General features: G+C 54.4%; 1 protein-coding gene across 2 annotated transcripts; it reads left to right on the forward strand.

The window, feature by feature from the left end:
• The first annotated feature begins 11,097 nt into the window (after positions 1–11,097).
• Positions 11,098–93,538, forward strand: NR5A2 (nuclear receptor subfamily 5 group A member 2). 2 transcript variants are annotated; one of them, XM_036277539.1, is made up of 8 exons: positions 11,307–11,370; positions 20,949–21,086; positions 24,768–24,886; positions 26,370–26,511; positions 29,159–29,805; positions 60,666–60,785; positions 67,523–67,670; positions 93,290–93,538. In XM_036277539.1, exons 1-8 carry the CDS (start codon positions 11,307–11,309, stop codon positions 93,535–93,537), a joined length of 1,626 nt encoding a protein of 541 aa, XP_036133432.1. In that variant the 3' UTR covers position 93,538. The 2 variants fall into 2 exon arrangements, with proteins under 2 accessions (XP_036133433.1, XP_036133432.1); XM_036277540.1 differs by lacking the exon at positions 20,949–21,086 and having other exon boundaries at positions 11,098–11,370.
• Positions 93,539–142,429: the final 48,891 nt, after the last annotated feature.

A 142,429-nucleotide genomic window follows, 5' to 3' on the forward strand; every position in this document is an offset into this window, starting at 1 on the left:
ACAGGACGGCGAGGCAACGATGACCAAGCGTGTGACCTCCTGGCTCTGTCACCACCATCCGGGTTATACCCAGAGTGAGGCCCGACGGGGCCACTACAACCAGGTTAAGTCAGGACCGTCCTCGCGCCACCTCCGGTCCGACAGGCGGTGTCGGCGGGGCTTCTGGTGAGAGGATGGTTCGTGACAAAATGTGTCCTCTGAGCGTCCCTGTGGGACAGCCAGCTGACCCGAAGCCCCACTCGGAGCCGGCCTGCTGTGGCCGCACGTAGTGTCCCCGAGCTTTCGAGCCAAAAGGCCACTCTGACCCAGACAGCAGCCGTCACAGGGTCCCCACAGGCCCGCCCGCCATCCGAAGGCCACGGCCAGACCCCACCATTGGGTTCACTTGGTGTCTGTGCAACAGTCCGCTGGTCCGGACGGACGTGCGAGCGGAGATGACTCGCCTGTTCCTTCCACAGTGTCACCTGGAGGGTGGCCTCTGAAGGCACCACCTGCAGACGTCGCCGACACTGACATCCACGTGGGTTAGGTGACATACGTCTCCCACGCGGGTTCCTATTCCGTCCTCCTCACAAACCTCTGGATCTCATTCCTTGTCTGACATGTCACCGACGGGAGGGAGTAAGGGGTGGAAGACGAGGGTCCCCTGCCTCTGTGACGTCACCTCGTGAGCACTGCTGTGGGACCCAGGAGATCGCCATTCCTCCCAGCCACAGTGGCCACCCCACCCCCCAGCTCGGATCGATCCCTGCGCCGAGCACTTCCCGAGTGTCCTCGCGGGTCCCATCTGAGTCCTGCACACGCGCGACTATCCCCTTAGCAGAGGAGGAACAGGCGGACCAAGTGGGATAAGAGACCTGGGCGCGATCACGCAGTACGTGAGGGCTGCGGGTTTAAACCCAGACCCCGTGACTCACCAAGGAAGCGATGCGGCCACGCGTGGAGCTCCTGGCGCCCAGGCAGCGCTGCAGGAGGTGGGTGCAGGGGCGGGACTCACGTGTGGGGCGGAGCTGAATGCACGTGCAGGGGGGGTGGGGCCTGAATCCATGTGCAGGGGTGGGACTCACGTGTGGGGCGGACTCGAATGCACATGCAGGGGGGGTGGGGCCTGAATCCATGTGCAGGGGTGAGACTCACATGCGGGGACGGACCCGAATCCACGCGCAGGGGCGGACCTGAATCTCGCGCCTGCCACCCACGTCTGTCACAGAGACCTGGGTCTGGAGCTCCCTCCGGCACCCTGTCCTCCCCTCACGGGGGGGGGGGGGGCTGCAGCCATTCTCCCTGAATAAATCCAAGGTCTTCAAGTGCAGGGCCGTCATTCCTCGTCCATCTCTGCAACACCCCCTTAGTGTGGACACAAAGTCCTAGTCGCCGCTGCTTCATCCTCTGCAGGGCCCACAGGAAGGCTGGCGGGGCTGGGACCCTTTGAGCTCAGGATGGGGTCCCCCGCGCCGTGACCCGCACGCTGGTTCTCACACCGCACCTCCTCCCGTCATTCCCACGCCCGCAGACCCACTGGGCGCCCACTTCTCGGAATACCTCCCATCCTTTGTCCCGGGTGAGGCCACAGCCCGCGACCTGAGCGGGGTCCCTAACCCCGTCCTCCGACGCGGACACCGGCTGAGACACCGAGGAAAGGGCCGCACTCTGGTTATCCTGACACTAGCCGGGTGACAGGGTCCCTGCCTCAGAGCTGTATCCGTCCGAGCCGCAGATTCTCCGAAACCTGAAACTTCCTTTTCTCCCAGCACCAAGGAAATCCATGGCGGAGCCCCGACTCTGGGCCCCAGGCGGCCGGGCTCCCTGACGACTTCCATGTGAGCAGCTGGGAACCAGTGACAACCCAGCGGGGCAGGAGGAGAGACTAAGTCAGACCCAGAACAGGAGACCGGCCCTAATAGACTTAGCCGCGGGGCGAGAGACAGGTGCCACGTGTCAGACCGCTGATGACGCAGAGCAAAGCCTTCCCCGGAATCGGCTGGCCTCTGGCCGACTCCGAGACCTCACCTGCGGTAGTCACTCCGGAGCTGCCTACTGGTGACTCCGAGTGAGGTCGGGGCCCCGAGGCTGTGGCTTTTGCTGAGTCCTGGGCGGTAGGAGACCCTCACTTCATCTGGCTGTGTCCCTGCCTCTGGGCTGCAATTTTTTTTTTTTTTTTTATCCTCACCCAAGGACATTTTTCCATATTTTGTTCAGATAGAGCGGGAGGGAGAGAGAGAGAGAGAAACATCGACGTGAAAGGGACACATCGAATGGTTGCCACCCACACGACCCAACCAGGGCTGGGGACAAACTGCAACCGAGGTACGTGCCCTTAGCGGGAACCGAACCCGGGTCTCTCTGGACCGCAGGCCAACGCTCTAGCCGCTGAGCCAATCCGGCCAGGGCTGTCCCTGCCTCTGGCTCTGAACATCAGGCCGTAGGTGAAAGCAGCTAGAGGGAGACTGGACAATAATTATCCCACTGGGATAGGAAAACACGTGCACCTGGTATGAGCTGAAGGGTTCAAAGCAGCCTGTAAACCAGCCCCATCAGAACGGGATCCACTGGCAGACACACACACACACACACACACCCCGGGCTTCGATGTTGCTAATGAATGCTCTCTCACACACCATCCCAACAAGGTCAGGTTCGCGGCTCCAATGGGACGGCCCCTTCATTTTGCATGAAATATTATTAAAATTAATTAAGCACTTGGGCATTACCTGATTGTATAGTTTTCTGGAAAACCACCCTTTTCTTTTTTCGAATGGTTGCTCAATTAAAAAGAGAAGAATCATAGAGATAATTATGGGTCTAAGGGGCAGGATTTCAGTCATTCTCTCCAGTCGGCTCTATCACTCGGAGCAACAATGTATCTTGTTTTAGTAACTTTCCCGGGGCCCATCAGGAAGGGCTGCAAAGATGACTAACATCGAATTAGGCCTAATGGACTCTAAGTGTCAGCACTGAGTGGGGGTTTTCCTCAATGAATATAAGGCATGGCCACAATTTAATTTTATCCGCAGCCAAACCACCTTCACAAAGCCTACTGTTCTCCAGGGACAGGGGAATGTCAACTGAACAGTTAACTGACATAGTCAGGTCACGGCTCATTCTGTGCGGGGTCCAGGGGCATCCTGACCCCCAGTTCCCAGTTCCTTAATAACCTGGTCCAGCCGGAACCTGCTCCTTCCCTCCAAGCAGCCAGTGGGAGCGTATATAATTCTCGCCGCATCAGAGAATTCATGTGCGGGCACTTGGAAAGTTAATGGTTAAGCCCACTGTTTGTGGGGTCATGAATATAGGTCACGACAGTAACAAGCCTTTAGACAGAAGGTACATAAAGACGTAGGAGCAGTTCGGGACCTTATGACAACATGTCTGTCAAACCCAGAGGAACAAACAATGTGTCTGATTGATTTTTTAAAAGGTCCGGCAGACAGCTCTCCTCGGGCCATTAGCCCCCAACCTTGCCCCAAATTAAAACTGGAAGTTGAAGCAGAAGGGTCTCGACTCGGCACCCCAGGTTCAGCTGTCTCGGGCGACAGCTGTGATCACGTCCAAGAGTCTCATCTTTCTTCTCACAGGTCCAGCTGCTGGTGACCCAGACATGTCTGTGTGCAGACATTGTCCCAGGACGGAGAGCAGACCACGACCCCTCACCTGCCCCCAACAACACACCGCCGGACGCCCCCTCTCCATCCAAACACTTCTGTCCCGACAGCTCTGCTCTCGTGGTGGGACAGGCCAGAGGCGCACCCTGCAAAGGGACGTGACCCTTTGCCCTGGCCAGTTTGGCTCAGCGGTTAGAGCGTCAGCCTGCGGTCCGGAGAGACCCGGGTTCGGTTCCCGCTAAGGGCACGTACTTCGGTTGCAGTTTGTCCCCGGCCCTGGTTGGTCGTGCGGGTGGCAGCCACTCGATGTGTCCCTTCACGACGATGTTTCTCTCTCTCTCTCCCTTTCTCTCTCTCCCTCCCACTCTATCTGTACAAAAAAAAAAAAAAATGGAAAAATATCCTCGGGTGAGGGACGTGACCCTTTGAGCAGAGTTTGGAGAGGAACATAATTTCTGAGCAGTCACTGGAGTTTCTAACTAAAATTCCTAACTTCCCAGGGACAGACTGGTGCTGGGCAGGGCACGGGACCAGGATCCCGTCCGTGACCAAAGAGGAAGGTGTTGGGAGTGTCGCTGGGAGGATTTCTTCCCTGACGGGAAGATAGAAAACGGGACACCTTCATCCTTCCGCTGGACATGCTTTTTCGTCCTGTGTGGTTCTCGGACAGGCAAAGCCAACCGGTAACAACGGCCGGCAGTCACCAGAGCCCAAGTCAACACGCCGGCCATGGCTCAGGAAGAACTGGGGTTCCGGTTATGTCCCCAAGCCCTGCACTGCCCGGAGCCACCCTGCCCCTCACCGTGGGAGCCCGCGGCCCAGCTCCCCGCTCCCCGCAGCTGACCTGACCCGAGGGAGAAGCAGTGCTTGTGAAAGGTTCACTGTTGATGAATAAAGGGGAACCTCCCTCGAATCTGTCTGCTCGGGCAGCCTCTCTGTAGGAGTCTCGGGTCCGATCGCATCAGAAACGGGGGCGCTGCGGAGCTGACTGGTCCCTGAGAGGTGCGTGCCCAGCTCTGAATTCAGAACGAAAAGAAGCAGCAGGATCCGGTACCTGGTACCTGGGCCGCAGTCACCCTGCGGCCACACGCTGCCCGGACACTTCCAGAACGGCAGTGACAAAGCCGCTGCCCTCGGTCTAAATCCTCAAACCTTTGTTTTAAAACAGCACTTGCATCCGGCAGGTGTGGCTCAGTGGGTGAGCATCGACCCAGGTGCCAGGAAGTCGCCCTTTCGATTCCCGGTCAGGGCACATGCCCAGGTTGTGAGCCCGATCCCCAGTGGGGGGCGTGCAGGAGGCGGCCAATCAATGTTCTCTCTCATCCATATTTCTACCTCTCTCCCTTACTCTCTCTCTAAAATCAATACACACACACACACACACACACTCTTGTGTCGGGAGTTTTCCCATCCGTCTCTCGGTGTAAACGTAGACCGGTTTGGTTTGGCTGTTCACCGCATAGCGTTCCTGCCCCTTCACCCAACTCCGGGCTGCCGTCCACCCGAGTGCGGGAAAGACAACCTCACCCTGTGTCCACCCGGGGTTCCCAAGTGCCCTTGACGACTCAGATGAAGCGAGGTGACAGGCTTGTCTCTGCAGACAGCCGCCCTCACAACTAAGCGGGGAGAAGGGCGTGGCCATGGCCGACCTTCAGCGTGGTCCACTGGAGCCAGGCCCAGGCTGCCGTCTGCCGGGACACTCTGACCCGGACCCAGCTCCCTTCCACGGGGCTCGGTCTCTTTTCAGATCCCTGGAGAGCCCGGTGTGAGCGTCAGTTCCCACATGCCCGACTATTAAAGGAGCAGACTCGAGAGCCAGACTGTGCCATTTGCCACCGTGACGGATGGGACGCACTTGACCTTATTTGATGGACGCTGAAGCCAGGCCAGGTCCGAGCTCCATAAAGGATCGGGGAGCAGAGTGATGGGCACAGAGTCTCTGGACCAGACAGACGCATGAATCACCGCTCCTTCCTGACTGGCTGATTGACCTTGGACGGATAATTGGACTTCACAAATCTCCACTTGTCTCACCCTTAAAGCAGTCCGGGGGAAAGTTGCCCCACGGAGGAATTAACGTCATTTACCTAACACAGGTGCTGGACGTGATTCAGTGGGACCGCCTGCACCAGAACTTAGCCCAGTGCCTGCCCCACCGCGGGGGCTCGGACTGAGCTGTTCATTGCTGTGCAGACCCGTCCCCCCTGCCCCCACCAGCCAGGCCAGAGTCACCTCAGCTTTTTCCCCAGACACCAGCCCGGCTCACAGCACAGAGGCCCTGGCCAAGGTCACCTCCCACTGCCTTCACGGCCTCCCCCTTCTCACCTGTCTCCCTAACAGCGGGACCCCATTCCCGGTGGTCATTCCTCTGCTGTTTTCCCTCTCGGTTCCCTCAAATAACTCTCCTGCTTCATCTTCTTCCTCTTGCTGCTGTTCCCCTGAGCCACTGTGCTGGGGACAGACAAATAAAGGTCGCCCGTCTTAGCAAACAAGCGAGAAGCGAAGCCATCCCAACACAGAGTGCGTCCTCCGTGGAGGGAGACGCGGCCCCTGTGAGCAGGGGGGAGGCCCACGCGCACAGACGAGGCCGCCAGGGCCCAGGAGCACGGGCCGCGCACCTGCCCGTGTCCCACGCCGCGTCCGCGTTGGAAGACGTTAGCACTCACAGCTGAAGGGCTGAAACCATCTAAGATACGTTAGTACCTAAATCAGCACTGCTGGAAGCTACCGCTGGGTACGGTTTTGTTCGACAAATCCTTCCTCTTCGGGTCTTTCACAAAACAGAACGGAAACTCGAACACATTCACACCTTTGGTTTATTACAGTCAGTGGACGGATGTCTTGACCAATCACAGACGGCTGTGTGTTGAGAAACCGTATAAGGGAGGCATATGTTTTTAGTTCGCCTTAGTTGTCATTTGTGATTAAACATTTCCCTTTTTCCCAGCAAGGAGAGAGCGGACACGTCCGTGGGAATAACGGAAGTGCATTAACACCGAGTGGCGTGGCCCCATCTGAGACTGGCCCACAGACAGCACTGTATTCGAGAGGAACACGTGACGTTGGGGGGTTATTTTATTCAGGTGGTCTCCCAGGTAATGTCAGGTAACACAGACTATCCCATTTCATGAACTGAAAAGGCCGGACCTCTATTTCGCCGGTCCATATGATCCGGAGGGTATTTCTTTTACTCTAAACAAAGCTACGAGCTGTAAGTCATCAGACACGTCGCAAACTGTGACAACCGTGAGGAACTGGACACAGCACCCCCCCTTCCCTGCCCCCCGAGAGTCAGGTCCTAACCACGGCCATCGCCAAAACATTGACTAAGGCTGTTTAATTATTAGTGCTATAAAGGTGAGTCATATTTACCTGGTCACAAGAGGACTGTGTCAAAGTCACTTATCTGTCCAGCCAGGTGCCACATTCTCACAGGTATGAGAGGGAGAGAGCGAGGAAAACCTGACCTAGTCACTCTTTGCCCAAACCTGCCATCCGACATCTTATATAATTAGGGGGTGAGGGGGTGGTTGAGGAAGCTGCTTTTTTCATAAAGTGCCAACCAGCCCGGGTCCTAAATAAAATCAGTGGCAAATGCCTGTTCGGGAAGGGAACAAGCAGAAATGGACCTTAAGCAATGGATTGGCAGGAGCTCCCTGGGTCAGTGTTTGTAAGTTTTCTGCACGTCCCCCGATACCTGGTGCAAGCAGCCACTGAAGTTCCTGTTCTGAAACTCAAATGAGTAGCCCCCCTACGGGGCCTTTCTCACGTTTGCTCGGGCGTGGCGCCCACCAGAAGCCGCAGTGACGACACTAGCCGTTCCCGGCCGACATGTCCCCGTGTCTTCAGGAAGTTTACAGCGACTGTAACTCATTAACTGAACTTGAACCCCATCGTGCAGTATGGGCTCAGATGGCAGTGCTGAAGGCCTTCTGGATTTTGGCAGGGACGCCTTGCAGTCATTGCCTGTCTGTCAATCATTCACAAGCCCTTCCTGAAATCCGCCGGTGAACGCTGTTCCGGCATTGCAAACACGGATCCTTGCGGGCGTAAGTCATCGCAGACGTGCGCTGGGGTGTTCTCGGATGCGTGTAGGGGGGACCGTGACGGTGTTCAGAACAGATGGTGGGGATGGGACATGCCCCCGTCCGCACAAAGGAAGTGGCCAGACCGTGCCCGGGTTCAGAAAGAGGAGGAGCGAAAATGGAGGTTGCGTTTTGTGTTCAGTGTCCCCCCAGCTCAGTGAGGGTGTGGATCCCTTATTGGCGGCGGCGGGGGCTGGGCTCCAGGCACCTGTCATTCGGGTCACATGCGAACGGTACTCCAGCTCCTCGCTCACAAAAATCTGCTCCTTTCTCACCAAGCGCTGGGCACCTCTGTCTCTGCGTCTGAAAGATAAGCTTCAAAAGACCAAGTAACTCATTAATGTGCTGCTCCCTGGACACGCCAGTGGGTGCCATGGAGAAGGAGGGAGTGACGAGCAGCAAATGGCGTTTCTAGAAGGTTCTGGTCGGGGTTATCCGGAATCCAGTAATGCCATCTATCGGCCCTCGATGTTTCCTGTGCCTTTCGTAAAATAATCCCGTCTCGTCGGAAGCCCAGAACAGAGCAGGACACGCAATGATTGCGTTGATTTATGAGCCGATGTGACGTCTTCCGTAGGGTGGCCAACAGTACCCCTAAGACAACGTATAAAAGGAAACTTGCGTGCGTCTTCCAGAAGTCCATGAAGGAAGATGTGTCTCTCAGACCCAAGTCACACGCCCACACTGGCTTCTACATCTACGCATGCAGTCAGTCCTCACAGTCACGGCACCGAGCACTTTCTCGTTCTCATAAAGAATAAAAGCACCACGGGAGCCCATCATTTGTGTCACTTTTATTATGAAGAATTCAAGGCTTAAAGAGGTCAAGCATGACTTGGCCCTGGAGTAGGGGCAGAGCTGGGACGGGACCCCGGAACTTCCTGATGTCAAATCCCACGCTCCTGACCATGGCTCTTCCCGCCTCGGCCTCGTGCTCCCCGCCCGGAGAGGCTGCATCCCCACCACGCCGCACGCCTGGCTCCTCACAGAGAACCGGTGCGTTGAGACGATTTGATGCCCAGGCTATTTCCTGGGTTGGATAAGACAAATGTGTACCCAACCCTTCGGCATGAACAAAAGCCCCACAGATTCCAAAGTCATCGCCGGTAGAAAATGTGCCTACACAAAGATAGGCCCCTACCGAGTTTCCATCTAGAATGAGGGAAGAGATTGTTGGTTTCAATAAAAATCACATTTTGAAATCCAGTGTATACTTACAAGAAAAAAGGTGAATCTCAGCAACTAGAACCCACCATGGTGTTACGGTGACGCAGGCTGGGCGGGTCACGTGTGCACAAGGACTTGGAGTTGAAAGGCAAACCACGGGTATCCCAGGCTCCTTCACAGACAGCCAGGATTACCCAGCACCAGGGTTTTTTTTTCCCTTTATTAATTTTAGAGAGAGAAGAAGTGCAAAAGAGAGAGAGATAGAAACACTGATGAGAGAGACCATCGATGGGCTGCCTCCTGCACGCCCCCCACTGGGGATCGGGCTCACAACCTGGGCATGTGCCCTGACTAGGAATTGAACTGGCAACCTCTTGGTGCAGGGTCGACGCTCAACCACTGAGCCACACCAGCCAGAGCCCAGCACCAGTTTAAAACTACCTACCTTCATGGTTTCCCCAGAAACCTGTCTGCTAGCCATCCGATGACGTATCCTCGAGGTGTAGGAGAGTACACTCTCACGTAATCTTGACATTTGTGTCACCAGATGAAGCCATAACAGCAGCCAAATGGTGGCTCCAATGGTAAGGATCCAGCTCATCTCCGAACAGGAGCCCCAGGCTCCCACGAGGGAGGACAGGAGACCAGGAGAAGCTTCTACTCACAAACAGAATGTCAGCATGTCACCCATTTTACCTCCGAGGGGGAAATAGCTCCTGATAGTCACCGAATGAAGATATCGTGTATTTTAATCCAATTCAGATTTCTTCCATACCCCTGATTTCACAAAAATACACACAGAGATGTATTTTTAGAACAGATCAAGTTGCCTGGCCAATGCGGCTCAGTGGCTGGGCGTCGACGCTGCACCAAGAGGGTCAGTTCAATTCCCGGTCAGGGCACATGCTCAGGTTGTAGGCCAGATCCCCAGTGGGGGGCGTGCAGGAGGCGGCCCATCGATGTTCTCTCTCACTGATGTTTTTATCTCTCTCTCCCTACCTCTCTCTCTAAAATCAATAAAGAAAAAACAAATGTAAAGACTTCTGATGAGATGAGTGAATGTGGCCCTTCCTGGTAGTGATGGCCGGAACTGGAGCAGCTACTTTGAGACACGAGGACATGGAGGGTAGTAAGAGGAAAGGAACCACATAATGGACAACTTTGAGAGCCACGCACCCTCTGCCTGGACTGTCTACCTCTGAACTTCTTTTTCTAAGAGAGCAATAAAAGTCTCATTTAAACCTTATTAAACTGGTGTTCTGGTTTTCCTGTTTAATGCAGTCAAATCTAATCCCCCAAAATGTAATTTCAATGGGGAAAATGCTGCACATAAACATTTTGAGTTTTCCCAATGGAATATCAGGTCCGTATACACACACACACACACACACATTTGTTTCATTAGCCAAATGGAAACACACAAGAAAACAATATTGGAAAATATTGCTCTAAGAATCCAGATTGTATTACTTTAAAGAACACCAGGGATAGTCACAAAACCCTAAAACTGCCCTTATTTATTGAGTAACAGCCATCTCATGGTAAGAAGGGATCCATATTTTTCCATGGGTCCAAGCAAAGAATGACTTTTCCGCAACGGAAAATGTATCACACATTCATCAGTGTGCCAGTATGAACCTCCAAGGATAAGTTTTCCTCTATTGGGGGTAAAAAGATAGGCTGTGCTTTCAATCCATTGAGCCATCCACGGGCGAGTTCGGGTGAACACCTCAGCTGATGAACGGGCGTGAGTAAAACACTCCTTGACAAAACATGAATTAAAAAATGACCACACTTTTTAGCTTGGAAGTGCTACCTGTACGTGTCAATCATATCTCTAGGCATCACTGAGGGAATCAGGATCCGCCAATGTTATCATCTAACATGTATTGACAGAGGTCAGGAGAGCTACGGTGACCCCTCTGTGCAGAGGTGACGACATCAGGGGAGTATGTCACAAGCCGGTGGATTTGAGCTGGTTTGGGGTTTGATCCGCTGTGATCCCCTGACCCGTCAGTCTCTCAGCCTCCCACTCTGCACTGCATACACTTCTCCACTTCTGAGTTAATCATTTCTTTGCCATTATCTGCCAAGAGTTCTTATCTCTTCTGCTGTCTCTTTATAACAGGGTCCTCTTATCAACCTGCAGAGAGTCACGTGACCGCTCCGAGCCTATGAGAAGTGTCCATTCTCCCAATTACACACCATCATGAAACTGGTTTACACCAGGTCACCGATGATGGAAAAAGTGCAGAGTCCAGGGGAAGACTTGTTTTAACTTAACTTTCTGAATTCTTGATTTTTTTTTTTTCCCCTTTTTCCTAATTTTCACTACGGGTCACTGTAGTCTGATGTGTTCTCGCCCAAGGCCACAACATCTGACAAGCTGCATTTTTCCTGTGCTCAATGATTTCTGCTGTAAGCCAAGGGTCTGCGTATCCGCTCACTAAGAATGTCTTCTCATTCGGATCCTGGGGATTTACAAGAATCTTTGAAGCATGGACTTACGCCTGCCGGTAAGTACAACGTGTTCCATTTATCACCTGTTATTCTGCTCTTACGTTATCTACGCAATTTAATCTCATTGCTGCATGTAGTGCAAGTCACTGCTTTTCCTGTTGTGTTTGTCAAAAGCACATAAAGCCCGTATATATGCGTGACACATTTATCTTTCTGGGCGTCCAAAAAAAACAAATGCAGATCTCAAATAGTACTCATCATACCCACGGTTTGGGATATCATTCTATGAGCCTCCGACGGCCAGGGACCTTGATCAGCTTCATCCCTAATATTTGCTGATAACTTTTCATCATCACAAATAATAAGTTGAAATGGGAACAACTGGAAACAAGTGAACCATATGGGATAACAGATCATGGGTCAAACTTGTTTCAAATATCCGCCAAGAGGCAGGCCACAGGGCCGGTCCCATTCACTGTGGAGCGTCCAGAAAGCCTTTCTGTTTTTCTGGCAAAGGAAAGTTCGGCGAAAAGAGAAAGGAAATCATACTATCATTCGGTAAGGGTTAGAAGTTGAGGGTTACTGTCCTGTATTTCAAAACAATGACTAGAACTCCTGTTTTTACAAACATAAGTACATAGAGCTGATTTTCTTCTTTCTTTCTTTCTTTCTTTCTTTCTTTCTTTCTTTCTTTCTTTCTTTCTTTCTTTCTTTCTAAGAGAGTCACACATTTGTAAATGTCACAGTAAGAATACATTCAATTAATGCCGAAAGGGAAGGGCCAGAGGGAAGTGAGCCCCCCTGGTCTGTAATGACTGGTCTCTTGCGAGTCTGTCCCTCTTCCTGTCCCCAGTTTTGGGGGGCCGGGCCTGCCCTGTCCTTTGCTCCGGGTTCCTCCTTTGGGACAAGGAGGAAAACCAAGGCTCTTGCTCCCTTGATAACCAGCTGACCCCACTCGGCACCGTGATTGCTTTTTTATGGGCTCACTACACCCTAAAGTATATCAATTGAGGAAATGGTTACAAAAAAAAAACACAAAACGTCCTGTGCCGACGGAGAACACCCCGGAAAGGCACGCGGAGTGCCCCGCGCAGCGATTGCTCCGCAGATAAAAGGAGACCCGGGCACGGGAGCGGGGCACCGGGAAGCACCCAACGATTCCATATCCCTTTCGCCCCGCGAGTCCCTCCAGGCGGCAGCCGCGAGGGGCGCAGCGGGCGAGAGCGCGCTCGGCCGGGGACGCGGGCGGCGCGCGCGGGGAGGCCCCGAGACCTCACGCGCCGATCGCGCAGACCTCGCGTGGATATAACAGGATCACGGGTGGGAGGACGCGCGCTTGCACTTCCCTCTGCTGCCGCGGGTCGCGCGGGCGCTGCGCGGGTCCGTCCTGAGCTCAAGGAACACCTGCCCCCCCGGGTTCCGTGGGCTGCAGAGGCCGGGAACCCGCAGGACGTCCGCCCACCCGGAGACACTGCTAGGGACTGAGCCTCGATCAAAAGTACCGAAGGAGGTGCCCAGCCAGCCTCCCCAACACCCCAAACCCTCCCAGGCGCTTCTCTGTGCCAACCAGGATGACAAAATTGCAGGCAATTTTCTGGTTGAGGAGACAGACCTCTGTCGGATCTTGTGCGCCCCTTCCGGGCCCAGGTACACTGCTCCCCATTCCCCGGTACTGCAGCCCTGCAGGCAGTTGTGATGCGCCTGTCTGCAACATCTTTGTGTCTGCAACATCTTTGTCACCCAGAGGCGGCTGCGCGCAGAGTCCGTCTGTCCAGGGCAGCCTCTGAGGAGTGCTGAGCGCCGCTCCGCCTGGGGTTCTTGTCTAGACAGAGTCACCCAAAGGGCTGACTGAGAGCAAGAGGGGCCAGTGTGGAGTGATCAGACTGAACAGCTGAATCCAAGGGGCTGACCCCCACCCCTGAAGGTGAGCTGCCCCTGAACTGGGCTCTGACTGCCAGGCAGGCCCACTGAGCAGAACCCACCAGCACGGAGTCTGAGATCCCCCGGCAGCTTTGCCGTGGGATTGGGGTGCCGAGTGGTTCTCAAAACTGAGCCCGGGGTATGCAGAGCTCAGTCAGCATTGCCAACTGGACATGAATCCAGTGTGTCCACCAGCTGGGCCTCTGATTTCAAAGCTGCCTCTGCAGGTCCCAGCTGGGCATGAGTTTTCTGCTGTGCACACTGGTGGTTCCGTGGCAAACGTGCACAGAGGTCTGCTCTGGCAGCGAAACATGGAGTGGAGATGCTCTCAAGTTGTTCCCTCTGCCCCCCAGGTGATCACCCTTCGGGGTGGGGTAACACAACAGCTGACTGGGCATAACCAGGCCTTCCTGCAGAGTTCTGCCACTGTCCACATTCTCGGTGTCTAGCTTAAGGTTTTCTCTTTCTCCCAATGGTGAGGGACTGGGTGACACGCAGCACTGATGCATGAGAAAGAGAGAAACAGAGCAAGCCAAACTGCAGCCAACCTGTCAGCAGAGGGGAGAATCTGCGTGGCAGGAAACAAGTCCCGTAGCAAGTCCACGGGGCCCTCCTCAACGTGCCAACAGAAAGCCTGTGGCCACTTGCACTGGATCCCTGGGACCCGGGAAGTGAGGGGCGCCTATGGAATCTGTTCCACGTTCCGTGTACACTGCATCTTAGCCACGGGGAGTTCTGTCTGCAAACCCACCATGGGACACACAGTTGCTGATTTTATTCCAGTGACCACCTCTGGGAGCTGTGCCCACAAGGGTCTCTGCAGCGGAGTGAGACAGCCGGTCGCCCTGACCTCCAGCACTCTGTTTGCAGTCTGTGACAGTCACCCAGGCCCAGGCTGTGACCCTGGCTGCTGGAAGCTCAGCTCAGCTGCCTCCTCTCCTTCCCACCCCAGCACACCCCGAAAACGGCACTCATGTCTCCACAATTGGGACCTGAGGGCAGTTAAAGAATTTTTTTAAATAAACGGAGATTTACGGAGAAGGGAGCACAGAGGCTTGGAAATGCTTTTCCCCTGATCCCTGCACCCAGACACATGTCTAGGACTATCTGGGATTCGGCCTTGAACTTGAGCTGAGCCAGGGAAGGGCCCTGGGAAGGCTCCATCCTGGAGGCCCAGCCCTTCTGCCTACACCGCAGGGATGCCCCTCGAAGGGCAACACTGAGAGTCACGCCACCCAAGTCCAGAACCTACCCCAGGATACGGCGACTTCTCTGGGTCACGGGCCTCAACTCTTCACCTTTGGGAACAGTCTTCTCCGAGAAATCCAGTTTGCTTCCAGGAGCTCCCGGAGTCTGGGAAGCTCTGTGACTGGGGAGGCCCAGAGCGAGGGGGAGATGTGACCCGAGAGCTTGAGGGAGCCTGGGGACACCCTCAGGCTGAATGTCACACACGTGCTAAAGGCCGCCTTTCTTCGTCTTTTGGGAAGCTCTGCTAGGCGTGTTCCTGTGAGATCGATAAGAGAAGACATTTGTAACTTTTAAACTCCAAATCCTCTGAGGACGGCACGCAGAAGCAGTTTGGTGGGGGCCATGCCACTGGTCCCGGAGGACCGTATGGGGCACTGGAGACTGTGACCTTCAGGAGGACCTTGGCGCCCTCGGTGACTGATTTCCTTCCGGAAGCTTCCTTACTCCGAGAAGAGTTGGGCGACCGAGGGGAGAGAAGCAGGGGGAGCGGCCTGTTCTCACGCTGCTTTCCCGGCTCCGTTCACTGCAACCGGCACTTACTTCTGACCCCGGCATACTGGGGAAACTCTCAGAAAGGTCAAGTGGCCCCCGGCCGCCCAGCTCGGGAGGGAGCTGGGGACAGAGCCCGGGGCAGATGCGGAAGCCCCGCCCTGTCCTCCGGGAGCAGGACGGCCCTGGGGCCCTGGGACGAGAGGGATTGTGGTGTAAAACAGGTTGATGGACTCAGACGTTCTTTCAGAAAGGCGTTGGGGATTAAGGAAGATGTTTGTAAAAGGCTCCTGATCTCCCCTTTGCATTCCATGGGGGATCAGATTTAAGATCCTGGCAGATTTCTGAGGGCGTGAGGGCGGGGCAGCACCTGGGGGCCCCGGGCCCAGCAGGGTGGGAAGCACTGCTGCGGGGCTTCAGTCTGGATGACGTTTCACGCGTCCGGCGGCAACTCTGCAGGGCTGCTGCGGACGGTGGGGGGACGTTCACGGGCATTTCAGGTCGCAGTGAGTCTGCCCGAGGCAGGGAAACCGCTGGACATTTCCCCTAAGAACCTCCGCGGTGCTGTGGGGGATGGGACAGGGACCGGGACCCTGTACGCACCACCCTTCTTAAGCACTTTTGACAAATGCGGGCGTGTCTCCAGCTGGGATGCTGTTCCCACACCTGATGCAACTGTTTGTCACAGTGGGTGCTGATTCCAATCACGGGATCTGGAGGCCCAGCCTCCAGGATGGGACAGAAAACCTGGGGACCCCCACCCCCACCCTCTCCGGGCCCCTGAACCGACTTCCCACAGTTTCCAGACCAAACACCCAGAGGAAAGCGGCAGGACCCCCCCCACCCCACCCCCCACCGCCGCGCCGCTGGCCACCATCGCTTAAGTCTCAAAAATTGCCTGCAGGTTGGAAGGGAGCCGACAGCCCAACCCCAAAGCAACCCTACCACTTCCCCCCGCCCGGGGGTGGAGGCCCCCCGCAGGTCCCCGCCTTCACATACAGTCAGTGCTGTCCGAGAGGGACTCGGAAGCTCAAGGCTACAGCTCTGGCGCCGTTTCTCTTTGATCTGGAGAACCAGCGACCCCTGGCTGGGGAGCCCCGTGGTCCAGCCAGCGCGGCCAGACGCAGGAGTTCGGGAGTGCTCCCTCGGAACAGCTGCAGTTTGGCGGGACTCGGGTGACCGCTGGCCCGGAATGCGCGGTCCAGGTTGAGGAGGGGCGTGGGACCGGGGAAATGGCACCCAAGTGCTCCGCGCGCGGCACTGAGCGCTGGTGGCCCGGGTCCTCCTCCAGAGCGTCACTTGTCCGAAGGCTGCGGGAGGGGTTCCAGTTCTGAGCTGGAGCTGCTGCCCATCTCTTTCAATCCGAGGAGGAGAAGGTGGGCGCGTTGGCCCCCCTGCCCGGCACTGTCTCCCCGCAGCACCGTCTCCCCCTCACTCCGAAGGGCACCGGCTCCCAGGGCGGGATGCGCCGGGCTCCGGGGTGAGCTCTGCGCGCCCCGGGGGAAATAAAGTCCACAAGGCCTGCGGGGAAGCCTTGCTCCCCAAAGCTGCAGGTCGAATCCTCCGGGCCAAACTCCCAAACCTCCCCTTTCCCACCAGGCCAGGGTGGGAGGTGTGCGGGGGGAGAGGGGGAGGTGGCCCTGGAGGCGCCAGGTCCGGGCGTCACCCTGGTTCCGCCCCAGGAAAGACGGGGCCTCCGTCCGCGGAGGTATCCCCGCAGCACCGCGGCGCCCCGACAGCGGCCCTGTGCTTGCTCGCACCGCAGCAGAAAGGGAGTTTGTTTTAAACCAGGCACTTCTCACCTACCCAAGTTCATTTCTTCAAAGCCTCGGACATTTATGGGTCTGAGCTGACATTTAATTCCTCTTTGCTTAAAATCAAGTTCTGGGGATTACGGGGCAGGGAGCCCGGAGGCGGCGGCAGCCCAGCCCCGAGCCAGCCCGGAACCGGAGCCGACTGGGGGTTCTCGCTAAACTCATTTCCAGAGAAAGGCAAAGTGCTCCTGGTGGGCTTTCCGAGGGGGCGGGGCGGGTAAGTCCCGCGAGCCCAGGTCTGGGGGCTGATCAGTGGCTTCTGGATTCTTCTAGAGACTTTATGAAACAAGTCTGGGCAACAAAGTAGACACGTGTTATGAGAAAAGTAACGAATTGTCGTGGTCGTGTAAAAACCCCAAGCAGGACTGGAGAAGGCTTTAGACATTGTTGCAAAGGATGCAGATTCGCGGTGGGTGGAGGGGGGGTGCGAGGCTTCTCCCCATCCCAGGCCCGCGGGAGAGACGGGTCTGCCGCTCCGTCTTCCGAGGACACGCGTCTGCCGGGCCCAGGAGACTGGGACCATCCCGAGGACCTTGGCGCTGTGTCCCTTTGCAGCCGGCAGCGTGTGGCTCAGGTCAAGGGCAGGCTGCTCCCGGCTCTGCCGGCGGGGAGGGAGGCCCGAGGTGCTCCTCGCGGGTGGAGAGTGCGAGACCTCCTGGGCTGCAGCCCGCGGGTGAGCAGGGCGTGCGGCCGCAGCGCGGGGCTGAGCCGGGATAAAATATTCTAGGGCCGCGCTCCCGCTCATCAAGGCTGCGGGAGCCTCCCGGAGCCATCAGCCTTTATAATTGCAACCGTCAATCAACGCTTTCAGACTGTAGGAGCCGCCAGGCTGAGCCCTGGAGGCCAGTCTAGTCTGAAAGGGGGGGAGGGGGGCGTGGGGCGCGGAGGGCAGAGGAGGGAAGTTTGCCCGGAGTTGGCCAGAGCGCAGGCAAGACACTCAGACCCACACCAGTTACATGTCCCGTATCCGAGTGGATTACTGAGCTTGTCCCCATCATTGGGTGGTGTCCCGGCGCAGGGTGGGGTTCTGCCCACTGGGGAGACCCCAAACCGGTCTGTGCATCTGTCCGTCAGTCCAGGCCACCGCCAGTAGACCACACAGACCCTGTCCCCGCCACCCCTTCCCCAGCTCAGCCGCCTTCCATTCCCCAGCGGGGCAGCGCAGGCTCCTCCCCTCAGCTCTTGGAGGTGGTTGTTCTAGGAGATGCCCAGACTTGTCACAGGGCACAGGGCAAGCGGTCTGGCTCCAGCGGGGAAGGGGGGGACACCTAGCAAAAATGAGAAGTCAGGAGACCAGAGTGAGTGCTCCTTGTGGGGATGGGGAGAGGCGCTCCTGAGGCATGGAGTGTGGGGAGCCAGGTACTGTGCCGCCCTCCGCATCCGCCCAGGGTTTGGGAGTCCACCACCACCACCAGGTGACCCACACAAGGTGAGTTGGGCCCTCTCTGTGAAGAACCAACTCCAGTGGGAGAAACACGGAAGGCGGGGTTCCGAGGTGCCGAGGCGATCTGAGTGGGGCTGGCCCTGGGAGGTCCCCCTCCCTGGAGCTGGAGGCCTGTGGTCCTCAGGAAACAAAGCTTCCTCGCTCCAGACCCCCTTGGCCATCACTGCTCCTGGGCTGTGCTGAGTCAGCCTGGACTGGGGCTTCAGGGGAGACCTTTTGTGGATGAGAAGACCTGCGTTGCTTTGGGGGGCATGGATTTCTGCAACCTGGCCTCAGCAGCTACTTGCCCCCCACTGCCCCTCTTGCTTTGTGAGGAGATGACTGGATGCCAGCTGTCCTTGACCACCCTCAGTCCCCATCTCTGGGGGTGTGATGGGGGCACGCTGGCTTGGCCTTAAGAGCATCTCTGGTGACTACTGAAGTTAAAGTCCTTGGTTGGGTCTGACTCAGCCTCAAGTCTAGACAAGGTGTTTGGCCGTGTGACACAGACATGGTCCTGTCAGACCCTTTCTGCTTCTTTCAATTCTTTTTACTTCTGCCTCCTGCCCCTCCCACCAGAGGACCCAGAATCTGGAGTCCCCATAGCTGCGGGACACTGTCCTTACGTGAAGGCTTTGTACTAAACTGGCCTTCACAGTTCACGACTCCACAAGGAGCCCTGAAATGAACTTCTGTTCTGGTATAGACACGGATTCTTAATTCACAGTGATAGTCAAACCACAGCCATCTCCTGCTGCTGAAAATGGATTGACAGGGTCACTTGATACTATTAGGAACATCTGAGCATCTGAAAGGCAGCTCATTTGGACAACTTCAGGCCCAGGGCCCACACTCCTCCTTGCAAACTAGTGGGCAGCCCCCTCCCCCGGTGTAAATGTTTCCATGAAACCTGACACCGCTACTAAAAGTTCAGGAACAGATTCTGAACCCAGAGGAGCATGGTGGCCAGTCCGTGCGGAGGCCAGTCTCCTGTCTCCAGGCTTCGGTGGTGGGCAACCCCATGGTATCCGGTGTCCCGATGCAGAGCTGCGGGTAGGGTCCTCAGTTCATCGGGGCTGGCGCAGCAGCTCGAAGGTGCGGTCTCTGTGCCACTCAAACGGAATAAACTCAGCTCTTCTGAGCTTCTACCGCGCCCCCTCTTGCGCGGACTGTGGCAACTCTCCGGCTGCAGCAGTAACTCTGCGGCCTTGCCTATGCCGCCAGGAGGCCGCAGCACCATGTTTTCCTCTCGCTGGGATGAGATCCGAAAACGTGGACGATGTGGTTGGGCTGGTGGCCGAGGAGTTCGCCTCGCAGATGGTTCTTTAAAACTCTGCAAAAGTGCTGGGCCTCTGGGCCTCCTGCGGCCGGTCCCCCAGACACCAGAACGAAAGAGGGAAGTCCAGACTGACGTGTGCGTGCGCCCGGGGCACAGCGCACCAAAACCTGGGAAGTCTGTCTCCAAGATCATCTTGGGGTGGGGGGTGGGGCGTTTGTAAGTGACTGAAGGAACTGGGACAGAGGGGAAACGGGGTGGCTGTTCTTCGAATTTCCGGCGAGTGAGTGAACACTCAGAGACATCCTTGTCCCGCCCCGGCCACGCCGTGGTGCCCGGACCCACGCGGGCTGGGTGTCTCGGAATGGAGCCGCGAGACCCTGGCGAGGTGGCCAGCTCGGCTTCTGGAAAGAGCAGCCAACGCAATTCTACATCTTTCCCGCTCAGGTTGTTGAAATGGGTGCTCAAGCCCCTCCCCCCTCAGCCCCTCACCCGACGTACAGGCCAGGGCGCACCCCCACACCCCATCCCTCCTCTCGGCTCCCCCTCGGCCGCCCCTCAGCTCTCAGAATCGCCGCCCCAGCCTCCCAGCCGCGCCGCCGCGCTCAGACAGAGGTCGCCTCTCGCCCGCTGTAAGACCCGGAAGCATCCACGTCCCCCGCCCAGGGCCAGGGTGCGGTGGGAGGGGGCGAGGCGGGGTGAAGAGGTTGGGGCAGGCGCGGGGACGGGCGTGCGCCGACTCCTCATTGGCTGGCAGCTGGGGTCCGACCCGAGTCCGGAACCCGCGTTCCCAGTCACTGTCATCAGCCCTAATCCCCGCTTCCCTTCCCCCGCCCCACTCACCTCCCTTCTCGCCCTGGTCCCTCTTCCCTGGCAGCACCGGCACCCTCGGGCTGCACGGGCAGCTCCGGGGCCCGCGGGAGGCGTGAAGGAGGCGGGAGAGCGAGGTGGGACCTCACACTCCTCACTTGTGTCTGCTCGCGCCAGGGGGCAGGGACGGGGAAGGTGCGGAGCGGAGCGAAGTGCAGCGAGCGCCAGAGACCCCTGCGGATCCTGAGCCCGCGGCGCGCGGAGGGCGGGAGTCGCTGAGTCGTCCCGCAGCAGCGACAGCGGCCCCGCCGCCGCAGCCGCGACACCTCTCTCCCGCCGCCTGCGTGCGCTCTGCGCCCGGAGCCCGGCGCGTCCGGATCCGCGCCCCGGGCAGCTGCGCCCTCGCCGCCACCGCCTCCGCCCTCGCAGAGCCGAGCCCACGCGCCCGGGCGCCGACTCCGCCGGGTCTCAAGCCCTGTCTCCTCCTCGCGGCTCGGGGGCAGCTCGAGGCTGCAGGGCTGGACGCGGCGCAGGGGTCCGGACTCGCAGCCCCGGAGGAGGCGGAGGCACGCTCCTGCTAGCAGGCGGGCGAGCGGACCCCCTGGCGCCCCTTCCTTCTCCCCGCCGGAGGTGAATCTCTGCGGTGGCGTCCAGGTGCGGGGCTTCCGGACGGACCCCAAGCCCCTGTCCGCACGCGCAGCCGCCTTGTCATGCTGCCCAAAGTGGAGACGGAAGCCCCGGGACTGGCTCGATCGCATGGGGACCGGGGGCAGATGCCGGAAAACATGCAAGGTAAGCAGGCGCCGCGCTCAGGCTCCCGCGGCCACCGCGCCGGCTCCGCGCGCCTGGAGGGGCCGGGCCGGGCCGGGCCGGGCCGCGCGGCGCAGGCCGCCTCCCCAGCCGGGAAAGTTTGTGGCCCTAGGACAGTGCGCGACGGGCGTTTTCCGAGCAACGCCTCCTGGGCCGCTTCTTACTAAGAGGAGAGAAGCTCGGCTCGCTGGCCGCCGAGCGGGCGGGTTCAGGCTGAAGGCGGTTGCGAACGGGAGGGAGTGTCTCGCTGGGAACCCGAGCGGGTTCTCGGGCACCGGAAGCGGTGTGGAGAGAACCGGTGCGCGAGTGTGGAGGAAGAACGTTCCGCTCAGGACAGTCACCTGCAGCAAGGGACGGTGACCCCGGGCAAGGATTGTCTTAGGTGTTGGAGTGCAGGTGGGCACCCCAAAGCCCAAGTGCGCACCCCGGGAACTGGTTCCGACCCAGGCAAGTTCAGAAGAGCGGGCAGAACTGAAGAAGCAAACGTGGCCCCAACCCCATGCCCTGCGCGGGTCCAGCGGGTGTATGGGGGTGGGGAGGACGGTGTCGCTTGGAGCCTGTCGCAGCCAGAGAATGGGACACCAGGGGTCCTGTGTACATTCTGCAGCTCCCAGCTCCCGGTTGCTTTAAAATAAAGCCAGTGACCGGCGCTGGGCCTTTACCGCATTCCCAAACAGCGCTCCGCGCCGGCGGTAGGAAGCCCTTCGGTTCGCCCCGTGCCCCGGGCCGGGGCGGGAACAAACTCAGAAGCGCCTCGGGCGCTTTTCCACCCTCGCCCCTTCCCGCGCGCAGGGTGTGTGCGCAGGCGAGCCTGGGGTCTTAGAGCCTTCCTGCCTTCCCCGCGAGCGAACTTGGAAGGGCCGGGAGGTGTCGGGAGCAGAGTTCAAGGCTGGTGCGCACGGCACTCGCCCGGGGCCTGGCGTCGCAGGCCGCTCTAGGAAAACTGGGTGGCAGAAAGGCGTGCGGCAGGCCTGGGGGTGGGTTACCCCTCCGAGATTCTGGGGTCTCCTCAGCTCTCCAGGAAGGGCTGTGGAAGGCCCCTGGGCCGAGGCTCCTGAGACCAACTTATGGGTTGGCTGCGGAGGGAACCCGGTTGGCCCAAAGAGGCCTTTCCTGCAGGTCGCCGGGGTCCCCCGCGCAGTGGGGACATGGGGACGCAGGGCGGGGAAGCCGATCTGGGGACCCTCAGCTACCAGCAGTCGCGAGAGAGGACCCTTTGGGTGCCGTGAGGCGGCGCGGTTCTTGGGTCCAAAAGGGAAGTTTCTGCTTCTGGTCCTGGCACGTGGGTTTCCGAGGGACCCCCGGAGACGCCGGAGCCTGAAGTCCGGGAGGCAGGAAGAAGGGTTTGGGGGGGAGTTGGGAGGGAAATTCCACTGTAACATTTTCTTCCTAAAGTTTGAGAGGGGCGTTCTTGCCAGGACCTAGGGCCCCAGCGCAGAGAGTTCCCTTCCCGTGTCCGGGGCTGCAGAGGAGCCGCTGGCCTGCGCTCAGCCTTGGGCTCCAGAGCCGCTGGGAAGCGCCATTGGGTCCGAGAGGAGCCCCTGGGGACGGTGACCCCATTCCCACGTTTACTCCAGTCTCAGCCTGGCATGTGCCACAATCCGACCCGTGGGGAGAACCGGCTGCTGCTTCCCAAGACAGCACCGCGCCCAACTTAGGGGAAACTTCTCGGCGGGCCCAGCTTTCCAAGGCCCTACCGTCCCCTCTACTTTTTCAAGATGGGGACGGCTTTGCCCTGACGGACCCCGCTCTCCAAAGGCTTACCTGGGTTACAGCACCCGAGTCTCTGAAAGACGCTCCGGTGTCGCGCGCATAGCCGCCACTGCCTCCCAGCTTGGCCTCCGTCTTCGAATTTTCCAAGAGGGTCCCCACCCCAGCCTTGGTCTTTTCAGTGGGATCCCCGCAGTGAGCCGCGAGTCCCCTGTAAGCCGGGGCCTGTGGTGCCCTGGGTGTGAAGTTACAGTTGACTTTGTTGGAGGGCAGAGTGGAAAAGAACAGACTTAGTACAGTCCACTCTTCTTTCGTCCCTAAAACATGCCTCACATAATAGTCACGAGTTTCAGGAGAGACGGGACTACATTCGAATGTCTCCAACCTTCCACCTTCCCAAAGCCCCTGGTTCTCAAAACCGGAGCGCGGCCCCTGAGGCTGGGACCCAGGCTGGCGCCGCTGGAGGACCGCTGGGAGCCAGCGTCTGGCTCTGCGGGACCCTTTTCTCCCAGTCCCCAGACTCAGCCCCAGTGCGCGGCGCTCGGCCCGGCCACCAAGAATCGCAGTGACACCCCCACCGCACGGCCCTTTCTGGAGCCCGCAGAAGCCTTACAGGAAAAAAAAAGAAAGAACTTTTAAGTAAAGGTGGGGGGCGGGGGGAACAAGTCACGGGCAGGGAAGCTACCCTGGAGATAGAGTGGCCCGGTACTTTGGAGCTGGGGGGCGGCTACTTCTCTCTTTCCTTTTTGGTAAACAAATCAGGAAACTTTTGCCCGGTCATCTGTTCCCCTCCCCCCACCCCATCCCGCCCCCAGCAAATGCCACTGATTAACTTAAAACAAACGGAGTCGGTGTTTGCGCGCCTGTGTTAGCGGAGGTTGAGCAACCGGCGAGAGGCGAGTGCGCCCCGGGGGTTCACAGGACGGTGCCCGAGGGCGCGCGGTGGCTGGGCTGCGCGACCCGTTCCCGCCGCGTGGACGCGGAGTCTCAGCAAGGGACCCGACCAGGTACTATCCGGGGCCCCTCCGGCCACTGCCCTTCTGTGCACGGATTATCCACGGTCGCTGACCGGAGACGCTCGGCGGGGCTCCATCCCAGGAAGGCGGTCACCGGATCCCCGCGGGGAGGTCCGCGGCCCGATTTCGGCTTAACTTGAACAGGGCGATCTCGGGGTGTTTATATTTTGCCCTGACGACCGAGAACATGTGAAGTTCATTACGGGACTTCAGTGCTTGGCTTCGAAACCAAACTCTCCTGGTCTCTTTTCCTCTGTTTTTTTGTTTGTTTGTTTGTTTGTTTTTCTTTTTGTTTTTCGTTTGGGCGGTTTTCCTTTTTTTTCTTTTCATTTTTACAGGAGGTTTTCAAAGGTGCGGAGATGGAAGGACCCCAATCAAGAGCTCCCGCTGGCTGTCGGGAGAGGGGATGCTGGGAACCGGGTTTCTGGGGCTGGGGTTTCTCAGCCAGGGGCTGGCCAGTCCCCACTGGCTCCTCCTAGGGCTGAGGTGCTCGCTGCCCGTGTCCCGGCAGGAGTCGGGGATTTGGGGTGTGCTTGTTTCTGTCCCTCGGGCAAAGGTGACATTTTTGAAACTTTTAAGGGAGTTTCAAAGAAACTCGAAATTGTTCATTTCAGGCCGTTTCTGCTTCTAGTCTGATTGGCTGCTTTGCAGACTGTGTTCAGCCTCGGTCCGTGTACACACGTCTAACAGAAGACGTTGGAATTGTTTTTAAATTTAAAACATGTTTACGTGAGCTGCATGCCTCTTGATGCCGAGCGACGTTTTCCTTTCTCTGGAGAGGTTCTCTAAAGAGCGCCTGGGCACACATTATTTGTATTTTATTTCGTGTTTTCCCTGGATGGTGCTGGCCCACAGTCACCACCCTGATTCTCATTGCAGGATGGAAGCCTACCTGGCGAATTAACTGGCCCCCTGTGTCCACTCTCTTCTCTTCCAGTGTCTCAGTTTAAAATGGTGAATTACTCCTACGATGAAGACCTGGAGGAGCTGTGTCCGGTGTGCGGAGATAAAGTGTCCGGCTACCACTATGGGCTCCTCACCTGTGAGAGCTGCAAGGTGTGTTTGCACGTGGCTCCCGAGAACCAGGGCGTCAGAACCCCCCATAAACCACTGGGTGGCCGGTGAAAGCCGGCCGAATGGAGGCTGTCTTTTTAAGACTCAATTTAAAAATGGGAGAGAGAAAGAGTTGGACCTACAGAGACGATTTTTAGAAATATGGGTCTGGTTTAATTCAAAAGGCAAAGAAATTTATGCTGTTTAGAAAACTTTGCCGTGGCCTTAAAATATTTTATTGTGGTGGAGTGATGTAGCTGTAGAAAGGCTTCTATTACTAACAGTCCTAAATATTGATTTTGCTTGACTTATATATATTTAAGGCTGTTCTCTGGAGGAGCCATGACAAAGTATTTCCCAAATACCTTTTCCCGCCAGAGCGCCCTGTGCTACGCTTCCAGACGTTTGTTATCCTCTGACATAAAAGTCTAAATTCCCAACTGCACGAGTTCACCCTGATTTACTCCAAAAATAATTGTGAAGATTCTTGGAAATTTATATCGTGAAGAACAAGAAGCCAGGTCTTAGTTTACAATAGAGTGGTTTCCATAAATATACGATCGATTTCAATGGACGGAATCAATAGCTGAAACATATGATATTGTGACTAATATCAACTCGACATCAAGGGTCTCTTTTTATATATTCCCAGTAAATTTGATACTCCCTGTTTTTCAACTTTTTTTTTTTTTTTTTTAAGTAGAAGGCTCAGTGCAATTACTTAAACCACTGCCGGGAAAATCCCTTCATTCTCCATAACGACGTAAGATTTTTCACTCTGTGGCTGGGAGGGTAAACAGAAAGACTATAGCATCCTGGCCACACTGGTACTGTAGGATAAAGACAGCAGTTTTATTTTTGATGCATTTTTTCCCTGAGACGTCAGAACATACCCTGGGTGTTAAACGTCAGTTCTCGCATTTGTTCCACTGTTTTTTCTTCCTCTTTTTTTACCGAGTTCTCATACTGGAACGCATTCCAGGGGAATTATGAACATTTTCCCATTTTTACTCTTTAAATCCTTTTGCTTTTAACTACCTAATGTTGACATTTGTGAAAGATCTGAGATGTTCTGCTAGTCAGTTTTTCCACTGGTCCTTTTCAGCAGTTTGTCACTGAAATTGTGTCCGACTCCGTAAGAACAGGTCCCCAGCGCGACCTCTATGTGGACATGGGGTGGGGGGCACTGGTCAATATAGAAGGTATTTTTCTCTCTGACTGTTGAGATGAAATGGTGTGTAGCCAGACCTTCCCAGGATTGGATATCATTCTTCAGGAATAGAGTTCTGAGGCCGGAGACAGCCCCACCAGGACCTGGCCCTGCTGGGGAGGGTTGATCTTGTTAAAATGGAAAACAACCCACAGACCTACAGAAGGGCCCAAAGGGTGTGATGAGAAGATTTACTATCGATTTCCTTAAAATCAAACCATGGGAGAGAAGGGTGTTAGATTTACAGTACGTCTCACTGTTTTCTCTGTCTTGCAGGGATTTTTTAAGCGAACAGTCCAAAACAATAAAAGGTACACATGTATAGAGAACCAGAACTGTCAGATCGACAAAACACAGAGGAAGCGTTGTCCTTACTGTCGATTTCAAAAGTGTCTGAGTGTGGGAATGAAGCTAGAAGGTAAGATTCTTCTAAACACCCCTTACCGCCTGTTCACCTCCAAGGACATAGAATTTAAAACAAGGTTGTACTTATAACACAGTAACATTGTTTTCCTAGTCTTTTAACTGCTGTTGACAATGATGTAACAATAGGCCTGAGTTTCATTTTAACCCTTGTGAAATCAACCAGGAGAAAATATGTTAATATCAGAGCTGTGTCTCCTCTCCACCACCACCCCAACCTCTGTTTTGTTTGTGGAATAGCTGCGCCTGACTTTAAAAATAAAAGCAGGTTAGACAAAAACAAGACTCAGGCGATTCGACTGAGAACAAATAAAAATAATTTGCAAAAAAAATAATCCTTAATCGGAGTTTTTGAATCAGAATGCCCTAGTGGAAGTTTGGTTGGAATCTTGTTTTTAAAGCTGTAGGTGTGCTTATCATAAGTATAATCATCAATTGCATGATTCCTCAGCCAGGATCAACGCCCTTCATTTTTTTTTATCCTCACCCGAGGACACATTTTGCATTTATCTTCAGATAGAGCGGGAGGGAGAGATGGACAAAGCGAGAGAGAGAAACATCGACTAGTTGCCACCCACATGACCCCAACCAGGGCTGGGGACAAACTGCAGCCGAGGTACATGCCCTCAGGGGGAACCGAACCCGGGTCTCTCTGGTCCGCAGGCCAGCGCTCTAACCACTGAGCCAAACCGGCCAGGACAGGATCAACACCTTTCATTGTCAACAGGGGTTCTCATGGTGAGTGTCATTTTGCATAGTGTGGGAAAGAGCTTTTCAAAATTAAGATAATAACTGAGCCTGAAAAATAAAATAAAATAAAATAAATAAAAGTGGAGGAGAGGGAAACATGAAAAATAATGAACTCTCAGGAACGCCGTGTGCATCCTCTAAAGCCACATGAAACGTGACGCTGGCAGGGCAGAGCAGGGTTTCCAGTGTGCAGACGGGCAGGTGTGACCACTGCACTAACTGCTAGTTCATGGACGGCTGTGGTGCACCCCTCTTCTTCAGACTCTCACCCACGGACTTCCCGCTGATGAAATCTACTGCACATAGAGTAATAATGAGCAGTATGTGTCATGGACGTGCCAGGAATGGGAGCGCATTTTATTTTATTAAGATATTTCATTGATTTTTAGAGAGAGGAAGGGAGAGGGAGAGAGAGAGAAATATCTATGTGAGAGTGATACATCGAGGGGCTGCCTCCTGCACGCCCCCTACTGGGGATCAAGCTCACAACCCCAGTAGGTGCCCTGACCAGGAATTGAACAGGCGCCCTCCTGGTGCACAGGACAACGCCCAGCCAACTGAGCCGCACAGGCTAGTTGTCTTTGGAGTTTTTCTGTTATGTGGAAACCAGACTTGATAGGAATACCCCAAATTCCTAATAAATCTGCTGAATTGCTAATAGATTCCTTCCTGATAGAAGCAGCCACTTTGGTTACCTTAGGATGGTTACGTCCATATTACTTTTAAGAAAAGATCCTTGAAAGGAAGTTACTGATGTTTATTAATTTCTTTATCAGTAATCACTTAATGTTTCAAAAGCCAAATATGATGATCGAGTCTTATTACAGTAAGAAAACCAGAAAATAAAATGGTAAAAATGTGTGATTTCCTAGGATGTCATTTGATTTTATTTTTTGTTTTTTCTTAATAAAAGAAAAAAGTTGCATTTCTTTGCCTGGAAGAGTATGCTTTCATAACTGTAAGTCACTTCGGTGCCTACTCATACTTCCTTGCCAATGGGGTAAAACAATTAAATATTCAGTAAATTTTCATCCACATGAAAAACTCTATTGTCTTGTATACCTAGTATTCACCATACATTTTTAATGCTGTACTAATCCTATGATAAAAAGCTCAAAAAAATCCAACCTCCAGCCATGGCCACATGGCCCGAGCTGTCAGAAGCTCTTGGCTTCTACCCAATTGCCATTGGCCACTACGGGCTTGGAGAGAACAGCTAACTTATTAGACCGGGCCCCAGACTCCACCCAGCCCTGGGGCAGGGGATTGTCTTAACGGCATCTGAAATGAATTTGCTTTAATTCTGTCCAATTTTGCTAAAATTAAAAACAATGACCGGTGGTGAGCTGCTATACTTTTATCAAGTCCAGGTGAAATGTATTTTCTAAGGAAAGTACCTTTCTGCCCTTTTGCTCCAAGTTAGCCAGCATGGCTTTGAAGGAAGAAGATGTTCTAAGAGAAAGTAGTCACAATTTAATCTAGAAATGGGTTATTTGGAATTTTTGTTCCTCTCAACAGGGCGGGTTTCCATACAGAGAGCAACAATGTAACTGGCAAAATAGAAACCAGTACTCGGTAGAAAAACTGACACTCTTTCGAGCGATACAAAGTATCCTCTGTGTGGCAACAATGAGGAAGTCTCTAGGGTCCACAGAAGAGCTAATCGGTCCTTCCAAAATACTTTTTTGATGATAAACACATTCGGAGGAAACAATTTATGAATAATGAGGACAGGGCTTTTGGGGGGAGTTTTTGAGGACAGTGGCAGAGAAAACAACCCCACACACCACTTCTGGTCAGTTTGCAGCATTAATAAATCGCTGGCGATCTGGGGAATGCTAATAACTTACATCTTATTTATACCCTGACTTTCCTTTCCTCCCCCGCGACAGCGGTAAGGGCTGACCGAATGCGTGGAGGAAGGAATAAATTTGGGCCAATGTACAAGAGAGACCGGGCCCTGAAACAGCAGAAAAAAGCCCTCATTCGAGCGAACGGACTGAAGCTAGAAGCCATGTCTCAGGTGATCCAAGCGATGCCGTCCGAGCTGAGCATCTCCTCCGCGATTCAGAACATCCATTCTGCCTCCAAAGGCCTACCTCTGAACCATGCTGCCTTGCCTCCCACAGACTATGACCGAAGTCCCTTTGTAACATCCCCCATCAGCATGACAATGCCCCCCCACGGCAGTCTGCAAGGTTACCAAGCCTACAGCCACTTTCCGAGCCGGGCCATCAAGTCCGAGTACCCGGACCCCTACACCAGCTCGCCCGAGTCCATCATGGGCTATTCCTACATGGACAGCTACCAGACGAGCTCCCCAGCAAGCATCCCGCATCTGATCCTGGAACTTTTGAAGTGTGAGCCAGACGAGCCTCAAGTCCAAGCCAAAATCATGGCCTATTTGCAACAAGAACAAGCCAACCGGAGCAAACACGAGAAGCTGAGCACCTTTGGGCTGATGTGCAAAATGGCAGACCAGACCCTCTTCTCCATCGTCGAGTGGGCCAGGAGTAGCATCTTCTTCCGGGAACTGAAGGTACGTCAGCTCTTACCACTTACAAAGCCTTTGCATCTCTAGAGAGACCGAACTCTTCCTGATTGACGCGTCCCTGGGGGAACACACAGTGTGTTGCGTTACGTTGCGTTGCGTTGCGTTGCGTTGCATTGCCGGCCTTCTTGGTAGGATTGACAGAGGGGAAGACTCAATGGCCTTGGCTCGGGGCCAGTGCAGCTTAACATTACGGGGCTTCGTTCCCTGTCGCTCTTCATTTGTGGGGATGGCATTCAGCGTACAAGATAGGAGACAGGTGGGGTTATTTTCTCCTGAAACGTAGAACGTCTTTTTGATTCCCTTTCACTCAGATGGTTTGTGGCTAGACAACGTAAGGCAATGTCAAACCGCGCCTAGAAAACTTGTTTAAAAATTGCCCCGTCGAGAGCTGTCTTATAATGGAGCCATTTGAAAAGGAAAAAATGCCAACCTCCAGTCGTGTAGACCCTAAAGAATGCAGGTACCACCACTGGTGAGTGGTGTCCGGTGGGTACTTACCGCCTGTTTACCTTGACTGGAGGTTGGCAGGGCTTTGCCCGGGGGCAGACCCTGCTGAGTGGCCTGCTGTCCTCGAGGGGCGGCCGGCCGGTGCGCCCAGCTAGCGTTTTTCCGTCTCATAACCTGCGTCTGTCATTGATGTTAATGGATTGGTACATTGTAAACACAGTGCTTGTTTGCATAAGGATCTCTGTTTAACTACATAATTATTTTATTTCCTGAAACTGAAGACTGAATTAATATGGGAAAGTTCTCTAGACGCTGGGACTCGCACGGTGGTGACTGCACCCACTGGGCAGCCTGTGGTTTTTCATTCTCCATTTTAAAAGCAAAAGTGATTCTGGCTTTGATTTCTAAATATCTGCTACAAAACCAATGTCTTCGCTTTCCCGGCATGGGGCGGCGGGGGCGGGAGCGGGGCGGGGGCGCCTGCCTAATACCCGTGGTCTCGAATCACCTTGGACACAGCTGGGGAGGCTTCTTGGTTTGAGGGTTTCTGTTCAACACGGTCTGTGTAGAAGGACTAGGGACTCCGCCTCGTGGAAGTGGGAATAGTCCTCATTCAGCTCCAAGGTCCCCACGTGGGAGGAGTCGTCTGAACCCACCCGAGAGGTTGGCGGCGCCCCAGCAGCCCCCAGCAGGGACGGTGGTGCACCCGGCCCTCCACTCTCCAGGCCTCTTGTGCTAGTTTGAAGGGGACCGGAGGTGGGACATTGGGCAGCGCAGGGCAAGCAGAGGGCACCAGTTGGCACCCTCAGGCCAGAGGTGGTCTGAGCGTGTGAGCATCCATGCGAGTCAGGGCGTGCTCATCGCAAAGGAAACTTGTCTGGGGTTCTCACGTTTACAACTCTGTCGTTACCAGGACAGACAGGTGACGCCTTTGAAAATGAAAATGAAAATGACCACTTTAGATACCACTGGAGGGCTAGGAAATGGGGCGCCGGGGAGCCTCAGCTTTGCAGCCACCTGGGCTGGATTTGGATGACACCCTGGCCATGAGCAGCTGTGTGCCTGGGCAGGTTGTGGGTCTCCCTGGGAGATTAATCTGGGAGATTGTGTGTGTGGTGTTTAGGGCTGGCGTATGGAGGGAGCAGCGATACTTCTACTGAGGAGGCTTTGCAAGGAATAGACAGACCGGCGGGCCGAGCGCCGGGTACGGGCAGCCTGGCATGTAGTATAGACTTAACAAAGGGGTGCGCTCACGAAACTGTTGCTGTTCTGTCACTGGTGTGTGGAGGCTTTACAAAAATACTCTTATACTCAGGAGAGCCGGGTGGAGAAACAATGTTGCCACGTGTGCGGAGGAGTATCACTGTGTAACAAACAGCCAGGACCCCAGAGCACCCCCAGGCCACCAGGCAGGAAGCTGGGCATTCGATCAATGCAGAGCTGAGGAAGACAAACTGTTTCCTCTCAAGGATTTTAGGAGGAGACAGTTTTGTAAATACCCTTTAAAAAAATAAAGACACCGAAGTTGTAGCGCACAAATCTACGGGGAAAGAAGCCACGCATCTTGTTTTTATGTACAAAGGGGACGGTCGTAAAGGGAATATACCGGGGCCACAGGGGGGACGGCAGGATGCAGGGGACACACTCGTTCTCCCCGGATCGCTCTCCTTCCCCGCGGCTACAGCTGGTGAGATTCTTCTACCAAGCATGGGGGTATTTGGCCAACATATAAGTCCCTTCAGGAAGGGGCATAGTCAAGCCTCGTTTATCGTGTACACCGAGTAGCACATGTATCAGGCTCCCCTGAGATGGGAAAAGGCAAAGGGAGCTCCAGACCACTGGGGCTGGGCGGCGGTGCCCCCGGAAAGAGAGACAGAGTTGACCTCCTGTGCCTTGGGCTCCCCTTGAAAGAAGTGATTCAACTGAGGGAGTTTTCAGAGGCGGAGACGCGGAATTCAGAATGACTTAGGGACGGTTTCAATAGAGCCGCAGGCGACGCTCCCTGGAGGAATGCCGTCCCCGGCTGTGGTTACTCTGTCGGCCAGCGGAGCCCGGCGTCCGCAGCTGGCACCCGCGTGGGCATGCCGGCGGGCTCCTCCGAGGCCGTGCCTTTCAGATCGCGTTAACCACCACCTGCCGTGGGAGTGCGTGTGTCCGTGAAACCTGGCGAGCCTAGCACGTCAGCACACGCACACGCTGAACCGGCTTCACGGCACAGTACACGGCCTTCTCTGTGCCGGGCGCGGGGATGCTTTCTAGTCTGTCCCGCTTCCATCTAATTTATTTCATGTCTTTGTGCTTTATCCTCACCCGAGGACTTTTTTTTTTGCATTTATCTTCAGATAGAGTGGGAGGGAGAGAGAGAGAAATATCGATGGGAGACACATCAACTGGCTGCCACCCGCATGACCCTACCAGGGCCGGGGACAAACTGCAACCGAGGTACACGCCCTCCGCGGGAACTGAACCCGGGTCTCTCTGGTCCATGGGCCGATGCTCTGACTGCTGAGCCAAACCGGCCAGGGCTGTTTCATGTCTTTAAAAAATTTCTGGTCTAAATTGATTTGGCCACTCACTGATGGGGCAGGACCTGCAGCCCCCAAAGCTCCGCCCCTGGCGGTGGACGGCCATCCCCTGGGCGTGGCCTACCCATGGGCACAGCTGGAAAAGGCCACCTCCTCCTGGCTGGCCTCAGAGACCCTGCAACCCCGTCCTTACCCTGCATGGCCACAAAAGGTGTGATTTTTAAATATCGTAAAGGGAGATGAACACTTCCCTGTCAACAGTTGTCTTTTTCTTCTGACTTCACAGCAAATTAGCCCCCAAGAAATACACTTACAGGGGTGATCGCTTAGGACTGTGCACCCTGAGATGAAAAGCCCCCCATTTGCTCCTGGAGAGGGATGGGTTAATGAGGCAAGTTTGCAAGTGACCCCTCGCTCCTCTGGCTAGACACGCGGCTTTCTCTGCTGCGTACGCGGGACACTGTCCATTTCACTCTGGCCCGGGGAAACTTGGGGGTTGGTTTGTGTTTCTACGTGTTTACAGGGTGCAAAAGAGATATTCTAGTTCCTGTTCAAAACATTGGAATGAGAAAGAATCCATCGCTCCCAGACGCAGCTCGTGAAATAGCACAAAGAAAGAAAAGAGCAGGTGCTCAGGGACCAAGCGCAGGTTCAGAGTGGGAAGTGGGGGGAAGTGGGGGGAAGGAGACAGGCCCCGGGAGCTGCCCCGCTTCCCCCCACCTGGGAGGCTGATTCGGATCTGCAGCCCTGATGGCAGCAGGAAGACAGGACAGACAGACACTCTGCACCTAGCAGCCTTCTCAACCCCACCCGGGGCGCCAGACCCCCCGGCCCCGGAGGCAGGGGTTCTCGGAGCTGGGAGCGATGGGGAGGCCCCTGGACTCTCCCTCCCCCTTCTCGTTTGAAGAACTGAGGCAAAGAGGGGTGTGACTTGCTCAGTATTTACAGCTGCTGAGGGACTGCGTGGGGACTGGTAGACTGAGGTCCAAAGGGCAGCACTTTTGTGAGGCCCCCCCATCCTCACCCCACCCCTAGCGCGCACACACGCACACACACACACACACACACACACACAGTGTAACCTTTGACCCAGAAATGCAGCCTCGGCAGGGATGCAGAAGCAGGTGTCTGGCTTCAGAAGTCCATCCCCACATCCATCGCCAAGTCACTAGTCGTCAGCGAGACAGGTTTTCTCTGAGCCCAGACGACCCCCGGGGAGCACAGGGGTCACTTTAGAAGCTGCAATAATTCTTTCCGGCCGCCGGGGGATCGTTCAGAGACTGGGTCTCCCCGCCAGCCCCCGAGTCCTGACCTCCAGGGGTCTCCGCGCCTCACCCTCTGCCCACAGCTTGCTGCCTGGAAGGTTCGGGTTCAGCACCCTGTGGGCCGGGTTATACACGTGGGTGGAAATAGGCAGAAAGAGAACACCGAGGGCCACCTGGTGATGGACGAGCAGCGAGTTATAAAAGGTCAGGGAAGCTTCAATAGTCGTTGAATGCGATGCCTTCCTAGCGCCTCCTGACCTTAAACCTGAATCTGTCTGACAACTGCTTACACTCTTGCCTTCTTCCTTGGTTTTTTTTTGTTTTGTTTTTTTTGGAAATGGAGAGCAAATGGGAGACCTCCGCCCACTGCTCAAAGCTGTCTGTCCGAGTCAAGAAGCTGGTGCCCCCTCCCCACCCCGTGATTTTTCACCGTCTGGCCCGCATCCCCCACAAACACGCTCTTGACGACTAATGAACCAGCAGCATCATTTGATGTTCTGACGAGACCAGATGTCCTCAGAGGATTCTGGGAACCGCGAGAACTTGGCCGCCGCGAAGGATTCGGATCCGAGGAGGAATGGATCCTGTCGGAACTGGCCGAGCTTCCGCGAGAAGCGGCCTGAGACGCCGGCCGGCAGCGTCCAGCTCGCCCGACCTGTCAGCTCTTCCGTCCTGCTCCGCTCCAGGGGCTGTCCTCGCGGAGTCTCGTCGATTGTTTCAGAATGTTCTAGATCCCTTTTCCAAGCTGTAGTTCCCCTGAGCCAGCAGGTCTACAGCCTGGGACTTCATGGGTCTGCCCGAGCTGTAGGCTCCGTCCTTTAGCCGGCAGCGTTGGCCGTGTGGGGAAGGTGTTTGCACAGGGTCCCCACGCCACCCCGTCCTGCTTCTCCCTCTGCCTGAGAACCGGGGTCCAGCAGCGGGAGCCCAACCCCAGCCACCCCACGTGCTCATGTGACAACCCAGAGTCACCGTCACTGTGCTGTGCGCTCGATTCTCCGGATGCGAAGGGGTAACTCCAGGAAGGAGGTGAGAAGCAGGAAATGCACTTGAAAGTGACTTCCACTCGAGGGGAGAGGAGGCAAGTGAAACACTGTTACCATCTCACCAACGCGCCCCCCAGTAAGAACACCCAGCCCACCCCGCAAGGACACGAGGACCTGGCTTCCCTTCCCCGGAGGTGGGCATGGACGTTCGTGTCTTTGTGGGTTTGGAGACAACGTTGGAATGGCAGGTTTGACCTGGTCCCTCGGGTCTTCAGGTGTCGATCCTCTGCTCCTGGGATTCCCGCCAGGCAGCCCTGACGCAGGCCCCTGGTCTGGTGGGTCGTGTTGAGAATCCCCATGGTTCTAGCCTGCTCGGTGCACACGTGTCTGTTGTTGACTTTGAATCCATGAGTGTAGCTTCTTGCCCACTGCCCACTGCATGACTCGGCTCTCGGGCACTTCCTGGTCGGGTGGCCAGCTGCAGGTGGCCAGCTCTTTGGTGGCCAGGTCAAGTGGCCACCCGGCTGCGCCTGCGTGTCCCTCCCGCTGTCTTTACGGTGATGGGCAAGTCCATCAGGCCCAAGCCACTGGGCTGGGAGAGCATTCCTTCTCTATGGTATTCCGTTCACTCCATTCGGGGAGCATACCTGTGCCCCCTGCAGATGCAGGGAGACTCGCTCCTGGGCTGGGGTTGGCTCGGCCATGCTGGCGGGGTGCATGTGGACACGTCCTCCCTGGGAAGCCCGGCTGTCCAGCAGGAGTGTTGGTTGCGACCGCACCTTCGCGCTGGGCTTGCTGTTCATGGTCCCATAAACTTTCTGCTCCTAGGAAGCTACTTGTCATCTCCCAGAGTCATGGGGAGAGCCTAGCCTGGGGCCAGCCACACCCACACCCCCAGTTTAACTGGCCTGGCCGCTGTCAGGTGTCTCGATAGGAACAGAGAGTTGTTTTCCCTGCTCTGCCCGAGGTCTGAGGCAAAGGGGTGAGAAGGAAGGTGTGCCGGGTGCTCACAGGTCATCTGCTGGTCGGTCCTGGGGCAGCCCTGTGGAGTGAGCTCAGGTGGGAGTGGTCGCCTTGGACCATTGCTACCAAACAAGTTCTTCGAAGGGGACACGTCCATCATTCCTTCCCCGCTCAGGTTGCAGTGGCCTGCAGAGACACCCTGTGCGTTGACCCGAGATTGGTAAAAGTTTGCTAACTGGTTAACCAAATCAGTCCTTTTAGTCAAATGATCTGTTAGTACCAGCAGAATTCACCAAGGCACCAGAATCAGTTTGAGGTCAGGAGTGGGGAGGAGAAAGCTTGGGGGCGGGGCGTGGGGGGGCGTCAGGATGTGATCTACCCCCAAGGCTGGGAGTCACTTTAATGGGTGAGGGTTGAGGTCAACAGAAAACACCTTCCATCTTCCCGACTCCAGAGTGGAGACAATGGAGGATAATAATAGCCGCCGCACAGCCGTTTCGCTATGAGTCAGACGATTGTTAGGCGCTTTCCATGGTTCTCATTTAATGCCGGCGAGTCCCTGGGCAGCAGGCCCCGTGACGCCGGCGCACAGAGCAGAACCGTCCTGAGGCCCAGAGACGGGTACCAACCCGCCCCAGGCCGCTCGCTGACCTGGTGACGCTGCCCGTCCCCACGCCACGCGTGGGCGTGGGCGTGGGCGTGGGCGCCGCCCCCCGCACCCCTTTGCAGCCGGTCTTCAGGCCCTGCGACCTGACCCTGCAAGCAGGTCGTTGCAAACTGGCGCGAGGAAGTCACATTCTTTCCGTAACCGGAGGCGGCCCTCGCGGGAACTACCGCGCAGCTGCCTCCGGACGGGCTCGGCGGTGTGGCCTTGGGCAGAGGCTGCCCGGGGCCTTCGTTGGCGAAGCCAGCTGTAAGTGGGGACGCAGAGTGGGGGGGCGCTGGGGTCCGCAGCCTGGGAACACCTGGCGAGTCTCCGCCCTCCCCCAGGCCCGCACGCGGCTGCCACGGCAGTAGAGCGGCCACCTGGTTGTCACTTAGGGGCACTTGGTGCCTGTGTGCTGGGAATAAGTGGGGCGCACAGATCACCCCAGATCTTACGGAAAGTCTGCCCGTGTGCGCTCCTCAGTGTTGGGGGTGTGGAGCCCCCTGGGGTCCTTCTGTGCAGGGCATCTGCTGTGACACAGAGTCAAGGAATGGATACAAATATATACATATATACACACGACTCAGGTGACCCCTCCCCCGCACGCTTCGGAAGGACTGTCAAGGGGGCCTGGTCCTCTCCGGGGGAGTGAGGAGTGATCTCGCCCTGACTTGCTCTCCTACCTCCTGGGAAGCAGATCGGGGAGGTCTGAGGTCTCGGCGTCCATGTGCAGAACGGCTGCATAGAAATGGGGTGTTTAAACTGCTCTTCACGTGGAAGGCATTCCTCTCTAACCCGAGACCGCCACCCACGCTCGGGAAGAAGACACTCCATCCCCTGTGCCCGCAGCCGGGGCTTTAACCATCGACCCTTCGAACCTAATTCCCTCTGCTCTTCTGTGTCCTCCTGAGAACGGGCACAGCCGGCGGCATGTCACCTCTGAAGACACTCTGACCCTCTGTCTCGTTTTCTTTTTCTCCGCTCCCTGCCCCTCCACCTCCCCTGTCTGTCTGTCCAGACTTCCTTTCTCTTTGCTTCCTCCACTTGCTTCCTCCCCTCCCTGCGCCCCGGGCTTCCGCAGCACGGCGGGTGCAGCATCTGCAGGTTCCCCACCCCTGTCCTGGGCCGCACCTGCCTTCTCCCCACCGTGAGATGTGCCGGGGCTTGGAGAGCAGCCCAGTCTGAGCACGGGTGGCGACGGCGAGAGGAACGGGGGGCGGTGGGCCCTAGGCATGGGCTGAGCTTGCGGACAGAAGGGAGAACCCGTCTGCTCCGTCCAGCGTGCAGGTGAGGCCGCACCGTGGCCTTTTCCGTGGGGATGTCACGGCAGCCACAAGGAGCCAGAACAAGAAGTGATTCAGAGGCTGTGGGCTCAGCAGGGCGACCGTGCGCGGGCCCCACGTAACCCCCGTGCAAAGGTGCTAAGATCCTCCTTCTCCAGCCCCCATGGGGGGGTCTGTGCACAGCAGGCGGTTCAGTCGGGGTCCACCGCTCCACACATCCCACGGGGGTCTCCAGGTCTCTCTTCTCTTTGGACTTGCTCCCTGGCCACCACGTTCCCAGCCTCGGGCTCCCGTCTTCACCCGTGGCATTCCCTGAACCCCAGGACTTAGAGGAACGGGGCACCTGGGCACTGGGGCTGTCCCTCCCTCAGAAAACGGAAGGGAACCAGGCTCCCTCGAGCGCTCAGAGATGTCACTGGGGTTGCACAGCATTCGGGATGAGCCTGACAGTGGAACTCGATCCGCCGTCTAACCCGTCGGAATCTTCCTTCACGCTGAAGACGGGGAGCGGCCAGCAGGTCTGGTCTGCCGGTCCCCGGGCAGTGGGGGCGCTTCGACCGCGGAGTGTGGCCTCAGCCCAGGCCCTGGAGGGGCGTGGGCTCTGCTCTTCCCTCTGGGGGCGCCTCTGACATTGGCCTGTTGTCCCTGGTGCACAGCATTGGTTTCAAAGCCCAGAGCAGCCACCTCGCGAATCGACAGCCTGTTTGCAGAATGTTTTTCCTGGAGGACGGTATGATGATTCCATCTCGGCGGAAAACATCTTTATGGGGATGAAACACAGGGGGCGCTGGGGACAGTGGGGGAGACCAAGGCCCCATCGTGAAGGAGACGAGCACAGGTCTCATCTTCACTTTCGAGCCACATTCAAAACTTCTTCGTGCCCTGGCCGGTGTGGCTCAGCGGTTAGAGCGTCGGCCTGTGGTCCAGAGAGACCCGGGTTTGGTTCCCGCTAAGGGCATGTACCTCGGTTGCAGTTTGTCCCCGGCCCTGGTTGGGTCGTGTAGGTGGCGGCCACTCGATGTGTCCCTTTCACATCGATGTTTCTCTCTCTCTCCCCCTTCCCCATGCTCTGAGGATGAATGCAAAAATGTCCTCGGGTGAGGATAAAAAAATAAAATAAAATAACAGAAAACCTCTCCGTGGTCGTCTAAAGGTTCTCAGGGGGGGCTTCCAAGGGCATCTTCCCCGTGTTGCTGGCTTTGCGCAGGAACACATTCATTCGCTGGGAAGCAGAGGCGCACGCAGTGGTCTCGGGTCCCAGCGAGCCGCCGCCGGACCCTCTGTGTGACGTCACCAAGTTCCAAGGGTCTGTCAGGTTTTCAGACACTTTCTCCGAGTCGCTGGCTCGTTCTGGGACCTGCTGTTTCACTGTGACCACCGACGACTCTGCCTGAAATCCCCGCAGACACTCTGGGCCACGCACGCCCCCTGCTGGGGCTGCACTTTTTGATCTAAAGTTGCATAGTTGCGTTAGAGGCTTTGCTTACCACCTTATTAACAAAAACCTTAGTAGATGTTACATTGCCCTTGTAAAATAATGACACAGGTTAGGTGTGTTGGTGCCAGAAGCCTTCGCAAGTTTCCCTGTGGTGATGAAAAGCCGTGTGTTGCTGTGACTGGCTGACCCCGTGTAATGGGGCAGCTTGAAGTGCCTTCGATGTTCCTGCTCCGGCACCAAGGCCGGGGGCTGCGCTCCTGAGCTGACGAAAGGCGGTCTCGGCGTCTTCTTCCACCCGGAATGAGAGACCAGGTCTGCCGCAGAAAACTCGGGGCCTGAACCCACCCCCCGACGTGAACCTCGGTATTCGCTAGTTAACACGTTATTACAGATTTTAATTGATTCTTGCTCCAGCTTTGGGGGGGGGGGTTCTCCACCTGTTGGAAGGTAAATTAAGGAGGAAAGATGATGCTTGGGTACAACGATGTCATTGCTGACATCCCGTCTGCTCTTGGCCGAGAAAACTGTGGCCCTCACTTTTGGGGCGATGGCCGGCGCTTTGCACCCGAACACCGGGGCGTGTGGCTCTGACTGTTTCCGTGGGCGTTTGTTTGACCCCCGAGAAGGAGACCGCGGTTCTACCAATGCGACGTCGCTGCCTCGGACACGTCACTTCACTCCAGTCATGGGTCCACCGGAGGTTTTAGTTTCTTAAAAGGATCAAAGCACATTATGCCTGCATTCCTCCAGGTTTGGCATGTTTCGCCCAAGCTGAGCCCCACCCTCGAGTGCCCCTGGGCATCTCTGGCAGGTACCAGCCGCTGGGACCTCGTGTTGGGCCAGATCTGCGGCTCGTTCGTGTATTCGTTCACCTTTTGCTGCGGCATCCATCCGTCGTCTGAGCTCCGACTGTGCGAGAGTCCCTGAGCCAAGGCCTGCTCACCCGGGACGAGCCGGGGCCCAGAGCGCCGGCCTCGGCGAGCTCGACCGCCTGGCACTGAATGCCAACCCCCACTCGGGAACATCCCAGCTGTGGGCACGGTGGGGATTGAGGTTGTATTTGAACGAAAACTACAATTTAATTCTCATGGACAGCAAGCCCCCCCGCCCCCGAGAAGCACGGCCTTAGTCGAATGATGACTGAAAGCAGACAGGTTTGCTCAGAACGCAGGGCAAGCCGTTTGGGGGTGGCAGCCCCAGGACAGGGGACAGAAGGCCAGTGGGGGGAGCGGGCGTGTGGGCCCGGTGAGTGGGCGGTTCTGGGGAACCGGGCTCGTCCTGTGGCTGCAGGGCGAGTGTGTAAGGAGTGGGAAGCCGAGCAGTCTCGGACCCAACTTCAGGTGGTTCTGTCTGGGTGGGTTTATTCCAGGCAAAGGGATGTGGAGAACAGGGACCGCAGAGCCTGGAATGTCCCTCGGTGACTGCTGGACACACATGTGTCCCCGTGCGACTGCGTGGCTCTGGTCTGGGTATCGAGTTCCCTGCTCCCCACACTGAACTCAAAGCTCACTGCAGTGTCTACCGCGGAACCGGGCCATTGCTGCGCAGATAGTATCGGGCAGTGTCTTCCAGCCTGGGGTCTTCTCCCCAGAGGGACTCTCCTCCCAGGTGGACGCCAGGTAGTCGTGATGTGTGTATTTGAGGTCTTGGTTCTTGTTTCATGTTTAATTTAAACAAAGGCGATGCTTTCTGATGCGTCTGGTAGGACGTGTGGGTTTTGTGTTTTTTTTTGTACCATAAGGTCTTGTTTTGTGTTGTTTTACCGTCAGACCAGTCTCTCACTCCACTCTATCGATTCGAGGACACCAAACAGCTCCTAGGTTGACTTCATGGCAGGGGCACCTGTCAGCCCCCAACCTGGTGAATCATCCATCCATTCACTCGACGTGTGTAAACTAAACGCCCACAAAGCCGCCCTGGTCTAGAACAGGGGACGCTAGTGACTGAGATCCACAAGGGAAACACTTTCACCAGGACTCGCATTCTAGTGGGAGGGAAATGTTAATAATAATAATAATAATATAATACTATGAATCGATAGAGCAAAGGAGTAAGGTACGGGGAGGGCAAACAGTTAGCGGGATTCACAGAAGACAGACAGGAGGAGTTGACCCTTGACCTGGACTCTCAATGGCAGGAAAGAACCAGCTTTGCTGAACCTGGAGACGCAGAAACAGCAAGAGCAAAGGCCCTGGGGTGGAAGCTAGCGTGGCACCTGCCGGAGCCCTGCGGGAAGCCAGCGCTCACAGGCGGTGACTGGGGGGGCAGCAGCCCCTGACCGACCAGGTCCCGCGCAGGGGCCTGGGTTCAGTCCGCGTGGCCCAGGAGCTCGGAGGCGGGTTTGCGCGATGGTGGGAGATGGTGGGATCCGGCAGACTCTCCTGATGAGAAGCGGCGCTCTGGCTGCAGGTGGGGAGGGAGTTGAAAGGAAGCGAGCGGGGAGACAGATTTCCGTGGCTGGGACCAGGGCGGGCGTGCAGATGGCAGCAGTGTGTGCGTCCGGGTAGATGTGGATATAAATCCAGCGGAATTTGCTTAAAAAAAAAAAAGGCTTTGACATAGAAGGAAGGGACAAGCAAGACTTTGGTTTTGGCTTGAGCCACTGAGAGCCCTTTGTGAGCATGGGACACGGGATGTCTGGGAGCAAAGCCTGCTAACCCTACAAAGCTCCCCGAGCAGAGGGACCCAGTTGCCAGGACTGTCCTGAAATGCCCCGTAGGGAGCGGCCAGTTTATCCTGATGCCCACTTTTATCCAAGAGAACACAGCTCCACGGCCCTGTGCAGATAGACTCCAGCTCTCCTCAAAGGCCAGGACCCCCACGTCCCCGGCAACCCGTTCAGGGTTTTTGTTTGTGTTTTTGTTTTATCCTCACCCGAGGACACTTTTGCATTTATCTTCAGATAGAGCGGGAGGGAGGGAGAGGAACATCGATGTGAGAGAGACCCATCGACTAGTTGCCACCCACACAACCCCAACCGGGGCCGGGGACAAACTGCAACCCAGGTACATGCCCTTAGCGGGAACCGAACCCGGGACACGCTGGTCCGCGGGCCGACGCTCTAACCACTGAGCCAAACCGGCCAGGGCTTGTTTCGGGGTTTAAGAGCCATAAAGACATTCTCGCCCCTGTAACTTCCGTCCCGTCTTCTGCAGGGTGCGTCCTGCCCTCATGTGTCAATGCCCTGGGAACATGGGGCTGCCCGTCACCTCGTCCAAACCTTCAATGTGATTCCTTGCTGAGTGGCAGCTACATGAAAACCCAGAAATATTCTGTCCCACAGGGATCTCAATGTACTTCTGTAATTAGGACCCAGGAGCCCGGTTCAGACTGGACCCTGTTCTGGTAGGTCGACCAGGTGGCAACCTCGGTCAGATGGCGCTGGGGGACATGGGTGGCCAAGGCCTCCGGCTCCCCACGATCGGCTCTGAGCTGGAGGGACAGAGGGACTTTGGACCCCGGGTTTAAAGGTGTGGAATGTTACCTTTAAAAGTATCTCTTTCTTTAGCAGAGATGCGATAAGAGAATTTGACCCAAAGTTTGAGTCAGTGCCCGGACAAAGACCCAGTTATTTTTTTTTCTCCGTACTCCTTCTTACGAGGATAAAATTGCTAGCATTTTAAATATTCTTTCTCAGCTTTCTCTCCAATCCCTTAGTTCTCTTTGTTGCCCTTTTAAGAACTTTTCCCACTTGGTTTCCGACGGTAACAGGCTAGCCGAGCTATGGTTTCTCCGTGCTGCTCCCCGCAATGCAGAGCTGTGGGCGGTGTTTGGATTAACAGACAAATCCAGGGATTTATCTACAAAATCATAGATGGGCATGAACATGTCATACAGACCAGAATCAATAACTCTGCTAATAATGAGTGTTTTATCTGCGATGATGCTTAAATCTCCCGTATTCCACAAGGACTCGTCTCCCACCGCTGAGCACCGCTCTGCGTTACTCTAGGCGTTGCAGAAATGTTACTTTGTTACCTTGTGGCTGAAACCCCTTGTTGCCAGTTTACTTATTAGCCCAAGTCAGTGGTTGCTTACAACAGAGACGGGTCCCAGCTTCCTGGACCTTGAAGCTGATGCCATTTAGGAAGCTCTGGGGGAAGGAGAATGCAAACATGCCTGTTCTCTTTTGCACATTTTACAAAAACCTGAGTTCCTCAGAGAGGGGAAACAGTACCCAGAAAACATGACTTCACGTGCTTTTGCAATTGCGGTTTTTCCACAGCGTGGAGCCCCAACTCATTTCGTTGCAGGAGGCAGGGAGAACCCCAACATCTAAACAATCCGCTGACACCTGAGAGCGGTGTGCCGCGCAGGCGTGATGTCTTAGAAGCGGTTCAGGGGTGAGGAGCGTTTGTTTAGCGTCAGTGTTATTAGAAGAGAACAGTAGGTACAACACATTGACATGACACAGAACAATGGAGCCCGACTCCATTGTTCATCACATCTGCCTCTGGGGAGCGCGGAGCTATGAAATGACCCCAGATTGAGGGTTGGAGAATAATGTTTACATAATTGCTCCCACTTTTCCCGACTCTCAGCTTGATCGGTTTTCGAGCAGAGGAGTACAACGTGGTTTTATTAAGAGAGCGCTTTGGAGACGGAATACTCTAATGAGTGGCTGACTATTTATCTCAATAGACTTTGGGGCGAGAAATCTAATTATCTCCGTTCTAGTGGATTCGAGGGTCGTGAGGAAAAGCAGGGCGGATGGTCGGTTTACTCAGCATCTCTGTCCTGAAACCGAGCCAGCATCTTGCTTGCGGAAAGGTCTGGAAAAAATCGGTGTTTTTTAACTAGATGCACAGACTCCCTTGGCTTGGTGGTTAGAACAGTCTCAGCCAGGTACCGAAGGGCTGCGTGGGGTCGGCGTGCTGGTTAACAGGTGTGCATTTCGGTGTCATCTTAGACGCGGGAAAGATGGATGCACCCTTGGTAGGGCTGGCTCCGCAGCGAAGTACTTGGAAAGCGATAGGGTCCAACTCACCCATCCCCAGTCAAGGCACAGGCGAGGCAGAAGCACATGTAGCAAAGCGGATCTTTCTGATTTTGGATGATTCTTATATCAGAAAACTCACTGTTTTCAAAGGGTCCATTTGTAGGGACATGAATTTCAGGCAGCAGTTGGAGGGGGCGTGGCTCATTTTTAAATATTATATTTTCTAACCATATTAAAGCAATCCCATAGATTTTTAACTTATAGCCTGTTGATTAATACATTCCTTGTGGATTAACTATAATGGCAATCTCGCTCGGTATGAAAAGACAAAAATCTGAGTGATTTGAGACTGCACGGTCTACCCTCGGAAAGTGGGATTCTTTTCATCAAAACATCTAAAGGTCAAATCGTGTTTCGTGTAAAATTTGGAAAGAAAACACAGGTCGTTGTATTCCCCCACCCATTGAAATCTGTTTTTAGTCCATGGGAAGTGGGAGCAAAATATTTTATTGAGTCTAAATATAGGCTTTCATATATTAAAAGAAAAGCTATTTACAGGTGATCTGTTACTAAATAAATTCTTGGAGGAACATTTTTAATTACCAAAAAGGTAAAGTAACAAAAAACACAGGAACTATAAATGAAACGTGTTCACAGAGTCGGCTGCTCTGGGGACTATAAATAACCCCCCAGTTCTGACACTATTATTAGCTCCGTGAACAAAAGAAGGCCCCAGAAATAGAAAGGGGGGAGCGTCTTGGTGAGCCCGGATTCCACCGCGTAGGAAATGTTTCTAGCAAGCTCATGAATTTAGGGGGTTAATGGGTTTTTAAAAAGGACATTTCCATGCTGTCTGTTTGCCAAGGAAATTCTTTTACTGACATGTTTGTGAAACGGGCTGGCCGATGTTTCCTCTGGGTGACCCGAGGTGTGATGAAGAATTTTATCTCCACTTCCTCACTCAAGTCAGCGATGATTGCCCCTTTGTGAGCTTATTTGGTTATTCGCAGATTGTATTTACAGAGGAGCCGTTAACGCCGCTGAAGGCAGAGCGGGGTGTGGTGAGGAGCGCACAGTCCGGGCCAAGGGTCAGGTCCCCTTTTCACCTGGGCTGCCAGGGAGCTCGGTGACTCGGGGCAGGGCTTCCTATAGATCCCTGAGCCCATTTTCCGGATGGATGCATGTAGCAAACATCCATTAAGCTCCCAATATTCCAGGCACACTGCGAAGCAGTAGGGATACAAAGTAAATACAAATACCCGGGGGGACGGACTTGTGAACACATAATTACAATTTACAAAGAATGTGTCGTAGGGAAGATACCTGATACCCAGGTGAGAACCCAGGGCAGGGCTACTCTGTCCAGGGAGGGGGTACAGGACCAGGGAACACGAGATGGTGCATTCAGGTCAATTCAGTCTTGAAGGATGCCTCAGATTAAACCAGGCCTGACTCCCCAATTGTACGAGGCCCTGTGGGGAGCCAGAGGCGTGGGGAAAGGGAGGTAAACAGCAGGCATCATGCCAGTGACGATACGCGCTGTCGTCCCAGAGAACACGGAACACGCTTCTACCGCATCTCATTTTTCTCTGTACCGCAGGCTGATGCTCCAACCGCTGAGCCAAACGGGCCAGGGCTGAATCTCAATTTTCAAACAAAGGGTCCCAGGGCATGAATATATCCCAGCCTCTAATTTCTGACGGTCTCTGTGTTAACTTTTTTCTTTTTTGATAACAGTTAGGAGTGTAGTCGTTTGAGGATGACTGTAAAACTAAAGGTGAGAGAAATGCTCACCTCACATACTTCGGTTGTGTTGTGTTTTTAATCAGCATAGTCCGGCATCAAATGAAGAAAAAAGAAGTAACTTCCCCAAATTGGGCTCTGTCTTTCCATAAGTACTAAAGGTGGTAATTATTGTCAAAACAGTCCTGTTTGGGGTGATTTTTTTCGGGATCTGAAGTTAGGAAGATGTGAAATTTAGTGAAAAGATCACTTGTTAAAACACATAAATGACTTCTTCACCAACAATATGTGTATTCTGGTGCGAGAGCATCTTCTAGGCCACGCAAGGACCAGGACTCTCTCTCCTGGAGAACTGTATTATTTTCCAGGTTCAGCCAGCCAGCCAGTGCTGTGATTATTTCTTTTCGTGATTTATTCGAGCTGTTTTTTGAGGGCGTCCCACGGCCACATCAGACAAGGTAAACGTGTTACACGGTAGCTTCCGGTGTCTTTGTAGAAAAACTAAAAAAACACAGGCACCTCAGATGGCAACTGCAGTGCCCCCCCCCACCCCCCAAATGTCCGTGCGTATAAGTGATGCCAGTTTTAACCCCAGAATAAGAGAAGAAGTCTCTCCGCCTTGGCAGTACGCAAATGCATGTCAAGTGGGCACGTGATCTGAGTGGACATCGATTTAGAATTAGCAGTACGAGCGCCTTTCACTTCCATTGTGCTCTTTTCTGGTTGGAAGGAAGGTGTCGGGCAGAGCAGGAAGCTGCCCGGTGCCCTTGACCGGGGCCTGATTTAGAGCCAGGGGTCAAGGGCAGGGCCGGCGTCCCGAGCCGCGTGCGTGGCCACCTCCCCCCTGCCCCGCTCCACTGGCCCCTCTTCAGTCCTTCCTTTTGCCGTTTCAGACCGAGGTGAGGATCTGTGGTCCAGAGACCCTGATCTCTGTTGCCAGGGCTTCAGAGAAATAGGAGCCTGGTAGTGTAAATTGAGAAAAACACAAGTGTCTAGAAAAGATCTTCTGGTTCTGTTTGATTTCTTTTTTTTATTATTATTATTAGAAACAATAGTGTTTATTTGTCATGTTTGGCTTAGAATGTCTTTGGTCTCCAGTCCTGTCCATTGGATCAAGAAAGTCTGCTCAATAACCTCTTTGAAAAACACAATCGTTTTCAGCCGAGTGGGAACCTCAGCCCAAGGACAGAACAGACAAGAAACCAGGCCCCTCCCCTTCTTCCGAAGTAGCCTTCCGTGTGGCTCAACGTGCTAACATGACCCTGATTCCAATATTTTAAAAGATACAGAACTTCCCAGCACCGTGATAAAGTTTTCCTGTGTTCCAATAATAAAACCAGAGCACCAGTGATTTCCAGTTCCTCTGTGGCTCAGCTACTTGTGAGCAGCGACGAGCTCCTAGATCCTCGCCCGCAGTATCAGTGTGGGAGTCGGAAACAGATGGTCCACGGGACAATGCCATTTGTTGTCACTGTCGATACTATGTGGCAATTTCCCCAAACGAAATTGTTTGTGGATGGGAAAGAATGTAAACGGTGATTCATACCCAGGAATTCTTCTTCTTCTTCTTCTTTTTTTTTTTTTTGGCTGCGAGCGAACCCTATTTTATTTGTTTTAAATCGTAGAATGTTAGGATAACTTACTTTTAAAGTAGCTTTTTCATTTGGGGGCGTAGGGTCCAGCATTTCCTTCTCCAAGGAGAGAGAGTTTTGCACAGTTTGAGAATTCAGAGAAATGAACGCCATGCCCTGCTTAGTACATGTGTTAATAACGCAGTTTTTCAATTTCACTTTGTTAATAATGTGACTGGGGAATTCAACGCTGTCAGACACGAACTGGACTGCGTCTTGGTAGCCGGGCGGCCTTGAGTGATCGTGGTTTGGGATTTTCATGACTATTGCAAACGGGTGTCCACTCACGGACACTAGAAGAGAAATGGGCTTATCGGGGCCAATTAAAGATTAATTCATAGAGAAGCTTAAAATGTGCTCACAGGACCAGGTACCAGAGCTACCGAAACGTCGGACTCCCCCGCCCCTGTCACAGACGCACAAATACCGTCGTCTTGGGAAGAAACCCCAACACAAAGGCCAGGCTCACTGTACATCACTCTAGGCCCTTTTCCCTAAAAACAATTTGAGCCCACAGATTATCATCAGCCTCTTCACGTGTATTCGCAGCCAGAGACGCCTCCGGCCACCGTCAGAAGAGGTTTTGTGCTCTTTTAAATGCACAGAGGTTTCCTGTCCTGAGGTTCCTATATGGCAGAAAAATTACTTTCAGGGACTTAGAAGAAAATCTGGCTTCTCAACGACGTGAAGGGGGATGCGGTGCCAGGGGTGGGGGAGGGGGCTGGGTTGGGAAGCCGGAGGCTGGAGTCCCCCTTCCGCCCACTGTCCTGTTTGTCAGCTGTGGCGTGTGGCTTCCTCCAGCTCCGCCTTCTCTGTCTCCGGAAGGGGACAGGTCAGGCTGGGGGACCTCCAGGATCCTTTTGGGCGAGCATGTTTTGGATTCTGGCTTGAGGATCACTTTTAGGACCTCAGAGTCTGCTTGTTAGAATCACTCTCAGGGACTTCGAATGGAGACACCTTTCGGTGCCTGAGGAAAGGTGTGAACTGTCCTTCCGGGAACGGGCTCGGCCCCGGGGCTTCAGCGCCCCTTGAAGTGGGGGACCCCTGGGTGAGAACCCCGTGACTTTCAAATGAGGGTTAGAAGCCTCATGTTTCTGGGAGGATTTCAGCAAGCATTTTATTTTATTTATGTATTTTTTTTTTTTATCCTCACTCAAGGACATTTTTGCCTTTATCTTCAGATAGAGCAGGAGGGGGAGAGAGAGAGAGAAACATCAATGTGAGAGAGACACATTGTCTGGTTGCCACCCGGACAAACTGCAACCGAGGTACGTGCCCTTGGCGGGAACCGAACCCGGGAACTCTCTGGTCTGCCGGCCGACACTCTAACCGCGGAGCCACACCCGCCAGGGCTCAGGCAGGCATTTTAAATCATTTCCCTTGAGCATCCAAACTTCCTCGTTATTTTTTTAAAGTCAGTTACTTTTATTCCCTGACGTTTTCACGTGTTAGAAATCAGACACTGGTGTCCACATGCAGGAAGGATGAACACACAGGAATCGGCCAAGTCAAGACCAGTGTGCACTTGGAAGGGTTGCTGTGTACACCACAGGGTGAGGGTGACAGGGATGCTCCGTCCCCATGAGGGAGGCCTGCTTGGGGGCAGGACAGAAATCAAAGGGGCTCTTGTACCTGACACTCAGTGAACCAAGCCTAGTGCTGGTGGTGATGTTTAATTTATGAAAAAGTCTCCCTGGCCGGTGTGGCTCAGTGGTTGGGCATCAACCCCTGCACCAAGAGGTCGCCGGTTTGATTTCCGGTCAGGGCACATGCCCAGGTTGTGGGCCCGATCCCCAGTGGGGGGCGTGCAGGAGGCAGCCAGTTGATGTTCTCTCTCATCCATGTTTCCATCTCCTTCTTCTTCTCTCTAAAATCAGTAACGGAAAAAACAAATTCAAAATTAAATGCCCCTCCCCCAGAGCTCATGGACCTAGGAACGACCGGTTCAAGCCCTGCCCATTAGCTGGACCCAACGCCGAACCCTGAACCGCACGCAATGGAGAAAAGCGAGCATTTAAATCATAAATGCAAACTAGAAATTAATTTTAATCCAGATTTGGGAACCTTGAAGCTGGTCATTCCCTTCCAGTGTACATCTGTTGTATTTTTAAGTTTTCAAGCCAGTCATAGGGGAAGTGTACATTTTCCCGAACCCTCACATCACTTGAAGAAAGTTTGGGACTTGGTGCTTCTGTGCCCATGATCTCTCACCGGCTCCTTTAGCTACTGTCACGTTTTTTTTTTCCCCACACACACACCGGACACAACGAAACATGTGCAATTCAGCTTAACGAATCCCATCAAGCCTCCGAAAACGAACGGACCGCTCGCACCCAGCGCAGCGACGAGCTGCAGTAAAACTTGCTCTTTACCTTCCTGGCCGTGCCTTTCCGGTTCTCCGACCTACAGGGTCCTGGGCTCACTGTCATTTCCCTGGACTTCTAGCACTTTCTCTGTCCTGGGCTGACAGCGGACGTCGGCTGCCTGTTTGGGGCATTCACAGCACGAACACGCAGCCGCCTGAAGACAGAACCTCGGGTCCCCGTGTCGCAGGAGGGCCCCCCGGTTGTCGGAAGGGATTTCAATTAGGAAGTCCCCGCCTGCCTCCCGTTGCACGAGCCCAGATGTTCCCGGAAGAAGGACCCGTCTCCAGAGACCAGGAGCCGCCGCTCCACGCCCGCAGCCTGGCTTTGATCTCCGGCGGTATTTCTCTCTGTTATGTCACAGAGGTCACCTGGCTCGTGTGTGACAAACTGCCCACATAAGTCACAGAGCCAGCGGCAGAGATTTGTGGCCCTGCCCCTGGTCCATTGCCTCTGAGTTATTTCCCGAGCCCACTGCTTTACATTTACGCTCTGTCGGGAGATGAACAGGGACGGGAGTAAAACCAAGGGCAGGGTCTCATCTTGAAGGACAAGGGGAACAGGTGGAAGGTTAATGGCCCTGGAGCCATTCCACCAGCCTCTCAGGCTTGATATATGGGCCTCGGGCCTGAAACGGGCATCGGCTTTCAAAGATATATTATTTCATTTGAGCAGAGACATTCCGGAGTCCCTGCGCCCGCCTGCTGATAGATGACCCTCTGTCCACATCGGTTATGGCGCGTGCGTTTTCCTCGGACCGCTCCTGTACATAAAAATCTTGCTGAGTTCTCCAAGCGTTCGCGGGGTGCGGCGGGGTGCAGCCGGCCGGCGGGCTGCAGGGTTCACTTTGCACCTGGAGTCCAGGGGGTGACGGACACCGCTCATGACTCGATGGGGGGGCATGTCCCCAAAGGGGGTGAAAGGGCTGTTGGGGATCAGGCACGTGTGTCGGCCTGGCGAGGTGAGCTCAGGGTAGCAGGGTGTCCAGAGTCGCTCCCAGGGAAGACACACCGTCCAGCAGCCTGGACTCCTCCCTGGTTCGCGCTCCCGCTAAACGCTTGGCAGATGGTTTTGAAGGGATTTGGGGGCGAACAGACAGTCAGAAAAAGATGCTTCCATGCAGACACCCAAGATGGGTTTGTCCAAACCCCATCAGCGCTACCAAAAAATACATCCGGTGCTGAAATGTTACCGATGAATCCCCCTGGTCACGAGATGAACGGCACCAGCCTCTGGAATCAACCTTCCGCGGCCTCTGAAAAGCTGTTACATCTCAGGCGGCCCCAACCCTGTCTCCTCGCGTCGGAAGGTTTAATAATATTCATTACAATACCAGGAATCCTACTACTCCTTGATTTGTAAGTGTCCTGAAGTCGATGATTAACTCTGGTGTGGGGTGCATGTACGGAACCCTGACTTGGGGGTTCCTGGCAACGAATACCCGTCTTGTCAGGGACGACGCTGATGTTTATGGGGAGCACTAAGGAAAAGCGAGCTCTAAATTCAGGGTCGAAACAAAAGGGGAGCCTTTTCTCCACCCACCCTAACATGTCAAAATTCTGTGCGGGGACATTTTTATCCCAGATGGCCCTGTCAAACGCAGATTCTTCCCACGGACAAACTTCCTGTGATCTGTACAGAGACACTGGCTTTCCTAAGGAATGAATATTGGGCATGATGCCCTTGGAGGACCAATAAGAATATAATTTTTGAGTAAGAGACACCCTGTGCAACCAGTCAGATACTTCCCCAGACACTGTACAGGGCACCTGGACCCCCCAAATCTAGCCCAGCCCCCAGGGGGAAGTCGGGGCTTCTGCCCACCTGCCCGGTGGTTGGTAACGTGGATAACGTGTAGTATGTGGGGTGACAGGGATGTCTTTCCTGTTCCTCTGGAAGACCGCAAAACTCGGTACACTAGGGACACTGGAGAGACGGGCCCACCACCTGCAGGAGGAAAATTGCATACCTTTCTTTTTCTTTAATATGTTTTCATTGATTTTAGAGAGAGAGGAAAGGAGAGGGAGAAAGAGAGAGAGAAACATCCATTGGCTGCCCTCCGTCCACGCCCTCACCAGGAATTGAACCCGGGACCATGCGGTGCGCAGAAGCTGTTGCTCAGCTAACTGAGCCGCACCAGCCAGGGCCTCAACCTTTCTTAAAGGCTCTGGGGTTGCACGTCACAGAGAGTGGAGTGATGAGTGTCCGCAGCGAAGAGAATCTGCTTTTCCACTTGGCAAAGGGATGCAAGGGGGCTGACCAGTCAGCCCCCCCCCACTCCCCACCCCCACCCCCACCCCAGGGGGACCAGAGCTAAGACAATCCCAGCATGAGGGCCGGCCCCCAACCGTGCGGTCCTGCTTCTCAGTCACATAACACCTGTGCCATCGGAGCCTTTCTGGCCTGGGACTCGGGGCCTCATTTTCCCGTCTGAAAAGTTAGCCACTGGACTCCAGCCTTCGCCCCTCCGCAGCGTTTCCCTGCCGGCCGGTCACAGTCCCGGGAGTTGCGTTTCTGCCAGAAAAGCCAGGCTCAGATCAAAGGATCTCGCAGAATGGAAGCTCGTTGTGAATGAGCGAGGAGCCCAGTCCCCCACATCTGCCCACGTCCCCACTCACGGACGCCGCCCTGAGCCACATGCTTGCAAACGGGCTCGTTTGGACAAAATGCTCGACCAGAAAGACTTCAAAGCCCACGGATCCAGGATCTCCACACAGAGTCCCTCATTGTTGCCACATTAGAATAACAAACGCTGTCAGCGGGAGGCCAGCATCCACCGGGGAGCGGCATTCAACCTGAGCCGGGCCCACACTCTTCCTAACGGCGCGCCGGGCGGGCTTCGTGCTCTGTGATCCTCCGCTGCTCCTTTTAATGGCGTACGAAGGCCTCCGCCACACTTTGTATTTGTACGTGTAATTACCCATATTAAAAAAACACACTCATTAGTGTTCTGTTCCACTGACTTAATTATGCCCTTAATTAAATCTTGACTAACTGGAGGTCACGGCGGTGGCGGTGGGATTTGTCACTGTTTGTCAGTAGGCGTCTGGCTGCGTCTGTTTCTGGTCTCCCTGTGGTTTGACTCCATTCAAGAGGGTTTTTTATGGGTTTTCTTTGCCTAAATGCCAGAGAGAGAGACAGAGATCTCGCTGGAGGAACAGCATTTGTCCGACAGGCTACCCAAAGCTTGTCTGGCAGAGGAAATTTTTGTCATCGTCCGTCTGGGAAAACCTCCGGGTACAGAAGAGATGGCTGGAAAGTAACGGGTGTTCGAGCGATGTCCCCTTTAAAAGACTAACGGGTTTACGTCCCAGAAACTAGGAGCACGTTCTGTCTACAATTCCAAAAGTTCCCCAAAGGACAAAAAGCGATGTTGTCGTCGTCGTCATGACAACGCCCCATCAGCTGCTCTGCACCAGGACACTTTGTATCAGTTCATTGTGTGGTTCCCATTTGTCTTTGTGAAAGTATCAAAGTGCAAAAATGGGAATTCAATGGGAAAAAAAAAACGAGACGGAAAACAAACGTCTTTTATGTGCCTGCTGTACACAGAAAAGGTGATTCATTATTTGGAAGGAGTTACATTCAGAAGGTTTCAGGTCCGTGGTTTCAGTACATCGCTCCAGGGAGATGCTATTCCCAGGTTTGAGCATGAAGCAGGCACCCAGAGCTGATCTGATCCATTGATCAGACCAGGAAAAGCTTTCGTAATTAGTTGTCTGCCTTTCAACATAAGCCCCAGAACACACGCTGTGAGTCTACAGAGCTTTTATATTTACTAATCAGTTTTTAATCTAAAAATGTCTGCGAGCTACCTGAAACGCAGTTTTTCTCTGAAATTAGGAGGAGCCGTTGACATAGCTCCCAGCAGACCGTCCAGACAGCTCCGAGTGTCGGACTGTGAAATTCTGATTTTTCAAATAACAACATTTATTGCCGTGTAAAGGTAAAAGGTCACACTTTTCTACCAGTTGAGAATTTTTTTCAGAACTCAGATTTCTAGCGGTAACTTGACACCAGGCTGTCAACAATACGAAATAGTATTGTGACTTGATCGTCATATTCGCCGATCCATAAACCATTTTTATTGGTTGACCTGCAGATACAGTAAGAAGGGAGTTTAAATGTGCACAGTAGTTCAGTTTACTGTGTTTCTGAAATTCGAAGCAGTTCATTTCGTCCTAAGGCGTTAATTGCAAAGCTGCCTCTTCCGAAGTAACAAATATTCTCATTTGTAATTCAAATAATTCTCACAGCAATTCTCATTTGATGTTTCCTCTAAGTTTCTTGTCATTGATAAGTCATTTAAAATTTAAATATGTGAGCAGCCGTGGCATTGAAGCCAGTTTGACTGGTGAGATGATAAGAATTTTTGTGCATTTTTCTGGACGTCTGTCCGTCCACCTCAGAGCGGTCCCTGGACACGGAAGCCAGGTCGTGGGAAACCACACACACCTGCTGAAGCTACGTGAGCCCAGACACCGGTCGGTGGGAGGAGAAGGCGGGCAGGTCTGTTACCACGGGGCGGGTCAGGTGTGTTCGGACCCCTTAGTCCATTGAGTCGGTTCTTCCTGAATCTCAGCGCTGTACCAGGGAGCATTTGGGGACTTGGGGACGCCACAGGAAGACCGCAGCCAGACCCCTCCTCTCCGGGAACGTCTTTTATTTTGTATCTCTCTTTGTGATCATGAATATTTCTTGCAGAACGCATTTATAATTTAGCAGACTAGCCTGTTCAAGGGTTAAAACTGCAATTGATGACCTGGTTGGTCTGCCTCAGCAGTCAGAGCGCTGGCCTGTGGACCCAAGGGTTGAGGGTTCGATTCCCAGTCAGGTGCATGTACCTGAGTTGCGGCCCCCGTCAAAAACAAAAACACCCTGTGATTTAAGGACTGTTTTGTTCCCCCAATGATGGTTAAGGAGAACAGTAGTTTTTCCATATATGTATCGCTTGTCACTTTATGTAGGTGAGTTTATCACAGGTGACGGTGGCCATCCTACGAACAGACACGGGCCTTAAAGCTTCATGGAAGGTCTAGGAATTTTCCATCGTGCCGGCAGCCTGTCGGGTCAGCGCACAAAGCCCTGACCCGCACGGACACGGCCGATGCGTCACCGGTCTTACAGGAGAATGTCACGTGGTGCGGTCTCATCAAAGGGGCGCCGATCCTTCCTTGCGTGGGGCTCCTCCGGCCTGTCCACACGACAACACAGACGCGGCCATGGCAACGGGCAGCATCCAAGCTGACTGTGCTCGAATCTCACGCGCGGCCGGCGGCCTTGGCCGCACCTTCCGGCTTCCGCTCGGCTCTGCATCCCGGAGACCCCATCTGGGCGGTCCGGCCTCTCTCCCCGGCGCCTCACCCTCTCCCCTGCCCCGAAACCTTTGTTTTCTCTCAAGTTCTGCTTTTGATCCTGGTCCTTCTCATGAGGCACATTTTAGTGACTCCGCCCACAAACGCAGTGGTTTCGTAGCTCCCACGGTCCATGGGGCGCTGGAGTTGCTTGCTGAGGGCATCAGTGTTCATCACCAGCCTCGCCCCCCAGGGGACCCCAGAGTTCTCCTTCCCGTGCCTCTCAGAGCCCCCCTCCCGCACCGACAGAACGTCAGGCTCCTGGGCAGGCTCCCAGCGGCATCACCTCTCTGGACCCGACGGCCCACCGGCATGTCCCCTTGAACCCGCTCCCCTGAGCGGCAGCCGAGACCGGTTCTCCGGGTCCCATCTCCCGCACTTCGGGAACCCGTGGGCTCCTAGCACATGGACTTCTCGCACAGTCACTCAGAGAAGAGCTTTGGAAAGACCCCGCCTGCGTGTGTCCTGCGGGAGCCATACTTTTCCTCGGTAGCTTCCGAAGTCGCACGCTCCGCCCAGGTGGACGGACGGGACAGAGGCAGGCGGCGTCCTCAGGCACGGAGTGATGTGACGAAGCCTCGCCCGTCCTCATCGGACGTGTGGCCAGCAGGACCCAGGGTCACCTGTTCCTTCTGGTCAGAACTGGCGGCCACTGCTGTTTTCCCAGGACCTGTCACTGAAGACACACTGAGGCGGCGATTCAGCCCACGCAGCGTCCACGCGGCCCGCGCATTCGTGTGTGTGTCTGTGTGTGTTGCATGTGTCTGCGTGTCTGTGTATCTGCATGTCTGTGTCTGTGTGTGTGCATGTCTGTATCTGCATGTCTGTCTGTGTGTGTGTGCGTGTCTGCGTGTGTATCTGCATGTCTGTGAGTGTCTGTGTCCATGTGTGGGTCTGTGTGTGTGTGTGTGTGTGTGTGTCCATGTCCTCCTTGGAGGAAAGGGCCGTGTGAATTCCAGAGTGAGGGACAAATAAGCCAGCAAGCAAAACATTTTTCTTTAAAAAAAAGAAAAAGAAAAGTCTAGACTCCAGGTTCCAATGGTACAGAGCGGACTCACTACCCTTCTGATGCTCAGACCTGGTTTCCAGAGAAGTTTTGGGGAAACGCAGCCTCCACCGGGGGGTCAGCTCAGTGACGGCTCCTCCCCCGCTCGGGCCTGTGCCCAGCACAGCGCACTCCACAGACCCCTCCTCGGCTTCACCTGTGGGCGGCACAGCCCACACCCCACCTGGGCGAAGCAGGTTCCACAGGCGGAGGAGGAGGAGCTCACCTCTCTGCCAGGCTGTGTCTCAGCCCCCGACAGAGGACATGGCCAGGGACTCGGGCTCACCTGCCACAGCGAAGGTGTGGGAACACACCCGCAGGTCAGACAGCTGCGCGGGCTCAGGGACCAGGGCGGGACGTGCTCACCTTGGTGGGACATTTCAGGCTTCCTGTGAGTGAAATAGGCTGTTACTTGGCACCTTCTAGGTTTGGCGTCATAGTCAAGAAAGAGTTGAAAGTATTTGGGGGCAGGGAGAAGTCCCAATTGGCCCTAAAGAGCTGATAGGCAAAGTCCTGTAGGTTGGACCTGGGGACACCTTGCTTCGTAGGTCACCGAGACACCACGGGACAGACAGATTCTGAGAACATGTGCACAGGCCGCTGAGGTTCCGCTGTCCAGGATCAGGACCTGCCCACCCCTCGCACTCAGACCCAGGGGGCAGGGACTGTAGGGCCAGCAGAAGTGCAGACGATGGATGTCCCGATCCACCTCCGGGCCTGTGTCGTCTACACTCTGGAAACGGGTGATCAGCGCAACTAAAACATGAATTGGCTTCACGTGTTGGCTGGATTCCACCTTGTTGGAAGGAAGACTCGACCAGCCCATTCCAACGAAGCAGGCAACCGGCCAGCTCCGCCTGTAGACACAGCTGTCATTCAGCGTCACAGAAGAGCCAGGAGAACCCGTGTGTTCGGGAAACGCCTCGGGGATGGGATGCTCCTAAACCAGCGACTTTCAGCCGGCGTGCCGCGGTCGTCAAGCATTTAGTCAGAGGCACGAACCTTTTCCCTTAGCGCAGTGGCTCTCACCCTTCCCGGCGCCGCGACCCTTGAACACAGCTCCTCCTGGGGTGGTGACCCCCAGCCATACAGTTATTTTCGTTGCTACTTTATAACTGTAATTTTGCCGCTGTTATGTCTTAGGCGACCCTGTGAAAGGGTCGTGCGACCCACAGGTTGAGAACCGCTGCCTGAGACTGTCAAATAAAAAAATAAAAAAAATGACAACAGCCAGCGGAGCGATACCCATGCGGTGTGAATGGATCAGAACCAGACCTATGTTCTGTGCCGCAGAACTTCAGTCACTAGCCCATGTGGGCCAGGAAATGAAGACGGCTGAAGATCGCGGCGGAAAACGCAGGACCACGTCACTCTCGTTTCTCCGAAGAACACCGTCGCTCCAAGAGCAGCGTCCACGCGGGGGACGGAACTGGTTCCTGCTGAGGCCCGGCCGGCCCGGTTTCCCTGGGACCCGTGCTTAGACGGAGACACAAAGGAGCCAGCAATTCCATCAGAGATGAACGAGGATCCTTGGTCTGTCTTGTTTTTCGAGAGTCCTTCGTCCCTGCCTCGACCCACCTCCTTGGAGAAGCGTTCCGTAGTCCAAAGGGCAGTGCTCCTATTGCACAATGGGGGTGGTTGGGGGAAGGAAGTGACCACACCGTGCGGCTCACACCTCCGCCATCCAGGGGGGATTTCCGTGCTGCGGGTCAGGGTCGCTGTGCGACGCTGCTGGTCACCACTGGACGGGAGCTGAAGGGCGTGCGGAGCGGAGGGGTTGTGGGCTGGACACGGGCGGATCTCACACCATGGAGCCCTCCTGCCTCCTGCTCCCCTCCCCCAAAGGGAGTGGATCCCCGGGGAGCAAACACCCCACGTTCCTGCCCTGGAGACATCGGAGGGGGCCAGAGCAGCGCGTCCTAGGCTCGGTGTTGACAGCGAGGTCAACAGCAACGTCCCCGGACCCAGGTCTGTTATCTCTGAGCAGGGAGATGTCTGGCCATAAGCCCAGCAAGTATCCCAACAACTGACGGCCGGTTCCACCGGCTGCGCCCCTCGCCCGGCGTTGTTCTCGGGGCCTGTTGAATCATTGCCCACGGGGATCCTGTCCGCGTGGACTTTGGCGGTTGGCAGATGGTCAGCAGGGCGCGTTGTGTGAGCCTCGCTGGGCTGCAGCGGCGCGGACTCCACCGGGCCCGCCCGGCTCCCGTTCAGATCCATTTTCTTGATGTCGACGGGTTTGGTTTGGGCTTCCTCTCCCATCATCCTTACCGCACAAGGAAGCATAAAATCGGGGGGGGGGGGGTCCACCTCGAGGAATGTTCGTTTTCCTTTTGCCAGAAAGCAAATCATCATAACAACAACAACAGGACTCTGTTTCTCTATTTGTGACGATCACGAAGAATCTTCGCGTTCTGTTTTGGATACGTTGAGCCAAGGTTTCTGCCAGAGGCCACGGAGAGAAAACTGTTATTAAGTTGCTCTGTTCCGTGAAAGCCACTTAAATACCCCTTCTCGGAGCATCTGGGGCCCCGGAGCCTCTCCAGGAAAGAGCAGAGGACAGGGCTCGGCTTCCAGCGCACCTGGGGTTATAATGACAGGGGTGCACCCTGCCTGCCACCCACGAAGGCTCGCGTCTCGCTCGCCTGTCTGCGCCAAGTCTCTCGCTCGAGGCACGCCGGGCTCCGTGACCGGAACTGAGAAGTGGGTTCCCGTCCGCTTGAAACGACCAACCCGCATCAGTAGACCCTCTTCCCAAACTTTGTTCTGCAAGCTCAGGCGTCAGGAGTCCTGGTGTCCCCTCGAACGGCCCCGGCCAGAGCGAAGCCCGATCGCTGGCTGGACGGCTCAGAGGGACAGGGAGGGAGCGACCGAGGGGTTCCGAGAAGTCCCCTGTGGGCTGAGCGTTCTCCCTCCCGCCGTCTGCCCAGTGCCCCATCCTGACGAGCAAGCGCCGCTTCTAATGATTAACCTTGGGGGGTGGGGCTGCGCCGTGCACAATGCGGGGCTTGTGTTCTTCATGCGCTCCTCTGACATCGGTGTAAAGAGTTAGCCGGTGAGTAACCAGGCTTCTCCGATGAGCCCTTCGTTTGTGACGGCTGATAACGCAGGCTGGTGTGAGGTGCTGTTGCGCAGGTCCGGGGAGAGGGGCGAGGGGACAAGGCCATCACGCCGCCAGTGCCCGTCCCGAGAGCCACCCTGAGCTGTTTGTTGACGGCGTGAATGCCTGGAAAACGGACTCCAAACTCTAGATGCTGTTTCTCCTCTTCCCCCCGACCCAAGGGAAAAATATCTTCAAAATCACCCACATGTCCCAACCCGGGATAAGGCACAAGTCGGGCACCAGGTCGACCCTGTCCATTCACGCGGAGCCGGATGAGAACGAGGTGGACGTCCGAGGACGGCCCCACCTTCAGGCACACGCAGGCCTGTGGCTGGTGCGCACACAGAGTGCAGAGTGACCGGTACGAGTCGCCGCGGCGATGGGCCGGGCTGCCCCCCCCCACTCAGACCGCAGATCTGCAGACTGTCCCCAAGACCGATGTGTGTTTGTCATGGATGCAGGCACAGTCCTGCAGGGCGGAGAGGCGGGAAATGCCACCGTGACAGCCCCCCCGGCAGTCCTGTGAGCGGGGAGCTGAGCGATTTTGTGGGAAATCATTCAAATCGTAAAGCCACAGCAGGTGAGCGTGGGGACCGCACTGCTGACGGGCACCTGGCACAGCGTGGACTCTGTAAACCGTGGCAGGTGCCTCGGTGGCCAAGAGCCGTCGGGCTGCTGCGTGAACTTCTGTATAAATCCTCTGCTGGGCAGCTTGCCGGTACCTGTACTATTTCAGCCTCTGTCCATGAATTAGCCGTGAGACGCGTGGACACGCGCTGTCTGGGGTCACTCCGAGGGGTCCGCTGAACAGGCCGAGGCGCGGGATCTCCCACAAGCAGACTGCAACAGCTCTATTAGCGGCAGACAGGCTGGCGTGATGGAATCCCTGTTCCTAGCAGCTCATCGATCGTAAACACTGAGCTGGAGGATCTCTACGCGGACGACGACGGGTGTGTCCCAATGAAAACGACTTCCAGGAGTGGCCGCGTGCGTCCCGGCGCCCCTGCGTGGGCGGCCGTGGGCGGAGGCCACCCTGCCTGGGCGAGTCCGCTTACGCACGGAAATCCCACAAGAACGCACGTCGGGAATAACGGTCTCTTCCTTGTTTCTCTGGCAGGTGGACGACCAAATGAAGCTGCTGCAGAACTGTTGGAGCGAGCTCCTGATTCTCGACCACATTTACCGACAAGTGGTCCACGGGAAGGAAGGCAGCCTCTTCCTGGTCACCGGGCAACAGGTGAGTGAGTGAGGAGCCCAGAGAGGTGTCCTTTGTACCATGTTCGCAGCGGCCGGAGCTCAGCTGGGTCAGAGGCACCGTTGTGCTTTGAGAGGACCGGTCGGCTGCAGAAAATCGAGGTGCACCGTGCCCCGGCTCCGAGGTTCCAGTGGAACTGGTCCGAGCAGACAGAACCACAGACAGACGGCCGCAGCCGGTCTGCTGGGCTCCGAGGGGTCAAGTCAGCCGCTGAGTCACAACTGACACTTAGACCCAGGGTGTCTCCCCTCGAGCTTCCTCAATCCACCCACGCTTATTTCATCGTTTCTCAGCTACTAGAAAACCTCCCAAATCGTGGAGTCCTCGCTACTGGGGACGGTGCGGGTGGGAGAGACGGTCGCATGCCGTAGGGAGTCTAAATATTTGTCCTAACGGCCGGGAGTGAGAAGGGACGGGAGGTTTCGTTTTCCAGAGGCAGTTGTCCCCGGAAAGGAAAACGGAAAGAAAAAAATGACGGTTGGTTCCAAGTCCCCGTTGAATAGATATCTGTCCTGTCAACAAGTATTTATGGGACATTCTATGCTGGGGCTTCAGCATCTATTAGCGAACAAAACAGGGGAAGATTGGTGCCCCCGTGGAAATTAAGGTTGTCGAAGGGAGAAGCGGACAATAAATAATCCTAATGAATAAGCCGATAATGCGGCAGAGGTCGGAGTGCTGCCGAGTAGAATTAGAAAGGACTGGCATGCCCCGGCCGGCCAGGCGCAGTTGGCTGGGTGTGGTCCTGGGCACGTTGCTGGTTCGGTTCCCGGTCAGGGCACATGCCCGGGTTTCAGGCTCCATCCCCTGCAGGGGGCGTGCAGGAGGCGGCCTGTAGATGTGTCTCTCACGTTGTTGTTCCTCTCTCTCCCTTCCTCTTTAAAAATCAAAAAAACTATTAAAAGCCCTGGCCGGTTTGGCTCAGCGGTTGGAGCGTCGGCCTGCGGTCCGGAGAGACCCGGGTTCAGTTCCCGCTAAGGGCATGTACTTCGGTTGCAGTTTGTCCCCGGCCCTGGTCGGTCGTGCGGGTGGCAGCCACTCGATGTGTCCCTTTCATGTCGATGTTTCTCTCTCTCTCTCTCTTCCTCTCTCTCCCTCCCACTCTATCTGTACAAAAAATGGAAAAATATCCTCGGGTGAGGATAAAAAAATAAAAAAATAAAATAAATAAAAAAACTATTAAAAAAAAGAAAGGACCGTCACGGTAAGGGTTACTGCACGCACCCGTGGGCGTGTGGCCCAGGAATGCGTGGCAAATAGCACGCTGGGGCTGGCCGTGTTGAGCAGTCAGCGTGTGAGCGCAAACGTGGAGGAGGAGAGACCGCTGACCTGTGGGTATCGGGGAAGCGAAAGCCCAGAAAATCTACTCGTTGGAGCCAGTTCCAACCCTGCAGGATTCGGGCACATCTTCCTATTTCTCGCCCTCCGTCCTGTGACCGAGGAGTCATTGACATAAATGCACAGGACGCCGTGGTCCGGGGGGCCCTGTTCCTGGCCAGGGGCCCGCAGCACGCTGCCACGCTTCGGCCGTGCGGGACCGGCCCACCGCCCACCTCCGGCCATCCGCGTCGATGTGCATGGGACCGCGGTCGTGCGGACACGAAAGGCTGTCTCCACACCGTCCGCTGTGTTATTACACACGTCGCTTTTCCTCAATCAGCTGAAAGGCCGCACTGTTTCAGAGTTTGTGCAAACTGCGTCAGTTCGAGCCTCTCCATCACCACCTGGTCCCTGCCTCCTGCCTCTCCCGAGAAAAGCTTCTCGATTAAATGCAAGCCTCCTGGGTCTGGCTTCTGTGCTTTCCCGTGTTCGAGTTTGCACCCTGTGCCCCAGGTCCTTGGAGGGCATGTACCCATTTCCAGAGTCTAATCACTGACTTTGTCTCCCGCTCCCCCCCCCGCCCCCCCGCCCAGCCCCCCCGCCCAGCCGGCAGCTGCATTAGGAACGAGACTCAGCCCACAAATTAATGTGATTTCATTTCCTTCTGAGCCCCGGAGACGAGATGGCCTGCGCCCAGCTCCCAGAGCGCTCTCCCGCTCTCCAGAAACATCCCTGGTTCCACGTTTCATTTGCCCTTAAGTGCTGCTCCTGGGTAGACGTAATTACCACTTACGGAGGAGAGTGCGTTTCTTGTCTCTCCGATGTTCAGGGCCAAGAACGGTCAAGGAATAGGTGGTGTTTGCCGGCCTTGGGACCGGTCACTGCGACGCGTGTTTTGCCACCACAAGTGACGGAGGGGACGACCTGCTGGAGGGCTGGTCGCTTCCTCAACCACTCCTGCAGCCCAATTATTCTAGCTCTTTCTTCCCCTGCTATTTAAAAGAAATTCTTTTTCCTTTATTGATTTGAGAGAGAGAGAGAGAAACATGGATGAGAGAGAACATCGACTGGCTTTCCTGCACGCCCCCCACTGGGGATTTGGCCCATAACCTGGCCATGTGTCCTGACCAAGAATCAAACCAGTGGCCTTTTGGTGCAGGGTCGATGCTCAACTACTGAGCCACATCGGCCAGACCCTGTACTATTTTTTAAATTATTTTTAAATTGTAGCTGACATAAAACGTATCGGTCTCAGGTGTACAGCATAGTAATTTGACATCCAGGTACCTTACAAAGCGATCACTACAGTCTAGCACCCACCTGACACTGCACCTCATTTCCACGCTACTACTGACCATTTCCCCGTGTAACGTTAGCCCCTGCTCTGCCACCCTTGTCTGTCCAGGCCCCGTGAACAGCTTAGCAATGACTCTTCCTTTTTTTTTTTTTTTAATCCTCACCCAAGGACATATTTGCATTTATCTTCAGGTAGAGCGGGAGGGAGGGGGAGAGAGATGTGAGAGAGACACATCAAGCGGCTGCCACCCACACGACCCAACCAGGGCCGGGGACAAACTGCAACCAAGGTACGTGCCCTTAGCGGGAACCGAACCTGGGACTCTCCAGTCCACAGGCCAACGCTCTAACCACTGAGCAAAACCGGCCAGGGCCGCAACAACTCTTTCAAGGAGACATTCACATTCGTGGAAACTGGAGCAAGTCAACTCTTCTTGTCATGAAACAAGCTAGACAGACCGTCTCTGGGCTTCCTGCCGTTCCTGAAGGTGACGTTACAAAGGGAGACTTTCTGAATGAGAGCTGTACTTTCACACAAGTGACGGGCGTACCTTTATGTCTCCTCCACACCGGTTAACGCTGGCTACGTGAGGTTACAGGATAGGTTAGCTGACGGGACTGAATTCGAACTAATGTGTCTCTGACCTGATGGCGTCATTGAAGCAAGTTAACTTGGAGTCAAGACCCAGGGTGTTCACCGCACCTCATCCCCACACCTCATCCCCACCCGCCAGCTCGTCATGGGGCTGAGATACCACCAGGGTCCTACAGTCATGAATCACCGACAACGAAAGCGGGAATCGCTCACATTCCCGTCCGTCTGGGTCACCTGTTTGTGTTGCTTTCTCTCCCGGTCTTTGGAGAAAGCTGAAGTCACAGCTCTCTCTTAAGCCCGGCAACATCGTGTTCGCCCCGTAAGCGTGTGCGGACGGAGTCTCCTCGTGGTCCCTCCGGGGCCGGAGCAATCGAAATAGCCCCACCGCAAAGAGCAGCCCCCAGAACCGATACCTGGTCTTGCATTGGCCCGACGAGTCAGTGTTTCACGCCTAATGGCCTGCCCAGCCCTAAAGTTAGCCTTCTGTTTCATTCGGTCAGCCAGGCCTCTGTATAAGCAGATTCTAAATAACTTGGTCAAGCTCAAGGAAAATAATCATTAGCACCAACAGAAAGCATTCTCAGATCAGTTCTATATATGCAGTGCCGCAGAATTATGACAAGAATCCCTTTCTACCCAGTATTTTACAACGAAACACGCACAAAACACCTACGAAAGAGCAACAGAGTATCTCGCTGTGGGTGTGCTTTTAGTATCCGCACATTGTAGCTCATTACCAGTTACTGTGACATCACCCTAAGGGACAGGTCTGCTAGCAACTCAGTATCTTCTGTCATCGCAACCGGATTAAAATGGAAGATGTCCTGCGATACTCAAGTCATCACACATGCCGGCGGCTAGAATTACAAGCAATTTAGCTGAGACTGTTTCTGCCCTCACGGTGAGTGGAATTTATCAAAGGGACGGCACCGCTGCTTGTGTGTCCCAATACCGGCCTCGGATTTCATGGTGTGAGGATGACATGAACAGGGCCCGTAAATTCATCTTACTAAGTGCTGGAAAGACAAGGCCAACGGCTCCGGAAATGAGCGCGGACTCGGCATGCGGCAATGAAACGGTAATCACGTTGGCAATAACACGTGAGGGACTTGGCGCTGTGCGCGCAGCCCTGGGAATGAGCCGCCTGGCCTCCTTCAGAGCCGCGCGGTTTGGTGGGTGATCCCGGAAGGAGGCGTTACCAGAACCCCGTCGGCTCCGCACGTTCGAGCTCAGGTCAGCGGGTGAACACGCGTCCGGCGACCGAGGTGCTGGCGTGCCCACCGATTCCGCCCGCGGAGCGCCGACCCCGCGAGACCACGGCCACGCTGCGTCTCCCAGGCGCACCCGTCGTGATTGGACTTCTTCCTTCACACCTGGGAGAGCCACACGCGCATCGGAGTGTATTGGACCCACCTTGGTCGTCAGAAAGTAATTCTTTGGGTTCTTTTCAGTTACAACGTCCTACATTTCCAAGTGCAAACCCTGGGATTTGAACTTAGCGCGTACCCGTTAGAACTACTCACAGATCACGTGGAGTTGGCCCGACCTCCGTAGTGAAGTGAAGACGGACACAGCTGTGGTCTCGGCGCCGGACCCCCGGTGATTCTGATGGAAGGTGCTGGGCCCAGCGGCAGCCGCCGTGACCTCGACACTGGTCCAGGCTCAGCCCTGTCTCACCTCCAGTTCCTGATCCTCCCAGAAGTGGGCGGCACTTTATCCTCACCTGGCTTCCCCGCCTAATGTGAAGGTGGGGGCGTGGGGGGATGGCCCAGGTCGCAGGCTGTCTCGAATTTCTTCCATGCCTGGGCCCCTCCTGCCTCCGCCCCGTTTGCCGCGGAGGGTTTATGAGACTGAGTCAGAGCAAGTGCAGTTTTGAAAAGACTCGGAGCTCAGGCACCGTGTCATGGGGTAAGAACTTCATGGGGTAGGACTTTCTGGGCGAGAAGGTGTGCTGGGCAGGCGGACGCCGTGTGCCCTGCGGTGTCCGTCTGCTGCCAGCTCAGGCTGCCCGGGGGGTGGGGGTCCACTCGCTCACACAGCTGCAGAGCAGGGGCCTAGACGTAGCGGATGCGACTTCCCACGCGGAGTTGGCTCTCTACCCACTGATTGACACCTTTGGGGGCCCTCTTTCCACTGACTCCTGATTTTTCCCACTGTTGAAAAAGGTTTCTGTACACCCGGTATTCTCTAGTTAAAGCTGAAAATCCAACTCATCATATTTACACAATCAAGGAAAAAAAATCCATTCTGCCTTGTTTTTAATTGCAAATTCTCCTCGAGGGACCCGTTCTCCTACCCGGGAGGCAGCCCTGTGCCTTCTCCTGCAGAAGCAAGTGCAGTCAATTATGGTAATGAAATGTCAATAAATATAAAAATTTCATACCGCCCGCTCCGGTGACTGGCACAGAACTCTCGCCTCCCGGACGAATTTGCTGCCGCTGCAAGATAAAATGCGCCTGAAAAAATCCCTGGTTTAAAAAAAAAGAAAAGATGGACCACCAGGTACCAACTGGGCCTGCCCATCCGGCTGTCATTGGTCACTGGCAGCCACCCTGACATCTTATTATTGCAACGGGCCTTTCTGTGTCCCTGCGAATAATCCAGGATCGGGGTGTCGCCACACCCTTCTGTATGAACAAGGAAAGAAGCCTTTTTCGTTTTGTGTTCTCCATTGAGAAACTCTTCTTATAAATGAGATCAGGAAGGAATGTATCGATAATCAGGCAGAAACCGTGGCTGTGACTTCTGAGGAAGCCACGGCTGAAGAACAACCTCCACGTGGATCTCATCCACACCCTCGCGCTCCTGCCCCCGCGGACTTGAACATCGTGCCCCTTAAGAAAATACAAAGAGAAACCTATTTGTGGCTGAACCCACTTCGTGTGTGTCTTTTTCTTTGAACTTATTCATAAGAGTTAAACATCTTTATTTATTTATTTGTTTAATCCTCACCCCAGGACATTTTTGCATTTATCTGCAGATAGAGTGGGAGGGAGAGAAGGGGGGAGAGAGAGAGAGAGAGAAACATCGATGTGAGAGAGACACATCGAGTGGCTGCCACCCACACGACCCCAACTGGGGCCAGGGACAAACCGCAACCGAGGTACGTGCCCTTAGCGGGAACCGAACCCGGGACTCTCTGGTCCCCCAGCCGACGCTCTAACCACTGAGCAAAACCAGCCAAAGCAGAGAGTTAAAAATCTTAATCTTATGTGACAATGTGATTTCACAAAGGTGTGTGTGTGTATGTAGAAACACACGTGTGTGTGTATATATATATATATATTACATGTAAATATAAAATTTAGAGTGAAAACCTGTTCCCTACAAAGCTATCGAAATGATTAAGTTGATCAGAATAATTATGACACATTTTACAATAAGAGAATGTGTCTCCGGCTACTTTCGTGGCGGGTGGCCACATACGCCCGCAAGGCAGCCTGGTGTTGCCCACGCGGTGTACAAGTCTCCAGGGAACCGGGTTTCTAAGTGCGGTTCTGTGTTGCAGGTGGATTATTCCATAATCGCGTCGCAAGCCGGGGCCACGCTGAACAACCTCATGAGCCACGCCCAGGAGTTAGTGGCAAAGCTCCGTTCTCTGCAGTTCGACCAGCGGGAGTTCGTGTGTCTGAAATTCTTGGTGCTGTTTAGCTTAGGTAAGGAATCTCTCTCTCCTGCTGCCTTTCACCAAAGGTGCCGGCGGGATTCCGAGCGGGGAGTGTCCTCAGGCGCGTCGTGTTTTTGTCCTTCCGAATCGTGCCCTTCTTTTTAAACCACCCCTCTTCCGACGTGGAGATGTAGGCATGGCCTGCGTGGCTCCGAGCCCTGCGCGGCCGGGCTGAGCTGTGGATGGAGTTGTCAGCCGGGAGTCCTGAACTTTCGTTCTTACAATGGAGATGGCGAAGTGTCAAACTTGAGCCGTCGCTGTGCCCTTGATGGTCTCTGTGTGGCTCGTGTTTCTGCTTCTGCCTGTGCTGTTATTTATTCTGGTTAAATGTGCATGAGTCCGGCCGGTGTGGCTCAGGGGTTGAGCGTCGACCCTGCACCACGAGGTCGCCAGTTTGATTGCCAGTCAGGACACAGGCCCAGGTTGTGGGCCCGATGCCCAGTGGGGGGCGTGCAGGAGGCGGCCAGTCGATGTTCTCTCTAGTCAGTAATTCTAGCTCTCTCTCCCTGTCACCACCCTCTCTCTCTAAAATCAATGAAGGAAAAAATTTTTTAAAATGTGCATGAGAGCAAGGAGCTGCGTCCGAGACCTCCCGGGATGAGCCGGGAAGCGTGTGTGACCAGAGGTACCACTCCGTGCGTATGAAAGACGATGGCTGTCAGGGGGAGGTGATGCTTCTTTAGGGGAGCTTTGGAGAAGAAAGATCACGAACAAGACAGATTAGGTAAATCAAGGTTCTCCGTGAGTCAGCTGAGAAAAATCAGCACGGTTTGCAATAAAAAAGGGATTAAGGAGATGGATTTTTATTGACTTCAAAGGAACAGATTTTTCTGCCTGTCCCATCCCTGATTTCTGTATTTTGCTGGCTTAATAAAGCCAACTTAAATAAACTTTTTGCCAAGTCCATTTATTGTGTATTGGCAGGCAGCTGAAGGAGGCAATTTCCCTCGAATGAAAAAAAAAAAGAAAATGCAGAAATCAGATTTACCAACATATGTTTTATCTTTAGTCTTCAGTCATAAGATAGCTGTGAATTCATAGCCTAAGAAATAAAATAAAACAAACTGCAAAGGAAAACAGATGTGTCTACTCTCCAAACTGGGTACGTGGGACTGAACATTCTTCTTGCCGTCCCCGCACAACTGTTGCTAATAAAGGGTTAGTTTGAAGTAACGGGACCCGAGTTAATCTTTCACATGTAGCCGGCGTTCAGAGGAAAAGGAGCATTTTCGTGTTTTGGAAAATGTGACAAATACGGCGAAAGGAAACGTTACTGGAAATGTAAGCAGACAACAGAATTTCGCAGGCGGAGTGTTCAAAGGTTTTGCCGAGCCAGGGCTGAATCCTGCGAGGTTTCTGGGTGAACCGCCATGAATAGAACGTGCTGGCCCCGTAAACCTCCATCTTTCACCCCAGAGTCGTTTTTAGGAAGAGGAGAAGGTGAGCACCAGGCTGCTGGCGGTCACTGCCCAGGTCACTCCGGGTCAGGACCAGGTCCTCGTCTGCGCGACGCGGGTGATGTGTGGGTGGGACGGCTCTGAGCATCTTGCCGATGGGGAGAGTGATCTCACTCGGGCGGTATCTTGAGTTCGTTGAATCGCTGTGGCATTCGAAGAGGTAGAGATGAGCCACGAGCCGTGCTCAGTTTTTATGACTTTTATCTTTATTATGTCCTGTCAGGACAGGGGGTCGGGGGCTCGGAAATGCTTTCAGCCTTCGAACCTCCCAGACCATCCTCCTGAGCATCTGGCCATGTCCCTGCTGCGTGGCCTCCTGTGGGCTGGCTGCTGACCACCTCAGCAGCAGGAGGGCCAGGGACAAGCAGCCCAATGCCCCTTAAAACGACGCCTGTTTGTTGTTTAAAGAAGAGAAAATCCTGGCTTTCAGGTCGGAAGTAAATCATTTTGGCCAAGAGTTTGTTTTGTTCAATCCTCATGCAGGGTATTTTTCCATTTATATTCAGATCGAGTGGGAGGGGAGAGAGAGAGAAACATCGATGTGAGAGACACACGTCGATTAGTGGCCTCCCTCACGACCCCGACCAGGGCCAGGGACCGAGCCACACTGAGGTACGTGCCCTTGACCGGAATTGAACCCGTGATTCTTTGGTCTGCGGGCCGACGTTCTAACCGCTGAGCCAAACCAGCCAGGGCACCAAGAGTTTATTTTTAAAGGAGCAGGAAAAATGTAGCCACGGTCAAGTTCATCCAGCTTCCAGTTGATGAATGAAAGACGTTTTCAGCCTGCGGTCCGGAGAGACCCAGGTTTGGTTCCTGCTAGAGGCATGTACCTGGGTTGCAGTTTGTCCCTGGCCCTGGTTGGGTCGTGTGGGTGGCAGCCACTCGATGTGTCCCTATCACATCGATGTTTCTCTCTCTCTCTCTCTCTCTCCCGCTCTATCTGAACAAAAAATGGAAAAATGTCCTCGGGTGAGGATTAAAAAAAAAGACATTTCCCCGTAGACGTGTCATCCATGTTTTGGGGGCAAATTGAAGTGCTGGGTGAACCTTTAGGCGCCTGGGCCAGCCCCCGAGTGCCTGCTGTCCCTGTGATGGGAATGAAATCACATCGGGGCCACCTCGCAAGCCGAGCCCCAGTCCAAGCCAGGATTTGCCGTCCGCTGAGCTCTGGGCTCCCTGAGCCTGGAACCCGCTGCCTGTGATCCCAGCCCGGCTGACCTCTCTGACCCTGGAGGAAAAGGAGGCTGGTCGGAGGCAGGGCCGAGGGCCGGGAGAGCGGGCTGCACGGCGTCCCCTTGGTGAGAGATGGGACCGGGCAGACGGTGAGAGAAGGAGGTGTGAGCCCCTGTGGGTGCACCATTCTGAGCCAAAAGCACGTCCGGTAGGAAAGCGAGAGCCGGGGACTCAGGCGGCGTCAGGCGGGCACGGAGGCTGTGCCTGCTGCGTGCCCGGCCCTCGGTGAGCCACCGGGGCCTTCGTCAGGTTCCGGTACCGGGCTCAGGGTCACGGGATTCCGGAAGTGACGTGGAGAGGGGGCTGGCGAGGAACAGCTTCGTGCAGAGGGGTTAACACCTGGGGAGGGTGGGAGGTGGGAGAGGAGCGTCCGACGTTCAAACCCCGTGTGACAGGTAAGAAGGAGATGCCCGGGTGGCCCGGGCTCTGGGTGCCGTGCCCAGAACGGAAAACTCCAAGGCAGGGGAGGCAAGGGCATCAGCAGCCATTCCCCTAAAAGTTGCCCCTCCCGGAAGCTGCCGGGTCCCCGAGGGGCTGAGAGCCCTGAAATGGACCCTCCGACCTGCTGCAGACTGTGTCTGTGACTTAGCAGTGGGTGCAGCTGGTTGAAAAGGACACAGATGTAAAACGCCTCTCAGGGTACTTCTGGGGGTGACATCACGGACTCTGGAGGCCATCTCTGCCAGGGGTCCCGTTTTCTCAAGGCACCGTTGGGGGGTCTTCCCGGCCAGCCGTGCCCCGTCTCTGCTTCTCCCTCCTCGCCTATGATATTCCACTTTAGAAACACTCACCGGACACCCGTCCCATGGCCCCGCCGGCTCCCTGTCAGCGCCTGGCCGTGGCCGGCCGTCTGCACAGGCCCCCTCGGATGGACGCGGAGGCTGCAGGGGCGGGAGGCGTTGATTAGCATTCAGGCGATGCCGCCGCTCGATACGGACACCGCAGAGAGTTGGCAGAGGCAAATTATGGCACATGAAGTTGATGCTTGTCTTAATTAAATGCACTGTAATAGCTGTTGTGCGGGTTTTTCCCGGCAGCGAGCAAGCAGTTTAGCGGGGCCGGAGATCATTCGTTTTGCAGATCTGAGTTGGAACGTGATCAATACGCGTTCACGGCCGCGGGAGAGAGTGGCCCGAAGTGTGTGCGCGGACCTATTTCTGAATCGCTTATGCCCGAAAGCATTTATCATTTTTTTAGGTGTTAACGCCACGCTCGGCATTTCGCTAACTGCTGCTGGTTAGGGGGTGGTTTTCCGGAGACGGATGGGTGTGGTGCGCGGGGCGTAACAAGGAAGCGCTGTGGTCCCCGTGTCCCTGCTTTGTCCCCCACCCGAAGGGCTCGAATCCAGGTCTGTCCTGGTCTGGACTCACGGCGGTCAGGTGGTTACCTCGGGTGGTTCACTCCGGGCCCGAGTCGCTTCTGGCCTGGGCCAGCCGATCCGGGACTCACCGGGTCGGCGTGGAGCCTGCTTCCTCGCTCACGGATAAAACCCATCGGTCCAGTCTCGAGCTCTGGCTCTGTTTGGTTAAGGGGTTAAATTCCAAGCCGAGCACCTCCAGCCGGCACCAAGAACAACTCTGGGGTTAAAGGCCCTTTGTCCCCTGGGGGGATTAGACTCCACAGAGCAGATGGAACAGGCACCAGGACCAAAGCCGCCGTGCGGGCCGTGCGGGCCGTGCGGACCGGCAGCCAAGTCCTTCCCCCGAGAAGGAAGCCCCTCTGTCGCACTCAGAACCGCACTCTGGATCCTGGATCCCTTCAAAAGGGACTCCAAGCACCAAGCCGGCGTCCAAAGCTCAGCATTTCGCCGCGTCCTGCCCCTCGCCCTGGTCTCGGCCCTCCCCACACACACACCTGACGGCGCCCCGGACCCTGAAAGGAGCTGGGAGCCTGGGGTCACCTGTGGGTGCCTCAGGGGGCGTCCCGTCCCCCACCCCAGCACCCTGAGCTTCCCGGATTTTCAACAGGAACTCTGGCTTCAGTCCTGAAAAGACAGCGGATCCTAGAATTACACCTTGAGAGAACCTGCCCCGTAGCCACATCCAACCCGTCGTTTCTGCTGAAATTGAGACCAAGAGGGAGGGGACTTGTCCACGGCTCTGCAGAGTCGGGTCCACACAGAGGAAAGGGGCCCAGGTGGGGGTCCCCGCGGGTATTGAGGTGCTGCTTCTGCATTGTTTTCTAAGGGAGATCTAGAGGTTTGTTTCTCAGCCATGCCCCCGAGCCACATCTGGAAATCTCACCGCCGTGGAGGGAGGGCTCTTTCCTGTGGCCACACTTTGGTCACCCAGCCTCCCGGGGGGTACAGGGAGCTCTGTGCCCTTCGTGAAGGTCAGGGCGACCTGAGTGATTATGCTGAACTCAAATGGGACAATCCTGCCTCGTCTGCTGTGGGGGTGACCGCATTCCACCATGTCCCTTCCGTTCTGCCTCGGTCGGTATCTATGAGCACCAAGAGCCCACCCGAAATGATCCCTTCTCTCCGGTCTGCACGAGGAGAAAGTCCTTATTGTAGGAAGGACGGTGTAGGGACTGCCACCGGCCATGTAGGACTTCGCGGTGACGTCCGGATGTGTTTTCATTAGCGTCACAGCACAGGTTCCAGTAGCGGCACAGAATGTGGCCAGATTCAGAGAGCGTGGCTTTGTGATTCCAGACCTGTGGCCCTCTCTGTGCCCCACAGGAGGGGGCCGCCTGGCTGGGCCGGAATAATGCCTGCAGGCGGGAGGAGGGGCGGCCTTCCTAACCCTCCCTCCTCCCAGAGACGGAGGGCCAGGTGGCAAAGGCTGCCGGCTTGAACTGGGACCTGAGTTACCTGCACCCTTAGGCAACTGACTCACCTTTTCCGCATCAGTGGCGGGCCTCGCACAGTGTTGGGAGGGGTCCAGGCAAGAATCATTACCAGGAACTTAGCAGGACACGAGCACTCGGTGCCAGCGACTTCTCGGTGTTGAAACATCCGACTCTCCGCCGGTGAGAGTCCCACGCGCGAAGCCCCGCGGTGGGAAGTGCCTCTTCGAACGGAATCTCCGCTGCGCGGATGACATGGAAAAGGTCTTCCTCGCGCGGGTGGTGACGGCTAGGTTAGTTCGGTGCCAAACCAGTTTCAAATCTTTGATCTACTAACCAAAGGCACCGTTACGGTCTTGGATCTGCTGAGCTATGTCACAGAAAGCAAACTCCGGCCACTCGCCTGTTAATTCGGCTACAAGTCCCCAAAGCAAAGCCAAGCCAAGTAGCAAACAGGACTCCTCTTCTTTGGCCGGTGAGGGCTTAGGTGACGGCATCCTGGGAGGGGACACGTGCTCCCTGACGAGGCTTCTGCCAGGAGACGGAGCCCCCTCTGGAACGGTCGGTGCTCGTATAGTTCACCTTACGACAGGCTGTAAATTCTCCTCTCAGACGTGTGAGTACTCAGTCTCTACATCGAACGGCTGGACAGAAAAGACAGCTTCAAACACAGAAAACGGATGAGTTCACGATGAGAAGCCTGTTTTCTTTTGGAACTAAAATTCTGGGTGATGTGTTCCTTCCAAGGGAACCGTTGGAATTTGAGAACCAAAACCTGTCGGAGAAAATAACTTTGATCTTGAACACATTTCCAACCGAGTACTCTGGCGCCTTGTCGATAGCTGTTCACGGTAATGATACTGCCAGCAGCGTGTCCCCTCGCGTGGCGGGCTGGCGGGGTGACAGTCACACGTGAACATGAGCCTGTTCTAACCTGTGTTCCTAGTTCAAACATGTGGGACTTGGGAGTCCAAAGTCCTGGGTTCTGCCGCCTAGAAGCAGGTCCCAGGGGCCTGGGAGACACGGCAGGTGTCGGCGTCACCAGGACTGTGCAACGGGGCTTCTGCCCTGCAGGTGTGAGTGTGAAGGTCACCCTGCACGTCCAGCTCAAGGTGGCCCGAGCGTCCCACACAGCCCCGCACCTCCTCCTCGAAACCCTGCCTCCTCTTCAGGGGTCTCCACTTGGGAGCCCTCTCCTTGCTCCGTCCGCCCTGCAGCCAGAGGCCGGCCGTCTCGTCCTGTGTTCCTGGAGCCCAGCGCTGCCTGGGGTGTGGTTCCCACTAAAGACAATACCTGCGCCCGGCCGTGTGGCTCAGTGGACGGAGCGTCATCCCACAGACTGAGAGGTCCTCGTCCAACCCCCACTCGGGGCACATGCCCGGGTTCAACCCCTAGTGGGGGGTGAGCAGGAGGCAGCTGATCGATGCGTCTCTCTCACATCGATGTTTGTATCACTCTCCCTTCCTCTCTCTCTGAAAATCAATTTAAGAAAACACCTGCTCAATCTGTGTGCTCGGAAGAAGAGCTTCCGTCAGTGGCCCTGGCACCGGTCATTCCTGCCCCACAGCTACCTCGAGGACAAGCATCGCAGCCCTGCCTGTGTGCCCGGCCCTGACACTGGGGTCAGCCAGCCAGAAAGGGCAGAACGGAGCCTGCACACGTCACGCCCGAGTCGGGGCTCTGCACCACCCCTGCTGCAGAGACCGCGTGTGCGAGCCCGTGGCTCCGTCCACGTGCCGTCACGTGTGAGGATGACAACCCGGCCGACTAGACGCTGCTGGGACCTGATCCTGGTGGGCCGGGTCCGCGGGAAAGTGCCCTCGTAATGGCCGGCAGTGCCCCTCACCGACACCCTCTGGACTGCCAGGCGGGACGTGTCCAGGGCCGCTGCTGGGTCCGTGCGGACGTTCTCACGGACAGGGCGAGCCTCTGTGTCCCAGTCCGCACCTCCTCACGAATCGGCCTGTTGACCCGAGCTCCTTCGCGTGGGTTTTCCACCGTCTCCCTCCCCGAGGTCACCAGCCTCGGACGCAGACGCTGGGCTGAGCTGAGGGGGAGGCGGAGACGGAGCTTAATGCATTCCTGCACGTTTTTGAGTATTTTCAGGACATAGAACTAAACGTTTCATCGTAAAATCGTCAGTATGTTCCTGATAATCATAGTCGGGATAGAGTTTCGGTAATTAGCAACTTCTTTTAAAAATGTTTTTTTGTTTGTTTGTTTGTTTTTAAGTTACTGTTGCCATTGCTGGGCACATGGACACTGTAACCGTATCATTGCTCATTATAACTTCAAAGAACTCGCTCTCCCAACGAGGTAGCCGCAGAAGCGTGTTCATACCTTACGAAAAACGAGGCTTCTGGGATGAAACACATCCTCACTTGTTCTTTTTGCTCCAGATTCAGCGACGGGGTCACTGTTTTCACTGACCCATCGTGTTTCATTATTGAACTCATTCCACGATTGATTGATTTGTTCTCTGGCTGATGGACATTTCTCACAAACAATGTCAGGGAGTCTTTTTCTGCAGGTCTTTCATACATACGTGCTGGACAGTCCTCTTCCAGTCCGGGCGTTGCCACATGGTCCTTCAAGGGGCTGTGCTCCTGGCCCCCTGGCCGCGGTGACTGGGCGTCCGTCCCTCCACCCCAGCCCTGCATCTGAATCTCTGTTCGTTTGCTTTCTACTGACAGCGGAGTCTCAGGCTCGTTTTATCGGTTTCCCTGAAGTACCCGCGTATGTCCTTTGCCCGTTGGAATCTCTGCTTTTCCTTATTGATCCGAAGGTCCCTCTGCTATAGACTAGATAAGATGAAACAAGATTAGATTAGATGAGGTTAGATTACATCGGTTTCCCCTTATCGATGTACCTTTTCTTCCGCAGAAGTAGCCACAGTCGCCTTCTCTTCCTACGCAGCTTTTCTCCTTGTGGTTTCTCCGAGAAATCCTTCCCCGCCTTCAACGTCCTGAAATTCACTTTCCTTTCGCTCTCTTCCAAATGTGTCGAAACTGTGCGTTTTGTATTCAGCACGCCCAGAATTACATGTGCGTGTGGGGTGAGGAAGAGGTCTCGTTCATGTCCGTGGTCCTGGCGATGGAGCAGCTTGTCCCGCTGTTGGTGACGCTGTTTTCCTCCCACACTCACAGTCTTTCTCCCTGGGCTGTGCACTTCGGTCCACTGGTCAGTTCGATGATCACGGTGTTAGATACACGCCGCAAGCATTCTTTCAATCACTCTTGCTATCTGGTGGAGCGGTTCCTCTACCTTTTATTTCAAGATCATCGTCCTTATACTTATGCTTTGCCCTCCCATGTACATTTCAGGATTGGCTTGCTGAAACTCCACAGAGAACCTAGCTGGGGTTTGGAATAGAATTAATATCCATTTGGAGATTAATGCGGGGATCTCGACATCTTGAATCCTGCACTATGGATACTACCACGCGCGCACACACAGATTATTTACGGCCTAAGTGTTGCCTCTTGAAAGATGCCTGCTTGACCCCCTATGGCATGTCTGCACCAGGGTTTGCATTACTTGTCTGAAGTCTATACCCCAGAGCTCAGCACATAGTAGGTGTTCAAGCAGCATGGGATCGATGATGGATGGTGGACGGATGGATGGATGGATGGATGGTGGTTGGTGGATGGTGGATGGATGGATAAATGGATGGATGGATGGATGGATGGATGGATGGATGGATGGATGGTGGGTGGATGGTGGATGGATGGATGGATGGATGTATGGATGGTGGGTGGATGGTGGATGGATGGATGGGTGGATGGTAGTTGGTGGATGGTGGATGGATGGATAAATGGATGGATGGATGGATGGATGGATGGATGGATGGATGTATGGATGGTGGGTGGATGGTGGTGGATGGATGGTGGGTGGATGGTGGATGGATGGATGGATGGATGGTAGTTGGTGGATGGTGGATGGATGGATAAATGGATGGATGGATGGATGGATGGATGGTGGGTGGATGGTGGGTGGATGGTGGATGGATGGATGGATGGATGGATGGATAGTGGGTGGATGGATGGATGGATGGATGGATGGATGGATGGTGGGTGGATGGTGGATGGATGGTGGATGGACGGATGAATAGATTGATGGATGGTGGGTGGATGCATGGATGGTGGACAGGTGGATGGTGGGTGGATGCATGGATGGTGGACAGGTGGATGGTGGGTGGATGGATGGATGGATGGTGGATGGACGGATGAATAGATTGATGGATGGTGGGTGGATGCATGGATGGTGGACAGGTGGATGGTGGGTGGATGCATGGATGGTGGACAGGTGGATGGTGGGTGGATGGATGGATGGATGGATGGTGGACGGATGAATAGATTGATGGATGGTGGGTGGATGCATGGATGGTGGACAGGTGGATGGTGGGTGGATGGATGGATGGATGGATGGTGGACGGATGAATAGATTGATGGATGGTGGGTGGATGCATGGATGGTGGACAGGTGGATGGTGGGTGGATGGATGGATGGATGGATGGTGGACGGATGAATAGATTGATGGATGGTGGGTGGATGCATGGATGGTGGACAGGTGGATGGATGCATGGTGGATGCATGGATGGTGGACAGGTGGATGGATGCATGGTGGATGCATGGATGGATGGATGGTGGACGGATGAATAGATTGATGGATGGTGGGTGGATGCATGGATGGTGGACAGGTGGATGGATGCATGGTGGATGCATGGATGGTGGACAGGTGGATGGATGCATGGTGGATGCATGGATGGACGGATGATTCATTGATTCGAAGCCAGGTCAAGCAGTTTGCAGAATCATTCTCCACACTTTCTTTCATGCTTTCCCAGCTCACTCAGTCCCTAGAAGGACACAGAGAAGGGAACCCAAAGCAAATGCAAAACTAAGACCCTAGCGTGTATTTCCTCTTCCTGGCTAGAGATTTATGGCAGGAAACTGGAAACCGCTATTTGTACAAGGAGTTCGCAGGTTAACCAGTGTGTCCGTCACCATCCTCCGTCTGGTGTAAGGCAGAAACCGTCCGGGACACTAGTAAATATCATGCATATTTAATGCCTCTATGTTTACCGCAGGAAAACCCAGATGATTATCAGCACCACTTAAAACTACGGCTCCGTGTTAAATAATTAATACGTTTGATGCGGGCGAATTTCAAACGGTGCTCCGAGTTCCAGCAGTTAATGGGCTGATGGCAAGAGGCTTGTCGAGTGGCTGGAGCACTAAAAGCACAGCGTAGGTGTAATTGTGTCGGAGGGAACCTATATAAATGTGGTTAAGTGTTCAATGAAGATGGTGGAGGAAGAGAGGGAGGTAGACACACACACACACACACACACACACACAGAGCACACTGTTACACCAACCTAGAGGTCTGTCATTGATTTAAGAGTTTTCAAAAGGCTCCGTAAAGGCAGAACACAGGCGTGCCTGATGCCCAAACCTGTCTCTGATCATACAGGAGCATCGCCCATGAGTCTCGGGACTCCGGGTGCCTCTTTGGAAGGCACAGTCGCCAAAGCGGGTCCTTCCGTCTGCCCACCGTCCCGACCAGGTGCTAGTCTGTCCTTACGACCCCTGCCCATGGCCACGGGGGCTCGTTCTCCCTGCCGGGCCCGTGGAATTAAGCAGGAAGGTAGCTTGTTTCTCCCCTGTGGGCTGTTCTCAGAAGTGACCTACACTCTGAGCTGCCCTGACGCCTGTGACGTTTCACTCGAGAGAGGAGGGGAAAGGGAACAGTGTTTCTGACGGCAAACCACCGAGTTGAAAGGTCCCCCCTTCTCCCCCCCAGCGGGGGAAAAAAGAGCCTTCTTCAGAGGATGACACATTGCCTTGTGTCCCTTGGCACCGTTCTGTGAGGACATTTCAGCCGGTTCCAGGAGAGGTTTTCAAGGAGAGCCACGGGTTTCGAGGTAGCAGGGACCATCTGTCTGTCCCCGAGATTATGCCATGATTTACGGCCTGGGCGTCATGACTCCTCTGATTTTCTGCCTCCTGTGAAACATTGTGCTTTCCTTTGCTATTGATGTATCAACTATAATAGTTACAAGCGGCTACAGGAAAATCGATAGTGAGCTTTCTTTACTGGGAGCATCCAGTCAGGGCCCCCGCGCTGGAGCACGCGCCGCCTGGTTAGATGCGCGCCAGCCAGGCGCACGGGGCACGGGGCCGGTTTCTCCCGACGGCGAAACGTTGTGGAATCTGACAAATGAGCTGCAGGGAATTTAAAATACACGCTTTATTCGAAATGGAAGAGGAGAGAGCCTGGGAGACCCACTCACGAGCACCGCCAGGGGAGGTTGTCATTTTTCTACATGAAAACAGCCGCGTGGGCATAAAGACTCGAGTCCTGTGTGTCCCGTTTCCCAAGCGCCTGTCGTAAGGTCACCCCGACAGTGGGCGGACGCTCCGGTTAATATTTACTAGGTGGACTAGCAGAAAGCCACCACCCAAAAGTCCATGGCGCAATAGCCTTGCGCCGACACCCCGCCGAGCCTCTGCACCCCGCGAATGCCCTGTCGCCCACCTCTCAGCCTTGGGGTTTAGCTCCTAGACGCACGGAGGGGCAAAGTTTAATTCTCTTTCAAAGCACACCTTGAAAACGAGAAAGAGACTTGGGATTTCACTGCAACAAGTACCTGTCTTTGCCTTGGGAAGCGTGTAAGCTACCAATTAGCGCATGTAAATGAAGGACGCTGACAAACCAGCCGAGCCTGGCTGTCTCGGGGTTGCCGACAGCCTTGGGATGTCTGTAGCCTTCCGGGGTCGACCGGTCCACAGCAAGAGCTTTCCAGCCCTGGCCGGTTTGGCTCCGCGGTCAGAGCCTCGGCCCGCAGACCAGAGAGGCCCGGGTTCGGTTCCCACTAAGGGCACGGACCTCGGTTGCAGTTTGTCCCTGGACCCGGTTGGGGTTGTGTGGGTGGCAACCAATTGATGTGTCTCTCTCCTGTCGATGTTTTTTTTTTCTCTCTCTCTCTCCCTCCCGCTCTATCTGAAGATAAATGCAAAAATATCCTCGGGTGAGGATTAAAAAAAAGAAGAGGAAGAAATTGCCAAAGGAGACCCTGATAAGCCCTGATTCTGAGCCCCGTGAAGTCACACATCTTAGCAAACGAGTCCCCACTCTCAGTGCATACGACCAGTGAGATGCATTCAGACACACACGGGAATGATCTGCGTGAAGGTTTTCCGTATTTCACTAGTACGATCCCACCCCAAGCCCCAGGTATACAAAGTGTCTTTAGAGAGAGGACACCTTTAGCAGGAAGGTGGAAACTTGACCCGACGGTGCTAAGTGTTTGCATTCTTATAAGAGTCTTCAGGAAGAACAGAAATATTTTGGCAGCTATCACAGCTCCGGTAACAAAGCACAAGCCCACAGAAACCTTGCTCAGATCCACCTCCCCAAACACTCTTTTATTCTCATCCTCACCCAAGGACAGTTTTGCATTTATCTTCAGACAGAGCGGGAGGGAGAGAGGGGAAGAGAGAGAGAAACATCGATGTGAGAGAGACACATCGACTGGCTGCCACCCACACGACCAACCAGGGCCGGGGACAAACTGCAACTGAGGTACATGCCCTTAGCGGGAACCGAACCTGGGTCTCTCTGGACCGCAGGCCGACGCTCTAACCGCTGAGCCAAACCAGCCAGGGCCCCAGACACCCTTTAAACATCCTGATTGATGTGGTTGGCCGGTCGTTTGATGTGTCTGGAGAGGGAGGGTTTTTTTTCCAATGATGAATTTTTCAAATACTCTATCTTCTTTTCTATTTTTCCCAACTTCTGGGAGGTTTTTTCCCCCCTCCCATGTTTCTGTGTAACCAGACATTTAAAAGGAATTGGAAATTTCCCTTTGACATTCTGCTGACAAAATGAGCTGCCACACTGCTCTGGCCACGCGTCACGTGGAGGACCGTGGCAGATTGGTCACCCACGCTGAGGACATGGGGACAGGACAGGCTCCCTGTCCCCCCGGGAATCAGGTGCCGGCGACAGTCACAAGGTCATCAGCCTTTTTCCTTGCTCAGATCCCTAACGATGGAAACTGCCGACCCTCTGTGCTCTCCAGTCGCTAATTGTGATCTTGCTTTCATTTCTTTCTCTCGCTGTTTTCCTGGTCGGCAGCTGTTACTGCCACGAGTGTTCCTTCATTTCTGCGAACCCACTTCGGACGAGGTTGTCCTAACTGGAGGTCTGAGGACAAGGGTGGCATCTGGGTGGTTTGGGACCAGGTGGCCTGCAGAGCCTGTGCTGTGTCTCCCGCCCCGCCCCGCCCGCGCTCCGTGGGGCCGTCTGCCATCCGGCCGCAGTGGGCACCCTCCCACGGGCTCGACCGCGGCAGCTATAAAGAAACCTTTGCGGGACACACGGAACCGACCACCGGCCGCACTGGCGCCTCCTTCCCCGGGGCCGTTGGAGAATGTTCGGTCTGCGTGCTGCCGTGTCCCCCGATCTGGCAGGGCAGCCGGAGCAGGATGCTCTCCCCAGAAGGGGCTTTCCACCCGCTGCCCCAGCCCCGCAGGGCCGGATTGGTGGGGAAATCCAGGGTGACAGCAGATTTGCCGTTGGCCCATCTGGCTGCTCGCCAGAGAGGCGCTGGGCGGACACTGAGCCGCGGAGGGGGCGTTGGCGCGAGGAGGGGCGACTCGGGGCGAGCGGGTAACCGGGCAGGAGACAGGTGGGTGGACACCCAGCTTCCCCTGTCATTTCCTCCCCTGACCATGTCCGATTTGAATTTTCTTCCCAGTTACGGGAAAGTACAGGAAGTTTATTTGTGAGGGAAGAAAACTATTCTGAAACCGCACCTGCTGGCTACGAATCTGTGACCCTGTTGCTCGTGCGTTAGTGACGCCGGTCTCGTAACAAAAGTCGCTGGATAGTTGCGTGTCACAGGTGCACTTGTCGGGGCCGGAGACTGGCCGCAGCACGGTCGCCCTCGAGAGACCCTCACGTGGGGTGAGCGGTTCTGGCGTCACCCTGCCAGGGCCCCGACCAGCGCTGCTCGTGACCCAGTTGCCCCGTGTCTGAACTTCGACAGCCATCCCGACGGTCTCTCCTGGCGGCTTCGGGACAACACTGAGCCCACAGGTGATCCAGAAGCCGAGTCTCCCGCTGTTACTTAAATCCTATATCCACAAGCCCAGAGCTGTGCCTGGAACTGGGCGAGGGTGTATCCGCCGGGCCCGTGGGGCTGTGTGAGGAGCACTGGCCATTGGTCTGACGTCCTGGACACGCAAGTGTGGTTGGGCAGGGCCGCCTCCGTGGAGGTCCTCGGCTGGCGGGGATGTCCGTGGGCCAGAGGCCGCCGACCCGGCTCCTGATGTCCCACCTGCCGCGCTCCGTACAGCTGGCACCCCCACCCCCCCGCCCGGGGAGAATTCACCTGAGCTCTCCTGGAACACGCCGACCCGGTGGGCAGAGGGTGGTTTCCCTGCAGGGAGATGAATAGCCTGCGGTGCTGCCAGCGGGCACCCCAGTCCCCCCGCGCGATCCGCCTGTGAAACCGTGATGGGGGGACAGAGTGAGCACGTCCTCGTTCCAGGCTCCCCTGGCCGGTGCTGTGGCCACAGTTTAAAGTCACCGGTTTTGTTTTTCCCAGCTGTGCAAATGCACGGACCGGTAACCCCCCGAATACTCAAGAGTGGCCAGGGCAGAAACACCTTCCAGCTCGGACATGAGTATCCGGGTGTGGAACGGTGACCAGCCGTTCTTAGGTCCCTCCCCGTGCGGGGCTCAGAGCTGCGCACGACACCTTGGGAAGCGGGTGTGATCGGATGCACAGTGTTTGTTTCACGACAGTCGCTGTTCTAGCAACACCCACGAATACGAAACACAAGTAAATCCAAAGCATCGCGCCCTTCCCAGAACGTGCCGAGCTCTTATAAACGAAATGTTCCTGTCGTTTTCTCTGCCGCGTGGTGTAAAACACACACATGCGCAAAACAAATCGGCGGTATGGATTTTCTGCCTTTCACATTAAGATACATTTCCCTGAGCAGTTGGATGAATTATTAATTGCAGTTGTGCAAGAAATTGGTAAGTATTTGGCTTTAATGATCTTGGTGAATAACCCGTTTTCTCTCCCCTTATTCCTGTATTCCCAGGATCTCGCTCTCTCGTCCTTTTGCGGCCCAAACGGTTCGGAGTAAGCAATGGTCAGCGGAACGAGTCTTTCCCCTCTGTCAGCTCTGACCTTACTGAGCTGAATCGTAGTGAGCCGGCGGGGAATGACGTAATGAGAACTAGTACGTGTAGTTCTTTTTTTTTTTTTAAATATGTATTTATTGATTTTTTTAGAGAGAGGAAGGGAGAGATAGAAACATCGATCGGCTGCCTCCTGCACGCCCCCCGCCCACACCGGGGACTGAGCTCACAACCCGGGCTTGTGCCCTGACCAGGAACCGAACCAGGACCTCTCAGTTCATGGGACACGCTCCATCCACTGAGCCACGCCAGCCGGGCCACGTAGCGGTTAAAGGGCAGTGTTAGCCTTTCTGCAGCCTGAGGGAACACGGGTGCACAGGACAGAACCGTGTGATGACTCCTCTCGTGGAACAAGTGGGCACATTTTACTGATTGTGATGTTACTTAGCACGTGGGAGCAGAACAAACGTACAGTGGACCTCACCGGTTCCAGACACACCAGCGGGGCAACCAAACACTGAATTCACATGGACGTAAAGAAATGCCGTTTCGGTAACCTCGACCCAGTGCCTTCTCTCAAGTCACGTAGTTGGCAAAGGGAGGTATAGCTCAAAGGGGCTGGGAGCCTCAGGCGTAAAACTGAAATACTCCTCTTCCTCCTCATTCTCTCCATTAGTCAGTGCGTCTCTCAGCACAGGTAGGACTAGACCTGCCTGTTGGGAGGTCAGATAAATACAGGAAACTGCTTTGATGCGAATTCAGGGCACTAAGCAAATATTTTATCCTCAGAAATTGTCATCTACACAGTAAGCCTACACTTCATAAAACACCCCATGAAAGGCCTTCAGCGTTGAAAATCTGATTGTAAAATCGACGGCCCACTAACCTCTTCACTCTGAATTTCTGCTTCTGCTGCTGCTTTGCTGGAAGTGCTGGCCCACGAGTTGGGTACTCAGAGTAGGAAGTGGGGCCTTCTGGAAACTTCTAGCAAAAACGGAAGCCAGGTACAGCGTCTGAGGCGCTCGCGTCCACGCGGCTGAGTCGGGGAGCGAGCGCTGTAGGGCGGTGGGTGTTTCCCGGGGTCTGTATTCCTTGCCGCTCTGGAGGCAAGATGTCCTGCCCTGTTCCGCATCCTCGTGTGGACCTGACCCACTGTTTGTTTGTTTTTAAACAAGTGTGATGAGAACTCAGACCCGGACAGCCATGGCTCATTCACACCTAGTGATACGTCCACGGGAGGGACTGGCCAGCTCATTGCAGTGCCGGCCCCGAGGGCCACAGTACCCAGGGGACCAGGCTGGGGAGCACAGTGAAGACCTGTGTCCTCTGGCCAGGTAGTCCTACCATCTCCGATGCCAGAGAACTAAGTCCAGCAAAAGATTTCCCGAGGCTCCCTCCCCGTCCGCTGCGCGTTGGGGTGTGCCAGTACAGGTTCTCTGAAATGAGCTGGTGATGTCACAGATGGTTGAAGATTTGGGGGGCATGTCTGCTCTGAGGTTGCACGTCGATTTCTCTCCCGGGGACCCTCCTCCCTGCTCCTCCTTGTCTCTCTTCTCCACGAGCCCATTTCCCTCGCTACCCCTAAGACCTCCAGGAGCAGAATCACGCTGGAGCCCGCCGTCCACGGGGACGAAGCCAGACGGGAAGCCGTTCCCGGGCTGCAACTGCTCTGTGGCCCCCGGGCTAACACGAGTCATTTAAAAGACAGGGATTTCGTTCCAGTGCTGAATTATGAAGCAGTATTGATTGTATGGACGCAAACATCGAGACCGGGCTCTAACGCGGGGCCGGGTTTCAAGCCGGCTGTCGGAACACAGGTCCCTGTCTACTCAGCGCGCGTTGGTATTCTCCAGTGCTGCCTTCTCTGTTCTCCGGCAGCCGCCGCTATCGAGTGACCCCCGCAGCCCTGGGTGCCCAGCCGCGCGTGCGTGAAGTAACATTTTAATTGGCTGAGATGATATTTGATCCGGGTTCATAAAAGTTTGAAGTCAGATAATTAAATGCAAATACAGTCTTCATCCCAAAGACGGTAAGAATGCCTTTAAGCTAATATTTTTAACAAGAGCTGTTTGGCAGCCTCTCTTGTAAATTTTATCACACCTGAGGCGGTCTTCCCCTTTCGATTAGCTGGGAAGCCGAATTTATCCCCAGGCAAACCGGACTTCTAGCGCGAGCTAAACTCAACCACCAGAGCTGAAATTTGGCTTAATATATCCCCACTTGGGTCTGCCTGCTTAATTCTCTTTCATATGATAACGTTGGTTTATTCATAGCGCTGCGTTGCCACCTGAACGGACTGACCCTCGTATTTGATTCTGGAGGGTAAGAAAACTTTCCAAAAGCCACAGAAGTGTGTGGATGGCAGGCAGTGCCATCGTACGACTCCAAACCTGCGCTGGGGTGTGACCGAGAAGGGGGACACGCCGTCCTCCCAGAAGGGCTGCTTTGTCCGAAATGGACACTGATGTTCTGCGGGGACAGATGGCCTTTATAATAAGATCAGGACTGCGACCCCCATGGCCAGCCGGCAGGGCGGCTGTGATTTTTGTCTCACGAGCCCTTGACTGCCACCTGCTTGCTCGGACCCTGTGTGTGTCGAGTCTGTTGGACACCCCACTTCGTCTGAAATTTAGGGGGCAACCAGGACATTGCCTCATCCGGGACCCCTTTACATTCTGTTTACCCGCTCAGACCCCTCCACCGAGTCCCAGCCGGAGACCTGACATGTGCCCTTGATTCTTCGTGCGTTTTGATGCTGTCTCTCTGCCAACTGGTAGGTGGAGACATAAAACACACATGTTCCGATTCGTGACCTTCACAGCCCTTTGGCATAGCCTGCCTTTCTCCTTTTTATCCCTGACACGACGGAGGGAGGAAGGTTCCCCGATGGCCACGTGGACCCAACATCCCCACGTCCGTCACCGGGCCATCCCGTCGGACGAATCAAGTCCTCCTGTTGTGGGATCCGTCACAGGGATGTGTCCTCTTTGATTCGACACTGGGTCTGCGTTGAACAAGGAGAACAGGTTAAAAACTGCCGAAGAGTCGGAGCCCCGGACCCCTTGCTGGCCGAAGGTGCTCATGACACCCTCGGGGAAGCCAATGGGCACGCGCGTTACATTCACGGGCGCGTGATTCAGATTGGCAGTTGAATAGTACGTGCGCCGGGGTCTCGGACGTGTGCTGCTCTAGACTCACGTTCTGCAAAATTAGGAACAGGAGACGGGCTTTCTGCCTCCCGAGTGACTGCGGTCTGGCGGGGAGGGTGGAGCACCAACCTCGTAACGCTTGGCAAGGAGGACACGTCGGGAAATTTGGGGAAGATCTCCCGAAACAGACAAGGGGGACGTATGAATGGAGGGGAGAACGAATTCCAGCATCCCACAGGTGTGACGTGAGCTCCCCCTTCGTCCAGGCACCGTGCTGGCCCTGGGGAAGGCAGGGGACCTTTCACGGGTCCTCACACTGGGCAGGTGACCAGGTAACAGCGGTGTCTGTGTGGCGGGCAGATGGGATCAACAGAGGTGGGTCAGGGGGGCTTCCTGGAGGCAGTGGTGTCTCTGCTGGCGCCCAGGGTGGGAAAGCAGACACAGAGGAGGCTCGGAAGACCAGAGACATCAGGTCTGTTCTAGACACGTCGTTGGAGACAGCCAGTGCCATTCGGGTAGAGCTGGGTAGAGCTGTGCGGTAAGCACTGTATCCGCAGAACCTGATCACCGGGGCCTGCGTGAGCGAAAGCGCAGGGCGTGGCCAACTCAGCCGATCTCGGGAGAGGAGGAGCCGAGAAGGCCGGAGGGCAGAGGGCCCAGCCCACATCCCTCGGAAGGTCTCCCAAGAAAGCCAAGTGCTTTGCGAGGGCTGTTCTGAAACAGCTCTGCGCAAAACAAAACCAGTCTGCGGGACCCGAGACGGAAGGGAAGCAGCTGGTCGAAGACAAAACAACGGAAGAGAAGCGAAGAGTTTGGTTTCGGGCAAAGCAGCGTGTCATGGAGCAGTGCTGGGCTTCATTCCCCGCCACTTACTCAGGGTCTTCCCTGGGCGGAGCCCGGCCCGGAGCCAGGGACAGGAGGAACCAGACGCCGTCCCGCCTCACAGCGCACACGTTACAGCCTGGCGGCGTGGCTCAGTCGGTCGGAGTGTCATCCTGCACACCGACACGTCGTGGGTTTGATTCCTGGGGGGCACATACCTAGGTTGCAGGTTCAGTCCCTGGTGGGGGTACGTATGGGAGGGAACTGCATGCTGTATCCCCCACACACACACACACACACACACAAATCAATTTAAAACAGACTAACGAATGTATGATGTAAAGTCAGTCAAATCAGCGACCTCAGGAATATATGGTTTAGGGGTGTGTGTGAAGAGAAAGCACAAAACGGTAGTGGTCACACCTTCCTCTGAACTTGGCTACACTGGGGTCCTCACGGAAGTGGAATCATGTGCGTGCGCATGAACCGATACGTTGTATACACACGAGGGTGAACGTGCATCTCTTTGGCAGGAGCTGCGGAAAATGTGGACACAGAGCGTATTCGCGATGTACGTAGAAAGGCCACGCTTACACCTGATTGGCGGTTTGCAATTTACTAAGCGTTCTACCGTGCAGTACTGGTTCTTATTATTTCTGGGTTTTCTTGTTAATTTGCATATGCAGGCACGGAAGTGTATGTTCTAGTGGCTAAAAATAGCTCTCGGGTGAATAAACACACACACTACACACATGTTTTTATAAAGGCCTTAACAGCGATGAATTCAACACCCCGAGTTTTCGCGTTTTGCTGGAAATTGCGAACCTGACGCAGCGCTGAGAACACTTGGTCCTGTATCTCCAGCCCCTCCCCGGCTCACGCTCCAGGAAGCGGACGAGAAGAACCAGTGTGTGGCTCTCCAAATGGTCTCACCAAATTATGTTTACAAGTTATTTCAGTGTAGCCCTTTAAAAATAATTTCAAAAATGAATTCCTTACAGAAAATTCATTCCCTCTCTCCTTCCCCGGCATATCCAGGCGAAGGTTCTCTTGTGAATTGTGCCGATTCGCAGAATGTCTTCCCTCCAAAAACCTCAAGAAGGAGTGTTCCTGCTTTAGATCTTTTGCAGGGCAAGAGGAGATGTTTTTTTTTCCGGCACGTGTGAAAAATTAACAACGATAATCATCTTCTCAGCAGCGGATAGCATGCTCCACGGGGGGCCTCCCAGCCCCCCACCTCCCTTGCTCAGCAAAGGACCCGCCACTAAAACGTATGCTGAACAGGAAGGTTCAAGGGCTGGGCGCGTGGCAGGTACCAGGGCAGCAGAAACGGCGTCTTCATCTTCAGAGCCCAAATGCTGAGGATGCCCACAAAGCCAGGGATGTAATATATTCAAGAAGACCTAAGGGTTTACTTTTCAATAAGGATGGAAAACATCTGACGCCCCTCTGTGAGCTCATCGTCATGCGGCTTCATATGAAAAGTTGGTAATTAGTCCCTGAGTGAATCAAGCAGAATAGATGAGAGGCCGATACTTGAGGAGCAACAGAAACTGCTTGGCCAGTCATCAAAATTTAAAGGCTATCGAGAAAGGGCTCAGGAAAGTGCCTGTTTACAATGTTCAACCCAGAATGGGTAATGATAGGCTTCATTAGCTGGTGTTTTAAACTGTGTTCAAATGAAGCTTCTGTACGTTTCCAGGGAGCACGCGATGTGCCAAACGCAGGCATAAGACGCCACTGAAAAACCAGGGGGACTCGGGTGTCAGGACCCACCTGGTCCACCAGCTGGCTCTTCTAAAATCCAAATGGGGTGCAACTTAATAATGGAACTAAACGGGAATCAAAAACATCTGTTTCTGAGGTCTCCAAAACATATAGTCATTCGTCCAGATTTTATTTTTTTGTATCATTTAAGGTCAGTTCATTGGTGAATTTGCATGTGTCCGTCCCCAAGTAGGCCAGCTCCCGGCCACTCTCGGTGTGGACGGGTTTGGTTTGTAGGAGAGATGTCCCAGGGAACGTGGTTGCGATTTTTAAATATGCATGTTTAAATTCTCATGATAGGGTGTAAATCTGCAGAAAACCCAGTTCCTTGAGTACCAAGGGAGCACGCTTACTTTTATGACTCTTCCTAAAACGTGGATACAAGGGAAAATTCCAGGTCTTCTAGGTCCCTACGAACCGTCTCGACCATGGCGGGAACACCAAGGTTCTGGACTGGAGACGAGAGACTCAGGAACGAGGGACCCAGTTCAGGTACAAACACTAGCACCTGTCCCTTAACGGAAACTGACCGGGAGAACGCTCGTTGGAGAACATGTAAATCAAGACTTAAATTCAGATCACAGCAGGGTTCACAGAGGGATTCTTCAAAGAGAAGACACGGTGACATTTAAAATATGTTATTTCAGGGACAGCTCTATTATATACATCAATCAATTTTCTAAAGCTGGCTTTGAGTGAGGGAAAGAAAGGAAATTGACTCACGGGACGGTTACCGTAATAGGTCTTATACTTGCGTCAACCCTGGACGAGGATGCCGAGAACAGGGGGCAGACATTGTCTTCTCCGGGGAGTTTGGCCTCACAGAGCATTGTCCTCACCCCACCTGGACAGGTAATAAAACAGTGCCAGCTGCCATGGGGGGACACACAGCTGAAATTCAGCTAAAGCAGAACTACGTGGTCAGGATACAAGCATGTTTATTACAGAGATCGAGGAAGGGAGAGGGAGGGAGAAACATTGCCGGGTGTGGCTCAGTGGTTGAGCATCGACCCTGCACCAAGAGGTCGCCGGTTTGATTCTCAGTCAGGGCACATGCCCAGGTTGTGGGCCCGATCCCCAGTGGGGGGCATGCAGGAGGCGGCCAATCAGTGTTTCTATATCTTCCTTCCTCTCTTTCTAAAATCAATAAAGAAAAAAAAAATTTTTTTTTAAGAGAGAGAAACATCGATGAGCTGCCTCCTGCACGCCCCCTGCTGGGGATGGAGCCCGCAACCCAGGCACGTGCCCTGACCAGGAATCGAACCGGGACCTCTCAGTCCATGGGACAAAACTCAGTCCACTGAGCCACACCAGCTGGCATCTTTTTTTCTTTTATAAGCTTACAGCTTAAATACCAGGATTTTGCCACCAAATTACAAATCTTTTGAACAGACAGAAGCAAAGTAGACATTCAGTGAGTAAGTACCTTTGGGCAATGATCCGTATCACTCCTGTTATATTCAATGATAAATTCGCAGAAGTAGCTGTGTGGACAGTTAATTCAGTGAGTTCAACCCAGATGGACTTGAGAGAAAAACTATCTCTGGCCTGTATCTTTTCCTTCAGGAGAAAACGGAATCTATTTTTAAACTTTGGGGAGAAAGGTGCTAGTTTGGACCATTATGTACAGAAATCATCCAGGGGGTGCTGACCTGAAGACTTTGATCTTTGCGCAGTAATAGCAAGTGAATAAGCTAGAACTGGATCCGTCCTTTGGCTTATGTTTATTGGTCGTTGTTTTGTTTTTTTTAAGTTAACAGAGTGGCATGATTTCTCAGAGGCGGTTGAACCTAGTTCTCTAAAAAACACATTTATCAGGAAAAGAAAGCTTCGAAGACAACTTTCTAAAAAGACTATTATTCGTGTGTCTTCCATTTTCCACTGTGCGAATTTCTCCATCCTCCCTTTTAACCTCGTGGCCACTGCTGGCTTTTTCTTGCTTGTGAGTCTGTCTTTCCCGGGAACCAATATCATCCTCCATTTCGGGTTTTTTTCCTACAAATGTGTTTAAATCCCGACAACACTGGACGTTGCTTCTTTTCTGTATTAACTTCTTCATCGTATGTAAGAGAGAAAGCTGAGTTCGGTCTTCCCGAAGGTGGATGGGGGGCAAAGGGGCCGCATTGGAGCTCGTCAGAATTCAGGGGAGCAGGTGCTCCGTTACCTGGGGTTTGCCGTGATGTGCATGAAGGGCGTGGTCCGTAGCCAGGCGAGCCTGTGGCAGGGTGACGGGTGGGGCAGAGGACCACGCCGAGGTGGAGGCGAGTTTTTCTGTCTCGGACCCGGGTTCGACACACCCAAGGGGTTTCCAGTTGTTTCCATTGTAACACTGGACCAAATGTAACTAGTACTTGTGTTTTTAAGTAATGTATAATAATGTTCAAATATTTTCAATAAGACAGATGGGAAATGCTTTAACCGGGAAGCACCACATGTATGATAGGTCAGGTAGACGCAACCTGGCTGCCAGTTTAAAGTCCAGTGTTCCTGCCAGTATGGCATTTGCCATCATTTCATTAGTAAATACTGTCTATTTTTTTTTTTTATCCTCACCTGGGGACCTTTTTTTTTTCTTCGCATTTATCTTCAGATAGAGCAGGAGGAAGAGAGAGAGAAACATCGATGTGAGAGAGACACATCGAGTGGCTGCCACCCACATGACCCCAACCGGGGCCAGGGACAAACCACAACCGAAGTACGTGCCCTTAGCAGGAACCGAATCCAGGACTCTCTGGTCCGCGGGCCAGTGCTCCAACCACTGAGCCAAACCGGCCAGGTCAACACTGACTGTTTTTCATTCTCCCATTTCACCTTGAGACACATATGATAGCCAAGGCTCCAACCAGCTCTGTGTTCCAGTACCAAGTCTTCGCAGCATTCAGGTGGGGGCAGAGACTTGGGGGTGCACAAGGGGACATGTTTAACGCAGAGTTGTGGCCCAGATGTAAGCGTGGAAATCATCGTGGGCGCATTTCACCAGCAAATGCACGGCAGCCTCGCTGGGAAAGCACCCCGAGGTCCCAGGGTGCACCTGCACCTGGATGCAGGCTGCGTCTCACAGCCTCAGGGGCCTGAAATGCTGGCGAGGAGTTACTATGGTAACTGAGCTGAGAGTGGTCCATTTAACCTTTGAGTCCCAGTCTTATGTGGTTTCCTTCAGAATCGTTCTTATTTTTGTCCAATTAGAAAATAAAGTGGGGGCCGGGGGGGGGGGGGTCTGCCTCCTGAGCAGGGTGTGTGTGTAAACACACATCTCTGTTTCTCCCAGACTCTTCTATAAATACATTGTATAAAAGCTGTGGTCAACTTCAGAAGAGACATTCCGATGTAACCATTTTCCCTCGCCCACAGTCTGTGTATTTGTACCTTGGTCTTTTTCTGCACCCTGGGCCTCCCTGGCATTCAGTGTGTATAAAAACCTCTTGGGCAGCAGATGCCTTGAAATAACGGGACGGTCCCCTGGAGTGAGCCCGGATGAGAGGCAGTGTCATCGTCCCTTCTGACCTAGGACGAAAAGCAAAGTCTCAGACTTGAGAGGCCGCATTCGGGCGAGAGGTGCCGGCCACCCCGGCTGGTGTTCTGCGCAGCGGACAGGCTCTCATTTGATGAAGATCATTAGTCACCGCGGTCGGTTTCAGAGCGTCCCCGGTAGCCAGCCTCCGTCAGCAGTCACTGGAGTGTACCAGATGGGCCATTAGCATAGGCCCGACAAGTCGGAGGCCTTCACAGTCATTTAGAAAATGTCAAACAGAAACAAGAACCCTGTCACTTTTTATTAGAATTAACTACATCAGACGCTGGACACAGATTTCACCTTGGGTCAGAAAAATTAATACAAAATTACATGAATTGTGCACGACACTGGGTTCAGATCGGTCTCCCTCCGGGGACTCATTGCCGCCGATATAATGATCCCTCTCTGTGCGGAACCCTCGGCCTCCCTTTTGTACCATATGAAAGGCGCTGACCTTGCTCCAAACCCACTGGTGTCTAATTGATGTGCGTCGGTGCAGAATTTCCACGGGATGCTCCTCCCGGGCCCTGTGCGGTCCTTTGCGGGGGCAGCGGGCTGAGCCGGGCTGCGGACCTCTCGCAGCGAAGGGCAAGTGCTCTCTGGGCGGGGGGAAGGCCTCGTGCACCGAGTGCGCGGCTTTGGCCCACAGACATGCAACCCCACTGACGCCGTGTGCCTGTGTTCTTCTTTCTCTCTTTCTCTTTCAATCCAGATGTGAAAAACCTCGAGAACTTCCAGCTGGTGGAAGGGGTCCAGGAACAAGTGAACGGCGCCCTGCTGGAGTACACGGTGTGCAACTACCCGCAGCAGGCGGAGAAGTTCGGGCAGCTCCTGCTGCGGCTGCCCGAGCTGCGAGCCATCAGCATGCAGGCGGAGGAGTACCTGTACTACAAGCACCTGAACGGGGACGTGCCCTACAACAACCTGCTCATCGAGATGCTGCACGCCAAGAGGGCCTGAGGGCCCCCCGGCGCCCGCTTTCCAACAGAAAGAAACCGGTGGGGGGAGGGGGGAGGACAGGAAGAAAGAAAGAAAAGAAAAAAAAAAATACTCTGAACTGCTCCGAGCAACCCTAGTTAAATACTTTGTGTAAAGGGATGGAATTTAAAAAGGCATAATAATCAAATCCTTAATAGCGAATAAATGATGTATCAGGGTATTTGTATTGTAAACTGTGAATCCAAAGCTCCGTGTCCCCAGAGCAGTCCCCGTGGGAGACACTGTCCCAGAGTGGGCGGACCGCTCACATGGATCCCAAACCCACATCAGAGTGAAAACGGACTGAATGATTCTTGTATATTTAAACCGATCTCCGCTATGAAGAAACTGAGGAACTGGTCCTGTGTGGTTCCGTAGGCTGCCACGGCGGGGGATCTGAGCTTGCAGAACTCCTCCTGCACCAAGAGGGGCTGAAACAGGCCCGAGAATCCATCACTACACCTGGAAACAGCCCCCCCTTCCCTTCGAGGACCCAGCACCTTCTCCTGCGGAATCCGCACCGTCCGAGGACTCGGCCACGCCCAGTGGGAATTCCTCCAACTCCCGAAAAGCCCAATTGTGAACGCCTGTGTCTGAGACCTGCAAACAGCTAGTAAGCGCAGTCTGTGAACACGTTAGCTTGCCATTGAAACGATGTCCGGTTTGTTCTGTCATGTGCTCACAGTGTTAGGAAAGAGAAGAGCAGGCCGTACGCCCCGTCTGGCCTGCGGTAAGGATTCATGCACACTGAGCAAAGTCCCCACGAGCGTCCGCAGCCCCCGCACCCGCCACTGCAACGTGGCGATGGCATGGTCGTATTTCATTTTTCGAAAATTATTTTTTTGGCCAAAAGTCTTGTTAGGGTACAACCGTCTTTTTAAGCATCCAAGCTTGTAGTTCATTTAAAAATAAAACTCACAACCTATGTTGCTGGGGTGCCTCATAGGCAAGCAGGAAAGACAGGATGAGCTGGTGACCTGATCCACTCGATCAAACATTTCTACCCCCCTCCCCCGTGATCAAAATAGAAACTGAATTTTTTTTTCTTTTTTTTTTTTAATGTGTGACTGGAAAGGTATTAGAGTGATTTAGATCTTCCCCAGAAGGGTAAGGGGGACAGAGTGACCCCGACCTTTCCAAGCCATAGACCAAAGTCCGGAGAACATTGGAGGGCAAAAAAACTGCCCACAAACCATCAGTGTTATCACCATGCAAGGCCACAGGCTGGAAGTCTTGCCTTATTTCACAATTCTGAGAGGTAGCTGAGCACGTGCAGGTATGAATCAACACGTACAACGAAGTATTAATACTTTACAGTCCAATAAAATATAGTGTTTACATTCTTTAGGTCCTGTGGGGGCAGGGGGGGCAATCATGATATGACCAAGTAGCTATAGCAGCAATTTCCTTCATGTTATTTTTCTGATTGGTAATTATTTTTAATAGTACTTAACTGTCGTATGTCGTGAGACTCTAAAATCAAACACCGGAATCTCATTTAGATGTTAATTGTTTTGAGAAGATCGGCGGCACAATCACTTGTAGACACTGTAAAAAAGTAATAATAATAAAAGTATCTCCTAGTCCCTTAAGTTTTTTCATAAATGTTTCTGGCTTTGGAATAGTTTATTTATATTGTATATCATCGTTTCAACTGTAGACAATGATGATGCTAATTTATTGTTCCTTGGTCTCACCTCTCTGTAAGATGTAGCCAAGACTGAAGAAACCAAATATATGTGTTTACTGTAGCATGTCTTCAAGTTCGTGGGACACATCAGGGGCAGAGAAGGGTCTTTAATGAATTAAAATCATTCACTTGATTAAATGTCTGTAAATCATCATGATTTCTGTAGTTTATTTGATAGCTATTGTAAATCATGTGGCTGGTCGCTTTCTGTTGTCAAGTGAATTGCACAGGGGTGGAGTCCTACCTGGTTTGCTTTCCAAGCATTGCAAGTTGTAAACCAAAGATATTAGTTATGTGCAAAGAGGGTTATTTTATTGTTTTTATTAATCACCTCTAATCCTCGTCCACATGAAGGGTCCACATGGCAGAGGAGTGGTCCCAGTGGAGACCATTAGGAGATTGTCGGGGGACAGTTATTTGCAGGGTCTTGACCATTGCAAAAAAAAAAAAAACACGTTTTCTTAGTTTAAATATACAGTATACTCCCCAATGCATATGTAACTTAAAAAAAAAAAAAGTGAAATATTAGTAAGTTGTTAACCCAATAAATCACACCGTGGGCGACACCGAGTTCCATCCACACTGCTGGGGGCCCATCCGGAGCTGACAGGTGACCCTTTCTCCAGTGTTCATTGCTCACCTGTGTACGCAGACATCTCCTTAGCAACGGCCAGTCAATGTCAGGACTCGTAAGGAAAAGCAGACTCTCCCAGAAGGGTTACAGCCTAGCCCGCCCGGTCACTGGTGGTCTGTGTTTGTAAACGGACAACGTGTAACGTCCGTCGATCTGTACCAAGGTCTCCAGCATCTCGAACCCGCGTCCAAGCGGCACTTAGAGGGTGGAGCCTGTTACTCGTGGACACTTTCCTACTGTGTCAGTGACATACACATGGTCATGTCCATTCTTGCCGGAAATTTCTCAACCAAATGGAATTTTTTTTTTTTAGTATTTCAATAAACATCGGAATGCCAGCCTAATCATCTTAAAACACCTTATGCTCACGTTCCACGGGATGCTGAAGCGCCTGAGTAGGTCAGAGACTTGACCAGGAAGGGAGTCCACGGAATTCCACCCGAATAGGTACTTGTCCTCTGGAAGCTTTGGGCAGTGATCCATCACCCTTATTTGAATACTTGAAGCCTCAGACACAGTGTACACACCATGCCTACAGGCGGAATGAAACATGTCACTTACCGTTATAACTGATGGGCAGAAAACTTACTGCATCTAATTTTGGGGTAGTGCTTACTGTGTCCCAATCACTCTAGTTCTTGTTTTTTTAAAACAGTTTGATTGATTTTTAGAGAGAGAGAAAGGGAGAGGGAGAAAGAGAAACATCGATTGGCTGCCCCCCCACCCCCAGCCAGCAACCTTGTTGCCCAGGACCAACGTCCAGCCCGCCGAGCCACAGGAGCTGGGCTCTAGCTCTTGATGTTTAGTTCGCCCTCAGACCAGCTCCTTGAGAGGTTACCGACCTCCCCTCAAAGCTTCCCGCGGACAAAGCAAAGCGCCAGTTCGTGGAGGCGGGATTCGAACCCGGCAGTCCAACGCACCCCTGCCATCTCCAAACCAGGCACCCTTAGGATTTGCTTCCAAAAGAAAAGGCGACAGAGAAAACCAGGCAGCGAGTCACCACTAACAAGACACGTCACAGTAACATCTTAGAGACAAGCCTTTGCGCTTGGTGGCGTGTAACCCCGAAAAGTTCCAGAAGTTAGCCTCTTTCTGTACCCAGGAGCCCAGAGGTGTCGGGAGGGAGATGATACCTACAAAATTTATTTTGGAAACTGATACTCGTGTCTATTACAAAAGAGAACAGCTACACAAACACTTGACCATGTTTGTGAACTGTGGTGACGCAGCCCTCCCCCGCCACACCTCCGGTGCCCCCACCTCCGCCCAGGTAAGCAGGGAACCTCCCTTTTGCCAAACATGGATTTTCTTGGGGTCCCACAGAAAGATCCCAAAGAGTCAGATCTGAACATGGCTCTGCATGTAGAGAATGCAGATGTTTATTTTGGGGGGTTTTTTTATTTGTTTTTTTCTTTATTGACTTTAGAGAGAGAGGAAGGGAGAGGGAGAGAGAGAAACATCAATGAGAGAAAATCAATTGGTCGCCTCCTGCATGCCCCCCACTGGGGATCAGGCCCACAACCTGGGCATGTGCCCTGACCGGGAATCGAACCGGCGACCTCTTGGTGCAGGGTCGACGCTCAACCACTGACCCACACCAGCCAGGCTATTTTTCATTTTCGTTTTTATTTTTTTCGTTATTGATTTGAGAGAGGAAGGGAGAGGGGGTGAGAGAGAGAAACATCGATGAGAGAACAGAGAACTCAGATGTTTCTAAGCCACCCAAGAGTGGCCTGTGAACCCCATGTCCCCGTCAAGCTCCTACTCCGAAGGACATTTTAACAAATTCTTGTTGACATTCCAGGGAGTGTGAACACGCATACATTTGTGTGTGATGGAACTAACGTCCAGGAAAGCGGACAGTGCGGCTGAGTTTCACACGTTTGCACGGCCAGGTGATCACCACGCAGGTCAAGCAAGACACAGAACGTAATCTTTTTAAATGATTTTATAAGTGGTCAAAAAAAATTTTTTTTTAATCGGTGGAGAGGGAGATTCTCAAAGCCCAACCGGCGGCCCGCGGAGGTCACCAAGATGAGCGCAGGGCCCCGGGGCCCGTGTCTAGAACGACACCTGACATCACTAAGCCCTCGGGCCCGGCAGCGGGAGGAAAACTCGCGCGGCTGATGGGTGCGTGGCTGACGGGTGCGCGGCTGATGGGTGCGCGGCTGACGGGTGCGCGGCTGATGGGTGCGCGGCTGACGGGTGCGTGGCTGACGGGTGCGCGGCTGACGGGTGCGCGGCTGACGGGTGCGTGGCTGAGGGGTGCGTGGCTGATGGGTGCGTGGCTGACGGGTGCGCGGCTGACGGGTGCGCGGCTGACGGGTGCATGGCTGACGGGTGCGTGGCTGATGGGTGCGCGGCTGACGGGTGCGCGGCTGACGGGTGCGCGGCTGACGGGTGCGCGGCTGACGGGTGCGTGGCTGATGGGTGCGTGGCTGATGGGTGCGCGGCTGCAGCTTCTGAGCTGACCGAGGCCTCCACCTGTCAGCCAGGTTGCCGTGGGGTCTGAACCCCGGGGAGCGTGTGTTCGGCCTAACGGGTCACGACCTGTGAAACTCAGGGATCTGGACGTTTCCCTGGAATGATGAAGACCACTCGTCCTGAACGCTGACCGGGAAGTGTGCCGAGTCCCTCAAAGTGAAGATTCTCGCGGGTCCTCGCTTCCTGGCAGCGCCAGGGTTAGTGATTCGGCGGCTGACGCCAGGCTCACCGTGGACTTGTTTGTGGACAGGCTGAGAACCACTAAACGCCACGTGTCTGACTGCCGCTGGGAAAGAGGGTGTCCTTAGACTGACGCCGAGTGTTGCTGCAACAAGCCTGGTGGAGTCGAAGGTGCTGGGCCCTCCCCGCCCCACTCCTGAGCTGAGACCAGTGGACCAGACAGAGCTCTGGGGCCTGTGGGTCCCGGGCCAGGCTCCCTGGGATACCAAATCCGAGGCTGTCTGCCTCAGGCCAGGTCAGTCGGAAAAGCCAAGGGGAGACGGAGGCGTCGGTCCAAGGAGACATGGTGACACCTGGTTTGCATTGGATTCTTCACCTGGTGGAGTCCAGCACCTGCCCCACCTGGCCCAGAAGCCCCGCCCTCGCCTGCTGCAGCCCCGCCCCTCAGCATGCAGCCCAGCCCAGCCATGACGACGGGGCTAGGGGCCCCCAGCCTTCAGCCAGGCCCCTCTGGGTCCCCCACCCCTGAGGGCCACTCCTGAGGGCCCCCCCACATCGCCTCACTGTCTGAGCCCCCCCTGTTCCCTTCCCAGCTCTCCCTCCCATCCGCCCGCTCCCTCCATCCCTGTAGCCCTGTTCCGGCCCTTGGTACTTCTCCCCTGAAACCAGGCACTCGCCTCCGGCTGACCACCTGCCATCGACCCCAACGCACTGCAAACCTCCCTCCACGCAGACCCGCCTTCCCGCCCCAGCGGATCACATCCCTGTCCCCTCCTTCCCTCCCACACAACCCCCACCGGGTCCTGCCAGGGTCACCCGTGGTGCAAAACCCTCTGAGTCCCACAGCCAGTGAGAACCGGGCCGCCTTGCTGTGTCCACCCCCGGACAGGAAGCATCGCCCTCCCTGAGCACCGCCTCCGGCCCAGACCTCAGCCCTGACCGACCGGACGTTCAGAGTGACCCTCACTTCGACTAGCAGCTTCCCTGTGTGTTCCTCCACCAAGGCCTCCGGGAGCCCCCCACATTTAGGGCGGAGGCCGTGAGACCCCAAAGCCGCGATGGCGATGGACGGAGAACGTTTGTGCCGGTCATCTCTGCTCGCATCCGCCGCCATCGGCCCGCCCGCTAAGAGCCCTCGCTATGAAAACAAAAATCTGCCGCAGAGATGTTCCCCGGACGACATGAGCACGGTCAAAGCTTGAGGTGGCAACAGGTGTCCCCTGCCTGAGTGCCGCGGGCACAGGCCCGACTTCCCCTCCACTCCCGCCGTGGGGCCTGGGGGGCTGGCCTACCCTCCCGTCTCCCCGAAAGGGGCCCGAGAGTGGGGCACCCAGTGAAGTGTGCCCGTGGTTTCTGCCTTGGATGCTCGGTTTTTCTTCTGTTTCGTTTCGTTTTGACGCACACGGGACTCTCAACCAGGACCTGGTTCGCTCACAGCCCCACGCATGGGCGCCTCTTCCAGCCACGTGGGTGCCCGAAACGGCCCTGTCCCGAGAGAACTGTGTGGACGGGGCAAGGTCACAGGTGGGTGCTGCCGACAAGGCTCGGAAGGCCGAACACCAGCCGACCATCGGGAGGGAGACACAGACGCAGGCAGCAATGATCCAACCACAAGCCCTAGGTCTGAGCTCAAACATGGAGGGGTTGAAGGGAAAGAAAAGGGGGGGGGGGTGTTACACGGACAAAGAGTGTCGTCTCGGGTCAGCCAGGTAACGTGAGCAGCGCGCTGTTCCTAACGTTACACCGGCGCAGCATGACCTCACTCGGGGCAAAACTGTGGCCAAATAAGGCATTGGCATCGGGCGGCTGTGCAGTGACTTTGTGTGTTCATGTCGAGTGTGCGGCCCCCGAGGCATCCTCAGGACTTCCTGCGTGGGTTCCGCGAGGTGCCGGCGGAGCCACAGGGCACCGCCCGCATCCAAATAAGGGGCTTTCCATCCAGTGTTGATTTACGGTCCACAGAGATGCCAACTTCCTGTTTTTCCAGGGCTGCAGGAAGCGTTCCCGAATATAACCCGACGTCCAGCAAGGCCTCCAGCAGATGCTGGACCTGAGGGAGGACCCAGAGCACGGCCGCCGGCGCAGCCTGGGGACGACGCGTGGTTTCACGAGTCCGCACACAAGTCACCCTAACTGTGGGGAAACGGGGAGCTGAACGCCTGTTTGCAGTCAGTGAAACACTGGTCACTAATCGTCTCAGGCTGCGTCTTGGGTCACCAAGCAGAATAAAGCAGGTCCTCCCTCCGGCTCCCAGCAGGGTCTTCTCTGGGGCTCAGGCGTGGAGAACACCTCGGTCACCCCGTCAGAGCCTACACGGGGTCTTGGCTTCGGTGGCCTCCTGGGTTGGGATGTGGAGGTCTGGGAAGGGCAGGACAGTGGCTTTGCAAGCATGGGTAAGGGGCACCTGTGCCACATGTGTATCTGGGGACATCCTAGGGAAACCACGAGGCTCCCGGAGACGGGGGGCAGAGAGGGTACCTCTCCCCACTGCCTGTCCTCACGTGCCAGGCGTCACCTACCCTGAAGTGAGCCCACCACACTCCCGAACTAGCTAGCACTTTGCCCCCAGAGAGCCAGGCCACCACTGTGCCCACAGCTGCTGTCGTCGGTTTCTCTTCCCCAGACTGGACAGTCCTCCTGTGGGTACTGACGTCCATCTCCAAGTCGCAGCATCTAATACACACTGGGGTCCTTAACGGGCAGTAAGTGCTTCTTGAACAAATGCTTCCTGCCTGTGCACCAGACTTGTTCTAAAAAGGACGTTTTCTTAGCCTAGTGTCTTAGCTCATAGGCCCCGGCTGCTTGAGGTGTGGCCTGAGGACCAGCCGAACCCCCGGGCGCTGGGCAGGACGGCAGAGCGCCAGCCACGAGGTCCTGCGGACCAGACCGCGTCGGACACAACCTCCGGGGACCGCGCGCGCCTTCGGGTCTGGAAAGCACCGCCGCTCAGGGCAAAGAGGAACGCGGTCTCACGTATTTTAAAATAATTCTGTAATTCAGACTTCTAACTCTTTTTCAGAAATAGTATAGAATTCTAAGCTAATTTTAAAAAAAGAAAGTTTTTACTGAAACTGTGGTGTGCATATTTCAGAAGCAGTTTATACTGACAAATAGAAACGATCGTTTACATCGGATTCTGGGCTCTTTGAGGGCCCAGAGGGAGGGGGCGGGATGTGGCAGGCGACCTGGGAGCTTCATCTTCAAACACACCTACGAGAGAGGTCACAGAGGGACGTCCACTGATGGAGAGGTGTGCCGGGCACAGCCAGCCCTGCCGCCCATAAATCCCTCGTAATTGCGAACGGTTCGGGGTGACTGGACGTCGAGTGCCGTGGGGGAGGGGGGAAGGGGGGCAGAGGGGGCCGCAGGGAGGACACGAAGGTGACGGTTTGGGAGACTCGGGCTGGGGGACGCAGAGATCCTTCTCGTTCCCCGCAGGTGTGGGGAGGAGAGGGCGGGTCCTCGGCACCCGCGGAGCACAGCCGCCCGCTGCCGCAGGATTGAAAGGACCCCGTCCCAGGGACCTCGGCCCCCGTGGGCTCCAGAGCGCGGACAGCCGCGGCCAGGGCTGTGGAGCACGTTAACGTGCCAGTCGTCTGCAAACAGGCGCCTGCCTCACGCTCGAAACGGTTTCTGCTATCAGGAGGGCACTTTTTTTTATCCTAACACAGTCAATTGGCCCTATAAAACGATGAAGGTAAAAGTCAAAAAAACCTCTGCCCTAAAAATCACAAATTCTAAATGGATACAGAAAAGTCAGGTTGATGTAAAACAATGACTTTGCCTGCCTCTCTGCAGCCACAATGTGTGCGAGCAGGTGTGGACAGGTGTGGACAGGTGTGGGCAGGTGTGGGCAGGTGCATTCCCACCAGCTACATCAGCCACTCCAGCCACACAAACCACACCGACCACACCAGCCACACTGACCACACCAACCACACAGGCCATACTGACCACACCAGCCTCACCTGCCATACCAGCCACACCGACCACACCAGCCACACTGACCACACCAGCCTCACCTGCCATACCAGCCACACTGGTCACCCTGGGCTTTGCTGTCCCTGCTGAGCACTGGAACACCAGCTACAGATCACCAACACCTCAGGTAACTCTGCTCCAGTGAAACCCTGTTAACACCTGTGTCACCATCTGAATTCCTGTGAACTCTCGGTGTGATAGGAGACCGAAACCTCCAGCCTCATAAATAAGGAAAGAACAAAATGAACCGACAGGCGAAGGGTCAGAGTCCTGAGGCTGCACCAGCCGTCTGTGTGACAGGAGCAGCCTGGAGACAGGAGGCCCAGGGGTCGATCAGAAACCACTCGGTGGCCCTCCCACAAAAAGCCTGGCCACCCTGGGCTTGAATCCAGCAGGGCCAGAGGCAGACTGCGGGGAGAAAGTCTAGATAAATGTCACGTGGCTAAGGAATCAGGTGCAAGCAGGCAGATAACAAGCCAGTTTCAACCTGGAAAGTCTGAGCACCCCAAGTGTGCCATTGGCCCTGGCGTGAGGCCACATCCAAACTCCTAATTGCATCTAGACTTTGTAAATAAGGAGGAGAATAAAAGTGGCCACACACCACAATAACAAAGCCCGCATTCGCCCGGTTCTCAACCTCTCCTGATGAATTTATTTTATCTGCTAACCTGGTCTGCCTCCCATAGCCATCTGGAACGAGCCAGGCAGGAGTCACTCTCTACCCATTTTACAGAGAAGGAAACTGAGGTCCAGAGACAAGAAATGCATATCAAACCACCCACAGTAGTCCATTTCTACTCCCTGTTCGCGGAGGGCTCAGTGACACTGTTTTTGAGCCATCACAGGGTGGCTAACCCCTCCTTTTACGCAAACTGTGTTTCCGAAGTACAAACACATCCGTGCCGCCAAAAACACCGCTAACGCCGCCAAACACTCGTGACGTTTCCCACAGGTGGCAGCTGCTTCGCTTGACCAGCTCGCACGGTCCTGGAGGCGTTTCCTGTCTGAAGTGTAGCAAAGTTGACGACAGTTAATAAACAATCTAGGAAGCCATCTGCCAGAAGGTAAGTATGGCGGAATTACAAGAGCAGAGCCTAATGGAAATGACGGGGCCAACGAGAGTGCAGGTGACATGGCACGGGGGCTGCGTCACCCCGTCTCCAGCACACTTTTCTTCCCTACCCCCAGAGGGGGTCCGGCGACAGACAGACCTCAGCACAGCAGCTGGGCCCTGCTCACCTGGCAGTATGCAGAGGTGAGTGCCGGGTTGCACTTGTTCCTCCAAAGCCATAGGGGGCACTGTTGTGCCCCTTTTCATGTGTGGCCCATAGTTTTCTCTAGGTTCACATCTCCTTCATGGCCCATCTATACCCAGTGCGTGCCCTGAGTCTCCAAACGTTGCAGGGTAATCCCTCCTCCCATCGGTCTTCATTGAAACCTTAGGGTCCCAGGACCACCAACCCCCGTGGCCTCCAGTGCCTGTGATGGTTTGTTCAAACGGCTCCTGTAGATTGGGGACATTGAGGACAAACACCCAGGTTCCTCTAAGACAGCAGTTCTCAACCTGTGGGTCGCGATCCCTTTGGGGGTAGAACAACCCTGTCGCAGGGGTCACCTAAGACCATCGGAAAACACGTATTTCCAATGGCGATTCATAACAGTAGCAAAATTACAGTTATGAAGTAGCCACGAAAATAATTGTATGGTTGGGGGTCACCACGACATGAGGATCTGTAGCAAAGGGTCGCGGCGTCAGGAAGGTTGGGAACCGCTGCCGTAAGACGTGCCCACAGCTTCCCACAGGTCCCCGGTGGGGGCACCACTGTCCTCTGCCGACTTCTCAGCCCCGCCCCCTCCCCGGAAAGGTCACACCCCGATCACAGGCGCCGCCCGGGTCTCCAACTCCCTCCGTAGGTGCGCATTTTCTCACCTGTCCTGGTCCTGAGCTCCACGGCCCACGTGACCCCCTTCTCACATGTGACCTCTTGTCCGTCTCACACTCAGTCGGCCAAGTGCAGCGGACAAGGTCTCTGTCCACTCAGCTCTCCCCAAGGCTCCGAGCTCCGTGATGGCACAGCCGGAACCCGGGAGCGTCTGGGGCTCCCTCTCCCTCGTCTGACGTCTGGCCCGGCACCGAGTCCCACCCACTTCCCAGGTGGACGGTTTTGCTCCCTCAACCCCAGGCCAGCCCTTCAGCCTGCCGCTCCGTCCAGAAGAACTGGGGAGAGCGGCGGGGGCCCCCGGCCTCCCCAACCTCAGCCGCAGCGTCTCGTTAGACATCAGTGTGCTCTCAGACACGCATTTAAAAGGCCCCAATTTGCCGTTGTTTTCACAGAAAGTTAACTTCTGAAAGCAAGAGCATTTCTATTAGCACTAAATAAGCTCCAAGTTGCATTTAGCTGAAACGAAAGGTACAATCGATTGATTGAAACACAGTTTCTTATTAACGTACTTGGAGAAAAGCTTCACCAAAGTGGAGAATTTCCCCGTGTCCACCCTGCTTCCCTGGGCCTGCTCAGAGGTCAAGAACTTCCAAGTATCGGGACACAGTGTTCAGCACGCTGGCAATTAACTGAACAAAACCTGGAAAAACGGGGACAAAATAAAATAAAAGGACTCTCGAAAAACAGTAGTAGTGGCTCAGCCCCAGTCCAGGTTCCCAGCTGAACTCAACGTTTGGGTGGAAAGAAACAATCCGAGACCACGTCCTGAAAGATTTTCTGTGATCACAGCATTGAAAATGCACACACCCTTTTCTCTCTCCTACTTGAACGCTCCTGGTTCTCACGGCCGTTCAGCATCCTGTAGTAGACACAGGACTAGCGGGCAAATCCTGACTCCGTCTCCACGGTCAGCGGGAAGTGACCCGTGTCTCTCGAGCCAGGGTCTGCGGTACGTGACCTGGACATTCTACGGCACCGCCGCCTCGCTCCCACGGCATCTGAAGGCACAGGAGCTACCACGCTCAGCGGGAGCGTCCAGCCCGTCCGCAAACACAGCCGTCCCCGGGGCTGGCGGGAGCAAACATCGCAGCCACCCGGAGAAGCGCCCTCTTCTCTGACAGGTGTCACATCACTCGTCTGGCTTGGTGGCCTGGAGTTCAGTGGCTCATGGCTCAGCACTACCTGCCCGACGCCACCAACCACTTGCAGATCTGGGGGGACTTGGGGTGAGATGCCCCAATCCCCCAACACACCGACCACAGACCTGTCGGACAAGGCCTGTGACAGAAATGACAGAGTGCCATGCAGGTGGTGTGCACGGGTCACAGGAATGACAGACGCACCTGTTAGCTCCAAACGCATCCCACCACTTTGCCCACAGTGACAGGCTGGCTGGGACCCACAGCCGCTCCAGCTCGGACTAGCTCCCCGCTGCCTCCACTTGTCGGGGCGCCAGGAATCCCGGGGGCCACTCGGGTGCAGGCCCCGTGTGTCAGACTTTCTGGTCTCCACAAACTCGAAGGCAGGTGCAAAATGAGGAAACAGGAAAACCCAAAAGAACAAGCCCACTGGCATAGTTCAGTCAGCTGTGTCCGGGGCCGGGTGACAGTCCTGCGAGGCCAGCCCTGATCTCGGTGGCACCCCGTGGGCTCTCGGTGGTACCCCGTGGGTTCTCGGTGTCCTAGTCCCTGTGGGAGCTGGAAAAGGCCCAGGGGTGATGCTGACACGCTGGCCACAGTGGTGGCGAGGCCGAGCTGTTGGGGTGCAGCACCTGCTGCTCTGCTCTGGGTGCCCCTCGTTCCTCTCCACCCTGAACCATCCCTCGCTGAACACGCGCTTCCGAGTCAGGCTGAGCTGTGTTCCACCGCGTGGCTTTCCTCAGACGATCACCTCTGTGCTTGGCATGATGGCCGAGGTGGTCAGAGCAAATAAAAGCCAAGCCCAGGTCGGCATCATGAACCTTTGGTTCTTCGTGTGCGGTGGGGGTGGGGGGTAATTTACATGTCACGCTCCATGAGAACAGAGGTGGTTTCTGATTTGGGTCACCACTGAGTTCCCAACACTGAGCACAGGAAGGTGCTTGGCAAACACTGTTGTGATTAGTCCAGGACCAGCCTTAGCTCGGCCGGCCGCACGCTGCTGGTTGTCCGTCTTCGACCCTGACGTCTCCGGCAGTGCGTGCGGCCTGATGCTGGGCGAAGCCCCCGCGTGGAGACTTGGCACCGGCCCAGGTCTGCGGTGGGCTCGGAGCACGTGACCTTGCCGTTGCTGTTCACTGGCGGCCCAGCCCGTCTTCCGGAGTGAGCCTTTGAAACCTGCCCAATCTCACAGAACGACTTTTGTTGGTGACACAACGCTGGGAAGTTCAACTGTGTTTGGGTCCAGAACATTGGCCGTGTTCCTGTCCCGGACACACAGGTCCCTGTGTGTCGGTCTAACCAATCGGTAGTGTTGGGGGCCATACATCACGAGGCCCGCGGCGCCCTAACGATGCAGTACGTTAATATATCATCAAAGCCACGGCACGGTGGTGATCGATGACTTTAATACATCACTGCGGTGCCACGGCTGTCGTGATGTATTACTCAAAACCATAGCAACAGCTAGAAAGATCAAGATAAGTTTTGTGTTTTTCGAACTTATTCTTGGTAAATACGATTTTTTAGTTTCCACAATAAAGCATGTGTTCACGGGAATGACGAGGACGCGAGCTCTCTGGAAAGGCGACCAGCAGGTCCTGGGACATCCTTCTTCACAGTGGACGAGACGCCGGCTCTTCCGTTCAGGCTCAAACAATGGTCCAGATCTCATCACCAGAGCATCCCCACTGACCGTGGGATCCTGTGAGCTTCCCAGGCAGAGTTCCAGCATTTTCTAGTCACTTTCCAAAGCAGCTGGGACTGTATCTGGGCAGAAATGTCCTTCAGGAGGACTGACCCAGGAATCGGCTTTGTGTGCCTGACGTCTGAGCCGCCGGCAGCTCTGCCTTCTCCACCTTGTCGTATGAGTGTGTGTGCAAGTGTGTGTGTGTGTGTGCGCGCGCGTGCATGTATATCCTGGTACGTCAGAGGGATTCAAATCTCAATCTCAGATTTCCCACACTGTTTGCCACAGTCAGAACCGGCAAAGAAAGGAGGGTGTGTGATTGTGCCAATTGTGAAAACAACTGTGTCAGTACTGACCTTTGGCCCCGGCCCTCGAGGTAATGTCACCAGCCTCCAGGTTCCACTGCCTTGGGAACGGCCTGCGTGTGCACGCGTGCGCGCACACACACACTCACACACACGGGGGACGCTCACGTGCCCGGGCCCTGACCCCGCAGCAGACCCTGACATTCCAATTACCACAGCTCCCTGGATTCCACTTTTAAAAATGAATTTGTAGGAAACTTCAGGATCAGTGTCATCTTGAGAGCGGCACCAGCTCCGGGCGGAGGGGCAGCGTCTCCCCGACGTTTCTCAGGTGTCCCGTTAGCCTCTCGGCAGCTTGAGAAGCACCCGTCAGCTGCTCTGCACCAACTTGGGGCGTCTCCCCCTCTCCCCGCCATTGGAGCGGATGCGCCCACCCCTCTGGACCCCTCCCCCCCCAGTCGGGTCAGGAAAGCCCCTGCTTATTCTGAGTGCCGGACGAGAGACTGATTCCCTGTCCCTTCCTCTCCTCCTCTGGGCCAAAGGGCTGGGACAGAACACGGGGCAGGAACGATGACTCAGACCTGGCCCTGGGCTCGGTGAGCAGCTCCGACTCAATCAGCAGCCAGAGGAGACGGGAAGGGACGGCAGAGTCGCACCAGAAAAGGGAAGGGTGACGAAGATCCCCAAATAAAAACCAGGACGTTTGTGACGAAGTTGGCGGGAGAAAAAGCATGTCACAGGCTGTAGTTGGTTCGTGCAGATAACTAGGCGTCCTGCCCTTGTAAACCAGTCAGCCACAGGGCCACCGGGCCTCAGAGGTGGGAGTCCAGCCCCTGGGTCCAGGAATGAGGTAGGGGACCAGCTGGGTGGCCCCAGCCATTCCCGAGCACTTTGTGGGAGGTTCGCTATCACCACCTCCTACAGCAGTCAAACAGGACGGCCAGTTCTCTGCCCAGAATGGTCACCCGCCCTCCTCTTCTCACTTGGCCCAAGGCCCGCTGCTTCTGTAAAAGCCAAGTCTAAGTCCCACCGCCTCCAGGGAGCCCTCCTGGCTTCCCCTGATGCTGTCTATCCCTCAACTTTTGTCATTTTCTGCTTTGCATAATCACATGCCCTTTCCAAGTGTCCAGTGACTTCAACTTCAGGGACTTCAGAGAGAGCACCGTGCGGGGGGCGGGGCGGGGCACGCAGACCTGGTATGGGGGGTAGGGGGCAAACCGTTTCTCTGGGGCAGAGAAGCCCACCTGCCCCATGCTATGTGCTTCTCTTGACAAGCACCTTCCTCAAAGCAGCTGTTAATGCAGGGGTCCCGAAAAACAGGAGACATCGTCTCGCAACCTTATGTAAAGACAGAAGGTGCTCTTACTGTACATGATACATGTCTGAGGCCCAGCCTGACGGATGACTCATGTTGGTATTTGCAGGGGAAGGAAATTCTCCTTGTACGTCCCTTACATCAGGTGCCAGTAAAACTTTGTGCTGTCTGTTGACCATTACACGCTAATCGTGTCTTTCTACAGTTTCAAGCTGAATAGCTACAGTATCATTTTTGTACATGGTTACAGACGTGAACATATCATTAGATACGTAGAGATACATGCAATCTACAGGTTTGTGGGTGTGTTTGTTTTTCACCATAAAGAATACTTTGCAACAATACTGGGGGTGGGGTGGGATTGGGAGGAAGGTGCCAATGGGGGGAAAAGGAGAAACATCTGTAACAACAACAACAACAACAAAAGAATACCTTGGCCCTGGCCGGTTTGGCTCAGCAGTTGGAGCGTCAGCCCGAGGACCAAAGAGTCCCAGTTTCGATTCCAGTCAAGGGCACGTACCTCAGTTGCGGTTCAGTCCCTGGCCCCGGTCTGGGTCATGCGAGAGGAGCCAATTGATGTTCGTTTGTTTCTTTCTTTTCTTTCTTTCTTTCTTTCTTTCTTTTTCTTTCTTTCTTTCTTTCTTTCCTTCTCTCTCTCTCCCCCCCTCCCTCTCTTCCTCCCTCCCTCCCTCTTTTCCTCCTACTCTGTCTGAAAATAAATGGAAAAATATCCCCAGGTGAGGATTAAAATAAAAAAAGTACTTTGAAACACCCACACATATAAAGACTACAAAGTACTTGGTAATTTTTGTCTGGATCCTGAGGGCTTTATCAGACTTCTTGCTAGGAAACAGATACTCTTGCAGTTTCCTGCGGAGTCCGGACTCATGAACACACACAGGTGTGTGCCCTCAACCACAGTGGCTCACACTCACCCAGACAAGACTGGCAGTTCTTCCCACAAACCACTGCGAGAGCTCCCAAGAAGCCACTGAATTTCCACACTATAGGAAAAGGCACCTTCGTTGCAAAGCATCATTTTTCAAATTTACACAACATGTCCTTATGAGGTAGCATCTAGAACACCGATCAGCCAGCTCGTCGATGAAAATAGCTCCCACATTAGCAGAAGGCCCCCCGCTAGTCTAGGGAGAGCACCGTGAGGGATCCACTGCGGACCCCCGGACAGGCTGGCCGCCGCCCTCACGCTGGGTTCTGATGCAGCCAAAGGAGAACAGCCCCGAAATTGCTTCCCGTCAGGGTCAGGATGTGGCATTTTTGTTTCATGTACAATGGACACATTCCTTTCCGTGTTCACTTTCCAATGATCGTGTGTGCCGGGCAGATACAAACACCGCACTTCCGGAACCGCAGCGTCCATCCACTGAACGGGACACGGTGAGGGCCACGTGACCCTTTTTGGAGGCGAAACACTTCTGCCCAGGAAAAAAAAAAAAAACTGTGGTCAGCCTTGCTCCACTTCCCCAGTGACTCCAGTCTCTTCTTGACCTTCCTTCCTGGCGGTGTTACGGCCTTTGTTACCAAGATAAGTTGTTTATAGAAGTGCCGGTATCAGTTTCAGAAAACAAAGACATGCTCCACCTGGGCGTGAGGCGGGCGAGCCAGCAGAGCCCAGAAACGAGGCCACTCTCCTTTCTGCTCCGTGGGCTCCGTGGCGGGGCAATGGGACTTGGGGAACTGCTGTTTGGGTACACGAGTCCCCACCACCCTCCCCTGGGCCCCGGAGTCGAACTTTCACTCTGGAAGCTGCAGGGAGAAAGGTCTCTCCTGTCTACGCGCTTTAATCCCCACAGTATGCTGTGTATTGTCCTGCGGTTCAAAAACGCCTCTTTCTATTTTATTCCTCTGTTTCTTTGTTCATTAGATTCCACATGGAACAGACTGAGACAAGACGAGATTAACAAAGGACTTGGACACATGTAGGCACAGCCATGGACACAGACTATAGGGTAGGAGAGGCCTGGGGGGGGGCAACAGGGGAAAACGGGGGACGTCTGCAATACTCTCAGCAAGAAAGATTTAACAATTATTTTAAAAACATGCGTCCGTAAATAAGTATATGGCGACAACGGCAACTAGACTTTCATGATGGTGATTTTCCTTCTGTACACAGTGCATCAGTGTGGAGTCCACCTGAGGCCGATACAGAGCATCAGTGTGGAGACCACCTGAGGCCAATACAGAGCATCAGTGTGGAGTACACCTGAGGCCAATACAGAGCATCAGTGTGGAGACCACCTGAGGCCAATACAGAGCATCAGTGTGGAGACCACCTGAGGCCAATATAGAGCATCAGTGTGGAGTCCACCTGAGGTCGATACAGAGCATCAGTGTGGAGTCCACCTGAGGTCGATACAGAGCATCAGTGTGGAGTCCACCTGAGGCCAATACAGAGCATCAGTGTGGAGACCACCTGAGGCCAATACAGAGCATCAGTGTGGAGACCACCTGAGGCCGATACAGCGCATCAGTGTGGAGTCCACCTGAGGTCGATACAGAGCATCAGTGTGGAGTCCACCTGAGGCCGATACAGAGCATCAGTGTGGAGTCCACCTGAGGCCGATACAGCGCATCAATGTGGAGTCCACCTGAGGCCGATACAGAGCATCAGTGTGGAGTCCACCTGAGGCCGATACAGAGCATCAGTGTGGAGTCCACCTGAGGTCGATACAGAGCATCAGTGTGGAGTCCACCTGAGGTCGATACAGAGCATCAGTGTGGAGTCCACCTGAGGCCAATACAGAGCATCAGTGTGGAGACCACCTGAGGCCAATACAGAGCATCAGTGTGGAGACCACCTGAGGCCAATATAGAGCATCAGTGTGGAGTCCACCTGAGGTCGATACAGAGCATCAGTGTGGAGTCCACCTGAGGTCGATACAGAGCATCAGTGTGGAGTACACCTGAGGCCAATATAGGGCATCAGTGTGGAGTCCACCTGAGGCCAATACAGAGCATCAGTGTGGAGTCCACCTGAGGCCAATACAGAGCATCAGTGTGGAGTACACCTGAGGCCAATATAGGGCATCAGTGTGGAGTCCACCTGAGGTCGATACAGAGCATCAGTGTGGAGTCCACCTGAGGCCAATACAGAGCATCAGTGTGGAGTCCACCTGAGGCCAATATAGGGCATCAGTGCTGTGTACACCTGAGGCCAATACAGCACATCGGTATGGTGTACACCTGAGACTGATACAATGTTTTGTGTCCATGGCACCTCAGTTTAAAAGGTGTACTTCGCCTCACTTTATCGGGGCAATTAGCACGTCTTGCAGAGTCGGCCTCCGCTTCACTGTCTGCTCTGTCCACCCTGCACTGTGACCCCAGACTGGCCCTATCCTCCTCCGACTCCTGACCTTTACTTAGGTGCTCCCTGCCCTGGGGACCCTCTCTCTCCGTCCTGCACCTGGCCTATGACACCTGTACCTCAAGCCTCCAATTAGGCTTCGCTTACCCCAGGAAGCTGCCCTGATGGCCCAGCCTGTCACTCGAAGAGATGCTTCCCCTCCGTGTCCCCACCGTCCCTGCAGCCCCGTCGCACCAGTCATCACGCATGCGCGTGTGGGATCTGTGTCCTCTGCCAGCTGCCTCGCAGGACTGCAGTTCCTGGGGACAGGGCCTGCTGTCTTCCTCATCACTGTCTTCCTGCACCCAGCAGTGCACGGCACACAGCACATGTGCCCGCTGTGCCTTCTGTGGCATGAGCCAGTGGGTGAGGCCTTTAAACACCTGAGCAGTGGAGTCCTTACAACGAAGAGCACAGACAGCTGAATGCGACGGAACCCAGCTCCCTCCCAGCCTGCGTGTTCCTGTCCACGCTCTCTCTCCCTGAACGGGCTCAGCTCCTTCCTGCCCCAAATTTTATCCTCCGGGGCTTCGTGGGGCTGGACACTGCCCGTCGCGCACAGCTCTCGTAGAGGTCATCTCTGGGAGAGGCCGCCCCTCGCCACTCGGGCTAAATGAACTTCCTAACATGTGCGATCACTCACCTGCCAGGCTCGTCTGCACGGCTCCTGTGCCTGGTCTGCCCTTTGTCCCTGGGTTTACTTCGTCACTCGGCCACCATCGGAACGTAAGCCCGGGGAGGCCACAGACCCTGTCTGCTTGTTCACAGTGGTATCCACAGAGCCCAAAACTTCCCTGGTATGTAGATGCTGGGTGGATGGATGATGGATGGATGGATGTTCTCAAAGTTCTTCGATCTAAGTCAGGAATTATGAGACTATTCAGGAAATGCTTCCAAGTCAACCAGAAGAACCACCAGGTTAGGTACCACGTCTGGTCTCAGGACACCCTTTGATCAAGCCTGGAGAGCACACCCCTCCTGGGTGTCCCGCGAGCATCCCGTGGCCTGAGAGCTAAAGGCACAGGAAATGCCACAGCCACGCAGAGCCCCGGAACCAGCAGCCGCATGATTCACCAGCCCCAACGAAGAGGACTCAGTGCCCATCGAATCGGGCCCCACTTAGTCACTGTACGGCTGCGGGTCAGTCCCCTCAGCGCTCTGAGTGACCATGTTCCATCTGTTATAAAACAAGGGTGCAAAGCTGCCTCAGGGTTCCCGGCAGGGCCCAGGGAGCTAAGGTATGTCAACAGCTAGCAGAGTGAAGGCTCAGTCACTTGGTGACTGTAACTCTTGCTGTCATGAATAAATAAAGGTAGTTGTTATAAAGTACAAATGTTACCGAACAGAGAGAGTCGGGACTCAGAATTTGCAGTTATGTGGCTCCATCTACCAAAAAAAAAAAAAATCTACAAAAGACATGCAAAGTCCAAAGCTCAGCCTGGTGCACGCTGGCTCTCGGCCGTGCCCCCCCTAAGAAACGGCTTTGAGATCGCGGTTCTGTAGGCCGGTCCGGGGCAGCACGAGCCGATGGCCCTGCTTCTCCAAGGGGAGCAACGCTGCATATCCGCAGGATGGGACTCGCCACTCTTGGGCTATAATTAGTCCGTGTCTATTAAATAGCGGTTGCACAACTTCCTAGTAATTTACTGGTACCCCAAATTACAAGGCTGCCTTCTGACAATACTTTTGCCTGCCTCGTTCTGCCCTCGGTCTCGGCTGCTTTTTGGAAGTCGTCCACGTAGCCAGATTCTAAATTTCTCCAACAAGGAAACAGGGAAGTTCGTGGAGCAGCGGAGACAGTCCTAAGGTAAACACCTGCATGGATTTAACTCTGGCCCCGTCTGTCTTTCCACACATCTGCAGAAACAAGGTTGCAAAAAAGATCCCAAGTCTGGGCTCGACACCTGTGATGTCACAGCGCTGCCAAACAGGCTGATTAGGGAGAGTGTGCCCTCTGGGCAAGAGAATGTGCATCAGTGACCGCACACTACCCAAACGTCTTCAAAGAGATCGCCACTTTTTAATAAGGAGAAAAAGGAGCGTTAGGACTGGTGTGCTTTTACAACTGCAGAAAGCAGACCTTAATCATCTGAAATTAAGCCCGGCCGGTGTGGCTCAGCGGATGGAGCATCGTCCCCTGGACTGAGACATCCCTGTTGAGTCCCGGTCAGGGCACATGCCCGGGTTGTGGGCTCCATCCCCAGTAGGGGGCGTGCCGGAGGCAGCCGATAGATGTTTCTCTCTTACATCGATGTTTCTCTCTCCCTTTCTCTCTCTCTAAAAATCAATAAAAACATATTCCTCTAATCTGAAAATAAGATATACGATGAAAGTGAAAGGCAGAGTCGTCATTTTAAAACAGCAAAACAGCACTTCGCACGTATTAACTCATTCAATCCTCACGAGAACCTGAGAGGCAGAGTTATTTATCCCCAGACAGGAAGACAGAGGCATTTCAGGTGACACCTGGGGACAGGATGGAAATCCACACCCTCAGACCGCCCTTGTCAATCACACCACTGATCACCTCGAGCCCCACAGGGGCTCCTCAAGGGCCTGTGCACCCCAAGCCCCACTCGGGCTGAACCTCTTTCCTCCGCCCTCACATGGGCTGGGGTAGCTCCAAGGTCACCTCTCAGCTTCCTGCTCCGGTGCAGATGTGCCCAACCAGGAACCTGGACTCCACCGCAAGCATGTTCAGAGGACAAACTCCTACGCACGCCCAAGAATTCAGCCACTTTTGACTTTCTCCGAGACTCTCCCAAGTATTAAAATCAGCCCTTACTTGATCATCTTGCTTTTCACACTATAGTGTGAATGTCTGCTCCCTGGGCGGTGGTTCCCCCGCTGTGTCCCTCAAGAATGGCACACCCTAGGTCTAAATAGACATTTGTGGGCTCAACAAATGTATTCTTCTCGTATCTGTCCGAGGGTGAGCAGTGCCGGTTACATCAGGGGACCGGACCGCTCTTCAGACTCGACCTGTGAATACAAACAATTACGTTACAGCCTCTCACATATTTAAAAAACTACTAAAAAACAAATCAGTCAAAACTGTGTGTGTAGGGGGGGCGCCTGGCTGGGTTTCTCAGTGGTTAGAGCATTGGCCCACAGACCAGTGAGTTGTGGGTTCGATTCCAGTCAAGGGCACGTACCTCGGCTGCAGTTCGTCCCCGGCCCTGGTCGGGTCGTGCAGGAGGCAACCAGTCGATGTGGCTCTGTCACATCAATGTCTCTCTCTCTCTCTCTCTCTCCCTCCCTCCCACTCTATCTAATAAATAGAAAAATATCCTCGGTTGAGGAATAAAAAAAAAACAAAAACTGTGAATGGTGACCCGAATCTTATAGCAATCTTTCTAACGAGCAACTGAGAAAACAAAGTATAATAATAACAGAAACTGTGTGTTCCTACATCCAGGCAGAATTCATCGGAAAACAAGATTTTTCTCAAGAGAAGAGTCAGCACACATCTTGGCAGTGAGCTGGGAGAGTCAAATTTGGTGACAATGACGTTATCACAGACAGAGGGGTCGTCTTCCGAAAGGAGCCAGCCACCGGGACGTGCTCCGCAGGGAGAGTACTTCCCCTCTGCCCGCGGCCGGGATTACCGCGGGGAAGCCTGGGACGGGCTGCGCGCCGGCGGTAGACAGAGCGTGTGCCGGCGCCCAGCCCGGTCCTCCGAGGACCGCGCGTGTCGTCCTTCTACGGCCGGCAGAAGGCCGAGCCCTGTTTCTATAAAGCTGTGTTTATAAATACGGCTGATTGTACAGGGCTTGCCCAGATACTGAATTTTTACTGCTTTGTAACCAATTAGCCATAAACACAGAACTAAGCAAGAGGGTCATAAACATTTTCTTGAAGGAAATGAAAAGGGGGTAGGCACAGGGAAGCAGTATTGTCTAGTATCCCGAAGATAAATGGGGGAACCCTGGTACAATAAGGACACTGGGATAGGACTACGTGTATGGACAGATGAGGGGAACGGATCTGAGAAAGTCTCCAAACGAGACGGCGTTAGAACCACAGGAGCCCTCACCGATCACAACACTCGAATTATCGACGCAAGTCCTGGTAAAGCCAACAACACAATAAAATTCCAGCTACAAATTTCTCAGTCCCGCAGAAACTTATATTTAGACTTGGGTGTGTTTCGGCCCCAATCAGACACGACTGCTGTATTTTTAGTTCTCTGCAAAGCTGCTAAATCTTGGTTTGTTTGTTTGTTTGTTTTTAATTATAGTGGGATCTACTCCCTTGAACTTGGACTACACATCGGGTGTTATCACACCATAAATGAGGTGTTACAGGGGACCCAGTGCCGGGTTAGTCCGATCCCCCCCCCTTTAACCCTTTGCTCCTTATACACTGACAGCAACGTGTTAAAAGATTTCTCCAGCAATGACTGCCAAGCAAACATCTGCCCTTCACGTCATAATCGAGGCAAAGGCTCCAAGTCAATACTGCAGTGTTATCGGGTGACGAGCACACACAAGCAGCGTTCTTCCATCAGACGTCCATCTCTGGCCGCCTTCCGATCAGAGCCTGTCAGCACCGGGTTCACGTTCACTGCCAAAGCCTGCGGGACGCGGGTGCCCGGGTGCGGGGCTGCGACCGGGGGTGAGCGGGCGGGAACGCGGAAAACCGCGGTGACACGAAGGTCGTCCGTGAAACGCGGAGAGCCCGTGACATTCGTACGAGCGAAATTCAGAAATGCCAGAGAGGAGAATATGTTTTAGGAGAAATAAAAAGCAAATAAAGCCCTGGCCGGTTTGGCTCAGCGGTTAGAGCGTCGGCCTGCGGTCCTGAGAGACCCGGGTTCGGTTCCCGCTAAGGGTGCGTACCTCGGTTGCAGTTTGTCCCCGGCCCTGGTCGGTTGTGCGGGTGGCAGCCACTCGATGTGTTCCTTTCACGTCGATGTTTCTCTCTCTCTCTCTCTGTTCCTCTCTCTCCCTCCCACTCTATCTGTACAAAAAATGGAAAAATGTCCTCGGGTGAGGATAAATAAATAAAGCAAATAAAAATGAGATACACTTCCTGTTGAGATAAAGTTAAGAAATAAAGCCCGGCCAGTGTGGCTCAGTGGACTGAGCTCTGTCCCCCGGACTGAGAGGTCCTGATTCCGTTCCCAGTCAGGGCACATGCCCGGGTTTCGGGCTCCATCCCCAGTAAGAGGGTGGATGTTTCTGTCTCTTTCTCCCTTCCTCTCTCTCTAAAAAAAAAAAAATCAATAAAAACATTTTTTTTTAAAAAAGAAATAAGGTCATCAGAGCTTGGGGGATGGGAAGACGGTCTCAAGAGAGGAACTTCTCACGACCTGAACCTAAGCGTGGACTACGTCTAAATGTGAATTGTTTTGAAAAGTATGCCACAGCATCTCACAAATACAGGTGACTTCCTCGCGGTCTGGCTTTGGAGACACCGGTTGACGTTGGATTCGATCCCAGGATCGCTGGGCACTGTCTGTGTGGCCCTGGAAATTCCTCTCCTACCAAGTGAACAAGCCCAAGTTCCGGAATCGTATCTCCTTAGCTTCCCGTTGCGTCTTCTTTTAACATACAAACAGCCCTGGGAAAGGTTGAACGGTAAGCCAACTGTCCTTCCTCTTGGAATGTGATCTAGGTTCTTTCTCATAACCTCCGAAGTGTGGATGAGGGGCAGGGAGACGTGATGAAGAGTCTGGATACGGGAGGGGCAGACAGAAGCAGAAACCGTCAGGATGACTGGAGCTGAACTGCCGCGAGTTCGGCACTTGGCTGTCGCTGCAGAGATTTCTCCATTTTGACCGACTTCCTAAGGATCAAGTGCCTGGAACATCTTCAAAACGCCAGGCAGGTTTCCAGGGCCGTTAGCCTCTGGTGACCCACCCAAAGGCTGGAAGGTAGTCACCTTGGCCTCCGCCCCCTTTCCGAGCCGCCCTGACCAGGTTTGTTTTGCAGAGGTCACCTGATTGGCACTCAGGGTAACTGTTGCAAGTTGACATTATCTCCTCCTGGGTAATGATAGCCTGTTGCATGTGCTACTAAGACAGGAACTAGCAGAGTTCCAGAGACTTACTGAATGATAAATAGTGGCCCGTTTAAGGAAGCAGTCCCCTGGGGTGCGCGGACCGGCCTGGGGCTGAAGGCGAGCTGGCAGGAAGCAGGACTCGGGGCGTATAAACAGGAAAGCCGGGTGCGGACGGAGCCGCGGGAAGGGCCCAACCACCGTGGGCACAGGGCTTGACCCCTGGCAGACGCACAAGCTCCTGTTTTGCTGATTTAATGTGCACATCTGTACTATCTGTATTTTTCAAAATCCCGTGCAATCACTACGAGACGTCTAGGAAAACACCACGCATCCCAACGACCAATCAGGGGACCTCCCTGATCTGAGCTACAGAGACCTCTCTCACGCACACCCCCACCCCCCGCCAGCCACTAGCTAACACCTCTGTGCGCAGGGACAGGTCGCAATGCTCAGCACGTACACAAACATGTAACTGTCCTCGATGAACATTTGATGGACAATATCGTTTTTAGAACTTAAACATGGGAGCTCAAGCTTCGACCCTCATGGGATCCTGCAAAGATCTGTAACCCTGTAAAAATACAAGTGAGCGAAATCTGTTTCTTCTCAAATTTACTGGAAGGCCCTGCTTTTGCAGCCGAGCTGGGACAATGACCGTGTCCTCATGCGAAGGAGGTGAGTCCCTTTTCCTGGTTTCTTAACCGCCTGTGTCACTCTTTCTCTGAGGACGCCACCCATCGTCAGGAAAATTCAGCTCAGGGTCAGGGCACGGGACATTGCTCGATACCCATCTGGATCTTAACTTGGCAAAGGTTATTTCTGGAGAAAATGGGCCAGCAAATCCCATTTTCTTAAACATGCGAATTCAGTCATTGATGAGCTCATGCCTCTTTAAAAACACATCAGGCCCTGGCCGGTTTGGCTCAGCGGTTAGAGCGTCGGCCTGCGGTCCAGAGAGACCCGGGTTCAGTTACCACTAAGGGCATGTGCCTCGGTTGCAGTTTGTCTCCGGCCCTGGTTGGGTTGTGAGGGTGGCAGCCACTCGATGTGTCCCTTTCACGTCGATGTTTCTCTCTCCCTCCCACTCTATCTGAACAAAATATATATATAAAAAAAAAAAATCAGAAAACTCCAATCATGGTAACTGAGAAAAGAGATGACCACTCGGCCAGTGTGGCTCAGTGGTTGCGCGTTGACCCTGCACCAAGAGGTCACCCACCGGTTTGATTCCCGGTCAGGGCACATGCCCAGGTTGTGGGCCTGATCCCCAGTGCGGGGCATGCAGGAGGCGGCCAATCGATGTTCTCGCTCATTGGTGTTTCTCTCTCTCTCTCTCCCTCTTCCTTCCTCTCTCTAAAAATCTATAAAGAAAGAAAGATTAGCCCTGGCCAGTTTGGCTCAGCGGTTGGAGCGTCGGCCTGCGGTCCTGAGAGACCCGGGTTCGGTTCCTGCTAAGGGCATGTACCTCGGTTGCAGTTTGTCCCCGGCCCTGGTCTGTTGTGCGAGTGGCAGCCACTCGATGTGTCCCTTCACATCGATGTCTCTCTCTCTTTCTCTGTTCCTCTCTCTCCCTCCCACTCTACCTGAACAAAAAATGGAAAAATGTCCTCAGGTGAGGATAAAAAAAAAAAAAAAAGAAAGAAAGAAAGATTAAAAAGAAATGAGATGACCAATGCTTAATAATTGACCAAAGGCATAAAATGCAACCCAAATAGGATAGACAATTGTGTTCAAATGATCTGTCTACAGAGACGAGAATTATTCAGATTCATTCCTGAACTTGCCCCTGAGGGTCTGTCCCGTTCTCATTACACTTGACTTTGAGAGCGAACGAGCTACAGCGAGCGGGTGGGCCCTCGCTCGGTTTGGAGGCAGGCAGGGCGGGCCGGGAGAGAGGCCGGGAGGAACAGAGCCGCACGGGCGGTTCTCCGTCTTCGCTGACAAGAGTGAGCAGGATGTCCTTCGCACAAGCGCTGTCGGTGGTGACACAGCGGAGATCCAGCAGCCGAGGGCGCAAGGCCTCTGTCCAGGGGATGCCGGCGAGAGGTCAGAGGAAGAAGATAGCCTTGTAGGCTTATCACTCATGGATATTCATCCCCAGCATGACAGGACCTGATATCACCGCCTCCGGGGGAAGAAAACAAGCCATTCACACATAAACGGTCCCCAGCGAGGAGCCAAGGGGGGGCTGTCTGCAGGGCAGATAGCGGGTAACCCCCCACCCACCCGGGACTCGCTCCCACCGGGAGGGCCCTGCCTTGTGTGGATTGGGTCCAGGGCCCAGGCTGCAATACAGGTTCAACAAAACAGGATGGGAGTGGGGGTCACTTAAAATACCAGAGGCGACATGACCAGCTGACGTTATTCGATGTCCTAACTCGGTCCCCAAGTTCACTTCCCCGAGGGCCAGAGAGCGAAGCAACAGTTTACAAAAGGCTGGTCTTTGGCGCGGACAGAACTGAGCGCTCTGTGACACCGTATAAACTTCACTACATGAAACCCTGGAAGTTGATGTAAACAGCTTTTAATAGCCGTGAACATGTGTTCGCTTTGTTTAGACCATCTGGATGCTCCATTGTGTGCGGCTCCGCGGCCGCCGGGTGACAGTTGATATATGTGAAGTCCCAGCAAAGTGCCCGGCCCCTGGGGACCTGCGGGGAACTTGCCGTGTGCGCTGGAACTGGCAGGTCGGCCAGCGCCTGCACCCTCCGTGGCTGCGTGCCAGGCCGCGGGCTTCTTATCAAAGGCGGGTTTTGCTTTTATTGTTTGAAAGGTTAGGAGAACGCTGTACCGTTCTCAAAGGCCGCGGGGAGGGGGGTGGCGGGGGGCTCTTCAGATGGGGCGGGGCCTCTGACACAGCCGGGAACACCCCGCCCGACCCCGGAAGGACACCGGCTCCTTGAACCCGCGCCCTCCGCCTGCACAGAGCCCTGCTGCTGGGAGTGCAACACGTGTGTGTACCCTCTAACCAAAGCAGCCCCCATCCCTCCCCGGCTCACGCGGCAGGGGAGTCAAGAGTGACAAACACCACCAGGAACAGAGAGGGCGCCACAAGGCCACAAGGCCACATGGCCACGTCACGGGGCACCGCGGCCTGCAGAGTGCTCTCCGCACCTGGTCTCCCGGCCCCGGGCGCTGACGGCTGTCCTCGGCCTGGGGCAGGCGGGGTGCCGGCGATGGATCGGGGAGGGCACGAAAGCGTGGCTCCGTTTTCTGTCCAGGATGTTTTTACTGTCAGTGTGAACTGTTTACGAAACGGAATTTCACTTCACTGCGGGGGAGCCCGAGAGTGGAGCCACGACGACTCGCTCTCCCATCGCTCACATCAGAAACATAACAATAACCCCTGTGCTCGCGTCCAGCCGCATCTCGAGGGACAGGGGGAGCGTGGGAGAAAGACGCGGACGCGGAGCCCGTGGTGTCGATACCCCTGGGCAGCTGATTCAGACGTGTGGTCAGCCAGGACCACAGTCCGCGCATTGTCCTTCTGTGGTGGGGGCCGGTTTGCAGACAGGAGAGCCAGTCTGCAGGGAGAGAGCGGATAGACCCATCTGTGAAATGGGGATCCTGCACCATCAGGGTTTCTCCTAAAGATTAGACGACACCATGCACGCAGAGACGCTCAGTACAGTGTAATGCATTTCAACAAATGTTGGTTAAAATACTGTATTATCATCAGCACCCTGGCCAGTGTGGCTCAGTTGGCTGGGTGTGGTCCGTGGCACAAAGAGGTCCCAGGCCCGATCCCCAGTAGGGGGCGTGCAGGAGGCAGCGGATGGATGGTTCTCTCTCATCAATGTCTCTCTCTCCCTCTCTCTTCCTCTCTAACACCAATAAAAACATTTTTTAAGAAAAAAAAATATTTTTATTGGAAAATTTATTCTGGGAAGTTGTTATATTGGCAGATAAGAATCCACAACGTTTTTAAAAATTGTAAGTGGCTAAATAAGCTATTTTTTGAAAGAGGTCTCTATGTTCTAGTGAACACTTTAAACCAAACATTCCAACTTCCATTTATGGATTAATTTTGTACCAAGAGCAAGATGAACCTTCCAATCACTTCTAAAAATTGCCTCTGTCACTTAATTATTTTTTTGTGATTAAAACCTAATCAAAGAAACCCTATACAATAGTTCAAAAGAAATGGACACAGAAAAATGTAGGGTGCCTGTTAAATAAAAAGTACACATACGTAATTGTGTACATTGAAAGTATCACTCAGAGAATAACTTTTAAGCGGCCATTGGTGCCCGGCTCACTACAGAAGCATAATGTATATTTGTTGAATGAATGAAAGATCCCAGAGACATCCCTTCTACACTACAGAATCTCAGACGTCAGCCAGTCTCAAACCCCGTCAGAGTAAATGCCACTGAGTTTCCAGGGACAATATGTAACTGACCAAATAGCTAGAATTTTCTGAAACAATGTTACTCCTTTTCATCAGAATGTAACGGATTTTCAAAGAATGACACCGTATATATGACTACACAATTGTTAAATTTTTTTAATACGTAATTTTTATTCCCCGTGGTACCTTACATCATAGCTGTCATACCAAGTACCTCACTGAAAATCACCTCTTTATGACATTTTCCCCTGAAATAAAACACAACACAGGATATTTTTTTTTTTAAGGATACAGTTGGAGTATTCAAATCATTTTTGATTTTCCACTCACTTTTTACCTCTCTTAAATTAAGTTGTATCCAAAATAATATATGCGTACAAAGGAATTGAAGAAATGGTTTCGGTGGCAAATCATATCATCCAAAGACAGCCACGCATGTCATTCCAGGGGCTGTTCTGACCATCTGACCTTGAAGCTCCTCCCTTCAAGGGGTGCTGTCTATGCTCCTGCTCCGTGACCAGGAGCAGAAGTTTGAGCCTTGCCTTCACCACACCTCCGCCACGCCCTGCCATGCCTCGGCCACGCCCAGGCCACGCCCCACCACACCCTGCCACGCCTCCGCCACGCCCCGGCCACGCCTCAGCCACAGCACAAGTGGTGCAATGTGGCTTCTGAGGCTCAAATTGTAAACGCTGTAACGTCTCCCTTGAACAAAATACAGAACTTCCTTGTTCTAGACCACTAACTTGAGGATGGTCTGTTACGCAGAAATTGGTGTATTTTCTGAGACTGGAATTCTACGATCCCGCAAAGCTGTTTTATGTTTATTATGACAACATTTTGTTTACGTGACGATTACAGTTGCTGTCTGCGCAGTGTCGGAGGAGTGGGTTATGTTCGTGCTGACACTGTGTTGGGGCTCGGATGGCCTCCGTGTTCCTCTTCGCCTACGAAATGCCAGGACGCGTCGAGGGCTCACTCTCCGGAAGCTGCGGTTTCAAGTAATCAGACCATATAATTATCACTAAGCCAGAGGTTTAGGAAAAGAAAAGGGTACATTTTCCTGAGATATATAACTCGATTGTTAATCAAACGAAAGACTGTAAGTGGAAAAAGACGCGGTGAACCATGAGACATTCTACTAAGAGATGAGATTTCAAAAACCTAAGCAGCCCTGGCCAGGTTGGCTCAGTGGTTAGAGCATCGGCCCTCCGACTAGAGTCTTGGGTTCGATTCTGGTTGTGGGCATGGAACTCAGTTTCGGTTCAGTCCCCAGCCCTTGGTCGGGTTGTGTGGGAGGCAACCAATCAATGTGTCTCTCTGACATCGATGTTCCCCACACACACACACTTCCCTCCCTCCCCCTCCCTTCCTCCCTCCCACTCTATCTGAAGATAAATGGAAAAATATCCTCGGGTGAGGATTTAAAAAGAAAAGAAAAGAAAACTAATCATTTCAAAGTCTACCAGTTAGCTCCAGTTAGACATATATGATGAGAACATTGTAAATAATGCATTTATAAATTCCTCAGTCCTCTTTAAAATTCCAAACTAATGAAAAGTGGTGCATTTTTAAGCAGCTACTTGGGCAGCAGGGAGGGGACTGGATGACCTTTCGGAGTTCTCCCAGGGTCTGGATCCGCGCGGCGCCAGCGGCCTCGCCCGGGCGCTCCGTGCGCTCACAGGCTCCGAGGACCGCAAACCTCGTTTCCGTGACGTGCGTTCTGGGTCTCACAAACCCGCAACACATCCGCCGCAGCGCCTATCTTAATGAAGCAACCGTTCAATCAGGTTTCAGAACCAAGAGCACCCATGTAAAGATCGTTTGTCTCTGAAAAACACAAATTTTTGCCCGTTTTATAGATAACCATCATTGCTCATTTTTTCAATGTAATAATGGTCTCATAGTTACAAGAAAAAGCGTGACAATAGGGTAATAGAATGTAGTCTTTAAGAGAGCACATTCCCAAATAACCACAGTCCATGCGAGTCCCAAAGACAAGCAGTAAAATACCTCTTGAAATGGTGTTGCAGGTCTCTGACGGAGGAGATTTTTAAAGTGTTTAATGGAATCATATTAATATTCATGACTACATCTGCATAAGCACGCAGAGAGCTTAACTTGATGGCCCTGTTTTCCGTATAAATACGTGTTTAAATATTTGCGATCTCAAGAACAGAAACAGCGACCACTTGGAGACTGAAAAAAATTAAAGCAACACATAAAAAGCACGTTTTGATCAATGGCACCCTTAGCGCGGGCCAGCGGCTCCTGAGCACGTCCGGGTACCTGGACTGGACGGTCACCTGGCTTTCGAAGACGTGAAGACGCTAATTCTGCTGATGAAGATATTGATCCCCCTGCGCCCCACTTATTATGCAAGGCTGCGGAATATGAGCCGGGCCTTCTAATGATCTCCTGCACCTGCTCATCTGGTACAATTTTAATTAACACTCCAAGGAGGTTTGTCAAGAATAATCAAAAATATTGTCGCTTATAAAGCTGTGGCAAGAAATCGATAGTTTTCATCAGAAAAGGTGAGGTCTGGCATAACTGAACCATTTAATTGCTTCATTCCAATAAACAAAAACTGCACATTTTAATGACTTGATCCGGGGGATCGATACCCGAGCTCATCTCGACTGGCACAGCAACACGTGGCGGGGTATTCGGCGTCGCCCCCACGCCCGCAGCAGCATCCCTCTTTCTTATTTCCTCCCGCGTGGCGGGAGGTTGCCGCGCCAACGCGGAGCCGTGATTTATAGCCGCCGGGTGACCTCTAGGGCCGTAAGCCTGGAACGGGTGACTGGTTCTCAATGGGGAGCTGCTGGCGTTTGACAAAGTGCCCGCAGCAGAATGAATTCACTTCTCTTGCCTCAGTCATCAACAGGCTCGGTCTGACCCCCGTCCTCACTCCCCTAACAAGATCTCCTGTCGCTGCCTGAAAAATTTACTGTCGCGGTACCTCCCCTGGAGCTCAGTGAGTCCTCTGTCACCTTCCGTGAACTGAGCCTGGGGAGACGTAACTAAACACCAGGCCCCGTTTGAAACCACAGAGGTGTGTCTCCTCCAAAATGGGCTGCGTTCAAAGGCATCTCTTTCAGAAGTGCTTCCTTGCGCTGGGCGTTGAAGTCAGGGTGCAGTCTGGGCCCCCAAAACTCATTTATTCACGGGGGGGGGCAAAATCCTGAAGGCTCTGGTTAAGACTACAAAGCCTAAGATGTATCTGAGTGTCACCGGTTGTCACTCACTCAAGACCGAAGTCGGCAAGAATTTAAGTCGTTTTGGAGGTTGCTTGCAAATATAAATTTTTTTAATGTGTTTTTATTGATTCCGAGAGAGAGGAAGGGGGAAAGAGAGAGAAGCATCGGTTGGCTGCCTCCTGCATGTGTCCGACTGGGGATCTAGCTGCAACCTGGTCATGTGCCCTGATTGGAAATCAAACTGGGAACTCTCGGTCCAGGGGACGATGCTCCATTCACTGAGCCACACGGGCTGGACACAAATAGAAACTCTTAACTGTGGGACAAAAGCACCTGTGATAGGCAGAAACTGGACACCCTGGTGTCCCCATGCAATAAACACCCAAGTTTGCAAGAGGAAAAATAAAGACATCAGGTTCAACATTTCAAGCACCCTGATGGACTCGGGCGTCTGTCTTTATAGCAACATGTTAAAATACATTGTCAATAAAGGCTTTCCAACAATGACTTCCAAGATGCTCGGATATTAGGTATCAGTGTCTTACACCATTCACTAGCAAAACGCACACATACAGCGTAACCCCACACGGATGTGATGTACCTGTCTAATAACCAGCTTCAAATGATTAAGCAATCAAAACCCACCCGGGCAAACCCCGCGTCAACCAGGAGACAATTAAAAGACTGACACTTGACGGTTCATTCTGTCTCACTAAAGCCTCACGCCAAATTTTCACCCCCCTCTTTAATTTTCCATCCTTCTCCCCTCCCTGCGTCCTGCTCCACCGCTCCTGACTCTTGGCTTTTACAATCTGTCCCCCGAGAGCAAGGAGTTATTGCCCCTGTCGGGGGAAGAGAAAGGGATGTTATCCCCTGTCACCTCTCGGCTCCCGCAGACTCTGAGCGCTGATGTATCGCCTTCATTGGGGGAAGGCGCCGAACCGCCGTGAGTGCTCAGGCCTGGCCCCCGCATCCGCCTGTGTCAGAGGGACACCATGGTCCCCAGAGACAACCCAAAAATTCCAGGAGCAAATGGGGCACCGCCCCTCCTCGGCCACCGTGGCGTGAGCGTCAGGACAGATGTCCAGCTCAGAGAGGACAGAAGCCCTCCAGCCTCTGCGTCTCTGGACGACACCCTTCCGCACTGCACCAGGTGTGTTTTTGTTTTGTTTTTATCCTCACCCGAGGACATTTTTCCATTTTTTGTTCAGATAGAGTGGGAGGGAGAGAGAGGAAGAGAGAGAGAGAGAAACATCGATGTGGAAGGGACACATCGCGTGGCTGCCACCCGCACGACCAACCAGGGCCGGGGACAAACTGCAACCAAGGTACATGCCCTTAGCGGGAACCGAACCCGGATCTCTCTGTACCGCAGGCCGACGCTCCAACCGCTGAGCCAAACCGGCCAGGGCACCAGGTGTGTTTTTAAGGCACGGAGTATAACATACACACCACGAGGACGCGAGGAAAAGCGGAGAGAAGCTAATTCCCAGCGTCTGGGGATGCCAGGCCCCTCGGTCACACGCTGGGAATCATTTACGTTCTTGTGGCTGTGGTTTCGTCAGCACATCAGGACGGGTCAGAGACGGGAAATCCCTACTGAATCCATTTTCAGACCCTCATCCCTCTCTCCGGGCCCCAGAGTCAAGATACGAATGTTTCCATTGAGTATTATGACCGATACACACTTCCTCTCCAGAATTCCGCCCTGGGTCTCCCGGCCCAGGACGTGTCTGGTCGGGAATGTCAGGGGCCTTTCCCTACAGGGCACGTGGGTCCTTCTTTTCTGTCTTGGGTTTACACCTCCCCCTGTCCGGTCTTCCCCCAACCTGCCTTTAACCTCAGGTGGGTCATCAACGGGGCTCAGAGACTCACCTGCGCCGTGAGGCCCTCGTCCTGCCAGGGTGGTGTCCGAATCGTGCCCAGGCCTGGTGGCCTCCCGCATCCTTCGATCTCAAACCCTCGTCAACAAAACGCCTCCCGCGCCGGCCCCCCGCCTGTGCCGTTCACCCATCGGTCAATTACCAGCGGCTGCAGGTCCTGCGGCCTCACCAGAGTCCTCAGAAACAAGCCTGCTTCACGTTCTGTCCGATTTTGGCCGAGTCACAGAAAGCATCCAGTGTGTTCCACAACATTCCATGGGGGGGGAGGGTCCAGGGCAGCACCCCGAGAGGAAACAACCACAAACCCTGCAGGGAGATGTCTGATTATCCCCTTTGGGCCAAATAAAAGCGACTCACAGCCACACCTATTCAGGGTAGGTCAGGCCGAGTCATGCAAGAAACTGCAAAATGACCCTGCCTTTCTGAGCCTCTGGACCCCGGGACTGTGTGTGAGAGAGGGGGACCCTTTACCGCTTACTGTGGCAGGACACAGGCAAAGATGAAAGGTGGACAGATGAAACGGGAGGGGACACAGACAGTAGGAAACGCTCCCATTTCCCTTCTGCGCGCCCGCCATGCACGCGTGTCGTTGCGGAGGCCGCTGGGCTCTGGAGACACCCTGCTTTCCAGCGAGGCTACAAAGGGGAGCCCTGGGCCCCCTCCCATAGCAGAAAACACAAACCCTCCCCTGAAGAATGCGGGTGCCTCCGGGGCGAGGTCACACGGGTGCAGCGAGCCTGGCCCTGGGAGAGACGGTCCCTTGGCTAACCCGATCTGCGTGTTGACGCCCGGGGAACACACTCTCGTCGCTGAAACTTCATGTTTATTGAGACGCTGCCAAATGCCCGGGCCGAACACCGGTTTTATTTCTCCAGGCCTGACCCAGGCTGACCATGTCTGGTAGTGACGTTTCAGGGCGAGTCAATAATCGATTTCCCAGAGCGGCCGCCGTGGCCCGCGAGGGGCCAGGTGAATGGAGGCGCAGGACGGGCAGAAGCCTGGGGATAAAGGTCACGCTTTTCGCTTGAAATCCTCGGGGAAGGAATTTAAAAACTGTGACAGGAAGCACTTTCTGCGAAGAGCGGCCATTCATCATAAGTGGCTCTTCCCTCACCCCCAGTGGCCAGGTCCCCGGTCAGGCTCGCTCACCTCTTCTTTGGATGAGAAGAGGCCGGATGAAGGATCGGTGATGTCAAGCTCACCCTCGTCTACTCCTGAGGGTTGTAATTGCCTTTCCGCTCCGTCTTCCTCTGGCTTATATTTATTTTGCCTCCGCTTAGACCCCGAGGACAGTGATATTCCGTCACTGATTGACGGAAGGAGGGAGTCAAGCAGAGAGGAGACTCCACCCCCAGCCTACCCCCTGGCCCCCATCCCTCCAACCCTGCAGCCTAGGTAGGCCCTGGCCGAGGGGACAGAAGAACCTGGTTGACGAATACAGAAAATGCCCCACGTCCACACCCGCTGTGCCGCGTTCTTATCCACAGGACCGCGCTTTGGCCCTGACCAGTCCCAAGCTGTCCCAACCCCAGAGCCCGGAGGAGCCCCTTGCCCCCCCTTGGGATCACATAATGCCAGCATTTGTCAAAACGTCTGGGGCCTCTCTTTCTTCACAACGAGGAAAGGCTTTCTAAAATGTTTTCATTGATTTTTTAGAGAGAAGTAGGGAGAGAGAGAGAGAGAGACATCGATGAGAGAGAGAAACATTTATCGGCCGCCTCCTGCACACCCCCCAACTGGGGATGAAGCCTGTAGCCTGGGCATGTGCCCTGACCGGGAATCGAACTGTCGACCTCTTGGTGCAGGGCTGACGCCCAACCCCTGAGCCACACGGGCCAGCAAGGAAAGGCTTCCGACCCCCGGACTTCAGAGATCTGCCGGGCCCGTGTGTGGCCTGCCCTGCACGCAAACTCGCCCCCAACAGCCATGAATGTGGATGTTTAAATTCTCCCACGAAACTTCTAGGAAGAAGGGAGGTTGGTGTCCCCCTGAAATGCTCTGCTCAGCTCTTTCTCCTCTTGTGTCTCACGCGTGTCACGGAGGCGGCCAAAGAATCCCTCACGGAGTGAGGACGAGACGTCCGTTCAGACGGGACGGCCCGGGGATCCCAGTCCAGGGCCTCTGCAAGGGTCGGGCGAATCCCAGCCCCCTTTCCAGCTGGCAATTCAGCGCCTCCTGCTGACAGAGATGTGCAAATAAATAAGTCGCCCCTGACCGCCGGGGCAGCGTCACCCAGATCCGTGCGGGGTCGCCCCACACCGGCCCCCGAGGTGGGCGGTAGCTCCTGCTGGCCTCACGGTTGCGTGTCAGGGGGGCAGGTCCTAGTTTCTGTGCTGATAGTGTAGCCGGAGGCATCGGAAGCCGATGCCCCAGTCGGGCTCGGAGCACCGCGGGAAACATCACGCCTCCCGGTGTCACCGCACTGATGTGCCTGCTGACCTCGCCCTGACTCCGGGTCCTGCAACCCTACACTCCGGGGTCCTGGGAGGCCAAAGTGGGACATGCGAGACAGGCCCCAAGTGCAAAGCTGGAGACAACGGCTCCCAACCCCATTACTGACGTCATTCCCACGATTCTCTCCAAGTGGAGGCCTGGGTGTTGCCTTAAATGAGCCAGTGTCACCACTGTGTCCTCACAGGTGACAATGACAGGAATGATGCTGTCCATGGAGGGCTTGCAGTAAGTCCACATTCCCCCTTGGGGTCCGTGAGACCCCAGGCCGGGGACGACGTATCTAAAGCACGGATGGACAGCACATACTTGGGCAGTTCACACGTTCTGCTTCCTGCTGCGGAGCTCGAGAAAGGTATTCACGCCAGTGGCTCCGCGATTCTATTTCCTGATAAGAACCGGGAAGCAGCTATGCCAGGGGCCGCTAAAAGCAAAATCGAGATCAGGTGAGGGTCTCCGAGCACATGTGTGTGTGTGTGTGTGCGTGTGCGCATGCATGTGTGTGCATATGTGTATGTGTGTGAAACAGATAAAGCCCTTTGGAAAGTAACCCTGAATAACAGAGCACCCTCCTTTCTTTTTTTTTAATCCTCAACCGAGGACATTTTTCCATTTTTTGTTCAGATAGAGTGGGAGGGAGAGAGAGAAAGAAAGAGAGAGAGAAACATCGACGTGAAGGGACACATCGAGTGGCTGCCACCCGCACGACCAACCAGGGCTGGGGACAAACTGCAACCAAGGTACGTGCCCTTAGCGGGAACTGAACCCAGGTCTCTCCGGACCGCAGGCCGACGCTCCAACCGCTGAGCCAAACCGGCCAGGGCCACCCTCCTTTTCTCTCATCACAATCACAGCTCGCTCCACCTACGGATTTCGCTCACACAACCACTCAGGCGTAACCCACGGTAAGGTGTGACGTGTCACCTAAAGGCCTCAGGAATGAAAGGCGCTGTGCGGTGGCGTGTACCGTGCGGTGGCGTGTACCGTGCGGTGGCGTGTACCGTGAACTCCGGTAAACTAGTAACAGGCGGACCTTTTCGGGATTCGGCCCTGGAAATGGAAACCAACATTTCACCAGGAGGTCTGCAGAGGTCCCCGTGTCTCCGTCCTTGTTCCTTGAGGAACCAAGGACACCGATTTCCAGCCACGCCGGGCTGCACAGGCAGCGCCTGGATTGAGGCCCGTTACGGCCAGGCTGTGATTACTGACCCGCGCTAAGCAATCAGCATACACCTGCCCCGTCCCGGGAGCCGAGCCTCCTGGCCCGTAAGACGCTAACTTCTGGGACAATCACGAAGGTGCTCGTGGATGTGACACACAGGGCAGGCAGGAGCACCTCGCCCGCCAGAGACGCGCTGATGCCAACGTTTCTGCTCACCGTTGCCTTCGCTTTCTTCACTGACGTGCGTGCTTTCGAGAGGGAGAAGCGAGAGTCGCCTCTGAAGAAATGAAATACTCGGGAGAGCCAGCAACAGCATCGCCCCGTGAGCCGCTCCGTGGCTTCCGTGATGAGGCAAAGGAGACCCGGCGTGCGCATTGGTTCTGAAATGCAAACCCGAATGCAGCTAGTCTCCACGTGACTCTAACGGGTACGGCGCTGATTCCCTGCTCGTGACCACGGCGAAAATTAACTAACGTGCCTGGGAGGAAGTCGTGCGCGGTCGGAAGGCAGACCGTGGTGAGTTAAAACGTCTAAAGCAACCGTGCACACTCAGGTATCCATAAAAACCCATAGGGGAGATAAATGCAATGCTAAGAACGACCCCACGTACCCAAAAGAAGCAGGAAAGGAGAAAGAGGCAACCGTTGGGACAGACACAAAAGCAAGACGGCAAACTTGAATCCAGCCGTCTCGAAGCTCAGTTAACGTGGCAACAGAAACTTTGAGTAAAGTGCACAGAACCACAACGCTGACCACTACTTACTGTCCTTTTATCAGCGAGAGGACTTGTTAACACACGTAACGGGTGTGTGTCTCGTTTCAGCTGTGTTGCTTGGTAACTGTCCCCAAGCTCGGGCTGCCGCCATTAGCAGAAACGCGTGTTTATTTAAGTGACAGCCGCTGCCCTCGTCAGGTGCTAGGGACCCCCAGACGAGCTCTGGGCGCAGCCAAGACATTCCTAAAGCGTACACGCTGTGTGCGCCCCACACCAGGCGCTCTCCGGACGCTGAGACACCTGCGTCACGCCTCAAATACAAAAGATCAAATACAGAACAGTCAGGATGTGGGTCACACACACGCAGAACACATCTCCAGCAGCCGGACACTCGTGAGGAGGTTGTCTGCCCATCCACAGTTTCCGATGTTTGAAACTCAGAGTTCGACCAATCAGAAAGAGTATATGTACCCCCATCTTCATAGCAGCATGATTTACAATAGCTAAGATCTGGAAACAGCTCAAATGTCCATCAGTAGACGAATGGATAAAAAAAAGCCGTGGTACATATACACAATGGAGTACTATGCAGCCATAAGAAAGATCTCTTATCCTTTGAGACTACATGGAGGGACCTGGAGAGTATTATCCTAAGTGAAATACTTAGGATAATATTTCACTAAGCAGAGAAAGACAAGTTTCATATGACCTCATTTATCTGTGGAATATAATGAATATAACAGTCTGAGGAACAGGGTAGTCCCAAAGACGTGGAAGTGGGGTACAGACTAACAATCCCCAGGAAAGGAGAACTTATATGCATGTGTGCATGAACAATGGACATGGACAACAAAGCTGGGGACAGGGCGGGGAGGGGGGGAGGGGGAATCAGTGGGGGAAAAGGAGAAACATCTGTAATAAAAAGGGAAGGAAGGAGGGAAGGAGGGAAGGAGGGAAGGAGGGAAGGAGGGAAGGAAGGAAGGAAGGAAGGAAGGAAGGAAGGAAGGAAGGAAGGAAGGAAGGAAGGAAGGAAGGAAGGAAGGAGGAAGGAAGGGAGGGAGGGAGGGAGGGAGGAACTCAGAGTCCGCGGGTCTCATGAACACGGGAACACGGCAGCGTGTCTATCACAAGCAGGCTGACTCCCAGTCATGCATCCCCAGGCCCAAAGCTGGAGTCTGAGAACTACTTTCACAAGGAGAGAGGGCAGCCCTGGCTGGTCAGCCCGCAGTCCAGAGAGACCTGGGTTCGGTTCCCGCTAAGGGCACGTACCTCGATTGCGGTTTGTCCCCGGCCCTAGTTGGGGTTGTGTGGGTGGCAGCCACTTGATGTGTCTCTCTCACATCTATGTCTCTCTCTCTTCCTCCCTCTGTCCCTCCCACTCTGTATGAAGATAAATGCAAAAATGTCCTGGGGTGAGGATAAAAATTTAAAAAACATAAACATGAAGAGAGTTTGATTACGAGGACCACAAGCTACAAGGGATACTCCCAACTCCCCCGTCCAGCTCCCACCCGGGTTGGGACATTGGACACCATGTGCACCAAACCACTGGCCCCTGGCTCGTGGCACCATTTTGGAAAGAAACCGAATTTCAGAGCTGGGATGTCAGCACCAGGGCACCCTGCCCTCGTCACACCTCCCTGGCCAGACGCCTGATCCTGACACAGGGCCTCATTCCTGCACACCCACCGCGATCTGCCAGGTGACTTACGACCCTGGCCCGGACCCCGATCGCCCACAGGCCCGAGGGAGCCTTTACGAAGCCAGGGTGGATCACGACACTCAGCACCTCTGAGTCTGCGTGGCCTCTCGTCCCAGGGACGTAACAGCACCTCCTTCACCCGCTCTGACCTCACACCCCTCGCCCCCTGCCCTGATCGGGCAGCACAGGGAGCTATTGCCCAACTGGATGGTAACAGAAGAAAGAAAAACACAGGGAGCTTTCTAGATCCTGAATGTGTCCTTCTGCAAACCTAGCAGAACCCACCGCCCCCACCCAGGCAACAGGAAAACCGTCGCGGGCTATTCACCTGTTACTGCAGTTTGGGGCTAAAACAAATTATTGTTATTGCCAGGTTATAAACCCTTTAAAAAAATCCCGTAATGGAAATAGTAGCAGCTCATTAACTATAATGAGAGCCATCATAGAGGCTGCATTCCGGCGGAGCCTGGCCATGGCGGTAAGAAGGTCTTTCGTCAGCAGTTCTCCCGACCGGGATGGTCGCACCGGGCTATAAGGTCCCCGTGTGGGGACCACTGCTCTGCGGTGGGGGTGACTTCTCCCGGTTCCCCAATCAGGCCTGGCGCCACCCCGCTCGTTTCCACGGCCTGACTCGTACCCCGAAGCAGCAGTGTTCAACCTTTTACATCAGACTAGTTACTAAATTACAAAAATATATCATTTTTTGCAATTGCGGCAGATTAAAAAATCCATGTAATTTTGTTTTTTGTTTTTTTTGTTTTTCCTCACCCGAGGACATTTTTCCATTTTTTGTTCAGGTAGAGGGGGAGGGAGAGAGAGGAACAGAGAGAGAGAGAGAGAAACATCGATGTGAAAGGGACACATCGAGTGGCTGCCACCCGCACGACCAACCAGGGCCGGGGACAAACTGCAATCGAGGTACATGCCCTTAGCGGAAACCGAACCCGGGTCTCTCAGGACCGCAGGCCGACGCTCTAACCGCTGAGCCAAACCGGCCAGGGCGATCCGGGTAATTTTGACTCACCCACATCAGACAGGTGCTGTTGGGTTGGCCGTCATCAGTTTCGCTTGACAATCTCGGGGAAGGGAGGTCGGAGCCCCCGACTAAGTAGTCAGGTGCTGCGTGTTTGAAAGCTCCCCCGCACCCGGCGAAAACTGCAGCCTTGCGGGATGGCAACGGAATCTGGGACCCTTGACAAGAAGGGACGTCGCCTACTGCCGTGGGCAGCGAGCCGGTCAGCCGCCGCCATGGCAGACACGAGCTGTTTGCTCCCGGTCTGCATCCATTCCTGGGGACTGCGCCCCGAAAGGAATCACCCCTGGGGCGGGCTCAGGGCTCGGAGGGTCTCGGCCCTGAAAGGTTCGCACCTGGGAAACAGGGAGCAAGGAACAAGGCAGCGTCTCCTGGGACAAAAGCCTCAGGGCTGGCCAAGGTACACGGCCTTCTCTCAGACCATCAGTTACATTTAATCAGAAAAGCTCCAAGCCACGCGTTAAGGGAACTAACTAATAGCTGATGTTCTCCCCAGGGTGATCTCCCTGAAGGTTTACAAGAAAGTGTCCCCGGGGACTGAATGGTCCGTCCCCGGGGCCGTCACAGACGCTAGATCGAGTCCCAGGAGTCCCGTTCCCAGAACAAGACTCTCGAGGGGTCTCACGCCTTCCTGAAATGTTGTTACTGTATCTCCGGGGATCGCTCACCACAGTTGCCCTTGAACTGTGACCACGATCAAGCTTGGGGTGTGCTCTCTGGAGAACTGTTCCTCGGTCTGGCACAGAGCTCGCTCCAGGTAGCTTTTCCAATAAGTGGGTTTTGCACAGTGCCCAGGGGGAGCCCCAACCTCACGTTCGAGCCCCAGGCTCCAAGTGTTGGGCTCGTCCGTGTCCATTTCTGCTGCCTTCCCTTCACCGGGCAGGGCATGTGCCCTCTCGTTCATGTTTTAAATATGTTTTCATTGATTTCTTTAGAGAGAGAGGGAGGGAGAGATAAAAACATCACTCGGCTACCTCCTGCACGCTCCCTACTGGGGATGGAGCCCACAACCCCAGCATGTGCCCTGACCGGGAATCGAACCGGGACCTCCCAGTCCATGGGATGATGCTCCATCCACTGAGCCACCCTGGCCGGGCTCTCTTTAATTTTTTAAATTCCCTTTGGATTTCCCTACTCCCTTCCGTCCTCCCCAATTCCACCCGTGGGCCGCTCACCTCAGGTGTCCAGTGTCCTTTTCGCCTGTTTGACTAGCGGGACGGTACCGCCTCTGTGTCCACATTTTTTGTCCTGCTCCCCCTCTTACCTATTATTCTTCAGCTCACGTTTCAGTCTCATTCTTGTTCACGTGCATCTTCACTCTTTACACGGGACACCGGAGGTTGAACTTTCTGTCCTTCATTGAGCTGACCCACCACGGGCTTGCTTTTCTAGGCTTCGATTGTTTTTTTTCTTATCTCCCTGCACCCCCAGGAGGTGACCCCTGCTCACAGCAAGGGCAGGGTCTGTGAGCACACACTTCTCCAGGGTCACTCAGCCCCTTAACCTCTGTGTGTGTGTGTGCGCGCGCGCACGCACACGCAATCCAGTTTAACAAGAGTGGAGTCATAACCCACACCTCAGCAGTTTGCTTTGGTCTTTGAAAACTGTCATGGTTATCGTTGTAGGTTGGTAGAAGCAGCTACAATGCATTCTTGGTGATAGTTGCGTAGTATTCCACGGAGTGATACTCAACAGTCCCTGCAGCCGTTCCCTCCCGATGGGCCCTGGGATGCTCAGGGTTCTACCACGTCAAACCGAGCCGCAGTGATGTGGGGGGGGGGAGCCCAAAACGTGGGTGATTTTATTTCCACAGGATAGACCCCTGGGAACGGCTCCAGGTTACACACCACACCCGCTTCTTCCTGTTTTCACGACGCCAGTGTCCAGGGGGTCCGTCGACGTGCAGGCCTGACCCATCGATGGTAACAGCGGCCTGATCCTCCTCGGTGATCCCCGCCCGCTTCACCCATCACTGTCCCACTGACTGGACACAGTAACCGCCCACATTCACGCACTTTTAAATCCTGCGGGAAAAGATGAAGGAATGAAGAAGCACAAATGGGTTGTTAGACGGATGAACCTCAAAGGGAAGGCAGGAGGGGGTGGGATTGGGGGGAAGGCCTCAGTGGGGGAGAAAAGGGGGGACATCTGTAATACATCCAACAGTAAAGATTAAATTTTTTAAAATAAAAATAAAATAAAATCCTGCGGAAAAGTCAACGCACCGGGAAAAGAAACCCCAAACAGAAAGAGAATAATTCCAGCTTTTTCCCAACTCTCAACAAATTTGATTTTGGAAAATTGTTAGGACCCACCGGGGCCCAGAGAGAAGGGGCGATGGTGGGGGTGGGGCCTTGAATGTCCTGCAGATGCGCCTCGGGCCACATGTCACAATGACAAGCAGCCCAGCCAGTCGGTAGCACCTGGTGCCAGCAATGGAACAGCCCAGAGGGAGGTAAGGTCACAGCCTCAGGACGTCACCAAGGAGTGACCCTGTGTCAACCTCCAATCCCCCAGGGTCCAAAGTCAAACAGAGGTGGAAGGTCACCTAGGCTTTTAAAGCGAACTGAGACCCTGCCCCCGATCAGCTCTGATGGCTGTGTCACCCTCCTAGGGACACCATGCCCAAAGGTCGCTGCGGGCAGGTGAGCTGGCTGGTGGCCGTCCACACCGCCAAGCAGGCAAGGCACCAGCGTCCACTCCCGAGGACAACAGCAGAAGAAAAAGCAGAGGATCCGGTGGGGGGGGGGCAAATTCAAGTTGTTTGACACACCCGATTCTTAAAGACCTCAGAGTCGCCCGCAGGGAGGGAGAAAGGCAAGTAGACACCCTGGACCCCGTGGGCCGACCCGCACAGGCGGCAATGAAACTTAACAGAACTGGCCCCGGGGTGGGGGGGGGAGCCTCACTGAGGAGCCGCGTCTGAGGGGGCCCCAAGGATGACCTATCGAGCCAACATCCTCACAGCCAGGACTCACGGCCGCTGCCCGGTGGCCCTGCTGTCCTAACCCTGTGCGTGTATCTCATTCTCCATAACAACCTCGTGGGTGCAGGGATACCGTCTCTGTCATAGATGGAAAAGGGGGGTGTAGAGATATTGATTGACTTGCTCCAAGTCACAAGGGAGGAGTGGAAGAGGACACTGGTCCCAGGTCCTTTTCTCTGGAAAATCCTGGGTTCCCTCCATTTCCCTAATTTGGCGCTTCTCCAACTTGACCACCAAAAAGGGGTAAGGAGAGACAGGGCTTCAGAGATTTTAACAGCGAGAAGGTGGCTGGACTTCTGATGAGGGCCACTAGGGGGCGGTAGAGAAAGGAGGAGGGAGGGGACCTGGATGGGAGGGGGAGGGGGACCCTGCCTGCCCCTGTCCAGGCTTCAAGGGGGGACCTGTGTGCCTCCGGTATGGGGTTCCTGTGGGTGCTCCCCGTGCTGCTTCCTCCACCCGAGGGGCTCAGTGACGGTGTTTTGATGGAAGGAACTGGGTGTTAAGAGAGAAAGATTTTGATGGTGGCACCAGGAAACCACCAGAATGATGATGGGACCAGAGCAGCCCAGCTCATTCGACTGGGACGTGTATTTCCACCCGGACACCACGCCACAGAGAGTCATAACTCTCGCGTGGAACATCCCTCTCTTCTCCATATTCATTAAAGATAATGGATCCATTCTTGTCAAGTGCATTTAATTTTTTACTACATGAATCACCAACAGTGAGTTAACTACACTCAAGAACAGCCGAGATAAAGACTTTGTATTCAAGTACTTATCTATTTTTAATTGCCCAATAAAAATCTAAGATGTTTATTATGAATGTTCATAATCAGAGGCCTTGATGATGTCCGTCCATGGGCCGATGGCATCATCGTTCTAGATCCTAAGAGCAGGCGCCAGGGCAGAGTTGGGGGGGGGGGCTTGTTCCCCGGCACCCTGCCTGTCCTGGCCTGTGGAAAGTTCCGGCACAGCGGTGCCCCGTTGTGAAGCCAGCGACGCAGAGCGGCATGCAGGGTGGTGCCAGGACCCCCTCCAGGGCGTCTAGGGGGCAACCCCCTCCATGGTGTTTCCCGAGATGCCCACAGTCAGACCAATAACATGACCCTTGCATTCCAAATACATTCCCCGCTTGTCCCCTCACGTACATACCCTGGGGCCATAGAAACAAAGACAGGATTTGCAAAGATATTATGGGGATCCCTGAGCAATATGGCCGTGTCAGGACAGGCAGAGTCCATGCGTTTATGACTTTTTAGCATTTTGAGATGTTTTATTTATTGATTTTAGAGAGGGGGAGGGAGAGAGATTTGTTGTTCTGCTTACTCATGCATTCATTGGTTGATTCTTGTTTTGTTTTGTTTTTATCCTCACCCGAGGACATTTTTCCATTTTTTGTTCAGATAGAGTGGGAGGGAGAGAGAGAGAGAAACATCGACGTGAAAGGGACACATCGAGCGGCTGCCACCCGTACGACCAACCAGGGTCGGGGACAAACTGCAACCGGGGTACATGCCCTTAGCAGGAACTGAACCCGGGTCTCTCTGGTCCGCAGGCCGACGCTCTAACCGCTGAGCCAAACCGGCCAGGGCCATTGGCTGATTCTTGTATGTGCCCTGACTAAGGAGCGAACCCAAAAACTTGGCATATCGGGATGATGCTCTAACCAACCAAGCTACCCGGCCGGCCAGGGCCCTGTTTCACTTTTTAGTATTTCTGGTTCTCGACCCCAGTCGTCTGAGAGCTTCGTCGGCGCAGACACAGACGAGCTACGTCAGCACCGCTCACCCATTTCCAGCCACGTGAGACCAGTGGACCGGGTCTGTCAGCTGAGCCGTTTCCCCGGCCTAATCCCTCTGCTCTGTCCTACTCCGTGGGTTGTCTCTCCTTCTGGGCGGGACAAATCCAGAAACATGTGGCAGCAATTCCAGTATTCAGTTCCCCATAGTAAATGACAATACAAAAGGATCCCCGAACGGGCCCCCCAAACAGAAGCCACAGATCATGAGCCCTGCGTTCACAGACGCCCTCAGTCCTTAGCTGACGCCCCACGTCTGCCGTGAGATCCATCCCACAGCGAAAGAAAACACTCAGAAAGGGTTTCCAAAGGCTCGTGCATGTAAGAACCAAATGTGATCACCTCCCCAGAAGAGCAGCACAAGAAATGTAACATCTGACGACGGAATGGAGCGCGTCTGGTCAGAGGCGGAGTGTCAGGCGTTTCAGTGAAGGTGGAGAGGAGGAGACATCACTGCACAGGCCCCGAAGCGCACCACAGGTAGGTCAGCGGCAGGGCCTGCAGAATCCCCAAGCCCCCATTCAGGGGACTGTCAACTGGTACCTGTAGGCCTGGAAATACCTTCTGAGTTCAGGAAGCTGGGAGCCAGCTAAGCCCTCCAATTGCTACCTGCAAGGACTTCCTGTTCCCCTGTGAATAGTATAGGGCATGTGGTTGCTTCCCTAAGAGGCAGGGAAGACGGGGCGTTCCAGAGTGTCTGAGTCATAAAGACGCCCAAGGGACAAGGGTTTGGAATCTCGACTGGTCTGTCAGGTTCCAATTATGGTTACTGTGCCCTCAGGAGACAGGGAGTAAACTCTCTAGAAAGAAACACTACCAGAGGCAGGAAAGGCGACAGGGGGCAGCTGTGCCCCGGTCAGGACACCTGCAAGAATCAACCAATGACCCTGGCTGGTTTGGCTCAGGGTTAGAGCGTCGGCCTGCGGACCAAAGACTCGCAGGTTTGATTCCAACCAAGGGCATGTACCTCGGCTTGTCCCAGGCCCCAGTTGGGGTCCTGAGGGTGGCAACCAATCCATGTGTCTCTCTCACATCAATATTTCTCTCTCTCTTCTCATTCTCTCTCTCCCTCCTTCCCACTCTGTCTGAAGGCAAATATATCCTGGAATGAGGATTAAAAAGAAAAAAAAAGAATCAACCAGGGACTGCATCAATAAGAGGAATGGCAAACTGATGTTTCTCTCTCCCTCCCTTCCTATCTCTAAAATCCATTTTTTAAAAGTTTTTAATAAAAATAAAGAAAACCCCAGGGCAGGAAAACAATCCTAGGACCTGTTTAAAAGGCCGATGATTAAGAGGAGACATTGGCAAGAGATGCTATCGGTGAGGTTTATGTTCTCCTCAGGTGTAAGGATACGAAATGATCTGCAAGGGCAACCGAAGAAAACAGACTTGAGGTGTCTTTTAAATTCTGAGCCATAGGAAACATGAACTATAAGCTACAACGCAGACCAGGCTTTCTCACTTGTCAGCGCCAAAGATGTGGTGGGTAAGAGCGGGCTTTCTCCAGGCAAGGTTCCGGCCCGGGTGTCACGCTGCAGTCAGAGGGTCCGCAGCTGCCCCTCGCGTGCCCAGCGGATTCGTGGGGTTTTGCAGTGAATTTTCCCAGACGTTGAGCTCTGGGGCGGTCTTGGTCGTTGACGTGGGTGGGCCCTGGTGTGCTGGGACCGTGGGTGTGAAGGAGCTGTGTGCGCCGTGAGGAACCAGGAATGTCACAGGCTTCACGCGTCCGCTTTGGAATCTGGACACTTTTCCCACGCGGGGTCCATGAGAACACGGGCACCTCCCTTCCCTTTCCCCACCCCCAGCCCCTCTCCTCTGCCCGCAGGAAGGAGCCCAGGGCCCCACCGCGCTGCAGGTGGTGGAGAGGACGCAGCCACCTCCAGGAGCAGCGGGCACTGAGCCCGGGCCCTCCCGGAGCCGCAGCCGTCTGTCTGATCACTTCGTGGGCCAACCTTGTTCCTCTCAAAGAGATGCTTTTCTTGGAGATGCTTGGAAGCGCGTGAAATGCAGGAGGATACAGGGAGGTGGGGAGAAAGAATGTCCTTTCTGTGGATCACGCTTTCCCCCAAACCCTCTCTGGAGGAATTATTTAACATTCAACATAAAACCACAGCGCATGACAAATGAAAAGCGGGCCCATCGAACGACGGCCTCGCCCTCGGGGCTTGCAGGGGGCTCCGCTAACACGTGTGGAGCGTCCCCCGCGGCTGACGGACATCTCGGGCTGGTTGCTGGAGTCCCAGCTCACTGTCCCCTGTGGGCGACCCACTGCCTGGGCCGCAGGGCGCTGCTGCCGGTCTTCCTGCCAAGTACACCGCGCAAACCACCGCGGGTGAATCAATTCCTGTTGGATGAACTGCCCCGTCCCCGTCCCCGTCCCCGTCCCCGTCCCCGCGGTGGGCCCCAGCCCCCAGCCCCCAGCCCCCAGCCCCCCAGCCCCCAGCCCCCAGCCCTCCAGCCCCCCAGCCCCCAGCCCGAGCTCCCACACACCGTCCTGCCCCACCACAGCCCGAAAGCCCAGGGGCGCAGCCACCCCCCCCCCGACAGTCCCCGCCCCACCCCTGCTGCCCCGCGCGCCCCCGTTCCCAGCCCCGCGTGCGCCCCCTAATCTCAGCCCTGCGCGCGCTCGTTCCCAGCCCCGCGCCCCGCTTCTCAGCCCCCGCGCGCCCCCGTTCCCAGACCCCGCGGGTCCCCGTTCCCAGACCCCGCGCGCCCCCGTTCCCAGCCACGCGCGCCCCACTTCTCAGCCCCCGTGTGCCCCCCGTTCCCAGCCCCGCGCTCCCCCATCGTCGCAGCCCCGCAGCCCCGCAGCCCGAGGAGGGGCCGCGCCGGCAGCTCCCGCAGCAGCGGGCCG

Source organism: Molossus molossus, unplaced genomic scaffold (genome assembly GCF_014108415.1).
Source record: "Molossus molossus isolate mMolMol1 unplaced genomic scaffold, mMolMol1.p scaffold_m16_p_23, whole genome shotgun sequence".
In the NCBI taxonomy this organism is placed as follows: domain Eukaryota; kingdom Metazoa; phylum Chordata; class Mammalia; order Chiroptera; family Molossidae; genus Molossus; species Molossus molossus.

Excerpts from the sequence above, each read along its gene's own strand:
- NR5A2 (XM_036277539.1), top strand. The coding sequence starts at position 11,307 with ATGTCTTCTCATTCGGATCCTGGGGATTTACAAGAATCTTTGAAGCAT. Across the intron at positions 21,087-24,767 it reads GATGCCGGAAAACATGCAAG|TGTCTCAGTTTAAAATGGTG; the intron begins GTAAGCAGGCGC and ends CTTCTCTTCCAG. Across the intron at positions 29,806-60,665 it reads TCTTCTTCCGGGAACTGAAG|GTGGACGACCAAATGAAGCT; the intron begins GTACGTCAGCTC and ends TTTCTCTGGCAG.